General features: G+C 39.7%; 2 protein-coding genes and 1 non-coding gene across 8 annotated transcripts in view; 2 read left to right on the top strand and 1 right to left on the bottom strand.

Annotated features, from left to right (window-relative positions):
- Nucleotides 1-10,382, bottom strand: part of MAP1LC3B (microtubule associated protein 1 light chain 3 beta) — a 13,548-nt gene extending 3,166 nt beyond the window's left edge. Inside the window, exons 1-4 of the mRNA XM_072636274.1 lie at nucleotides 10,030-10,382; nucleotides 3,781-3,836; nucleotides 1,639-1,745; nucleotides 1-1,100 (exon numbers count right to left, since the gene is read on the bottom strand). The exon at nucleotides 1-1,100 is cut by the window's left edge and continues 3,166 nt beyond it. Coding sequence (XP_072492375.1) covers nucleotides 926-1,100; nucleotides 1,639-1,745; nucleotides 3,781-3,836; nucleotides 10,030-10,069 — 378 coding nt within the window. The 5' untranslated portion in view covers nucleotides 10,070-10,382 and the 3' untranslated portion in view covers nucleotides 1-925. The remainder of the gene's footprint in view (nucleotides 1,101-1,638; nucleotides 1,746-3,780; nucleotides 3,837-10,029) is intronic.
- A 19,027-nt stretch (nucleotides 10,383-29,409) lies between these two features.
- On the top strand, nucleotides 29,410-113,578 carry FBXO31 (F-box protein 31). 6 transcript variants are annotated; one of them, XM_072636266.1, is made up of 10 exons: nucleotides 29,410-29,539; nucleotides 71,728-71,799; nucleotides 76,844-76,930; nucleotides 84,527-84,603; nucleotides 88,128-88,295; nucleotides 89,022-89,096; nucleotides 92,260-92,369; nucleotides 94,052-94,205; nucleotides 105,342-105,766; nucleotides 107,681-113,578. In XM_072636266.1, exons 1-10 carry the CDS (start codon nucleotides 29,515-29,517, stop codon nucleotides 107,901-107,903), a joined length of 1,416 nt encoding a protein of 471 aa, XP_072492367.1. In that variant the 5' UTR covers nucleotides 29,410-29,514; the 3' UTR covers nucleotides 107,904-113,578. The 6 variants fall into 6 exon arrangements, with proteins under 6 accessions (XP_072492367.1, XP_072492368.1, XP_072492369.1 ...); XM_072636268.1 differs by lacking the exon at nucleotides 29,410-29,539 and adding an exon at nucleotides 29,568-29,635; XM_072636264.1 differs by lacking the exon at nucleotides 29,410-29,539 and adding an exon at nucleotides 43,635-44,109.
- TRNAM-CAU (transfer RNA methionine (anticodon CAU)) lies at nucleotides 42,116-42,188 on the top strand. Its single transcript has one exon. It is a non-coding gene; the product is annotated as a tRNA-Met (tRNA).
- Nucleotides 113,579-144,179: the final 30,601 nt, after the last annotated feature.

Below are 144,179 nucleotides of genomic sequence, written 5' to 3'. Positions count from 1 at the left end.
TTAGTAAAGCAGTTACTTTTTCACTTAAAACATAACAAATCAGACTACACAGACTTAACCCAAAAGGTGCAAGGGAGTGCAAAATGAATTAATGCTCCAAAGTTCCAGGATGTAGTTTCTAACTGCATCAGCAAAGACTTATTCTGGTGCAAGTGTTCAATGAAATAGTCATTGATTTGAGAGTCTCTAAATCAGAGCAAATCTGTAATCAAAGAGACACCATCCCTCTGTTCTCAGGAACTTTTTGGAAGCCAAGCATTTAAAAGAAATCATGTGATTTACCCATAGAATCCGTGGTGTTTCTCTGTATGACTATATAGAAAACAAATAAGTAACAGCAAGAAAGTTGGTGGTTTATTAAGTTGGAATCTATGCATCGATTCCAGAATAAGCTAGACTTTTTTGCCCCCCATTTACCCTGTTTTGCTGCAACCATTGATGGTAAATGGACTTTAAAAAAATAGATATGACATTTGACATGCCTACTTAAAGATACAGTTAAAGAGAAACCTTCCTATAAAAATTAGCAATTTCCATGAACAAAGACTTGTTTCACTAAATGCTTAAAGGTTACCACTGGAATTGAAATTCCTATTTTTAAAAAAAGTCACTACAGCAATTCAAATGTCCATTTTATTGGCAACTTAGAATGCAAGGTATGTTTCTAAACCTAAAACTTAAAAACAAGATATCCTAGGTGAAATGGGAGTTTTCCAAAGCTGTATTGTTTATGCTTTTGGAACTGAACATGTATTATTATGTATGCATGTAATACAAGAGACAACTTACTAAAAACCCCTAAGGTGGTAATACTTCTACTTTGGTGAACTGTGATTAGATGAACTGATCAATCTCAGTTGGTAACATCCCTTTTTTCCTGGGTGAGGGCTTAAAAAATTCTAGTATAGAAGCTTGTAATTAGGTCTTACACTGAAGATTTCTTTCCAAATGTCTCCTGAGAGGCATATACCATATACAAGAATCCATCTTCATCCTTCTCACTTTCATACACTTCGGAAATAGGTGTTGAAACGCTCACCATGCTGTGTCCATTCACCAGTAGGAAGAAAGCTTGATTAGCATTCAGCTGTAGGCGCCTTCTATTGAAAAAGGGAGGAAGGCTGATTTTAAGCATTAAGAATTTTCAAGGCTTTTAGATAACTAAATCTAGGTCCTCCAAACCAGATTTAAACATGTGGCCCACAACACTTCCAAAGCAGTGTGGCCCAAATCAGATTAAAAATGTAATTGGGAATTACTTAACAAAACATGAAATACAAAAGGTACATAGATAACATTACATTTCAAAACTAAGTCAATGGGACCCTTATGTACAAATCAGTGGCCCTCATTTCTATTCAAGTTTGAGACCACTCCTCTAAATTAAAATACTTTTAAATTTCAGCTGCTATTCTGGTAAATGGGCAGCTGAGTCAAATTGGGAGGGGAAAGGAATAATACAGAACACTGTCTACAGCCTTACGAATTTTAACATGCATTTTTATGGCCCAAAGCTAATCAATTCTTGACCTTTGCAGACATTAGGAAATTAAATATCTAGTCAGAAAACTAGTGAGAGCTCATTTGAATCTTAACCATCTAGCATATAAAAGAATACATAAAAGGATTACTGAATACCTAATTATTTTGATTAGCTCACTCATGTTGACATGATCTGGTACAAGGAATTTGGTTTTATCCAGTACGGGAAGTTGTTTCTCGCCCTTGTATCTTTCTATTATCACCTACAGGAGGAAAAAAAGTACAGAAAAAAGTTTTTAAAAAGGGAATTGTTGTACTGTTGCTATAATATATACCAAAAAGTGCCTTCTATGTTTATAATTTTGTGAAGTAAAGATTAATAATTAAAAGTAAAAATTAACATACATTTGTTACCTATTCTATTTATTGTCAAGGATAGAACACATGGATAATTGTCATGGCTTAAGCTAAGTCAAAATAATGCCTAAGGTTCTTAAAGAACTCTAAACACTCATTTAACAAGACACTAAAAATTCTAAATGTAGCAGAAGCGGCTTCAATGAAAGAAATGTTAATATTCACAAAAAAATATAAACAGGGACCTTATTAGTACATGTGTACTTCCCTGCTGTGGGGGTGTGGACTTCCCATTATATACACAAAACTTCAGAAAAATCTGTAGAACTAATCTGAACAACAATAAAAAACTGGCTGGGTGGCTCTAGTCTACTCTATAGTACAAGTTCAGTCCTTCAAAGTCACTGTTCAAATACTTAACTGATTTACTGTTAAGATATTTTTATTTTAGAAGGAACTTTATTGATGATTTTGTTATTCTAGAACTATATCCTTCTCCAGAGTGGGCCTCTGCTTTTTATAAAGAATATAAACTGAAATACCTTGCAGTTAATGCAATAAGGCTATATTTCATATCTGTATATTTAGTGTAAAAGGAGTTGAGAAAGGTCTCTATTTAGACTATTACCCACAGCCAGTCTTCTAGATTCTAGAAGAATTCATTTGAAATCAGATTGCTCCAAGCAATTTCCTCCTGCTGCATCTGTCCAGCTTTTTATTTTTTAAATAGTCCTACACTTAAGAAAAGCAGGAAGAAAGTAAATCAATGCTTTTTTCCCCCCAACAATCAATACTTTTCCCCAAAAAATCTAAAACAAATTAGTCCAGCCAGACTGTCAGTCCATAGTATCAAGGAAAGACGGGAGGGTCAAGTGGAAAGGTAACATGTAGAGTCCAAGGATAAATCTCAGATCGATTTCATTTCCAACAATTAATCTACCAAAGTGCCCTAATCTGGCAGTTTAGCCAACCTATCCAAAAATGGGCAGGAAATTAAGTTGGTCATATACTTCTCCCTTAAATAATAGCTTTGTTTCCTCCAAGAATTAAAGTCAAGTTCATCAACAAAGAATGATTCAGCACCTACTTAACTATATACTAGGAACTAAGGGTACAAAGACAGTGAAAAGAAACTCACATTCTACCAGCAGAGTTTGCACGTTCCCCCCTCCCTTTTGAAAATCAGGGCAACTTATCATAAATATCCTCCAATGGTCTGAAAATTAATATAAAAATAATGAAGAATAGGATTTGTTGGAGGAGGTTCATAGCACAAAAGAAAAAAAAAGACTGAAATTCACTGGGCAGAATGATGAGACCAATCAAAATTCTCTCTCCATCCCCAAGTTCTTCCCCAATTTATTAACATTCTTTCTCCTTAGCCCTCTTGCTGCATGAAACAAATTAGTAAGGCAACCAGTAGGTCACAGCTTTTGTTTTGCTTTTTTTTGGAACACAGCTGGAGGAAAGGTAGGCCAGGTGGAATTTGTGGATCATTAGTCAGCCTGAAGATGTTGCTTAAGAACCCTAAGTGCCCTAAGAAGCCCTGTGCTAGAATCTGTAGGATAATGTCTTTTCTTTATCTCCTAAAAGGAAACCAAACACAAGATACTTCTATAGAGAGGGAAGAGTTTACAAAATAGTTTTAAGCAGAAGCCCTAATACTAATCATGTTCAAGTTAGCCACCTCACATAAGTTCAGTCTACCAGTGCTGGCCCATTTTCTCCTTTCACTAATCATAATACCCCTAAAACCCAAAAGTGAATAATGAAACATAAACATTACTATATTAATGGAACATGATTCTCTAAAAATTAAAAAATTTACAACTGTGAGATATTAACATGTTTATCAAAATACATCCTAAGTCTGATAATTTCTCTCTAGACCACAACTTTGAAAAAGCATTCTTTCCTCTCTAACAAAGAAACTTTACCTACCGGTATCTTGGTAGGATGCTGCTCTCGAATAAGTCTCACATCTTCCACTCTTTGTTCTGCAAAGAAAATAAAAACCATTGGAATTAAGTGATGGCACTGAAGGTTCAAGGCATATGGGTAAGTTTTTTGTCTTTAATCATACCCATACATGTCCTAATCCTGAAACTTAGGGTCCTTCATCTGCTCTGTACGATGGCAGTGGCCAACAACCTAGTATTCAAACTACCTGTACATTTGGCATATGGAGAAAGGCAGGATAAGTAGAGACAAAGGAGACAGATGGGCCAAGTACCTGTCCTCCAAAGGCAGGACACAAAAGCAAAACCATCCAAACCCTAAGGACTGAGCTGATCTCCCTACGGTGCTCAATTTTTCAGCAAATGTGTCAATCCTAGTAAATCCTGTCTCGAGAGGGATCCTTTCTAAATTTCATAGAAAGTTCAAAAAAATTTCCTCCTGCTGTTTCTAGTTTTTTGTTTTTTAATAACCCTTAAGAAAAACAAGTAAATCTTTTAGGAGGAAGAAGAAAGGCATAAAGAAGCTAAAAAATGTTTGGGTTTTAAGTAGTTTAATCCAGTAGTTAAAGTAAATTAAAACCAAAGCAAAATGTGTGCAGTTTGCCATGAGCAAAATATCCTCCTTGATTTAGACAAGAATTTATTTTCTTGCCTACTATCTATGTCCTCAACCCTGTGATAAGCAATAGAGTGCATATAAAAATGTCAGCCCTGATCTCAGAAATTGTCAAGTTTAGGGCCACCACCTCTGAAGCATTCAGGAGTAGAAAGGGCACTGGACTCAAGGATATTCATCATGGAATCTCTTAAAATCTGTTCACATTACCATCTTCACAGTCTACTTTTTTACATTTTACTAGCAGTCTCAACTTATGAATGGAATGTATTCCAAAAGTGTCCCCTGGAACTCAGTGTACTTTCTCCCCAAGAATACTAGGCTAGCTCACAAAAACCTTTCAATCCAAAATACAGCTAAGGCATACATACATAGTGTTAATACCACTAACCCACTGCATTTTTGGTCTTCAGCACAAGAAGTCATGAAAAAGAAGGGGGAAAGCACTCTACACCCATTTTTAAATATAAGCAATCTGTATTTGCCTTCCCTATCTCTGCCCTACTTCAGTATGTACCACCTCCCCCAAAATTACCAATTCTCCATCTTCCTCAAAGTTCCCCTTCTCAGTTTAGGTGGCCAAACTGCTATCCTCCTAATTTAATGTCTGAATAGCTGATAGTCCAATAATTCTCCAAGAAGTACTTAAAAGGATTTTGGTTATCTCCATAAATCTCTAACATTTTTATGTCAGGGCTACACATCAGAGTTTTCCATGGGGCTAAGAATATATGCTGCTAAATTTTTTTTTTCAATTTTTTTTAAAGTTTTAAGGTCTATGCCCTTCTCCCCCCTCTCTGAGGTAATAAGCAATCAGATATAGGTTATAGAAATGCAATCATGTAAAACATTTCCACATTAGTCATTCTGTACAAGACTTGAATAAAAGGGAAAAAAATGAAAGAAAGTGAAAAATAGCAATGCTTGTGTCTGTATTTCAGTATCAGTTCTTTCTCTGGAGGCAAATAGTATGCTTCACTGGGACTGTCTTGAATCACTATATTTCTGAGAATAGCCAAATCTTTCACAGTTCTTCATCAAACGATATTACTGTTACTGGGCAGTGTTCTCCTGGTTCTGCTCACTTCATTCAGCCTCAATTCGTGTAAGTCTTTTCAGATTTTTGTGAAATCATCCTGCTTGTTAATTTCTTATAGCACAATAAAATTATGTTACATCGGACACCTCAGCTTGTTTAGCCATTCCCCAATTGATGAACATCCCTCTGATTCCCAATTCTTAGCCACCACAGAAAGCTGCTATAAATATTTTTGTACAAATAGGTCCTTTTCCCTTTTTTTGGATGTCTTTGGGATACAGACCTAGCAGTGTATAGCTCGATCAAAAGTATGCAGTTTTATAGCCCTTTGGGCATAATTCCAACAGTTCCAGAATGGTTGGATCAGTTCACAACTCCAGCTTTTTTTGTTGTTGTTTAATTCTTTGTAATGCTAATACAAATCAGAAGAGGCAGAAATAACTAATCCCCATTTTATAGAATTGACTTCAAGATGATAGAGTAACAGAACTAGGAACTCACCTTCCCTGACTCAACTTTCCTTATCAATCAATGCTGTCTGCTAGATCAGCAACAAAATTAAGACTGTCCTGGACAGAAATACAACCAAGGAAGCTCTAAATTAAATCAGGAAATGGACCTAATGGTAAGAGCACATGCTTGCCTCTTTTTTTACATTGTCAGGTTTTTCTTCTTTTGGTTTTCACTGGAGTCTTTGCAGACTAAAATGATTTTTCTGCAAGTGGGTATACTATGTCCTATAAATTCATGATTCATTTAACAAAAATATCTCAAATACACATTCAGCCAAATGATCCATAACAAGTGTTGTTCTGTAGTTTCCCTCCACCCCCTTTCAAAAATTTCTAAAAGCCCAACCCAACTACCAGATAAATCAGACGCTAGTTATTCATATTACAAAGATTTCTTACTTTTACATAGGATTCAAGACAGATTTCCTTTAAACCCTCCTAGCATATTTCAAATGAAATGAAATATAATTCATACAAAACTTCCTTACCACTTAATTTCACCAGGGATGATACTCCCCATTAGGATCACAGATTGAGACGAAGCTTTAGAGGTTCTCTAGTCCATCACCCTTGATTTTACAAGATCAAAGACAAAGCTTATCCAAGGTCACATGGGTAATATCTGGAAGAGCCAAGATTCAAACCCAAGTTCCCTGCAAATAAATTCAAGCCCCTTTCTACTTAACCATACCCCAAGTGTTTTCCAAGATCTTGTCCATAAAAAGTTACTTGCTAGAAAGAAACTATGTCCAGAACATTGACTGGGTGATAGATAGCTCAGTTTCAAGCACTGTTTACTAGTCTTGGCAGCAATCCAGTCCCACCTAAAAGACTTATTGACCCTGGGACAGAAACCCACATTTTGCATTAAATATACAAGACATTTACATTAGTGTGTATGCTTAGGACATGCTTTCCTCTTTCCAAGAGTTTCAAACATGCCAAAACTCGAACTTAACCTGTACTAAGTAAAACAGGACAGTCAAAGGATGTGGGAGCATTAATAAAGTGTATGTGACATAATGCAAATTTGCTGGCCCCAAGTACAATTTATCAAAATTTTTATCAGGCAGATTATTTTTAGAAGACATTTGCACACAGCTAAACTATCAAGTAACCAATTCAAAACCCTTGGAAGTTTAAATGTGGAGTTTGTGATCTGCATGAAAATAATACAATTTGAGCTACTGACAAAAGTGAAATATTTGTTCTTACATATTTTTGCCCAAGTTCTGCTACCTAATTAACCATAAAAGTCCAGAATATCAGTGGTTCTATCCACCAGTTTCCTAACAGCATTAATCTCATCTATTTGTGGGGGAAGTGAATCAATCTGAGCTCAGTTGTGTGCACTTAAGTGTGCTGGGCTTTAGAAGATTCCTCTAGTTGAGGAATCAATTTACTATGAGCCCGACAACTACAAATCCCACAAAATAATTAGCCCCTGGATTCAAATTTACCACCATCAGGGTTAAAGAAAAGCATTAGCCATTAAGTGATATTTGATATTTCAACCAGAAAGCTATTAGAAGAGCCTTTTAAAAAGTTCCAGAAAAATGAGCTATGGAAGAAACCTGCTATAGTATAATAAAGGGAGCTGAGACACATACAACTTATTTCCAACTGAAGCAAAATCAGCAGTCAGTAAATTTTAGCATGCCCAAATCCCAAGACCAACATGAAGACAAATGGACAGAAGTTCCACAACCTCCATGTATGTGTGCTACACTCAAAATTAGATTTGATCCGTAAATAAGACTGCTTCTGACAGCATGAGTTGCAGTAGTAACTAAGTGTTTGGCTGATGTCCTGGATAAATTTAATACCTGTGACTGAGGTTGCTGACAGGAGAATGGGAAAGCAGAGATTTCAGAGCCAAGAGTTGCTGACGTTTTCAGCTCCACCCAGAAGAGGGATGGATGAAATCTGCTGGCTTTTCTTGCATGAGACTCTCAGTCCCAATAGAACAGGTCAAAAAAAAACTGGGGGGGGGGGGGGGGGGGATGGAGAATCGGTTTGAAGACAAACAGAATATATCTAATTGTCGTTCTAAAGATCATCTCTTCTGAGGGCTAAGTAATAACATTAAGGTCAAAGAAGATAATTTCTAACAAAGTCAGGTGTTGACCCTGCTAACTCACAATCCTCTTTGAGGAGCTATTTGGAGGTTGGCAAGTTGAAAGGTCAAGTTTTGTTTTGTGCTCCAAGCACAAAAAAATTAAATGCTTCTTTAATAGGATTGCAATCATCCTATTAATTTTAAAAGGTTGCATATCACCAACCAAATGCTGAGCTTTCTCTTGACTCTTCAAAACCAAAGTAGACAAAAGTGGACATACTGTATCCAATTCACTTTCCTTGTGTAACTGAAAGAACACTGAAGAAGTCTTCCTGCTGCATCAGAAGAGGTGACTTTCAAGGTCAGACAGTAAACAAACACTTATTAAGCTCCTACTAAGTACCAAACACGCTACAAAGGCAAAAAACAAAACTAAACTGGCCAGCTGTCTAAGAGCTTTACAACCTAAGGTGGTAATAAAGGATTCACATGCATTTTATATTCAGCCTGGCCTCTTGTTTATGGCACAAACTGCCTCACTCAAAAAGTACCAACTACCATTGTTTTTTTTTTTCATTATTATATATTACAGCAAACACTGTAATTAAGACTTTTCATTTTTAAACCCTTGGTGAACTAAAGTATGGTTTCCAATTCCAGTCAGATCTGCAGGGAATGCATGGATGCAGTATGGATGACTTAAGTTACTTTGGGAGCTAAAAATAGGAGCCCAATTTCAGACACAAAGAGAAAATACAGCCTGCAAGGCTGTGTGCGGATTTTCATTTTAAAAGGGCACAATAGCCACTACAGTACTTTCACAACAAAGCATCCTTTGGTAGGTAACAACTAGTGACCAAAACAAAGGGTTTATTTCAACCTTCAACAGAATGTCATCAGCTGTTACTCTTACCAACTCAAAGACTGCTGCCTTTATGATATTCCTGCCACTTTTTCAAGATACTAGTTAACTATATAAAACAAAACTACCTGTTGAAAATTTAACCTGTAAAAAAAGCTTGAAAGGGGGTCCAAACCATCCTGTTCTTATGGTTGCTCAAAAGTCTGACTTTCAAGTTTCTTCAGATTGTTCCCCAGTTTTTCAGCAAGGCCTTCATAACCCAAGGCCTAACTGTAACAGTATGGGCAAGTCACATAACCACACGGCTCTAGGTCAGAGGTGTCAAAATTCAAATGGAAACAGGTGCCTCTGGGGCCGCAGGATGGACTTGCCAAATTAACATCCTCTAGGTTGTCCCGAATTTTCATCTATTTTCAAACGTTTCCCAATTACACGGGGCGGGGGAAGGTCCGACAACCTGCCTTCCAGGTAACTCTGCTCGCCACGGGCCAGTCAAGACCCAAAGGGCCGAGCTCCAGACCAGGACCGTTAATAGAGACGCTCCTGGCCACTAAACGGAGGAGAGAGTCCCAGGCCCCCCGGGCCGGAACACTCCCTGACAACTCCTGCTGGCCCGGTCCGGTACCACGGCACCACGCCCCGGCTCGGTTTTCTTTGTCAACTTCCCACCGCGGCAGGGCCGGGCGCCAGGCCTCGAGGGCTCGCAGCCGTCGGACACGACCCCCCCAGCCGCGGATCGGATCCCCCCTCGGCCCCCGTGGCTGGACTCCCAAGGGAAGAAGAAAAAGGGAAGACGAAAACGCCACCCCCTCCCCTCCCCCTCTCCTGGGGGGGCCTCCGTCGGGGGGCAACCCCGGCTCGCACAGGCCGCGCACCCCGGCCCGGGGTCCCCCCGAGCTTCCCAGCTCCAAGGAAACGGCCGTTGCTGAGAGCGGGGGGCGAGAGGGCAGCGACCGGCAAACTGGAGACATCCGAGGGAGACGACCCTGGTCGGGGAATGAGCCCGGGCCCGGCAGAAGCCGAGACCCCCACGGCCCGGGCCCGGGGAGGAGGGGGGCGGGAACCGAGGCGGCTTGGCTTCCCCGCACCCCTCCCCCCGCCCTAGGCCTCCGGGTCCGGGGGCCGCGGCCGCGCTGGGACCTACCGAAGGTCCGGCGCTGCTTGAAGGTCTTCTCTGAAGGCATCGTGCGGGGCAGGGGAGGGCCGGGGAAGGGGAGCGGGCTTCGACGGGTCCGACGGGCCCGGGGGCGGCGGGGGCTCTGGCGGCGGAGACCGAGGAGGCGACGGCGGAGACGGAGGCTTCCGAAGTGCCCCTCCGGCCGCAACGACTTCCCTTCTGTCCCCGAAGCCCCGCAGCCGGGTCAGGTGACCCCCGGCGCGTCACAGAGGGGCGGGGCTAGTGGGAGGGCCGCCGGGCCGCCATGGCGAGCGTGGCGGAACGCGAGCTGGGAGCGGGAGGTGGTTGTGCGCCTGCGTCTGCGCGGCTCGGGCGGCCGGTGCGCGTGCGCTCTGGGCGCCGGCTGCACTGGTCGGCCCTTAGCTCGCGGCGGGGGAGGAGGGGTCCTGTGTGGGTGTGTAGTGATCGCGTCGGGCGGGGCCGCTGGCCATCCTGGGTCACCGCGCCCCCGCCCTCCACCCCACCGCCCAATCCCCTGGGGCCGTTCCCGAGGGGTGTCTGCGCCCCCAGAACGAGGGCGTTTAGGGATTACCACGGGCCAGGCTCTGCGCAAAGCGCCGGACTAATAACAGTAACAAGATGTTGATACATTACAGCTGACATGTACATAGGGGCCGTGAGCGGCTCCAAGGACGGAGGCCCGGGCTGGAGGCGCCACACTCCTCTTCTGGAGCCCAGATCTGGCCTCTGACTGCCCAGCTGGCTGACCCTGGGTCGGTCACTAATCCTGTTTGCCTCAGTTTCCTCATCTGTCAAAGGAGCTGAAGAAGGAAATGGCCAAACCAGTCCAGTATCTCTGCCAAGAGATAGAAGACCAAACAATAACAAAAACGTTTACGTAGCCGCCAGCCTGTAACCAGGCTCTGGGCTAAGCGCTGGGGAAAACAGTCCTCGTAAACATGTATATAGGGCCTACGGGTTCTCTAATAATTACCTTAGTGATGGTGGAGGTGAGGATGACGAGGAACAGCCTTTATAGAGGGCTTGGATACAAACACAAACATAAGAACAGCCCGTGCCTTTTAAGAGCTTACATACATTCTAGTGGAAGGACAAGAGGTAACTAAAGAAATACCGATAAAATGCATACAAAGTAGATGCGGAGTGATCTCGCAGGAGGAGCCACTATTTGGGGGTTGGGCAGTAACACTGACATTTCTCATTTGTCTCCAACACTCGCAAACATGAAGAGGCTGACTTGTTTTCTTCTGTCTCCCAATTTAAAAAACAGGAAAAAAGGGAACCAAAATTGCTTATGTAGCATTTTAAGGCCAAAAATATATTATCATCCCTATTTTACAGATGGGAATACTGAGGCTCAGGAAGGTCATGTAACTTGGCCTCAACCACTTCAGCTGATAAATATAGGATCAGGAATTTAAATCCTTGGGCTCCTAGAATTTAAAGTTGGAAGGGACCCCAGAACATCTCATTCAAGGATCCCCAACTTTTTCTGTCTCCTGAATTCCATTGACAGTCTGGTAAAGTATATGATCTTTTCAGAATAAAGGTGTTTTTTTTAATGAACAAAATAAAATGAATAGGAAATTAATTATGTGGAAATATAGCTACATATATATCTATATATGTATATATAGATATATTTTTCATAATCCCCAGGTTCAGAGCCTCTTCCCCCATTCTTTAGTTTTTATTTATTTTTCTGTGTACATATAATTTCCTATCAATGAATCAATTTGGCTTATACTCTTCTAAAAGTCTCGGACCTGCCTGTGAGTTAAGGGGATGTCTGCCCCAAGCATTCGAAGGCTTCCCCCATCAGGGGAAAAGCACAATTTGCTTCAAAGACCATGAAAGTGGCTGAAGCAAGAGCTGTGGAGCACTTAGAGCTTGGTCAGACATCAAAGATGTCAAGACCCTGCCTCCTGGGCCTTCGCTAGTCCTGATTTCTCTCCTACCACTGGACTCTGGAAGAAAGAGTGACTTTGTGCAACTCTGCCTCACTGAATTCTAATTCACCTTGGAGTCAAGATATCAGCCTGTGATGTCATTAGTCCTCTTTGGGAAAACGAAGGAAGCAGAACAACAATTTCACAAGTCTCTTTTCAGATGAGGTGGCTAGGTAAAGCAAACAGTAGGGATTAAGGGGAGTGGGAGTGGTTGGGGAACTTGAACCCAAAATGGGAAGATATCACGCATGGAAACAAAACCCAAGTTAACAAAAAATCCCCAAAACAGTTGGTCTAGGGTCTGGAAAGACCAGTATTGTTCAAAATTGGATCTGAACACGTCATAGAATCATGGGATTTAGGTCTGGAAAAGATCTTAGCACAGTGCCTGTCAGGGCATACAGTAAGTACTTAATTTCTGCTGATTGATCATATGGTCCAACTCTTTCCTAATAAAAATGATATCACTGGGTAGCAAGGAGGGGAAGGATCTTGCCTAAAGTCACACAAATTATTACTAATACACGGCATTGGTTAAGTCATGAACAAAGAATCTTTGACTTCAGAGCCAGTTTCTTTCCATAGCACAACAATGCCCAAGTTTGCCATCTGTACCAAAAGTGAAGACAGGTTAATTGAGAATAGGTTAGTTAACATTATAAAGAATCACATAAAGTCCCCAGTACTAATGGTTTAGATAATGTTTTAGGGAGACAACAAGATGATGAAGTGTTCTTTCAGAATGTGTACAAGCAAGCTTTTGATTATAGGATCCATCCTCATAGTGTGTGAGCTCTGAGGGAGAAAGGTGCTATTTTTAAAAGATAATGATTGGGTTTTTGCTATGACCAATCTCTTCCAACTTCTGCTTTCATAAGAAACACTCAAATCAACTGAAACAAGAGGTATTATAACTAGCAAAAAAAAAAACAACCCAATCTCCCCACTCCCACCACAGACAAGAGGAAAAGTACGAATATTAGAATCTGTCAAAATAGTTAATTTTCAAAGAAAAACTTAAATCTATTTCATTTTATTGCTTTGGATTCTGAAGTTCTTATTTTCACTCCCTCCAGAACAAGTTAGTAGTCAGGTAATTCTCAAGTAGCATTTAGACCAAGCTTCCAGCAAGGCAACATTCTCACATGAAAGAAAAGGAAATAAATTGTCACTTCTTGTTTGAGCATCCCCCTTCTATATATCACTGCTGCTGTTGTTCATTCATGGCCAACTCTTCATGACTCCATGATTCATAGCTTGCCAGCACTGTCCATGGAGTTTTCTTGACAAGGGTATTGGAGTGGTCTGCCATTTCCTTCTCCAGTGGATTAAGGGAAACAGCAGTTAAGTGACTTGTCCAGGATCACAAGCTAGTTTAGTGTCTGAGGCCAGATTTGAAGTTGGGTCTTCTTAACTCCAAAGCTGGGGCTCTATCCACTGAGCTACCTAGCTACCTTCCATATACTATCTCCCAAGAATTTATCCTATGTATCTTATAATTGTCTGTCCACTTCACCCCCATTAGATTATGAGCTCCTTGAGAGAAGGAACTTTTTTTGTATCCACTAGTGCTTAGCATACTGCCTGGCACATAGTAGGTGCTTAATAAATATTTGTTAATTGGAGTTGACTTGACAAATCAAACTACTGATAGAGTCAATCACACTCAGCTCTTAAGAAGCCTTCCTGCTAGGCAACTAGAGCATGGAGATCCTGGAAAACTTGTCATTTCAAGTAGCCATGACATCTCAGGTGCAGTTCCTAGTACTGGATGACACAGGGTCACAGAGAATTAATAGAGCACCTGCTTTGCATTCCTAGCAGAACACACATGCTCCATATGAACAAAACAAGGAAACTGATCCCAAGTGGAAGATGGAGTCACTGTGGATTTGACTATTTGTCGGTGGGGTGAAGAGAGGTTCTGACGCATAATAGCACCACGCCCCATCATACCAAACTACCGATGTGTGAGTCGCAGGCTTCACGTGGCGAATGAAGTGAGTTTCTTGAGTTGCCAAGTAGCCCTGAGTCATTCAGTCACATTTTATATAGACGATCCACTTTATTGATCCCAGACATTACCATCATTCTCCTCATTCTAATAATTATTAGAAGTTCTCTCTAATGAATATCATTAGCAAAGTGTAAATGCAAGAATGTTCTGGCTAGAGTTTTTGTTATTATTCTTTCTGTCCTTGTCCATTGAAACCTTTGATTTAGAAAACTAACACTGGAAAGAAGAGCTAATAGATCACCCGCAGATGTCCATTGTTTCAATGGGTAGAAATTTGTTTGAGGTTTTTATTTATTAACATTTTTTAGAGGTTCCAGTATCAAAATGTAAGCCATTGTAAAAAAAATTACTGTATGAACTAATGTCCAAAATGATCTTGCAGTTTCCAAGATCATTAGAATTTCTTTAAAAAAGGCAAAACAAAACAAAAATAATTAAATTCTTTCAATTTAGCAAACATTTATTCAGTAATTACCATCGGTCCAAAACACAATTATTAAAATTTTGTGGGCATTAAAAAATGAAAACTGCAACGTCTTCCCTGGGCTTTTAACAGCATCGAACACTGTTTGTTGAAAGCTTTCTTGGCCTGGTCGTTGCTTGGCAAGAAATGGTTTTTGCCAGAATATTCAAAATGCAAGAAAACAAAATCAATGACTGGCATAGAGAGAAAGAGCTCTCATATCCCTTTAATATCCCATGAAGCTTTACCAAATTCACAAAATCTTAGATTCATTACCATAGGGGAAAACTTATATTAGTTAAGTGATGGGAGAGGATGAATTTGGGTTTTGTAATACCAAGCCTATTAAAGTCAAAAGCATGGCTATAGTTTAAATACCATTTACTTGAACTCCCTTCACAGATGATGAAACAAAGGTCCATACAATTTAAATGATGTACCCAAGGTCACTCAGGCAGTAAAATACTGCACTGCAAAACTAGCCTTAGAATGCAAGTCCTCTGACCCCCGGGGAAGCCAGTTCCACTACAGACACTGCCTTCAGGGAGACATCCAATGGCCCCAAAGCGTCCAGAGGTATGTCTACACGGAACCCAAAGAGTTAATCTTATCATGGAATTCAAAGCTTTGCAAAAAAGACTTTATCTGTTGTCAAAGTCCTTATTAATTGGTGTGGAAAATACTTTATTGTGGCAGATTGATATCTTTAGGACCAGAACAAAGGGTTTTTCTTGGCCTAAAGATCCAATTGTAAATTTATCTTAGGAGGACCTGATAAAATTCCAAAATGTAAACCAGCTCACTCACTGCACTCAATAAGCAGGCATTAGTCAATCAATATGCGTCTAAGGGCCTACCAGGTGCCATCTACATGTAGGGGAAAAATAGATAAGAAAGAAGTAGAAACAATTCCTACTGTCAAGGAGTTTGCGTTGTGTTTGGGTGATGGGGTAGGGGCTGAGAAAACAGACAAAATTAATATACTGATACAAAATAATTGGAGGGGAGTTTGAAGAAGTAGGGGAGAGAGACAGAGAGAGACAGAGAGACAGAGACAGAGAGAGACACGGAGGAGACAGAGAGAGACAAAGAGACAGAGAGAGAAAGAGAGACAGAGAGAAAGTGAAAAAGAGCACTGGTAAGCAACTGGGGGTTTCAGAGATAGGTAAGGAAGGAGAGAGACAGAGACAGAGAAATGTATCACGTACTTCCTAAGTGACAGGCAAAACATGTTACCAGTATTTGCAGAAGACCACAAATGAGGAGAGTGGTCTAGGGCAAACCACAGAGTCAAATTGGGGGGGTGGAGTTCCTGAAATAAGGGCCCTGAAAGTTAGTTCCAGGAGAGAGGTTTCTGTCAAGGTCAAGGTAGCTGTTGAGAAGGAAAAGAATTGCTGACTCCCTTTCCCAGTACTTTCCACTTCCCAAGAGAGTTCACGAATATGTTCCTGACCTACTCAGAATGGATATGTGCCTTCCCTCAAGGAAAAAAAAAGTCATCTGTCCTCATTGACTTTCCATAGCCATCTCTTACGCACCAGTACTTCCTCCATAACACATAGGGGTGCACTGTTCACATAGACTTTGGTGTAATATCAACTCCAAAAGTCATGAAGTCAGTCAACATTTATTAAGTTCCTGCTGTGTGCCAGGTACTGTGCTAAGGTCTGGGGATACAAAGATAGGCAAAAGGAGCTCCCAGTTGAATGTGGGAGATAATATGCAAATAAGTCATATACAGGTTACATGTAAATAATCAAAAGAGGGAAGATGCTAGAATTAAGGGGATCCAGGAAAAGTTTGAGGTAAAGGGCAGGATTTTCAACTGGCACTTTAAGGAAGCCATAGAAGCCAGGAGGTAAGGATGAGGCATGGGAGAACAACCAGTGAAAACGTCTGGTGTCTTTTTTTCAAAAAAACAGCCAGGAGGCCAGTGTCACTGGATCCCAGAGTACAGGGAGAGTGTAAAGTGTAAGAAGATTGAAAGAATGGAGGTAGGGTTGGGGAAGACATGTAATTGAAGGCTTTAACAGGATTTTATATTTGCTCTTGGAGGTGAGGGGGAGCCACTGGAGTTTATTGAGTGATGTAGTCAAAGCTGTGCTTTAAGGAGATCACTGAGTGTTTGTCCTTCTTTGCAAAGAAGACCATGCCATCAGAGAGAAATGATGACATGCCTTGCACTTGACTTTGTTTTGAGTGACAGAGGGCTGTGCAGCCTCACTTCTCCCCAGAGCCATCTGAATCCAGTGACTTATCAGGATGACTGGAGATGAGCCAGGATGAGGGAATTGGGGCTAAGTGACTTGCCCAGCTAGTGAGTGTCAAGTGTCTGAGGTGAAGTTTGAACTCAGGTTCTCCTGCACTGGTGCTCTATCCACTGCACCACCTAGCTGCCCTTTGGAGGGGATCACTGACAAACAAGTGGAATGCTATCTGGAATGAGGAGAGGCTAATGGAAGGAAGACCAACCTATTGCCTGAAATGATGAGGGCCTACACAAGGGTGATGAGAGCCAGAAGAGAGGAGTACATTACAAGAGATGTTATGAAGGTCAAATCTCCAGGGCTTGGCCACAGACTGGATAGGATGAGGAACTGAGTATGGCACAACATAGGGTTTGAGCCTGGGGGACTAGGAGGAAGGTGGGGTGCTGGACAGTAATAGGGAAGTTTGGAAAAGGAGATGGTTTGTAGGCAAAGGTAACAAGTTCAACTGGGGGCAATGCTGAGTTTAAATGTCAACCAGACAGGGGCAGTATGAGTTCAAATCTGGCCTCAGATACTTAATAGTTGTGTGTCCCTGGGCAAGTCACTTAACCTCAGTTGCCTCAAAAAAAAACGTCGACCAGACATCCAGTTCTAGATGTCCAATAAGTGGTTCAAGATGGGAGGCTGTAGGTCAGATGATGAGTTAAGGCTAGTTGAGAATCATCAGCATGGAAATGATAATTAAATCCTTAGAAATAAATGAAATCAAGTGGAATAGTAAAGAAAGAGAAGAAAAAGGGACCCAGTTCTATGCCCTGTGGTATACAGCAAATGTCCTGTACAAAAATCCAGAAAAGGAGATTGAATGGCCAAACAGGAAGAAAAGCCAAGAGAGATAGCGTCAGGAAAACCTAGAGAGGAAAGAGTATCAAGGAGAAGAAAGTGATTAACAATTTCAAAGGCTGCTAAGAGGTCAAGAGGGATGAGGATTGAGAAAGGTCATTAGATTTGTCAAGACATCTCTAGGAACTTTGGAGAGAGCAGTTTTGATTGAACAGTGAAAACTATACAGAATTGTGAGTGAAAGGAAAGGGAATCAGGTACTATTATCCCCATTTCACAGTTGAGGAATCTGAGGTAGAGGTTAAATGACTTGCCCAGTGTCATACAGCTAGTACATGTCTGAGTCATGTCTTCCTGACTCCAGATCCAGTACCTCTGTCCATTGTGACACCTAGTTGCCTTTAGGAAAAGAAGAATGTGGCCAGTGGAGGGATGGGAGAAAACTGGGGTGAGGGTCAAAGGTTTAGAGATCATGAGTAATGGAAGAGCAAGGTTTGGGGAAGGAAGGCAGAAGGAAAAGTGGAATGATAATAGATTCCTCTCAAGGGAAATGAGTAAATTTAGTAAATTATTCAAGCCTTCCTTTGACTACATCTGCCTAATGCAAAAAACCTACACCCAAACCCAAACTCGAATCCCTAGTCTTCTTCAAACCTCAGCCCAAAGACACCTACATGGGGCCTTTCTTGATCTCCGAGAATGAATGTACTTCCTCCCCCACCCCCACCCCTGCCCCACTATTTTGTATTTATTTTGAATAGATTTTGTTCATACTTTCATGGGCACACATTATCTCCAGGGAATGGGCAGGGACTAATGTTTTGTTTGGTTTGTTTGTTTTGTGTCTTTGTATTTTCTAACAATGCCTGGCACATAACAGAGGCTTAAAAAATGCTTGTTGATTGGTTTAAAATAATCCTTTTACACCTCCCCAATCAACACACTCTCCCACTTACCACTGTGGTGCTTCCAGATTTTCATCTTCAAAACTAGCTCATTTGATCCATCCATTCCCCTGCCCTCTATCTCTCCTCCTCTATCCGCTGTCTCTCCTTCCTTGTCCTGTATCTCTCTTCTCTTTCAAGGCTAAACTCACTGAGAAGGCCACCACTTCCTTGCTTCTCACTCTCTTTTTAATTCTGTCTAGTCCAGCCCCAGAATTCAGCTGAAACTACTCTCTCCAAAGTTATCAGTGATCTCCTAACTGTCACATCTACTGGCCTTTTCTCAAACCTCATAGGTGACCTCTCTTTAGCCTTCAGCACTATCCCTAGTCCTCTTCTACTCTCTTCTTCAGATTTTTCTGTCCCTGCTCTCTTCTGGTTCTCCTCCAACCTGTTTGACTCCTTTTCTATGTCCTTTGCTGTGTCTCATTGGGCTCCATCCCCCCTAGTCATGGGAACTCCTCCAAGGCTCTTCTCTTTTAGCCTCCATCCTATCTTGCACACCAATCTCATCAGTTCCTATAGTTCCATCTCTGCTGATGGTTCTTAGATCTACTTTCTTTTATCTCTCCTCTTACCTCTCTGATCACTCAGTCTCCTCTGCTTTTATCTTTATCCAGGTGACATCCTGTATCCCACAAGGCCCTTTTCTCTTATCCTCTGTACTATTTCACTTGATTTCTTCAGCTTCTAGGAATTCAATGATCATCTCTATGCTGATGATTCTCCAGCCCTAAAAAGTGTCCTGACCTACAGGTCCAATTTCAAACTTCTTTATTTCTCTTAAAGGCTGGTACCATCTTCTCATTTGCCCAGGCTTGCGATCTAGGTTGGGTCATCCTTAATTTTTCACTTTTTCACCCTCATATCCAATATATTACCAAGGCTTTTTGATTCCTCGCTCTTCTGCCCCACCCACCCCCCCTAGCCCCCATCCAGTCTGTTGCCAAAGTCTGTTGATTTAACCTTCATAACATATTTCACATATTTTCTTCTTTTCTCTTAGGACGCTGCCACCACCCCTGTGCAGGCCCTCATCACCTTATGCCCAAACTATTGTAATAGTGGGTCTACCACAAGCCTGTCCCTGATCTAGTCCATTCTCTACTTAGCTTTCAAAGAGATTTTCCTAAAGCACAGGTCTGACCATGTTACTCCCTACTCAATAAACTCCAGTGATTCCCTATTACTTCCAGGATCAAATACTCTATTTAACTTTTAAATCCCTTCATAACCTGGCTCTCTCCCAGCTTTCCAGTCTTCTTCCACTTTACTCCCTGCCATGGAAATGGTGATCTAGTGACACTGGCCTCTTTGCTGTTGCTCAAATAAGACATGCCATCTCTTGACTCCTTGTGTTTTCAATGGCAGTTTCGTGGTGCTGGAATACTCTCCCTTCTTATCTCCATTTCCTGGCTTCCCTTTCCTCCCCACCTTCTACAAAGATTTCCCCTTCCCCCTTAATGTCAGCACCTTCCCTAGGTGATTATCTCCCATTTATCCTGTCTATATTTGTTAGTATACCTTCCCTGGCTTATTATCTCCCCCATTAGACTATGAGCTTCCTGAGACAAGGCACTCTTTTTTGTTTGTTAATTTTTTTCTTTCTCTGTATACTTAGTGCTTAGCACAATGCCTGGCACATTGTAGGAAGTTAATAAATACTTGACCTGATTTGAAATGAGCCCAATGAAATATAACCCTTGTAGTACAATTTTGAGGGCAATCTGTCCTGACATCTATCATCTATACATACCCCCTCCATCAACACTCCTTCTGCTGTATTTGTTTTCTAGGCTCTATTGTACCTATGTGATACTGCAAGTAGCCGAGGCCCAGAACAATCAATCCTGGATAATCCCTGCGAATGTCTTCCTATCCATATTCATATCCTTCCTTGGTATGTTAATGTAATAGAATATTACACAGGCAGGTGAGGAGTGAAGAGAGCAGAGCCGAAATAACAAATACATAATGTCTTACAGTGCAAATAAAAATATTAAAAAACAAAAGAGCTCAAGTCAAGTACAGTGGACAAAGTTAGAACTATACTATGTTGTTTAGCAGTGTTTCTCTTTGGGACCTGTATGAGGTTTTCCTGACAAAGATACTAGAGTGGTTTGCCATTTTCTTCTCTAGTGGCTTAAAGCAAACTGAGGTTAAGTGATTTGCCCGGGATCACAAAGCTCTTTGAGTTTAGATTTAAATTTGTTTTCCTAGTCCAGATCTAGCACTCTATGCACTGAACCACTCAGCTGCCTCTGAAACTGTATCAGTAAAATTAAAATGTATATCCTTTTAATATGCTACAGAATTTGACTATCACGTAATTAGAGTATGATTTTCTGGGAAGTTCTTTGAAGGAATTTATTTCCTTGTTGGGAATTGCAAAGTGTATCAGCAACCAAAAAAACTGAAAGAATTTTCTATTTCCCAAGTTTCATATAATTAATATATTTTAAGTTTGTTTCTCTCCTTTTGCTGCAACCTTCCAACAAAAATGTTTCCCTCACTGTCTTCTTAAAATATTTGGGAAATGATATGAGAGAAATATTTTATCTTTGATTTTTAAAAATGTTTTAAGCTAATAAAACTATCCATGCTCTTTTGAGTTATTCTAAGAAAATTACTAAAATGGGATAGAATAAGCATTTATTAAGGACTTACTATGTCTGAGGCATTGTGCTAAGAACTTTAGAAATATCTCATTTGATACAACTTTGCGATTCCACCTTTTGAAGTAACAATATAAAAGTAGACAACAAAAAAACAAAAATAAGAGATGACTCTGGAAGGGAGAACAGAAATGTAAGTGTTATAAACAAAAGATATCAGTAAACTTTTTTTTAATAATATATGCCAAATAAACAAGAAAACAACTTTATGATTTCCTCCACTAGAATGTAAACTTCAGCAGCTTGTTTCCTTGTATTTGTATCCTTAGCTCAATACAGAACCTAGCACAAAGATGTATTAGAGAAGTTCTCTATGCAACTTTATGTTTTGATCATCTCATTTTAGTGCTTTACTTTTATTTATACAATTATATTATATATCTAATTACATATATTATATAATAAATATATTTATTACCAATAAATAAAAAAAGATAAATTGAAAACTGTCAAGCATGTAACACCTAAAAGTAACTTGGGTGTCAAATCATTACATTTCTGTCTGTATTGGGGTGGAAATAACATGGGGGGAAAATCATTCTGCCACTAAAAATCCACCATCATATTGCCGTGTTCTGCTGATGGGAACCCGTATGCCTGGGCACATCCCGAGAATTCATCACTGTCACCAAGCGAAGAAAGAAACATAACAAAGTGAAACTGACGTGCCACACTCAATATGGTTGCCCAGGAGTGTAAAGCCTGGGTGGAGCTCCTCTCTGCCGTTCCAGGCTGTCCCCACCCATTTTCCTGATGATTAGAAGGCAAACTCCTGTAGCTTGGCCATCCAGGCCACTATTGGCTCTCTCTTCCATCAGTCACGCTATTACCTCCTGGAGCTTTAGAACAAGTAAACAAACAGGGGATTGCTCAATGAGAGTGTGTTCAAAGTTATTCTCAGAAAAGAAGAGGTCAGACCGGCTAGCAGTTTGAAATCTAGACTTTCGTTAGGGAAGCACTAAAGGTATTGTGAGTATCACGATGCAGTTTTATCCCTGTCCGGATAGAAAATTAGACCCTTTAAGAGAAAAAGGTTCAGGAGCTCAGGAATTCGCAGTGTGGTCATTTAAATAAGCTGAAACCCAGTCTTGTAAGAGTTATAAAGAACCTGGCTGGGATACATGGCTATCCCAAGATCCATAATGTTGTGTCAATCACCTGAACAATGCTATTGGAGATATTAATCATTCTTTCTCCCCAGGTATATGGTGGGTTGAGGTGGCCAGTTGCTGAAGTTTCCCAAGGTGCCTAATTTTTATTTTTATTCTGACTTTAATAAACACATAAAAAAGAATGAACATTTCCAGACTTGAAGTAGAACAAAGAAGATTATTTTGTGATACTGTGAATCACTATTATGTACTTTTTTAAAGTATGTAATCTATTTTTAATTTTGTTTTTATTCTGCACTTAACCGCATAGAAATTATTATTTCCATATACAAAATACTGCTAGTGTCTATTAGACACTGCTTGCTTTTTTAAAAGTTTATAATAAATTCATGATTTTACTTTAATTTTTCTTACACTGAGCTTAACACAAATAAAGAACTTTTCTATATATAAAGTAATCAAAGAAGAATTGGAAACTATAAATGTTAAGTATTGCTTTTTTAATAAACGCATATAATTTATTTCATGGTGTCACTTTCAAAAAATGTCCTGAACTTTCATCTACTCTCTGCTGTGCAGTTTAAAAAATGCTTCAATGCCCCTCTTTTTTTTCTTTATATAGAGCTATCTTCCCACTTATTCTTTCCCCAGTTGGAAAAACAAAAAACAAAAACCACGATCCTTTTTTAACAGATAAGCCCATTCAAGTGAAACAAATCCATGCACTTGTTCAGGCCCCTTATTTTCATTTGCATGCTACTGGCCCCTTTTAAGGTTGACAACCTAGGCCTTTAAATATGTATTTCCTTTATTCTATCCAGCACGGAATTTTCTGGTAAAGAACAGGTATGGATTTCCTACATGGCATAGTTGATATGGTGTTGGGTTTAAGTCAGTAAGATGAATTCAAAACTTTCCTCAGACATATCCTAGTGGTGTGATCCTGGGAAGTCACTTATCCTTGGTTTCCTCATCTGTAAAATGGGGATTGTTATAAGGATAAAATGAGATAACATTTGCAAAGTACTTTGTAAACATTCTAGTGCTACATAAATCCTAGTAGTTATGACAATGATATTTTCACCATTAGATATTCAGAACCAATATGGTAGTCATGACTTTCAATCAAGTTATTTGGCAAGAGAAGTAGTTGTTTCAGGAAAAATTGGGATAGCCACTGTGAAATGTGAACTTAATTCTGAGCTTCCTTCTTACTTATACCTTGTTAGTTCACACTAACAAAGATTCCATTGTTGCAGAACAAGTTCTTAGCTTTATATAATAAGTGATTTTTTTTTTAATTCAAGCCTGCTTTTCCTTCTTCCACAGAGATTTACTGGGAGCAGGGTACAATCAACTTTTTTCTTACAAGGAGAGATTGTTTCATTCATTATATTTATATCCCCCATGCCTAATCCAGTGCCTGGCACGTAAAAGGTGCTTAATAAATGTTTGTTGATTGATTCATCTGTCTTAGTTTTGCTTAAAATGACTCACAATGAGTCACATGGCCAACCATGATTCCAGAGGTCCATAATGAAGCTTGCTACCCATTTCTTGCTAGAGAAGTGATGAACTCAAAATGCAGACTAAGAAATACATTTTCCGATGAAGCTAAAAGGGCATGGTTTTTTTCTTGACTACACATGTTAGTTATAAATATTTTGTTTTGCTTTTTTTCTCCCCCAATGATTGGGAGGTAGAGAGGGAAGTTGATGGAAAATAGGGAAAAGTTAGCAAAAGAAAAAAGAAAGAAAAAAATAGAGTCAAATGAACAAATGAGAAAAGGAAAACATCCAGAAGTACCAATAAGCAGAAAGCTCTGACAGCTAAAAGTTGAATTTATTCTTAAAAAGAAAAACAACCTGTACATATTAGAAACCTGTAGTTTTGAAATGCCCATTTTATTTGGTGTTTGTGTAGTTCAGAATAAAAATAAAAATATATTTTTAAAGATATATTACACTATTGGATAGAATGAGAGCTGACACCAAGGTATAATATACAGATCATAATCTTCTTTACTGTATATTAATCTTTTAAGATTCTGAGTTCAGTGGTCATCTGTAGGTTCTCAGACTCACTCTCTCCCATCAACTTCCCTTGTGCCTAAATGTGCTTCCTTGATCCTACCTGCCTTCCTTTTTATTTCAAAAGCAGCAGTGCTCCAGTTCGGGCCCTTCAGACCTCATGCCTTAATTTTTATAATACCCTACTAAAACTCCACTCCCTTTTTTCTCTAATCTGTCTAGCAACAAGAAACTCCCATTAAGATTTCTTCGATAGCATTTTTTTGTTATTCCCCTATTCAAAAACTTTTCAATAGCTCCCCTGACCCATGAGATAAAATAAATTCTACTTGGTTAGCAATTAACAGGGAGATTGGTACTATAAAAAAAAAATTGGCTTTTCAACTCAAGTATTTGTTAAGCTCCTACCATGGACCAGACCCGACATTAGGCCCAAGGAATGCAGAAACAAACACAATCTCTGACCATTCTGCAGTTTGAGATTAGCTAGCCCATTTCTCTGACCTCACTTTCTTAGTATTGTAGAACTTCCCATGAAACCTCCTCCCTAGTCAAACTGATCTGTCATTGACGCCTGGACAGGTCCTGCTCATTCTGGCCATTGCCCCTATAGTTCTTCCCCCTGGCATGTCTGACTCCTTCCTCTCTGCCCCTTGGCAAACCACAGCATGAAAACCCCAAAATGGGGTCACAACATGTCCGACAAGTCAGACCCAATCACAGAAATGAAAAGGCCTATGGCAGGTGTCAGAAGCTGAAGTATTTATCAATAATGACTTGCATGCAAGAAGTGATGTAAAAGACAAGACCTATAACATAAATGAAGAGAAAAATTAATGGGTCAGTCAAATACTAAGGGATGATGGGTCAAGTCTCAGTGCTTCATTGACACCCGTTAAGGATTCTGAGTACTGGAAGAAATATGAGGGCCGATCCTCTGCAGAGAATTTATGGAAAGTCGTGGACCAAAATCACATGGGTTTAGATTTGTACCAAGGAAAGGAGTAAACACACACACACACACACACACACACACACACACACACACGTCAAGGACCCTCTGAAGGATGATTCTGTTGTCAGTGTTCTTCCTGACCCAGAATTCAGCTATAATTTTAAGGTTACCTCTCAGAAAATCTCTTTGATTCATGATTCCATAACACTGAGAATGTTATTATCTAAGTCATTTTGTTCTCCCACAAAAGGGCCCTCAGCTCACCTTTGAACACTCAGGTTAACTTGTGTAGTGGTCGGGGTTCAGCAGTATTTATCAATTGAGTCAATCGTATACTGGATATTTTTCATGAGGGTCTATGTACAATGGTTATCACATTTCTTGCTTTCTGAATATACGGGGGAAGAGGTGGAGGGAACTGAAAATAAAAATGGAATTAAAGTCAATTAAATCAATCTGAGGTATGAACTAGGTGTGAACACAGCCTAGATATCTCTATTTTCTCCTTATCCCTTGTTCTCATCCGGTTAAGGCAGACTTTTTAATTGAGAATTTACTTAATCACCCATCCCCACTTAAGGGATCTCCCTTAACCATGTAAGAATGCCTATATTAAATAAATCAGTCAAATTAGGATATTAAACTAGGTTTGAGAAGTCCTGGAAAGCCATCCAATAAAATGTAGTAACACTGTACAGGAGATATATTTGAATTGACTGAAGAGACTCAGTCATGACCCAAAGTCATGCCAGTTTAGCTTCCAGAATTTTAATGTCTTCCATAGGGGAGAAAACAATTCCAGCAAATAAATACGCTAGTCCACTTAAAGGAACTGCCTCACCGAGAAAGGACACTTCTATGGAATTAATAAACCAGTCAAGGGCATTAGATGGAGTTTTGAGAAGCTCTCAAAAGCCATTGGATGAATAGAGTGATACTACACACTGGATGGGCTGAATAAATTTGATCATGCTCTGTGGGTTTTGTATAAATAGTAAGCCAGTTTGGATTCCATCTTTCAAATGTCTGGGAGCATAGAGGATAGTCCAGAGTCATTCCAGTCAAGTCCAGGAGAGGGAATTGATTGGGAATGGGATGAGAATAACTTCTTTCTCTTCTATTCTTCCTTGGACTAGAGGAGGACCTTGTGAACTTCAGAGAGTTAGAAGATTTGAATTTCTACTGATGTCTGTCTGTGTCTGCATTGGGAGTCAAGTTAAAACTAGACACTGAGAAAAGATAGCTTTAGGAATATGCAAGAAGCCCAGTAGAAAGCTCCATATAACACCTAATGGCAATTTCATGAGGGACCTAAGGAGTAAAAAGGACTCTAGAAGCTGGAGCTAGGTTCTCTAAGATTAAACCCACTTTACTCTACACTCAATGTACTTGTGGGAAAGTGTGACCTTGGGATAAGAGAATGTTTGTAACAATTGCTTTTTCTATACCATTTTAGTAAATATCTTTTTTTTTTTTTTTGGGTAATCAAGGTTAAGTGACTTGATCTGGATCACTCAGCTAGTAAGTGTCTGAGATTTGACCTCAGGTCCTGTTGACTCCAGGGTTGGTGCTCTATGCACTGTGCCACCTACTTGCCCATGCTTTTCTTAAAGCTAATTGCTGATTGATATGAATTCTCACCTGTGGCTCCAAGAAGCTATAGCATGGGCAGTAGCCACACCTGGCAAAACCATCTGGGTAGATGGCTAAGCCAGGTTTCAGGTGACCCAACTTGTTTCAAACCCACTGGTAAGTTGGAGGGACATCTACTGCAAGCAGGTTAAGACATACCTCTACAAGAATGGACAGTGAACATAATTTGCTCCAACAGCCGTGAAGGTGGCTGGAGCAGGTGCTGTGGTCATCCACTGCACCCAGGGCTATTGCCAACAGTCATCTTGACTTTTGTCTCCCCATTGAACTTCAATGACTACGGAAGAAAGAGTGAGGCTGATGACTCTGGGTAACTCTGCCTCACATAAGGGGCATCTAGGTGGTGAAGTGGATGACTCATCTTCCTGAGTTCAGTTCTGGCCTCAGACACTTACTAGTTCTGTGTGACCCAGGGCAAGTTGCTTAACCTGTTTGCCCCAGTTTCCTCATCTGCAAAATGAATTGGAGAGGGAAATGGCAAACCTTGCCAGTATCTCTGCTAAGAAAACTCAAAAAAAGAACTCAACCAAGAGTCAGATAAAATTAAAAGCCTCATTTAAATGCAATTCATAAGAAGTCAAGACATGACTCAGTGATGTCAACTGCAAAGGAGGAACCATAACAACTGATAATGATGATGGAAAATATGCTGATACTGACAGAAAACCCCTCTTTGATCTTGTCCTGGCGACCTCTACAAGCCTGAGGGGACATATCATAGCTACTCTATGGACATTTGACCTTGACCACACTTCCATGATAAGATGGAAATGCAAAAGTTAGATGCTATACATGGAAAAGGTTTCATTTACACCATGCAAGATAGAAAAGGCTTATAATGGAACTCAGAGTGTCAAGTGACAGAATTTGGTTGGCTGGTTGTTGAAAAGGACCAAAATGACATCACTGTGCTAGAGTCAAGTTTCAATGATCAGATCAATATGAGCTTCAAATGCTCTGCCACAAATAGTCCATGGGAACATTTGGGGTGGATTCTCTAAATTTGTTCATCCTGTGTTTCCTTTAAGCTGTTTCAATTCTGCTGTGCTCATAGAGCATGGCACCTTCTCTCATGAGGGCATGCCATGCTGAGGGGTCCTGTGCTAGTGTCTCCCATGTCAAACAATCAATTCCAAAGTTCTTAAGAGACACCTTGGGAGTGTCCTTGTGTCGCTTCTTCTGACCACTATGTGAATGCTTGCCCTGTATGAGTTCTCCATAAAAGTCTTTTTACCAAAGCATACATTTTGCATTTGAACGACATGGCCAGCCCATTGGAGTTGCTTTCTCTTTAGCACAGTTTGATTTCAGTTTAGTTCAAGAAAGGATTTCAGTGTCTGGTACTGTATCCTACCAGGTGATCTTTAGAATCTTCCTAAGACAGTTTAAATGGAAGTGATTCAGTTTCTTGACATGGCACTGCTATACTGTCCAGGTCTCACAGGCATACAACAATGAAGTCAGCACAATGGCTTTGTAGACCTTCAGTTTTAGTAGTCAGTCTAATATCTCTTCTCTCCCACACTTTCCTTCAGAGCCTCTCAAACTTAGCTCTGGCAATGCATGTGTCAACCTCATTGTCAATGTGTACATCCCTGGAAAGTATACTACCCAAAAAAGTGAACTTATCCACAGCATTCAAAACTTCTCCATTTGCTGCAATCAATGGTTCCATGTATGGATGGTCTGGCCTTTCCTTCACTTAAGTTTTCAACATTCCACTCCAATTTCTGGTGACTTAGGTAGATAATTCCCTGACCAATTTTGATAGAAACATTCTGACGCTAGGTGAGCCTGCTGGCCTTGGAGTCAGGATAGAATGGACACTCAGATACTAGCTAGTTTTGTGCTCCTCAGCTCTTATAAACTTTCTCAGTCTCATTTTTCTCACTTGTAAAATGTGGAAATTCATAGCACTGACATTATGGGAGTGTTATTTTTGGGAATCAAATGAGCTAATACAAGCAAAGAGCACTTTGCCAGCCTTTATACACTATATAAATGTTAGCTATTTATTGTAACCAACTTGATTGCAACTTTTCTCCTGGAAAAAAACTATAAAAATAAGTTCAATAGGAAGACATCTTATATTCCTCCATAACTCTCAGGATGTAGCAGAAAGTACGTAATGAATAGTCATCTAATTGTATTAAACAAAGATTTAAAATTCAAGACATTATGCCTGGGAGTACAGTCAAGAACAGGAGGCTCTGCCCTCAAACAGTTTAACTTCTGCTCAGAAGAGGGAAACAGGACCAGGTATTAAAGGAGTGAGTGAACACTCCCAGCCCCAAGAGGAGGGACCCCTGAGTTGAGCCTTAAAGGAAAGCAAGGATACTGAAAGGAGGAGAGGAGGAAGTTAACTCCAAGCCCTGTTACTGTGAATACTTAAAAAGTAAAGATAGAATTTTGAATTCAGGGAACAGTATGTACTGCATTTTGCCTGGAATATCAATTAGGGAAAGCCCAAATACCGGTGGGAGGAGTTTGTTCTTCATCTTACAGGAAGGGAGGAACTGGGAAAAGTTTTTAAGTTTAAATGATTAGCCTGATCATCTGGAGAAGGATTATTTTGGCAACTGGAGAGAAGATGATTTGGCAAAGGAAGAGACTGGAAACAGGGAGACCAGTTAGGATACAATGACCCAGGCAAGAGGAGGCAGTGGTAAGGTCTTAAAGAGACTCAGCGACTGATTGGGTTTGGGGAGTCCGGGAGAGGACTCGAGTATGATCCTGTGCTTACTAACCTGAGGGACTGAAAGTAAGTTGGTGGTTTCGATTCATTACTATTGTTCTGTTGTGATCCCACTTGGAGTTTTCTTGCCAAACCTTCCTTCTGTCCCTTATAACTACAAATTTTCTGGTCCTGTGCTCTTCCATATTGTTACTTTTATTACAGTGAATCAGAACAAATGAAGTAGAACTTCATCTCTGGAAAATTGTGTTTGGAACTTGTATCTGGAAAACTCTGGAGTCTTGATCAGCACCATTTGTTTCCTTGGTGGTTTGGTACTTTCCACCTTCCTTCTGAACAGAAATTCCCCTGGGGTTTTCTTGACTTCTCTGATGTGCTAATGGGTGCCAACACTCAGATTCATTTTTGTCTGAGTCATCAATGTTTTCCGAACTATTATCCAGCTCAGATAGTCTCTCTGCAACTGGGGAGCAGGCCCTTTTTATCAAGCTTCCTTAGATAACTCTCCATAGTTCCTTTTCTCCTATTCTCCAAGGAGTCATACTAGCTCCCTAATAGGCATGTGTTATCTGTGCAGGGATCAGACCATTCTCAAGGGCCATCTTCACATTGACAGGTTGTTCAATATTTCAAGTACAGAATCATCCTTATCTAGAATTCATTATCTGAGTTTCATGGTTGTGAAGGTGCATTTGGTTTGTAATTTCATTGGTGTAGAGACCGTCCAGAGAGCATTCTCCCTCTATTAATTCAAAGCAGCAATTATTCTGAAGCTTGGAGTTTCAGAGAGTTGACCAGGAACATTGAGAGGTTCAGTGATGTGCCTACAGTCACCCTGAGGAGTATGTCAGAAGCAAAGACTCTGAGACCGGTTCTGTTCCAGACGCTGGCAACATCCAACTTAGTGCTCATCAAAATATATCAAGACATCATTCTTAGTCCAGACATCAAACTGAGCTCCAGAGGCCTGGTCTCAGAACTTCTAATTCTATGCTTGCTTCAAAGCCCTAAACTCAGTTTGTATTTAGGATAAAAAGTCTTACTGTCATTAAGTTCTCTTTTAGAAAATGCAGTAGTTTTCTAGTGACTATTGCTCTCTTGGTATAAGACTACTTCTTACCATCAGTAGATAGCACAAATAGGTAGCATGGATATGCGTATGCTAATATTGGTCCATATATGAGGTAACTGATCAAATCCATGTCTCATCCCTATGTTTTTTTCTTTTAGATTGCATCAAACAGATCAGGACAGATTGACTCCTTTTGCCCAGAATTTTCTTTTTGGTTCTTTCCAGGCATTTACTGATAAATGAAATCATTGAGTGGTTTAGAATTGATAGCTTAATTCTTCACAAATTTCTGATACTCACAAAATTATTTTTAAAAAAAAAAGCTTCTGTGGATTCCTGGGATGTGGCCAACTAATGAATGCTTTCTTTTACTTTGGATTCATACTCCCTATTGAGATATTTTGGGACTTATGAGAATTTTTAAAAATCTCTTTTTATTTAATTTTATTATGCTATGCCTCTTGAAATATTTGGCTAACAAGAGTCTATTTCCTGGTCATGTTAACCTTACCTGGCCAAAATCCTGACTCATAGAATGATAGCATTAAGGGAAGACTTTTTGACATTCCTCAGATCAGAAATCAAAGGATAGTAGGAGCTTTCCAAAGTGATTTAGCTATTTGTGGAAGAATTCTCCTGGCTGGGAGCCTTTGGTTTTCTTTATGACATGTCAATTTTCCCCCTCTCAATTAGCCTTTTGTGAACTCTCTAAATGTAGTTTATTCTGTAACCTGACTTAGTTTACCTATACAGTCTGTTTAACTGTTTCCTTAGGGGAGTATCAGATCATAAGTCTATTTACCTAAGCTTGTTCAGCTTTCATTGCCCAAGAGGCATGAGATTGCTGTATGTCAAAAATTATTCCTCTGTCTCTCTGATGTAATTATATCTATAAAAAGCCTCGTTAGAATCCTAGTCTTTGTTCAGAGTTATTTTTCTACCTCCTGAACCTTCTTCTGCTAAGGTTTTTATCTCTAAAATTTCTGTATTGTGATAGATTTATTCAGCAGCAGTTTACCTATCATAGAAATTCAATGGGGTGATATTTCTGCCATAATAGACTCACATACTTGACAAAGACTCTGAAAAACAAGCACTTGTCTATTGACAACTTTATACTAGCATCCTCCTGCTAATCTAAGACTTTCCTCACAGACTCACAAAATCTAAGAATTGGAAGAGACCTCACATTCTATTTTATCAATGTCCTTTCTTAAATTGGCACCCAGAATTGAACACAACACTTAAAATGAGGTCTTATGAGGACAGATTAGTGAGGAATTCTCTCTTCCCTGTTCTGAGAAGCTATGCCTTTCTTTTTAGAACTCACTGCATTAGCTTTTGTGGTTTCCATCTCACACTGATGACTCATTTTGAAATTGCAGTCCAATAAAACCCCAGATATTTTTCAGAACTGCTATTTCTCCATGGCTTCCCCATTTCATTATACTCATGAACTTGATTTCATCTCTATTGAATTTCATCTTATTCGATTGTTTTAGCCTGTCAAGATTCTTTTGGATCTTGAATCTGTTATCCACTGGGTTTGTTGTTGTTCTGTCATTTTCAGTCATGTCCAACTCTTCATGATCCCATTTGATGTTTTCTTGGCAAAGATACTGGAATGGTTTGCCATTTCCTTCTTCACTGGGTTAGGTACCTGCAAATTTGATCAGCATACTATCAATGATTTTATCCAACTCGTTGATAAAAATCTTAATTAGCAGAGAGGCAAACCAGATCCTTGCTGTATTTCGCTGGAGATCTCCTACCACTTGGCCATGAAACTCTTTGAGCTTGGTCATCCAACCACTTGTGAATTAATCTGACAGTATTATTGTCCAATTCACATCTTTCCATCTTTTTCATAAGAATAATATGAGATTTATTTAAACTGGTTTACCTAGATTTTTGCAAAACTTTTGATGAAAAAGTCCATAGTATGCCCCTAATCTACTAGTTTAGGCGTTCAGTCAAAGAAGGAAATGAGGTTAGTCTAATATGTCTTGTTCCTGAAGAGGCCAGGTTGCTTCTTTGTTATCCCTGTTTCACTTTCTAGGTATTTGCCAACCTCTCTTTAAGAAGCCTTTTAGGATTTCCTCAGGATTCAAAACGAAACTTACTGACTAATAATTTGCAGACTTTGTTCTCCCCTTTTTTTCCTGAAAATTGAGACAATGTCTATGCTTTCCCCATCTTGTGACCCCTCTACCAGTCAGTGGTTCATCAATTACATCTGCCTATCTTTTTCCCCATACATTCAGAGAACATCCCTCATGTGTGTCAGGTGATTTCAATTCCCAAAGGGAGACTAGATATGCTATTTTACTCTTTCCTTAGTTATCTTAGGTGCTAACTTCTTTTTGGTCTTTCTTTGTTTGTGCTTTTGTTTCCAGTGTGAAGATCATTCTTCTTTGCAAAGAAAACAGAAACTAAATAGCCATTGCAGTTTTCCCTTCTCTGTGTTGTCAATCACTGTCTCATCTATCTGAAACAAAGGTCAATTACTTCTTTGAAACTTTTTACCCCGCCCTCTTCCCCGCAGCGCCCTACCCTCCCAACCCAACAGAGTGAAACAAAACAACTCACTCGTTTGATTCTTAGCTTTTCACTGATCATTCTGAGCTTTAGTATTCCTGACACTCTTAGTGCTGGATCATATTATTCTCTTCTATATGAATCTTCTTCTGTTGCTTGGTATTACTTCCATCTTCTGTTCATTTCCTTTTAAAATCTAAGCTGTTTGGTGAGTTCCTTGTACATCTGCAACTTTACAGAAAAAAAATTTTTTTCCTCCTCATTGAAGTTTGTTTTCCTTTTGCGTATTCAGAATTTCATTCTTGAGCATCCTCTGTCCCTCCTGGGCTGACTTCCCTGTCAGCACTGTAGGCCATGGTCTTCCTCTCTTTAATCTTTTGAATTATGCTTTCTCAAAATTTAGATTGTGTCAGGGTCTTTCCAGATTTCTGCTCCTCTATCAAAAGCTCTCCGATGCAGTAATCACTTCCTCCCCAAAGTCCCCGTCATTCCCACTCCAACAAGCAGCTCCTCTTTGTTAATGAGAATCAGATTCAGAATAGAATTTCCCTTTGTTTACTTCCTTAGGCAATTTCAGGTTCCCCTTGATATCACCCAGACATGGACAATCCTTGTTACCCAACCTAGAGAGTCCCTGGGCTGCTTTGGCTAGGAAGGCATTTTTGCAGAGAACTTTCATGGAGTGCCTAGATGACAATTACCACTTGAAATCCAGTGATCTGCTCTCCCCCACCACAAGACAGTCTCCTTGCCCTTCACTGTCACTGGAGTCTAGGTGGAAAGGATCCAGGCAGTGGTTGGGAAACATTGCTGTTTCCTAATGATGGCTAAGTGAATGAATGTCAGTCTCTGTAGAACCTAGTCTTTGTTCACCTCTCAAGTGAGTCTAGAATGTCCATATTTTTCTAGACCATTTTTTTTAAACAAAATATAGTTCAGATTTTCTGGCTCTACTCTTCTGGTGTTGCTCTTACATCAGGCTGCTATGATCTTTGGACCCAGGATCGTTGGTCTTTCCAGGAAAAGCCTGTTGATCTTTCCTCAGCAAATGAACTCAGTCTTTGAATCTGGTCAACCTTTAGTAGTCTCTCATTTGGTTTTGGAGAGAGTAGGTTCACAGACTTAGTGCTGGAAGGGATTTTAGAAGGTATTGGCCTGCAAGATGTCTGTTACACACACAAAAAAGTTAAGAACTCCTGACTTAATGTTTACAACTTTTTAAAATTAATTTTAAACTTAAATAAAAAAGACAAAAAAGGGAACATTTCCATGTATACAGCACAATATAAAAAGAGAATTCAATATAAAACCATGAATTTCCATTTCATACTGTTTTGTTGAAAAACTGTGGCAATAAATGCTACACATTCTTTTCAAGGCTACTCTGCTTTTCTATGCTTCCTTCTAAGTTTTCTTTTCTTCTCTGCTGTGTATTTTTTGTTTTTTTCTTCCTTTCTCCCTAGTTTGACTTAGAGAAGACCATCATTAGACACAAATGTGTGTGTGTGTGTGTGTGTGTGTGTGTGGTGTGTATTCAAACCCATACTATACAAGTTTCTATTTATCATTTCTTTCTTTGGATGTGGATAGTGTTTTCCCTCATAGATCTTTTATAGCTGATTTGAATATTTATAATGCTCAAAATGACTAGTTTCTCTTAGAACAATATCATTGTTATTGTGTGCAACATTCTCTTGGTTCTGATCATTTTACTGTTTATTTATTTCATGCAAGTCTTTCCATGTTTTTTAAAAATCGACCAACTCATTATTTCTTATGGCACAATAGTATTCCATTACAATCATATACCACAACTGGTTTAGCCATTCCTCTATTGATGGGCATCCCCTTGATTTCCAGTTCTTTGTCACCACAAAGAGAGCTGCTATAATTATTTTAGTACACGTAGGTTTTTTTTTCCCTTTCCCCTGATCATCTTGGGAAACAGACCTCATAGTGGTATTGTTGGATCAAAGGGTATAGGCAGTTTAATAACTCTTTGGGAATAATTCTAGATTGCTCTCCAAAATGGTAGGATCAGTTTACAGTTCCACCAACAGTGAATTGTCAAAATTTTTCCACATCTCCTCCATTTGTCATTTTCTCTTTTTATCATTTTAGCCAATCTGATAGGTATAAGATGATAAATCAAAGGTTTTTCAATTTGCATTTCTTTAGCCAATAGTGATTTAGAGCATTTTTTCATATTACTATATAGCTTTTATTTCTTCATCAAGATACTTCCTGTTCATATCCTTTGACCATCTATCAACTGGGAAATGATATATATTCTTATAAATTTGACCAAGTTTTCTTTATATATTTTATTTTATATAGTATATTATATTTATTTCTATATTTCTTCTTATATGTTATATATGATATAATATCTTATATTTATATTATATATTATTTTTGAGACATTGTCTATAAAATTATAAAAATTTTCTTCCAATTTTCTGTTTTCCTTCTAATCTTGGCCACATTGGTCTTATTTGTACAAAATCTTTTTAATTTAATGTAAATGAAATTATGCATTTTATACTTTGCAATGCTATCTCTTATTCATTCATAAATTGTTCTCTTATCCATAAGTCTGATAGGTTGTAGATTCCATGTTCTTCTAATTTTCTTCTAATTTAGTCTTTCAAAGAATTCTCACATTGTGACTTTAGGATCCAGTGATTTCAGGCCAAGTATAAGATCAAATGCAGGCCCTTTGAGCCTTCCCAATTTAGGTCCAGGTCACTGGTATTTCATTAGTATGTCCTACTCAGGATTCCAATGATTTCTCCATAAAGTAGCATGGATACTCTACTGAGAAACCTCCCAACTTGGCATTGTGGGTTCCTTGAATTTGGGATGACAACTTCATAGATTGCTCACCATTCTCAGATACCCCTACTAATGCACAGGTCAACCTTTATCTGAGAATGTATATTGCCCTGTTTTCTCTGAGTCCTTTTTCCAGCAGACATTTGAGTCTTTTTGCTAGCACCTTGTACTCATGGGAAGGTCAAATAACCAGTGCTCAAGTTTTCTCCCCAACTGTTATCTCTGAAAGGATGCTGAAATGCACCACTGGTTATAATATGGACAGGTCTTTGTCAGGTATGCCTTGGAAACTACTTCACATCTCTCTAAACTGTGTCCCTGAGAGCTCTCTCAATAACCTTGCCACCCTGTGTATCAGGTAAACCCAATAATAGGAATCCCCAGTGGGGCTCTTAGGGTCACTATTTCACACCAATGTTGGTGCTAATTTTAGCTGAAATCACATATAGTTATTGAACAACTGGAAAAATGCGTTATAGTAGAAACATGGATTTGGCCTGCAAAAGTCTGGAAAGAAAACAAGAATTTATCAAGCACCTGTGACCCTGTGATGCACCGTACTCTGTACTAAGCCCTAGCTGCCTCTAGGGGGTCAGTTTTCATTGGAAATTCCTTCTGTGCAATCACATTCTAAGAAGGGAAAATATGCATGTAATATATTGATGTTCTTGTGTGTGTATATGTATGTTTCTATTCCTATGGGTGTACATTAAAAGGGGGGAAATCTTAAATTCCATCATGCTAGAACATCAGAAAATAGATATCTAGAATAAATCCCCAAAATGTAACATCTATGACACTTCTCACATGTTGGTCCCCAGAAAAGCTATCCCAAGTTCCAGTGGGTTGTAACCTACTGAAAACCCAAGTCCATAGGTTTAAATCCATGTGCTTACTTTTACCAGCTAGCCAGAGGGAACTTTAGTTTAAAAAACAAACAAAAAAACCTTTTATCAAATAGCTTTATAAATAAGATAACAAGGAAAGACTCTTCCCTCCTCCATGGGGTACATACTTTCTTTTAGGCTAACACACTGGCAGTATGGAGAGGGAAAAAAAAGGGAATACCTATTTATACAGGACCTACCATGTGACAGGTACTGTACTATCTTTTTTACAAAATTATTTCATTTGATCCTAACAACAGTCATTTAAGTACTATTTTTATCCCCATTTTGCAGTTGTGAAAACTGGGGAAAATAGAAAATAACTGACTTGCCCAGGGTAACACAGATAGTAAATGTCTGAGGTTGGATTTGAACTCATAATTTCCTGTCCCTCCTGCCCAGTACTCTATCTGCTGCATCACCTATGGAGGAATGAATAACAAGGGAACACACATAGAAGGCAAATAGGATTGGAAAACTATGGATTTATAGCTGGAAGTGACATTAGACATCTGAGTCTAAATCCAGCTTCAGACACTTAAATAGCTATGTGACCTTGATGAAGGCAGTTCTATGACTCAGTTTCCTCTATTGTAAAATGAGGATAGATAATAATAGTACCTACCTTCCAGCATTGTTGCGAGGATCAAATGAGATATTTGTAATGTGTTTAAAATATTGCCTGGCACATAATAGATGATATATAATAATTCTTAACTATCATTGTGGTGGTTGTTCAACTACCGCATTCTGTGAAGCCAAGAAAGATTAAATTACTTGTTTAAGGTCCTAGTGATAGTAAATGACAGATGTTACAGACTGGAACCCAAATCCTTTTAATTCCAAATAGTATGTTCTTTCCATGGCATTTAAGAGATATACATAACCAGGAATGTCTCTACATGTGGATAATGCATGGCTAGGGTGATTGATATCCCTGAGACTACATGTGTGCCAAAGCTCTCTGGTGATGTCATCATGTTGTTTTCTGCTGAGCATCTCCTGTGTTATTATACTCATCAACATTCTCTCTGCTACCAGCTAGGCTTCAGCCCTTCAGAGCCATGTTCTGGACTCAGTTCGAATCTGCTAAAAGTACAGTGACTCTCTCTGACAAGGGCAGGCTGACAATATTTATAGTTCATAGCTGAGAATATGAGCTACCACAGGTAGCTTAGGATGGCTAACAAAAGCAAGTAGAATGTCCCCTAGCTAACATTCAATCTAGTCTTTTCACTTCCTGTGTCTGGTGCTGATTCAAGGTCATAGGACCAGACATTTATCTAACTTAGAATTGGAGAGTTATGTGTAACTCTTACTAAGCCCACAGTGGAGAGTCTGCCTTCCCCAAACACATTAAGCTGACAAAGTCTCCTCGTGACTCCTTGGGAGCTATGTGGAGGCTTGGGGTGTGATGCTCATCTTTCTTCTAAGATTCAAGAACAGTAGTTCAATGAAATGGGAAAGTCCATCACTCTTTACCCCCTTGACCCATATTCCTTCCCTTACTGTATATGTTCGCTAACTATAACAAAAAAAAGAAAAAGAAAAAAATTCTGGCTTTTGCACTACATTTTGTCCAGAGCAAAGAGTAGTTACTAAATAGTAACTGTTTCTCTTTTACCCAGGAACCCTGAGGGTCTTCCCCTCCAGTTTGATTTTTTTTTTCTATTAAAGGGGCCATCCCTTGAGTAACTACTTGAAGCCTATTCATTGAATGGGTGTATCTTACTCAAAGTGAGAATGCTATAAGACCTCAGCTGGAAAGGGTCTGGCCATCTCCAGTCATCCTGATGACTATCAGGCCACTGGACCCAGATGGCTCTGGAGAAGAAAGTGAGGTTGGTGACTTTGCATAGCCCTCCTTCATTCAAATCAAAGTCAACTGCAAGTCATATCATCATCCTGATGTCATGGTCCTCTTTGAGAATGAAGGACAAACACACAACCACAACAACAACTTGTCCAGAGCAAAACCTTGCTGTTCCAGAACACTCACATCTACTTGTTTAAACGTCGTGATTGATCTTGTCTACTGGCATTCTCAAATCTCCCTGAAGAGGGATAAAAGATGAAAGATGCTGAGGTTATTCTTAGAGCAATATAATTCTTCACTTGACTGGCAAGATTCAATTTTGCATATTTGACCCTGCCATAGCCCCCAAACAAGTTAACGTGTCCCCTCCCCACAAAACACAAGAAAAAACAACAGAGCACTCCCTCCCCCCTCCCCCACCCCCAAAGCAAACCAAAGAACAAAACTGCCTGCTCTATTATCCTGATATGATGGGGTCATGAGAAAAAGCAGCTGTAGGACAGGGCCTAACTATTAGCTCTAGAACTCCTAGTCATTTCCCTGGGTCCAATGAATCTCTCCAATTCAGTGGGTTATAAAAATGCATCATACACTCCATACATAAGAGTAAGAGATGAGTTCAATGAAAAGTATCTTAAAGAGGAGAAGAGATAAAGAAATAAATCAAAGTGAAAGAAAGATGAAAATAAGGTTTTCGTAGAAAGGCTTAAAAGGAAAGGAGGAAGAATGCAACAGTCTGGTAAAAAAATAATCTCTCTTTTTCACAGAAAGGGAAGAGAAAGATTATTAAATCACCATGTGATGATCTATTTAAAAACAGAGCAATTGTCATGAGATGAACCCTCTCCATTGTTCTCCTGTTGAATCTTGCTCACTGTGTTTATTCACTGAAACTTTCCCATTAAATATACTCATCAGTGAGTAGACTAGGAAGGCTGACCATTATAATCTTGAAAACCATAAAATCGCAGAGTATTAGGACTTGAAGAGATTTTAGAAATCAGCTACTCCAATCCCCTATATTTGAGATGAGGCCTAGGGAGATGAAAGGATTTGTCTAAGGTTACAAAGCTAGTTCACTGGAAAAGATGAAACCAGAATGGAAAACTAATGTATTTTTCTTCCCTATAGAGTGTGTGTGTGCGTGCGTGCTTGCGTGCGTACGTGTGTGTGTGTGTGTGTGTGTGTGTGTGTGTGTGTGTGTGTACCTTTCAACTCTTTGGTGATTTGAGTTGCAGATATGGCTGAGACACTGACATAATGTACTTTATAAAGAATTCATGAGGGTACTTGGAGTACCATAAAATGAGGCAATCGGAGTAGCTGTCCTTTAAGGTCCCTTCCAGCTTTAATATTTAATGAGCAAGCTTGTATTTGAGAAATTATCATCATCATCATCATCATCAGGAGATCGTAAGTGCCTTGAGGGCAGGGACTATTTTTTACCGGTTTTTGCATCCCTAGCACTTAGTACAATGTCTGCCACATTGTGGATGCTCAATAAATGCTTGATTATTAGTAATATTATTAATTATTTATTGTCAATGATTATTTGTCATCATATATTATTAATATGCTATATTAAGATGACATATTATTTATATATTGATTGATTATTATTAAAAATGATAGGTCACATACACAGACCTTCAATAATTGCCAAGAACTTTTTACATGTGTTTATTTTTATATATTATGTAACACTATGTGTGTATTCACATATATGAAGTTCTGGACAATTATTGAAGTTCTATATGTGAGGTATCATTTTGCATGTATACATACATTGATATACACATGTATGTATAACACCCTGATACAATATTTGTATACATACACAAGTATATACAAATATACAATACATGCACATATGTATGCACATACATCTATAGATATGTATGTAAATGTTTATGTGTATATATACACACATGCATAAACACACACACATACACACATATATTTATGTATAGTGTTATTTGATTTAAGCCTGATAAAATATCCATTAGCTTTCAATTGGGGTTAAACATAGATCGTTATATATAAAAATCTAGTTTGTATTTATTTATGTTTCATAACTGGGCAAAGACTAATCAAAGTGCATTCCCCAGATGGTGGCAAAAACCAGCTAGACTGGTTGATTTAACAGTCTAACTCATATGCTAAGAAGAAAATGTTAAAATATGAGATAAACAAAATAAAATAGTTTCCTAGTAGGTAGAAGTGATTTTTAACTGTCCTTTCTAATTTAAAAAAGCTTGAAACTATTTGCGTACTTCTGCTATTAGGGTGAGGCAGGATGTGTTTGCTGTCTTGGTAGACATAATTCTGTTATAACATCTGTGAAAATTGGTAGTTTCTTTAAAACTAGATTTAGAATCTTGGGATGGTAGCCTGTGAGAGCTTGAAAGATTTTTAGAAAGCATCTCCAATTCCCTCATTATTTGACCTTAAGTTTTTTTTTTTAAAATTAATTTAATGGAAATAAATTTTGTATGATTGCACATATATAACCTATATCAAATTGCTTGCTTTTTTTCGGAAAAGGGAAAGGGAAGGAAGGAGGGAGAGAATTTGGAACAAAAAATAAAAAAAAAGAATATTAAAATTTAATTTTACATGTAATTGGAAAAATTAAATATATTATATAAAATTATATGTTATATAAATATATAAAACATTACTCAAAAATAAAAAATAAATATTAATTTTCATGAACTGGAAAATGGATCATGTAAAACATATCTAAGTTTAAATTGGATACAATGTATTAAAAGAGAGGAAATGTTTATCATCTCCTGTCTTCAAATCCAAAGGATCATTCAAAAAATTTTGTTGTCTAAGGTACTTCTACAACTACTGGGCATCAGCTAGAAAGGACTTAATTGATGGCGGCGGTACATTGGCTCTTAAAAGAAGGGAAGGGTGTTCAAGAATTTATTTTTTTCAAAGGTGAAAGAACAGTCTGCAGCCAACACTATCAGTTATTGAGTTAAAACAGTATTTAGTGAGCCCTTGCTTCCTGCAGGAAGCATACCACCCGCATTCCATATAGATTTATAATAATTAATAGCTTTAAAAATTATTAATGGATTTCTACAATGGAGACGGATATCCATCCACCCAGAAGAACGTGATGGCAAATTGGAGCCTGATTTCTTTTCCTTTTAGTTTTATTGCTTTGGAGCATAAGGATATTGACATTTTAATTCAAGGAGTGTATTTTTAACGCCTGGGAGGTTTCAATTGATTCAAAAAGTTCGAATCCAGCTTTTTACTAAAAATTTTTGGGCATATTTATCTGAAATTATGCAAAAGAGAAAAAAGAATAAAAAAAAAAAAATCAACGCTGAGCTCATAAATTTATTCAAAAGCCCTTTCGCGGAGCTCGTTGCTAAGGAGCCTCGTTAGCGCAGTAGGTAGCGCGTCAGTCTCATAATCTGAAGGTCGTGAGTTCGATCCTCACACGGGGCATCCGCAGTACGTTTTCTTCTCTCATGTTGGGCTATTATAGAATTAATCTTGAAGGGAGAATAGGTGCCAGGATGCTGCTTAGGTTGGCCAGACCAAGTCTAAAGTTCGGAGAGTAATACTTTGTTTCCTCTGTAAGTTACCTTTTTTAAACTTGTAGCAAAATCTGGTGCCTTTAGGGTTAAGGAAAGAGAGAACGCCCTGTCCCCTTCCTTTTCTAAGTGAGAATTACACTGCCCAGGTCTGGCTCCAGGCGGGGAGGGGAGCTGCGTGCAACATTGTAACAACATTGTCTGGGCAAGGTGCAGACCAGTCGCGCTTTGCAAGCCTTGGGGGGCGGCTGGGAGCGCAGCAGGCGAGCTGTCACTTCCTGCCTCTGTGTCGGTTTCTCCTTACGGATAATGAAGGGATGGTGGTGATTCTGAGCTGTTTTTGTATCTTGGATCCCTTTGTCGGGGCGTAAGTGAAACCTTAGGAGCTCCGGCCCTTCCCCCCTCTCCCAAGTCGCGTCAACAAACAAGCACCTACTAAGTGTTATGGGGACACAAAGGAAGGCACTCAAGGAGCTCACAGACTTCTTGGGATTATGTTTTAAATGCATCAGGCATTCAAGGAAGCCCATGGTCCGGTGCAGTCATCCACATAAGGCCCCAGCTCTGACTGTATCCTTTTGCTGGGCATGTTTTTATACGTCTTTGTTTACAATGTCAATTCCTTGGGAGCAGGGGCTTTTGTTCCATTCATTGTATTTACACGCCCCCAACCCGGCACACAGTAGATGCTTAATATATGCTTCGGCTCTTTTTATTCATTGTGTTTATATCTGACACACAGTACCTGACACACAGTAGGTGTGTGCCTAAGCAACCTGCGGCAGGGATTGTTTCATTCAATGTACTTGCATTCCCAGAACCTGGCACAGGGTAGGCGCTTAATAAATGCTTGTTGACATTCTACCGGCGCATGGGAACTCCAGAGTTCCCCTTCTCCATAGGGAGGGGGAGCGGCTGCAGCTCCCATCTCTGCAGAGGCTGGAAAGCTCCGGTTATCTACTTTCATTCAGCGCAAGCGCAGTGCCCCGGGAGCCGCGGGGACCGCGACCCCTGGGGCGGGGAGTGCCTTTAAGGGGCCAGTTTTGGACTCTCGATGATTGGAGAGGGAGTAGGCGTAGCTTCGGGGGACAGACGTGCCCCGCTCTGTGTCGTCACACGGAGAAAGAGAGGGGGCGGAGCCCTACCTATTCGGGAGGAGGGGCAGAGGGCTCAGGGGCGGGGCCAAGGCCGCAAAGCAGGAGTGAGAGCGCGTGCCCGTTTGGGCGTGTGGCGGCATTGGCCGAGGCCCGAGGCCGACTCCGCCCCGGCGGGGGTGGCAGGGGCGACTGCGCGGTGCGGGGGCGCTTGCGCAGGCGCGCGCGTGCGCGGAGGTGGCGACGGGGGTGGGGGCGTGTGCGCGGGGGGGGTCCCCCGTCACATAGGAGCCGGGATGGCGGTGTGTGCCCGGCTCTGTGGGGTGGGTCAGTCCCGGGGCTGCCGGAGGCGGCAGCAGCGCAAGGGCCCGGCCGAGGCGGCGGGGGCGGCGGCTGAGAGCGAGCCCGACACGGACCCGGAGGAGGAGAGGATCGAGGGCGCCCCGGCCATGCCGAAGCCGTCGGGGGCCTGCGGGACCGTGGGGCACGGGGGCGCGGGGGACCCAGGGGCGAGCCTGGCGCCGGGGGTGTCAGGGGGCGCTGGGGCCCCAGCTTCGGCATGCCCGCAGCCCCCGGCGGCCCCGGCGCGCTGCTCGCTCCTCGAGTTGCCTCCCGAGCTCCTGGTGGAGATCTTCGCCTCGCTGCCCGGCACTGACCTGCCCAGCTTGGCCCAGGTCTGCACCAAGTTCCGGCGCATCCTCAACACAGACACCATCTGGAGGAGGCGCTGCCGGGAGGGTGAGCGGGCCGGGGGCGTGCGTGCGGGGGAGGGGGAGGGAGTGTGTGTTCAAGAGAGACAGTGTGTGCCGGGGAGGGGGAGTTTATATGTTTGCTGGGGTGCAGTGAGTGTGCAGGGGAGGGAGGAATATGTGTATGTGTGTGCAGGGGAGTCGGGAGTGAGTGTCTTTAAGGACGGCGCGAGTGTTTGTGTGCAGGGGAGGGAATGGGGGGAATCTTGATAAGGCCCTGTGTCAGCCAGTCTGCGTTTATTAAGCTCCTACTCAGTGTTGGACACTGTGTTGAGAACTGGAGATACAATACCTGGAAGAGGGAGACGACTGGAAAACCATTGTGTACCCCCGAGTTATATACGGATGCATTGGAGGGAGTCAAGAGAGGGAAGGAACCCGAATTAACGGGGGATCCGGAAAGGCTTCCAATCGTGTGTGTAAGAAGGGGTGAAAATCATAGAACCTTGTGCAATGTAGAGAAGTGTGTGTGAATGAAATTAGAGAGAGAGAGAGAGAGAGAGAGAGAGAGAGAGAATGTATGTGTGTGTGTAAGAAGGGGAAGGCTGTCAAGTCAACAAGCTTTTATTGAATACCTACAACTTACTAGACACTGTAATGTGTTGGACATGTAGCTATGATGGGAATCTTTTCCCAGTATGTGTTGTTCTAGATGGCACCTGGGGTCTCTTATGACTCCCAAAATCTGATTCTGGGGTTCGAGGACTATGAGAGGAATGAATGCCCCTTCACCAAGGGAAGGGTACTTTGTAGTGGGAACAGTGATCTCCTAAGGTTGTTGAGGGAAAGGCTCTGAAGTGCTACATGTATCTCAAGGATCCCAAATTCTGTGATTTCCAGGTCCAAGGGCTATGGGGGTGGTGAAGAAGTTTGGGAAGAGGGGTACTGACTAGTAAATAAGCAGGATGAAGCCAGGGACAGAATTATAACGAAATAAAAGTAGGTGGAATATACTGACTTCTCATTGTTGTGTGTTGTATACTAATACCCTGTTGATTCCATGAAAATGACAGTGCAGGATGAAATTGTATAACTCCAAATATATTCTTTAGACATTTAAAAGTGAAATCAGGGAAAAAGGGATGTTTTCTTTCCTCCATGGGCTAAAGTGTAGGGGTGGATTAGGTCATTCCTTCCAACTTTGAGAATTGTTTCTTTTTTTAATTTGCTCTGTTTACGTTGTCAAAGCTGTTATCAAAGATGTTGACTTCCTACAAATAATTTCCATCGAAAGCCCATTTTTTGGTGTATATATTAGGTAAATACTGGTAAGATATTAAACACAACTTCCCTATCACCTTAGATTTTGCTTGATATAGGAACTAGCAGAACACAACTTGAGGAAGCTACTAGCCCTTTTAAAGGCATAACTACAGGAATTTTTGTGCTCAGGGCAAAGTCTTTAATAACATTAACCCAGGGAATGGACAACTTTAGGAGTCAGGTAGTCTGTTGAAATCAAAACTGGGCTGGTGATAGTTATGTCTGGCATTTATATGCATTTACATAAGAAAATTGATGCATATAGCAAATTATTGTTTCGATTCTATGTATGATCCTGCTAAAATAAACTTTGATTTTATTGCTCTCAGCCTGGAGTGTTGTCATCTTTTATTTTAGATGTAATGTCTATGCTGTTGTCAGGTTAAATTGGTTAGAGTAGCCCAAATGTGTGCCTCTTAGCAAGGCTGAATGAAAATGTGTGAGGTTAGCATACCTCTTGTGAAAACAACTCCAAGTTCATACACTGATGATATTATCAGTAGAATCAGCTTTGTTTTTAAAAGATGGTATTTTAATTGTAGTAAATTTGAGTTGGGAACAGTCAATCAGTAAACATTTGTTAAAGACCTCTAATAGGTTCCCTGTCCTCAGAGAACTCACGTTCCAATAGAGGAGACAATATGCAAACAAATATAAACAAAGCAAACTCTACAGTGTATACAGGCTATATATACATATACACATACACACATAATGAAATAATTAATGGGGAAGGCACTATAGAAGATAGGGTTTTGTTTGAGACTTAAAGAAAGTCATGGTCAGAGCGTTTTAATAATTAAAAAAAAACCAAATAGAAATAGGGAGAGACTTTTAATTTGCCTTATTTCTCTATAAAGGAATTCTGGGTATTTGCTCATCTTCAGAAGGCACCAGAACACTTGTATTTTTAAATAGTGCTATCTAGGAGAAGGGTTATTTCAGAATTCTTAATTTTAATGGTTAGCTAATTTGAATTATCTTAGACTTATTTGCAGAACGTACATATGGGCTAAATCCTCCCTTTTAAAAAGCAAATCAAACTCTGACCCAACCTTAGCATTACAGTATTTTCAAGAGTTTGTATCTGTCAGGTTGACTTGTATATTGCATGCTTTTCAGATTAACCATTGTGATATTCCATGCAGGGTAATTTTATTTGAGAAAGTGAGTTTGTGCTTCTGGTGTTGGGAAAAGCACAGAACAAGATAACATTTGCCATCTTTCAGAAATAAGGAAGGATGATTTTTTAAGAGTAAGGCAAACACTATTTTTGAAACATATCTCCTTTGGTAAGAGAACATTTGCAGCAACTTGTGTGTAGTTCTATAAATAAACGATCATTTTTCAGTGTTCTGAGAGTATAAGCCAAGTATGTTTTGTCTGTGACCGTGACTTGTTTTATTTTGGTTGATGTATAACAATTTACTGAACACTTTTGAAAGTGTTATAGTCAGCTTTAACTTGGAGAAACTTAACAAAGATTGAGGTGCTTAAAAAAGTCCAACCGTGGCTTTAACTAAAACATTTAAACAATAAAAGAATAGAAAGCAGACTTTCCAATAATTCTTAATCTAATTCCTTTGTAGATAGAGCCTGAGAGAGAGACCGAATACTAGAATTTCATAATGTTGGTTGGATGACTTGCTTGATGTCTCTAAGCTTCAGCTTTTCCATTTACAAAATGTAACTAGGAGAATTTCTTTATATCTTACATGAGGGATGGATGTTTTCAACATTCTCACAATAATATTTGTATAATATTTTAGTTGAAAAGGAAAGTTACATTTTAAATTCTAAAATTTTTAATCTTTATTTTTATCCAGGGCACCAAAGAGTTTCCATCTAAATTGGTTGTGTATAGTCAGAAATTCTCTTTTCTTGTGATACTAATTTCTGTTGATGACTAAATAGGAAATGTGTAATTATCATCATGCTTTTTATCTAGATGAAAAGTGCAAAGCTATCTTGTGTATATATGAAATAAGGTAGATTTTGCTTTTGTTGGCAAACTTCAAGATTTTTCTTGACAGTGCATATGGTGAATGAATTAGATAAAAGCCACTGACCAAATATTCTGAGATCAGCCTGTGTCATACTTCATGATGATTTTCTCTTTTCTATAGGCTGTCTGGTTGAACTGATTACCTTTCAAGAGCCTTTTCAAACTTATGATGGGGAGAAGAGAGATTTCATTTCTGGAAAATAAGTTAGGCAAGTTGGAAGAAAAATTACTGTTGCCATGTAAAGTATCACTCATTGATTGGAGGTCGAGGGAAGGGTTCAGAGACTGCATGAGAAACTCTCAGTGCAGATGAGCACTTACTCTGGGATGTATGTCATAGTGGACAGAGTTCTGGGCCTGGAGTCAGGAAGACGTGAGTTCAGACAGAACTGTGGGATGCTAGGCAAATCATTTAACCTCTCTCCTTCAATTTCATCATCTGTAAATTAGGGATAATAATAGCTTTTATCCTCCCCCCCCCCCCATGAGGATAGAATGAGATATTTGATGCAAGCATTTATTAGTCTCTTCTTGTTTTCAGAAGGAATCAGCTGCATAATCAGTGAGGAAAGTGATGTCAAATGAGGTGTTTCTAAAGTGCTTAGCTGAATGCCTCCACTTAGCAGGTGCTTAATCAATACTTGTCTGTATCTCCTCCCTCCCCTCTCCCCCAATCATTTAAAAATAATCCTTTATTAATGCTCTTTGTTTTTAATCTGAGTCATTTATAGATATGGCCTGGACTTTGTCTCTGAACCCTCTTGATATCAATGAAAATCAGGTATGCAAAACCAGCTGACATCCACATATCTTGTGACAATGTGTGCAACATTCTGTACCTCACTGCCAAAATCAAAGAAACAGGCTTTATTTGTCATTCGATTTATCCAGAGTATTTTGTCCCTAGTTCTTCTCACTTGATTCTTCATCAGTGATATGATTTCCCATGGTTTAGTTCCTTATAGTCATTATTCATTTCTCACTGTCAGTAACATTCATCACCCACAGTTCACAGAATCTGAGTCTTTGACACTTGGGAGAGATCTCAGCAGCTATCTGGAAAAAAGGCAGATCTCTTCTAGGAAACATCCTCTGGGATATCATCAAGCTTTGGACAGTTCCCTGACATGAACATGGCAGACCCTTCTACTTTTAGGTAGTTCTTTCATTCCCAGGTGATAAAACCATTACCTTTTATTTGTCCCTCAAATAGTTTATTGTCATCTTTTTTTTTCAGTAGTTAGTTTTGTTTCTCCATCCCACTGAAATCCTCCTTTGTAAGAGTTAGCAAAATCATCCAGCAAACAGGAGGGCTGCATCTGACAGCTGGAAAGCACTGCACTCTTGTGGGTCCCAGGCGTGGCAAATAACAGCTGCTTAATCGATGTTTGTTGACTGACTTTGACCGCGATGATCTTTTTCATTGCATTTTTAAAAATTATGAACTTAAAATCAACAAATAAGAATATTTCACTATACAGAGACCAGAAAAGATGATCATATGTGAAACTAAACTGTTATGTACAATTTGTTTTAAAGTTCATGTTAAATTGAACATGATAGAAGTAAAACTCTCCTGTTTTGTTTGTGTCTTCTCCTTTTTTGTGTATTTGTTATATATTTCATTAATGGTCTTTGCATTTTTGTGGGATGGGGCATCACTATTACTGCCCACCAGTTCTATTCCTTTCCCTGCACCCTCACTCCTTCCACCATCTCTTATTTCTAGCATTTAAATCTAGTTAAGTAAAACAAATCAACACTTTGGCTATGTCTGAAAATGTACATCTCATTCCAGAGAGGTGAGGATCAGTCTGAAGCCAGGATTGGTGTCACTGCTTTGATCAAAATTCCCAGGGCTTTGAAAGTTGTTTTCTTTTACTTGATCATAGTAATTCTATAAATTGTTCTGATTCTGCTCACTCTCCCCTACCTCAATTCATACAAGTTTCTTACGATGCACTAATATTCTATTACATTCATAACCATATTTTGTTAGGCTTGTCCATATTAATTGATACTCACTTTATTTCCAGTTATTTTCTCTACCAGAAAAGTAACTATAAATATTGTGTATGTTTGTGTTCTTTTTCTCTGCCTTTGACCTCTTTTAGGGGCAGCTAGGTGGCTCAGTATAGCTAGAGCACTGGGCCTGGAATCAGGAAGACTCATCTTTTTTTTTTTTAATTAATTTATTTGTTTTCAGTTTTCAACAATCACTTCTATAAGTCTTAAATTTTTGTCCCTCTCCCTGCCACCCCTCCCCAAGACGGCTTGCAGTCTTATATGAGTTCTACAAGTATATTCTTATTAAATACATTTTCACATTAGTCATGTTGCTTAGAAGAATTCATTCAGGAAGACTCATCTTTGTGAGTTGGAATTCCAACCTCAGACACAGTGTGACCCCTGGGCAAGTTACTTAACCCTGTTTGCCTCAGTTCCTCATCTGTAAAATGATCTGGAGAAGGAAATGGCAAACCACTTGGGTATTTTTGCCAAGAGAACCCAAAATGGGGTCCTGAAGAGTTGGACACCACTCAGCAACAACAACTTGCCTAGTAATGGTATCACTAGCTAGGTTAAAGCGTATTCAGTTTAGTGACTTTTTCAGTATGTTCTCATATTGGTTATCAGAATGGTTGGACCAATTCATAGCTCTGTGACAATGCATTAGTATTCCTGTCATTACCATAGCCCCTCCTGGAATTGTCATTTTCTGCTTTTGTCAGCTGTGCCTGTCTGATTGATGTGAGGGGGAGCTTTGCTTCAGACTTAGTTTGAAGTGATTTGGAGCTATTTTTATATGGGCATTGATAGCTTGAATTTTTTCTTTTGAGACTTTCCAGTTTAGATTTTTTGACCATTTATTGGAGAATGGCTCTAATTATACATTTGTGTTAGTTCTCTCTATATATTAGATTTCTCTGTTAGCAGAGAAAATATTGTCCCTAGTTCAGTATTCCCTTATAAAGGTCATGCATTGATTTTTGCTCTTGCATAACCTTTTCATATTTATGTTATCCAAATTGTCCACGTTAGTTTTATAGTCTTCTGCACGTTTCACTATTGGTTTTTCATTTCTCTCTCATTAACATTGTAGCGTATTGCTCTCACTTCAGATTTCATATGTTACATGTGTTGTTGTCTCCCAGCCAACTAGTAAGTGCTTCTCCCCTGTCCTTCTCCATCCCCAAATTACCTTGTATTTACTTTGTATGTTTGTGTATATGTTGTTTTTCCTGAGAGGGCAGGGATAGTTTAATTTTTCTTTGCATGCCCAGTGACTAGTACAATGCTTGGTGTCTAGTAGAGGTTTAATAAATGCTTGTTGACTTATTGATTTTGGTTCTGTTTCCCTCTGAATCAGTTCATCTAAATCCATGTTTCTCTGAATTTATCATTTCTTCCTTCCTATTAATATAGTCCATTACATTGATAAGGCTGAGTTTTTTAGACCGTTTCTTAGCTGATAGATACCTACTTTTCTTCTAGTCCTTTGCTACCAGGAAGCATCCTGCTGTGAGTATTTTGTTATGAACATATGGACCTTGGTTTCTGTTTCTGTTTTCTTGGGATATATGCCCAGTAAGTGGGATCACTGGGGCAGAGGGGCTGGATAGGGACAGTTTAGGTGGATCAGCTCACAGTGCTATCCACAGGTCAGTAGTATGCCTGTCCTTACTCCCTTTCCGTCATTGACTATTCCTGCTTTTTATCATCTTTGTCAATTTGCATGCAGGGTATGAGGTGAGAAGTCTCAGAATTGTTTATTTTCAGATGATCCGAATGATTTTTCCATTTGTAAAACTTTTGAGTTATTTATCAGGGGATGGCCTGTTGTATTTTGTTTGTGTCAATTCCCTTTATATCTTGTACACCATACCTTCTTTGTCAGTGATAGTGTAGCCCATTAGGCATGTAATTTTTTTTAAACACCCATTAAAACACTCAATCCTGTATATTCATTTAACAGCCCAAGAAAGGCAATTATGGTTGTCCAAATGCTTAATTCTCAGTTATCTTGGCAAATGTGATAGAATAGTAGCATAAATGATCTTAAGCCACAGCCAGTTAAAAAATTATTTATATTAGCATCAAAATATATTTTTGTCACTCACTTATTGTAATTATAGCTGATATTCTGGGAATTCACATTTCCAAACATACTATAAAGAGCTGATGGAAGAATAAATCTATATTTTCATCTGACCTCCAGCTTAACTTCCTTAGTTCTCTGCTAGTGGGTAGGGAGTATGAGTGACAGGAGATGAGGAAGAGGGGAGAGGAGGAGTTCATGGTGAATAGCTTCTATTTTTTCTGCAAACTGGGAGGCAAGATTCTGAGCTGAGGGTGTGGTGGAAGAAGAGCTGCGGGAAGTTTGGTGTGAGTCTCAGTATGGATGAGGAGTGATGGAAAGGTTTTTAAGAGCCAGGTGGAGAATGGGATAGTGAGCTGATAAGGGGGGTGGTGATGGTGTAGAGGAGTTGCCTGGTAGCAGTGAGGACCCAGTTGAGGTTGTGAAACATAAATGGCCAGAGAAACTTTGTGGGGGAGGGGAGAGCCAGGTTTCAGTATAATTGATAGATAAAAGGAATGGGAGAGGAAAAGGGTTAGAATGAAAGGGAGTTTGTTGCTGTATGGAACAGGCATCCTACTGGGCATGGGGGAGGGGCTTAGTGATGTTTAATTGAAACTTTGGAGTCAGAAGGCTGAAGATGGGAATAAGGAATCAGGAGGAGGAGGTGTAGAATGTGGTTGGGATGATGATCTACAGGGGATCAGAATTACTGGGATGTGGAGGGTATGACCAATCTGAGAATGTTCCTCACTGAGTTGAGGGTACCATTCTCTTTCCCAAAGGAAGCTGGAGGCAGGTGCATGATGTAGAGGGGATGCACATGGATCCGGTGACTAGATGGGAAAGTCTGGAGGTTGGGAGGTCCTGCTTCATTAATTCTCTTTTCTCCAAAGGGTGGCTGTAAGCTTCAGCCTGAGGGGGAGGTCTGAGTCCGCAGCAGGTGAAAGAAGACCAGCATTCTATCCCTTCCTCTTCTTCTTCCTTCCAGGGATAGACATAATAGGAGATGCAGAGCCTGAGGTCCAAGGGAAAGTTGTTATTCTTTGCACTGGAGGTTCTCCACATCCCACTGCTCAGGAGACTGGCTAGGAAGTAGGAGGTAGAAGTTGGCTGTGCTGTCACAGATAGAAGTTGTTGCTTTGGGGTAGTTTGAAGATGCTCGAGTGGGCAGGCCCTTGTCATCTTCCCTCAGGGGACACAATGCATAATGAATGAAGGGCCAAGGTGTGGTCAGAAAAAGGTTTGGCTCTTCTCATCTGAGGAGCCTGGAAATCTAGCAGCCTCAGAAGTGGCAGACTTCCCAAGTGGGCAGTGGTTGCAGATCCTGGGCCCCTTGCTGCCTTACCTGGGAGACTGTGCCCAGCAGGAGATGAAAGGTCCACAGAGGCAGTGGTGAGACTCCCATTTGGGACTTTGTTTAGTTGTAGATGCTGAGTTTTAGTTTAGGAATGATGTTGATTAACTAGAATGCATTCGGCAGAGGGCAACAAGGATGGTTAAAACCCTTAGAATTGTCTCATGTGAGGGCCTCTTAAAGGAATTAGCTGTCTTAACTCTCCTGGGGGAAGCTGAATTCGTCTTGTTCTGTGCAGAATTGGTAGCATCTGCAAAGAAGATAATTTTGGTTCCATGTCAGGAAGACCTTCCTCCTGATGGGAACTTCCAAAAGTGATGCTGCTCATTCTGTGTGATAAAGGTGGAGAGCCTGATGGGAGCTTTTCAAGAAGAGGATCACTCAGACATGTTGTTAGATGTGACGCTGTTCAGGGACACAGGACTAGGTGGCTTCTAAGATTACTTGATTTTCTGACCTTTCAATGGAAGGTGCCCTAAGGCCTGGTGACCACTTTGTTGTTGCCCTTTGTGCTCAAGGAGGACCAAAATGACATCCCTACATCGGGGTCAGGGTATGCATTATGTTTGCGGCTGGTCAGACCAGCATGAGCTCAGAAAACTACCACAGAGCATGCATAGGTAGTCCACATGAATATTTGGATTGGAGATGACTCTTTATTTGCACATTGGTGACCAGTTAGAGAATAAAATGGAGAGATGGAGGCATAGTACCTCTAGGATGTCAAACTGGGAGTTAAAAGGCAATAGTGATAACATACATAGACAGGAAAGTTTGGAGGGACATCTGGCCTGCTTTTAGGGGAAATTTAGTTCAGTTCAACAGACTTTCAGTGCTTGTTATGGCAAAGCACTATGCTAGTGTTTTGTGGGATGCAGAATTAAGAAGAAAAATGATCTATGCCCTGAAGGACCCGAAGGAATACGTCCCCTACATAGAAGTACAGGTGTAGAAGACACCTGTAGAGAGACAACAGTGACTGTCAAGGAGGTGAAGAGGAACCAGGTAAGCTGAGTATTGAAGAAAGGGAGGGACTCCAAGGAGACAGAGATGAGCAGATCTGCACTGCAGGGAGGTAGAATGCCAGCTCTCCGTTTGCCTCTCTGAAGAGAATATGTGAGCTCTCCCCTATTGAGCTATGACTGCCTTTGGTGTCATGGTTTCATTTTCAGTAGGGATATCTGGATTGTTGTGACTAAGTTTCTCCAGTAGTATGCCCTCTTGTTGGTCACTGAGTAAGAATCTCATGCTCCTAATGCAAGAACTTACAACATGTACACAAGTAAGTAAGTACAAGGAATTTTAGAAGAGAGAAATTGCTACTAGCTGTGAGGGTTACAAAAGGCCTCGTGTCAGTAGTGATGTTAATGTCTGAACTGTTCTTGGAAGAAAACCAGGGATTCTACAAGCCATAGGTGAGGAGGGCATATATATTCCAAGTAGAAGAGACCACTTGTGCACAAGAGCATGGTTATGGGAGTAGAGTATTGTACAAGGGGAATAGCCTGTTTGTGAATGCTTGCAGCGCAAGATTGGAAAGAGGTGGAACGAACCTACAAAGAGATTAGATGCCGGTTTGAGGTTTTGTCTTTTTTCCAAGAGGCAATAGGAGTCATTGGTGATTTTTGAGTTGGCGGGGGTGGGGTGGGGGTGTGATATTGGAGCTTAATAAAGGTGACCAGAAATCCAATGAGATTCCCAGGAGAGATGGTGTATATAGAGAGAGAAGAGTAGAAGGCCCAGGACAGAACTGTAGGGGATCTGCTTGGACACAGGCACGGGACATGGCCCATGATTCGAGAAGGAACAGTCTAACAGGCAGTAGAGAGAAATGTCACAGAAAAATGGCTGGAGGAGAGCAGAGTCCCTAGTGTTGAAAGCTGCAGAAAGATCCAGACGGGATGAGAATGGAGAAAAGGCAATTCGATTGAGCTATCCAGAAATCCGTTGGTAGCCTTGGAGATGTTGGGCCTGGTGGAACTGTAGTATCAGATGTCAGATTTTAAGGGAATGAGAAGTGAACAGAAGGAGTTGTTAGGCTGTGCTAGGAGGAGAGACTTTACCCTTGCTTGAGGCATTACATAGATGTAAGGCTGGAAGGGATGTTAGAGGAACTTGAAGGCCAGGGAGGTGCACAGTGCCCATTCTGTGGTATCATGCTTGGTTTTTGTTTTTAAAGAGGCAATAGGGGAAAAGTCAGGAGATAAAAAGATTACAGAGGAGAGAAGGGGCTTGAAGGTATTTCTTTGCCTAGCATATGCTCCAGATATCCATTTCAGAGCTGTGCTTCGAACTTGGCTGATTTTCCTTTATTCTTTGGCAGTGCTTTTGTTTGGAGATTGGCAGTAAAGCCTTTTTAAACTTGAGTCACTTGTTAATGATTCAGCATGTGGGAGTAAGAATTACATTTTGTTTATGTTCCTTTTTGTTTGCATGATCTCATCAGTCATGGGTGGCAAGTATGTGTTCTTCGTTCCATAGATCTTAAAGCTTTGAATATTTAGGTAGGAAATTTGAGGCAGATAGATGGCTTTGGGCTGATCCATGTTCCCTGACAGCTAACAAACCGTTTTCTGTATTGTGCTCCTCCATGGAGGGTGTTACTAACCCAAGTGCTTGAATTGACAACCTGCAGTATGAAGATCTATTATTCACTTAGAAGGCACAGCCTGAATGCATTGGTGCCTTGCTTTTCATCATCATCTTACTCAGCAGGATGGAATTGTGACTAGGGAAGGACATCTTGTTACCAGCAAATGTAATTAACTTCAAAAGCATTTAAGGGTAGAGTTTACACAGTGGATAGATTGCTTTCAAGAGTTGGTCTCAGCCACTATTTTAGAAAAATAATTTTTCTCTTCACATTAGGTAAATGCTGAGCATTGTATTTTTCTTTACAAGATAAGTTGAGTGAGTCTGAAATTATTTTAATTTTTCCTTTTTTGTATGCACCAGAGCTTTGCAGGAACATTAGGGAACACTTACTGGAGAGTTACTCTATTTATGTCATGGATCTAACATGTTTTTTCTCTTTTCTGATCATCAGATACATTTTATATACATATACGTACAAATACAATACATGTACATATATGTGTATATATTTCATTTGCTTTTATTGTTCATTTTTTCCTTGATCTCAAAATTACCATTTGTTAACGAAATACACTGAATTTTCTAATGTCGGTGTTCAGTATAGTTACCCAGGCTTAAAAACATGGGCTCCACTCTACTTTCTTTTCCCCACCATGTAAAGGAAGTACTAAGCACTAGTATGTCTTCCTCATTTTTCTACTTTTTTTCATTCACAATGCCAGCTTTCACTGTTTTTGTTCCTTAACCACCTTGTGTCTAGATCTTTAAAATCATTTCCCAAGTAGCTGCTTTGACAATAGCTTTATCTTCTTTTCAGTTTATTCTATGTACTCCTACCAGGAGTTTTCCTAAAATGCTGCCTTTGGTTTGTTTGCTTCCTTGCTCAACAACCTTCAATGGCTTCTTTTTATTTTAATTGATTAATTTATTTTTCGTTTTCAGCTTTCACTTCCATAAGCCTTTGAATTCTAAATTTTCTCCCCCTCCCTCCTCTTTCCACTCCCCAAGATGATGTCCATACAGTCTGTTACAGGCTCTACATGTACATTCATATTAAACATATTTTCACATTAGTCATGTTGTAAAGAAGAGTTAGAACCAATGGGAGGAACCATGAGAAAGAAGAAGCAAAACAACAACAGAAAAAGAGAGCAAATTGTATGTTTCCACCTGTATTCAGACCCAGAGGCCTTTCTCTGGATGTGGGCAGTGTTTTCCATCATGTGTCCTTTGGAGTTGTCTTAGATCACTGGTCTGTCAGTCAGTCATTGCACAGTGTTGCTATTACTGTTGACAGTGTTCTCCTGGTTCTGCTCACTTCACTCAGAATTAGTTCATGTAAGGCTTTCCAGGTTTTTTTGAAGTGTGCCTGTTCATCATTTCTCATAGCACAATAGTATTCCATTGCATTTATATACCACAGCTTGTTTAGCCCCCCCTCCCCCCAGTTGATGAGCATCCCCTCAACTTCCAATTCTTGGCCACCACAAAAAGAACTGCTATAAATATTTTTGTACATGTGGCTCCTTTTCCCTTTTTTATGATTTTTTTTTTGGATACAGACCTAGAAGTGGTATTGCTGGGTCAAAGGGTATGCACAGTTTTATAACCCTTTGGGCATAGTTCCAAATTGCTCTTCAGAATGGTTGGATCAGTTCACAACTCCACCAACAACAATTTTCTCACATCTCCCACATTTATAGTTTTTCTATTTTGTCATGTTAGATAGGTATGATGTACCTCAACATTGTTTTGATTCACATTTTCCCAATAAATAGTGATTTAGAGCATTTTTTCATATGACTTTAGATAGCTTTAATTTCTTCCTCTGACAACTGCCTATCATATCCTTTGATCATTTATTAACTGGGAAATGTCAGTGGCTTCTTCTAGTTCATATAATCAGTTCTAAATCCTGTGTACCCTTTAATCTCAAATGGTCTCTCTAGGCTTATTTCTGAATACTCTCATTACTCAGGTAAAGTGGATGGAACACTGGCTTGGGAACCAGGATCCCAGGGCTTTAAAACTTGAAATGTCATTTACCAGATTTGTGACGGTAGGTGCCTTTTTCTGACCTTTTTCTTCCTTGTCTGTGAAGGGGGTGGATAATGTGTAGCCTATCTCCTTCCAGGATTTTGTGAGAATCAGTCAAATTAAATTGATGGTGTATATGAAAATATTAGTTTAATTGTATAGAGCTTTATTAATATCAATTGCCAGCCTTTTCTTCCAGCCAAGCCAGTTTTCTCATTATCCCTTAAAAGTACCACCCCTGTCTCTGCACTGAGATTAGTTAGACCATCATCACCCAAACCTTCAGTGCTTTTCCCCATCCTCCCAAACCTTCTTCCACTTCTCCAGGTTCTACTCTTCCTTCACTGTCTTTGTTTCTCTAGAACTATGCCAGTGTGGCTAGTGTAGCTCTGCTTCAGACTTCTAGAGTGCCCGTTGTCTGTATCAGCCTTTCTCAGAAGGTAGTTGGTCAGTAAGCTTTTTAGAATCCCTAAGATGGTTTTCAGGAAGTCTGTTAAGGGAAAAAAGAAACCCCCACCCCAACCAAAAGAGCCCCAAACTATTTTCATAATAATACTAAGACATTTTAATTTCTAATATGGTAACTATTGTTAGCTATAACCTGTATGAACAAAAGCATTTGTTTGGAGGGGTCCTCAGTAATTTTTAATAGTCTAAATTGGTCCTGAGACCACAAAGTGTGAGAACTGATAGTCGATGCAGACATTTGATAGCCTCAACCATTTGAAAAGTGATGGTATCCACTCATTCCTCAGTTGACTAACTGTAAATCTTAAAAAACAGCTGTATTCCCAGAAGTATAAAATTTTGGATCTTCCCACCATTGCTCTTTTGGGAGTAGGGTTCAATACTGATAATAGTTTATACTTTAAAGTTTACAAAATTCTTTGTAAATATTATTCCCTCATTTGATCCAACAGTAACCCTGTGAAGTAGGAAATAGGAGTGTTTTTATTATTCGCATTTTATAGATGAGGAAACTGTCTGTCTACTTGTCTAGTGACAGGCAATCCCACAATCCAAACCTAGGTGTTCTCATTGTTAAGTATAGAGCTCTTTGCAGTACATTGCATTGTGGGAGTTCCCCATCTCTCCAGGGTGATTTGAATGACATAGATTCATCTAGGTTGGTTTTATTTTGCAGTATGTAGTCCTTTTCTGTTTGACATAATCTTACTTTATGTGCCAAAGGCCACTTCTCTGTTTGATTTTATTGATTCCATGATAATAGTTTCTTTATCCCCTACTATGGGCAAGGCGCAGGGGGGATACAAAACAAAACAGTCTCTCCCTTTCCTTCCACCCTGACCCTTCCTCCCTCCCTTGACAAGCAACCCATGTTTAATTACTTTTACCTTTTTTTCTTTTGGAAAACTTTAAATGTAATCCTGGTCTTTTCCTAGTTATTATAAAATTATGTTTTTTATTTCTGTTATGAGATTCTCTTTTAATGTGCTTTTTGCTTTGAGTCTTTGTGAAGGCATTTCTGAGAACTGTGGCCTGGCACCTTAGTTCTAGGGAGGCCTTTGTTCTTAGGTATTGTGATCCAAAGCAGGTGGGTAGAGGAGTGTGTACTCCTTTACTCCCCAGCACACCGGTACTGGAATTGGAAGTGATACACCTGATTTTCAATAAAAACATTGTACTTGTGAAAGAGTTCTGAGTTAGAGCAGGACATAGCCTTGCAACAAAGCATATTGTTATTAGTGTCCCCATTTTTGACCCTGATCTTCTACCCCTGTTTTCCCCCTTAATTGGGACTCTTCATGTCTGTCTTTCCCCTCTCCTCATCAATGACTAACCACCACCACTTCCCAGACTCATCCTTTTGCCTGTTCCAATATCTGCCCATTTAAATAATTTTTGAATGAATTAAAAAAAGCATTTCAGTAATTACTTTGTGCCTGGCTCTCTGCTAAGTGCTAGAGTTATAAAGAGAGACTGAAAGAGTCCCTATGTTCAGGTAACTCAAAGTCTGTATATAACTTGTTTCTACAGATCTAGTTCTGTGTAGTGTCTCCCCACCACTCCCCTCGTCATTATACTATGTGTTCCTTAGGAGTGGGCACTGTCTGGCACCCCTTCTTTGTGTCCCCCTCGCCCTTAGCACAGTGTCTGTCATAGGGGAGGTGCTTACAAATGTTTACTGACTTATTCTAATGGAGAAACCAAGTTCTGAGGTGTAGTAGCTAGGGAGGAATGTCAGCTGAATGGTCTTAACTGAAACGGTAATGATTTGATTACTATTCTCTGAGCTAGAGTTAGAAACTGAGAAGGATAACTGGTGGTAGTGAGTGTAGATACCTAGCATGGAGATGGAATGGAAGGGGTGCAGTTGGACCCTGGGATCCAGGGAGATTGGCATTGAAGGCCAAATAATGGAGTGGAGATGGTTAGACAGTTTTGGTGACATCACCAGCAGCACAATATCCCAGGCCCGTCCACTTCTAGAGCTCTGAGAGGAGCAGTGTGGAGGGGCTTGGGACACACCCCACATCAGAGACTGGCAGCTTTGGTCATGCCCTTGACAGGGAGAGTTCTTCAGAATCATAAATTTATGGTGATTATGAAATTGGGATTAAAATAGAAGTTAAAGTTGATTTTTATTCCTTGAATTTCATCATCTTTCTCAAAGAGAAGCAGTGTGGTTGGTATAGTAGAAAGACCATTCACTCTGGAGTCAGAGGATCTCTGTTTAAATCCTAATTCTATTTTCTGCCTTCATTGCCTAGAGGGTTTTTCCTTTAGAGAATTATTTTTTTGGTATTTGTTCATCTGTTCATCTTATTTTATGGAACTGGAAATTCACATTATTTATCTTAAAGATGTGAGAGGAAAGACATGGTATCTTTGCCCTCTGGCTTCAGCTTCTTGGAGATTGTCTAGTTAGGGATTCTTAATCTGGAGCCCTTGACCCCTTCAGAGGTCTGTGGATAGATTTCAGGGGTCTTTGTACTTGAATGGGGAAGAAGAGGACTTGGGTCTTTTCACCAACCTCTAATTGAACTTTAGCACTTCATTATTTTAAACCACTATTCTGAGGAGTCCCTAGTACCAGACCTAGTTCCATGACATGTGAAAAAAATGGAGAACCCCTGATCTCATTCGGTCTCTGTCGTTTACATACACAAAACCTGAAGCCCACCATGACTTGGCCAAGGCCACACTGTTTTCCGTTGCCTCTCCAAACACCTGATTGATTTCTGCATTCATGAAGGGTTCTTTTGGTTGTTGAATCCCTGAACATCTGTCTGGAGGTATGCTCTGACTTCTCTCACTACTTCTGCTACCTGTATCCTGGTTCAGTCAATTCAAATAGCAGATTATTTCAGATATGTTCTAAAACAGTTTCAAGCAAACACCAAAAGTAAGAGAGTCCAGGCTGTATAAAGCTTGGAGAATTGTTAGAGCCTTTGGTGAGTTGTGGCTTAGGGCCAAATTTCCATCTTTTATTACTATTTGTTTTTTCTGTACCTGGTGTGCCAATTGCAGAAATGAGCTCAAACCCAGAGCTGGTTTGTACAATTTTTTGTACTCTTTTTGAAGACCTTTGCTTTTGTAATCAGGCTTTTTGGAAATCAAAGATTCTTGGAAAAGGGAGCAGAGCCTGGTATAAACAAATTTTGAGTTTGCAAATCGTAAACCTTTGCCAATGGGGAACTGACTCTTCTTTCATCATTTAAATTTCTTTTTAAGAGATGTGGTAAGTCATACTATTTCAAAGCAGTTCTAGTTCAATCAGTCGACATTTATGAGGTGCTTACTATGGGCTGCAGTGAGCTCCGCACTGGGTAATGAAAAGATAGTATGCTGTGAATATTATCAGTGTATATGTTCTCTGTTCAGGGGTAGATCTGTTCTTTTGCCATTTTAGAATACCCAAACAGGTCCAGATGTGTATTTGAGAGTAATAGCAAGATTATGTGGGGATAAGAAAAAAAATGAGTCTGCAAGGTGGAACAAAAAACCCCAAGAGTAAATCATGTGTCTTTAACATTTGCTAATCCTGACCCTAACACTGTGTATTGTTGACTTAGCATGATAGAACCTGTCTTGTTGGTTGTTTTGTGTTGTTTTTGATCTTTATAACTTTATAGCTTTTGTTCCTGGGTTGGTTTTTTTTTTTGTCTTTATATAGTTATATCAGTCAATTAATAAAGCACCTAAGCCCAGTGCCAGTGGAATACAAATATAATGTGTGAAGTAATTTGCTTGAAATGAAGGAGGAAGGGAAACTGAAATAAACATTTGTATAGCATCTACTGTGTGCCAGGTACTGTGCTAAAGCCCTTTTACAAGTACCTTGTTTTGTCCTCATAACAATCCTTGGAGGTGGGTGCTGTTGTTATCCCCATTTTGCCAGTGAGGAAACTGAGATACACAGGTTAAGTGACTTATCCAGGGTCATGAAGCTAATAAGTGTCTGAAGCTGGATTTAAACTCAGGATTTGCTAACTCTAAGTGCAGTTCTGTCTGCTGCACCACATTTATGATTTCTTGAAATACAACTATGGAAAAACAGGCTTTTAAAAAAAAATTGGTTTTAAAGGGGTCTAATATTCTCTGGACCAGCCTGTTGTGTTTCAGATGAAACTACTTAACTATGTCTTTAAGTCCAAATTGTTCTGGCTTTCATTCAGTGGCCAGTAATAGTCTCCAGCCCAACGGGTTGTCCGTGGTTCATTGTTGTTTAGGTTTTGACAGCTTAGAATGAGCATAAATGGCAATTGTTTTTGGTTCTCGCCAGAAACGTGGTGTGTCTTCCCTTTCCCCACTGATATTTTTGTGATAGTAAATTAGGCCATCTTTCCTTACTGTTCTCACCTAGCCCCTAGTCTTTGGATGGGGTTGCTTAAGACAAAATGAGGCCTGGGAAAGATGTTAATTTAGAAAGACTGAGGTCGCCCACTAGATGTGGGCCACAGGCCTCTGGAGGAGAAAGAGTGAGGCTGTGCCTCACTTAAATCGAGTTCCCTTGCAGGTCTAGACATCATCCTCTCTGTGTTATTGTTCTGTTCTAGAAGAAAGGACAAACAGCAGCCAGTTGGCCTTATCTTCTGATGCAGGAAGAGGAGGCAAACAAGTATGTACGGAAGAATGGAAGAGAATAAGTACAAAGTAGTTTGCTGCAAGGTCCTCTGGGAAGGATGAGAGGTTAGAGGAGGGGATCAGAAAAGGCTTGACATGGGAAGTGATGCTGGAGGTCTGTCTTAAAGGAAGTGAGATTCTGTGAGGCAGAGCAGAGGGGGTGTGGGAGTGTCATGTGTGAGAAGCACAGGCTAGACACAGAGCATAGCGCTAGAAAGGTCGGTCGAGGCCAGGTGGAGAAAGATTTCAAAACCTCGTAGCAATGTTTATGTTTAGTCCTAGCAGCAGGCACTAGGGAGCCAGCCACTAGACTTTTTTGAATTGGCAGAGTGGCATGGTTATCTTTGTGCTGCAACTGTGCAGTAGAGAGGGTAGATTGGAGTGGGAGGTCCCTGAAGCAGAAGGTCCATTTAGGAGGTAGTTGTAAGAATCTGTGGGAGAGGCCAGGAAGGCCCTATCTAGAATGACAGCTGTGGGAGGAGAGAGATGGGATCCAAAGCCAGAGATGGAGATGGGTGGGTAAAAAAGGTAAGATTTGGCAACTGATTGGCCATGTGGATGTATGTAGGCATTGTGTAAACTATCCTAGTGAATCTTTCTTCTTCACTCCACGTTGTGGAGAAGCCTTCCCATATTTCTTTGAATTCTTCAGATTTATTTCTGCGTCCAGAGAAAGAACTGATAAATATAAGTATATATAGAATTATTTTACATGCACACAAACACACACGCACACACATACTTATTTGTATCTAATGGTAGCTATCTCCAGGTTGGGGAGGGTGGAGGGAAGAAAAAGGGATAAAGAGAAATTTATGATAACTTCATTACATATTTTAAAAGAATAGCAAGTTGTACATAACAGATGTGTAGTTTCATGTGCAATTATCTTTTTTATAATACTGTCATGGAATTGCTTGTTTTATTCCATAAATTAAAAATAAAATAAATAAAAATTAAAAAAAATTGTTTTAAGGCTGAAAAATATTTCATTATATTTGTTCATTCACTTCCCAGTTATCGAGTACCTAGTTTGTGTCTTTTCCCCCCATTACAAACAGTGCTGTTTGGAATACTTTTGTGTAGATAGGTCTTTTTTAATGATAGGTTCTGTTATTAATCTTTAGGGGATATAGTCTTGGTAGTGGAAACCCTGGTTTAAAAGGATATGCACATTTTTATAACTTCTGTAGTTCAGTATTATTATTTTTTAAAAAGCTTGGAGCAATTCTCAGTCTCATTAATTTGCTTTAAACCTCCTGTTTCAGAGGTGATTTGTTAACTTTTTATCATTTTTTCCAATTTGATAAGTGTCAAGTGGAATCTTAGTCTTAATTTGCATTATGTTGATTTAGAGATTTTGAATGTTAATGTGATGGTTGGTAACTTGTGTTTTTTTCAGAGATTGCATAGTGCAGCATTGCCAGCAGCCTATTGATCATTTCAGACTGAATCTCGCATAGACATCTCAAGTTCAACATATCCAGAACAAAATTCATTATTTTTTCCCCCAGATCTAACACATTTCCAAATTAGTCTATTTTTGTCAGAAGTACTACAGTTCTGCCATTCTCTCAGGCATTAACTTTAGCTCCTCATTCTTCCTCACCCTGTATATTCAGTCAGTGCTAAACCTTGTCATTTCTACGGTTTTATTGCCCCATCACCTCTCACAGTCACCGCCTTAGTTCAGGACCAGGTCCCCCTCCCCATTCAAGTCCTTCACACAGTTGCCAAAATGACTTCCCTGAAGCACAGGTCTGACCTTGTAACTTATTCCCTTGCACATTATTCTCTAGTGACTCATTGTTACTCTTATGATCCAGTATGAACTCTGCCCGTTGGACTTTCAAAGTCCTTCATGACATGGTGCCATTCTGCCTGTCCAGCCTGATTGTATATTACTTCTCTTTCTGCCTTTTGGAGTCCAGCCAGTCGTGACCATCAGCATGGCTGGAATAAACTCCTGATTCTTTGAAGTTATCTAGCATCCCAAGATCCCATCCACTTTTTTTTTTTTTTGCATTACTTTGGGACTTCTCTGACTTTACCTGCTCCAGGAAGCTCATTATGGGGAAAACCTCACCATCCTGCAAGATTCCATCAGCCTTCATTTGCCCTCCTTCTCATGAACTTCAAACACTCCATTTTAGGAGGTAGCTTGGCTCAGAATATCACCTCATTTCTCACATGGCTGCATTACTTTGAGACTTCTTTGACTTCCCCTTCATGCACCTTTTCAGTTTCTTTCTTTCTTTCTTTCTTTCTTTCTTTCTTTCTTTCTTTCTTTCTTTCTTTTTAAATTTTATTTATTTATTTAACTTTTAACATTTATTTTCACAAAATTTTGGGTTACAAATTTTCTCCCCTTTTATCCCCTCCCCCCCCCAAACCCAAGCATTCTAATTGCTCCTGTGACCAATCTGCTCTCTCTTCTATCCTCCCTCTCTGCCCTTGTCTCCGTCTTCTCTTTTGTCCTGTAGGGCCAGATAGCTTTCTTGACCCCTTAACCTGTATTTCTTATTTCCCAGTGGTAAGAACATTACATTTGATCCTAACACTTTGAGTTCCAACTTCTTTAGCTCCCTCCCTCCCCACCCCTTCCCTTTGGAAGGCAAGCAATTCAATATAGGCCAAATCTGTGTAGTTTTGCAAAAGATTTCCATACTAGTTGTGTTGTATAGGACTAATTATATTTCCCTCCATCCTATCCTGACCCCCATTACTTCTATTCTCTTATGATCCTTTCCCTCCCCATGAGTGTCGACCTCGGATTGCATTCTCCTCCCCATGCCCTCCCCTCCATCCTCCCCCCCACCCTGCTTGTGCCCCTGTCCCCCACTCTCCTGTATTATGAGATAGGTTTTCCTATCAAAATGAGTGTGCATTTTATTCTTTCCTTTCGTGGAATGTGATGAGAGTAGACCTCATGTTTTTCTCTTGCCTCCCCTCTTTATCCCTCCACTAATAAGTCTTTTGCTTGCCTCTTTTATGAGAGATAATTTGCCCCATTCAACTTCTCCCTTTCTCCTCCCAATATTTCTCTCTCACTGCTTGATTTCATTTTTTTTTTTAAGATATGATCCCATCCTCTTCAATTCACTCTGTGCACTCTGTCTCTATGTATGTGTGCGTGTGTGCATGTGTGTGTGTGTGTGTACTCCCACCCAGTACCCAGATACTGAAATGTTTCAAGAGTTACAAATATTGTCTTTCCATGTAGGAATGTAAACAGTTCAACTTTAGTAAGTCCCTTATGACTTCTCTTTGCTGTTCACCTTTTTATGGTTCTCTTCATTCTTGTGTTAGAAAGTCAAATTTTCTTTTCAGCTCTGGTCTTTTCATCAAGAAAATTTGAAAATCCTCTATTTCATTGAAAGACCATTTTTTCTCCTGAAGTATTATACTCAGTTTTGCTGGGTAGGTGATTCTTGGTTTTAGTCCTAGTTCCTTTGATTTCTGGAATATCCTATTCTATTCCCTTCGATCCCTTAATGTAGAGGGTGCTAGATCTTGTGTTATCCTGATTGTATTTCCACAATACTTGAATTGTTTCTTTCTAGCTGCTTGCAATATTTTCTCTTTCACCTGGGAGTTCTGGAATTTGGCCACAATGTTCCTAGGAGTTTCTCTTTTTGGATCTCTTTCAGGTGGTGTTCTGCGGATTCCTTGAATATTTATTTTGCCCTCTGGTTCTAGAATCTCAGGGCAGTTTTCCTTGATAATTTCATGGAAGATGATGTCTAGGCTCTTCTCTTGATCATGGTTTTCAGGTAGTCCCAGAATTTTTACATTGTCTCTCCTGATTCTATTTTCCAGGTCAGTTGCTTTTCCAGTAAGATATTTCACATTATCTTCCATTTTTCGAATCTTCACGCTATGTTCTGTGATATCTGTCTTTCTCATAAAGTCCTTAGCGTCCATCTGTACCATTCCAGTTTTGAAAGATCTATTTTCTTCAGTGAGCTTTTGAATCTCCTTTTCCATTTGGCTAATTCTGCTTTTGAAAGCATTCTTCTCCTCATTGGCCTTTTGAACCTCTTTTGCCAATTGAGTTAGGCTAGTTTTCAAGGTGTTAATTTCTTCAACATTTTTTTGGTTCTCCTTTAGCAGGGAGCTGATCTGCCTTTCATGCTTCTCTTTCATCCCTCTCATTTCTCTTCCCAGTTTTTCCTCCACCTCTCCAACTTGACTTTCAAAATTCTTTTTGAGTTCTTCCATGGCCTGAGCCCATTGGGTGGGCTGTGACGCAGAATCCTTGATTTCTGTGTCTTTGCCTGATGGTAAGCATTGTTCTTCCTCATCAGAAAGGAAGGGAGGAGGTGCCTTTTCTCCGAGAAAGTACCCTTCAATAGTTATATTTCTTTTCCCTTTTCTGGGCATTCTCCCCAGCCAGTGGCTTGACCTCTGAATATTCTCCTCACACCCACCTCGCCTCCTGGTCCTCCCAGCCAGCGTTTGGGGACTGAGATTCAAATGCTGCTTCCCGCCTTAGGGCTTTTGGCGGGGGCAGGGCTGCTATTCAGTGTGAGAATTAAGTTCAGATGGTCAGGTCAGGGCAGGGCCGCCTCTCAGGCACAGTTCCCTCAGGGAGTTTATGCATAGACCTTCCACAATGGATCCAGGCTCCCGCCCCGCTTGGGGAGCCCCTGTCTGTAGCCGCCTCTCAGCTTCTATGTCCGGGAGGGGGGGGGGGGGCCGAGCCATGGGGGCACCTCACTCCCCTCTCGACCCGCCAAAGAGACTCTCTCACCGACCCTCGTCACCTGTGGGTGGGGGGGCTTGTGCCGCCGCTCGAGATCCCGTCTCCGTAGCCCGCTTGGATCTTTTCCTCATGGTGTCGCGGCCGCTGCAGGGCTGCACTCAGCTCCCAGTCCCGGCGCCCAGTCCACAGCGTGAAGGACCCCCCGCGAGAGGTTTGCAGGTCTCTCCGGAACAGAAATCTCCCTCGCTCCAATATTCCGTGGCCTCTGGGTGCAGAATTCACCGTGGCTTGGTCCCCTCTAGCCGTTCTGTGGGTTGTGGGTTCGGAGCTATGTGTATGTGTGTCTTTCTACTCCGCCATCTTGGCTCCGCCCCCCCTTTTCAGTTTCTTGTTGGGCATTGTTTACCCCCATTAAATTGTAAACTCCTTGAAGGCAGGGACTGTCTTTTTAATCTTCGTCCCCTCAGCTCTTAGTGCAGAATCTCAAGTATAGTAGGCACTTAATAAATATTTATTAACTGATTGACTAATGAAATTGATTTCTTGGACCCCAATGAAATACTTTACATTTATCCACATTGAGTTTCATCTTAGATTCCGTCCAGTCATCTTTTTGGATCCTGTCATCCTGAGTGTTATATATCTTTCCCAACTTTGAGTTATCTGCAGGTTTGATTAGCTTACTGCCTATGTCTATATCCAAGTCATTGATAAGAAAGTTAAATGGCACAGGGCCAAGCATCAATCCTTGGGTGTCCACAGGCATTGTAATCTTCCTGCCCAGTTGACATTGAACCAGCATCTGTTCTTTGAGCCTAGCCATCTAAGCACTGGGATTTATCTTCTTCACATTAACAATGGGAGGTACTTCATCAAAAACTTTTCTAAGATGTATGTAAATGATGTAGCATCCCTGTCATCTCCTACGTTGGTAACCCTGCTCAGAAAGGAAATGAGGTTCCTCTGGAGTGACCTGTTCTTGATGAGGCCAGGCTGACTCTTGGTCTTGTCTGGGTCCCTTTCTAGCTGTTCTGCCAGCCCCCTCTTAAATGAGCCCTTTCTAGAATTTTTCCAGGAATTGAAATTGGGCTCATTGACCTTTATAGTCTGCTGTCTTTGTTTTCTCCTTTTTGAAAATTGGAACAGCATTTCTCCGATTCTCTGCCTCCTTTCTTGTGTCAGTGATCTTTCCATTGTCTCTGCCAGTGGCTTATTAATGATATCTGCTAGTTCTTTTAGCTAGTCAGAGGAAGTGACTAGGATTTACGGAGGGTGGCTAGATGCTCTCTTCCTCTCTCTTCACTTATCTTGGATAGTGATAATAGCTAGTATTTATAAAACATTTTAAAGTTCGCAAAATCTTTTACAAATCTCCCATTGATCACACAACAACCTTTGGAGGTAGTTGCTGTTATTTCCATTTTACAAATGAGGAAACTGAGGCAGACAAGCAGAGGCACAGTGGCTTGCCCACTGTCACCCAGCCAGACTGAGTCTTCTAGTCCTTTCTGTTCTGCCATTTCCAAGGCCACACTGTGAGTTGGCCCGCCTTCTGTGGTAGTTCTGGTCCCATCCAGGAGAGCTCAAATAACCCAGACCTTTTTTATTGTCCACCCCTTCCCTTGCCATCCCGAGGTTATTCAAATCTTAGTACTCTAGACACTGTTTTTTTTTAGGCCAGTTCTTTTGAGAAAGAATAAGCTCCAGATGAACCAGCAACTAGATGTGTGGGATGAGAAGGATAATGTCATTTTTGGCTGCATGAATAAAGGCATTGAGCCCGGAAATAGGAAGGTGTCATCAGTCCTGTCATGTCCTTCTGTGATCAGAACACTTCTGCAGTAGTGAATTCAGTTTGGGGCATTATAGGGACATTGAGAAGCCGATGTGTGCCCTGAGGAGGATAACCAATATGACAAAGGGTCTTCCAACTGTATGAGATTTGACTGGAGAAACTAGAGGAGAATACTTAAGTAAAGCAATATAATAGTTGTCTTCAAGTGTTTGTAGCACTGTCTCGTAGAATGGATTAACAACAGTAATAAGAACTAACATTTGCGGAGTGTTTACTGTGTGCCTGGCACTGTGCTAAGTGCTTTACGAGTATTATCTCATTTGGTCTTCACAACAACTCTGGGATGTAGGTGCTATTATGATCCCTAATTTACAAATGAGGAAACTGAGGCAAACAAAGAGTACTGACTTGCCCAGGGTCACACAGCTAGGCTGTGTGTGTGAGGCTGGATTTGAATGCAGGTCTTCCTGACCTCATGGCAGATACTCTATCCACTGCCACCCAGGCTGTTCTTTTTGGCTATGTGATTTCAAAGAGGCATAGGAATAAGAATTTTCAGTTAGAACTGCCCACAGCTAGGTGGCACAGTGGATACAGTATTGGGCCTGGACTCTTCCTGAGTTCAAATCTGGCTTCAAATACTTACTAACTGTGTGACCCTAGGAAAGTCACTTAACCCTGTTTGCCTCAGTTTTCTTGTCTGTAAAATGAGCTGGAGAAGGGAATGGCAAACCACTCCAGTATCTTTGCCAAGAAAGTTCCAAATGGCATCAGGAAGAGTTGGACACAACTGAAAATGACTGAAATGAATGTAGTGGGATTCCTTTCACTGAGGGTTTCATGCCAACACTGTACAGATACCTGTTGTGCATGTTGTTGGGAAGAGTCTTGTTTCAGGTCTAGGCTGAACCAGATGACTTTGGAGGTGTTTGTGATTCTAAAGACAAGTGTCCACCCGATCTTCTTGCCTTTTCACACCATGTTGACTAGCTAAAATTGGATCCTGTATTATATGGTCCAAACCTAGAATCAAAAGTTGTTGAGATTAGATTTTGGCATCTGTCACAATTTAAGATTTGACCATTGGCTTTAGCCTCCTGGGTTGTCTCTAAATTTGTCTAGGTTCTTCTTAACAACCTTTTTTTCCTACTGCCCACTAAAGAGCTAAATATGGTATGGATTCCTGTGGATGACACCTTAGTAACAGTACTCAGAATTAGCAGAGTAGGACAGGCAGGCATTGCTTACCCTATTTGGCCCAGAGTTCTGTGTATGTATAAACAGCAAGGATTCTGCCATTTCTAAAATTGGTGGGCAACTACTGCCCAAGTGGTGCCAGAATGTGTGTGTGTATGTGTGTATACACACACATACATATATATGTATATATACACACATATTCATGTATGTATATATCTGTTTAGTAGATTTTTGTAAAGAGGTAATAAAGGAGCACTGGTCCATAGAGAAGGGAGCTAGTGCTTAAATCGGATGTCTAATAGGTTCCTCATTTAGAAACAAGAGTTACAAATTGCCCATCCATACAGCAACTTTGGGCCTTTTGCCCTTCTTATTGCTAGAGCCTCTACTGCTTGCTGCCCTGAATGCGTGAATGGGTGGATGGGTAGAAGTAAAAGCATTTACTAAGTGTGTGGATGTCCTAGGCACCAAGCCATGGGAGTGACTGGAAAACCTGGAGTTTTGGGGTTTTGTTGTAGGTTCAGGAGTTTAAGGTGAGATAGGAAAATCAGCTTATGTTACCAGGCTTCTACTTCTCTTTTTCCCTGCTTCTTCTCCCTACTTGAATCTTATTTCATTTCTGTAAGATGTCCTGAACATAGTAGCCACTTAAATGTTTGTTGAATTGGTTTGTCTGAAACTCTACCTATTAATACTTCATTAGGATTAAGCTTATTTTAAAAGATTATAAATACCTGTAGTATGATTAGGGAGCTATAATACATTCACTCAAGTAGCAGGAATTCATACAGACTGCTTTCCTTTTAATGCCTTGCTTAGATCTGTATTGAGGAATCATGAGTCTTGATTATGGGAGGAGAGTGAAGGTGGTAATTTTAAGGATGAGTGCTTTGGGTAGGACAAAGCATAAGATACGCTTTAGAGGGACCCCACTGCGGGAGTTTTAGGCCATCATGAAAGCCTTGGGGGCCAAGTGAAAGGGACTCAGTTCCAGAAGGCTGGAGGATAATGCAGAAAGACAGAGACCAGAGTGCATCAAAGACAGATTTTATTTGTTTCAGAAATGTTCTCTCAAGACTGCCTTGTGCTCATTTTTGGTATTCTACAACATTATCTTCTTTCTCCTATATTATATGGTCAACAGTTGCCCAGGACAGCTACATTATAGGTTGGGTAAATCTTTATTCTTGAGATACTTTGAGAGTATAACCACCATAAAAATGGCATTCTTCTGGATAAATAGAGTCCAGTTTCCAAACAAATGCACTATAGGATTACAACCTGTTCTTTAGTTAGACTTTTAACCTTTACTGGAAATGCATGATGTTGATGGGTGTTTTGTCCTGGTTGACTGACCCAAACTTGGAAAACTCCAAACTATCTCCACAAAATGGGACAGGTTGAAATTGAAGACTTTGGTTTCCCTGTTTTTACTTTGTGCTTTTTTAAATGTAACTTTTTAGTAAATTTATATTTTTTTTCAGAGTATGGTGTATGTGAAAACTTACGGAAGCTGGAGATTACTGGTGTGTCCTGTCGAGATGTCTATGCCAAACGTGAGTTAACCAATTTATTATCATAAATATTTCTGTTATGCAAGTCTCTTTGTTGACTCAGTTTCACTTTTGAGTAATACATAAAATATGGTCCATATTTGGTAGTTCCATCTTTCCAGCATTTCCACTTAAAGCTATTAGGAATTTGTTCACTTTTAAAATGATGTAACACTGGACTTGATACTGAAAATTATACATTTCTTTCTTGTTTTTCGTTTATGTTTATATTCCAGTTATACAGGCATCCTCATTTTTTAGCCTACCCTGGATAAGAAATTGTGTGCCTAGAACTCAAGGAGCTCGTGCATTGCAGAACCCCAGGGTTGTGTGGAGCAACAGTTGCTTCTGTTTTTTACCAATTTATGTTGTGATTTGGGGAATGCTGTTTGATTCCCTTCCAAGGATCTGCTGCTTGTTTAGATTCATGGAGAGCCTTCCTCGAGTGGGCATTCAACCCAGGACTTATGAGACTTTGGGCAGGATAGACTAGAATCTAAATGAGAAGTCTTCCCTTTTCAGAAATCCTTTAGCAATGACTTTATTCCAAACTGAAGCTGGCCTTCAGAATCATAAGTGTGGGACCGTGGTGCCCATGATCAAGACACTGTACTTGGGGCTTCAGGTTGGACTAGAGCAGGGGTTCTTCAAATTTTATCCAGCAGCTAGGGGGTGCCCTAGTGCATAGGGTGCCAGACATGGAGTTAGGAAGACTCATCTTGATGAGTTCAAATCTGCCCTCAGACACTTAACAGCTGTGTGACCTTGTTGCCTCAGTTTCCTCATCTGTAAAATGAACTGGAGAAGGACATGGCAAATCACTCAAGGATCTTTGCAAAGAAAATCTCAAACGTAGTCATGAAGACTTGGACACAACTGGAACAACTGAACAAATTTCTTAAACTTTTGTGCCAGGGACATTCTGGCAGTCTGATAAATCCAGTTATGGACAAAATAATTTTTTAAAATGTAAAAAATAAAATATTTAGGATTACAAAAGAAATTTATATAGAAGTAGTTATAAAATTTAAAAAAACAATCCCACAAACAACACAGACCCTAAGACTAGATGATTTTCAAGGTCTTGATTTCAACTCTGAAATTCCATGATCCTTTTTTCCTACCTTTGCTTTCCTACAAGTGAAATTTCATATAGGTGAAAAGGCAAATAGCTTCACTGGTTTGTCTTACTTCTTCTTCCTTCTGGAGTTAGGGCTTCTGTTCAAATATAGGTGAGAGCTGCTATGGGGAATAGCTTAAGCTGTTATCAGCTGTTATTTTTGCTTTGATTAATTGTTGGTAATGAGGGAATGGGATACAACAAAGAGGCTGCTTTTTTTGTCTGTTTTAAATTAAAATTTAGCAGTTTGTTTTTTGTGAGGCACAGATTGGAAACTTTGGACATTATCTATGATGACAGACCTAAGTGGGTACCTTAACAGAAAGGACTTTAAATAAGCAGAGTTGGGCACCAAGGACCTTTGAAGACATTTCAGAATGGAGGCTTAGGGAGAAAGAGTCTGCTGATGTCACTCTGCATCAATTTCTTCTCAGATTTCTCTGAAACTGTCCCTTTTGTTTTTTCTTATGGGATAGTAATATCCCATTACATCCTTAGGTCATAGTTTGTTCAGCTATTTTCCTAGTCGATAGGCACCCCCTTAGTTTCTGGTTCTTTGTTGCTACTGTACATATTTTTATAAATGTAGGTTCTTTATCTTTGATCCCCTTGGGGCCTTATAGTGGCATCATGACTAGCGTCTGTGACTTTGGGGGCACTTAGTTGTTCATACTCTGGATAGAAATCCAGAGTGCTTGGATTGATTCATAGCTTCACTCACAGGGCATTAGGGGCCTTTTTAGTCTCATCCCCAGAGGAGAAGATAGAAAGGTAGAGGCAAAAATTCTACCTCTTAATTTTGTTAATGTAAGGAAGCTTTGGTAAAGGGATCATAAACAGCTTTCTGGAGGCTGTTTTGGCCCAGATTTTGCCACGTGTTGAAGAAGTTTTATCCAAGATTCTGGTCATGAGCAGGTTAGTTTTCCATAGCTAATATCAGGGGTAGACTTGCCCCTTCACTGAAGGTTCTCCTCCTGAAGCCCCCAGGATAGAAGACCTCCCCTCTCTCAAGCCTTTTTGTCAGGAGAAAAGTACTTCCTGCCAATGGAGCTGTTCTCTAATTAGAAAGGCCTAGAGTTCAGACACTCTAGCTGTGTAAGTCATCTATTCCCCATGAACTGAAGTAAGCAGCATTTGGGAGATCATTGGGTCTCCAGGCAGAGGACCTGAGAGCAAATTCCATCTCTGATCCTAGTTACTTATGTGACCTGGGGGAAAGGGAATGAGCATTGAGAGAGTACCTGCTCTGTGCCAGGCACTTTGCTAAGCATTTTACAAGTACTCTGTGGTTTGGGGAAAGTAATTTCCCTTTTCTGGCCTCAGCTTACTCATTCATCAGTAGGGGCTTTGCCTTAACACTAGATCAGAGTAGATATGTATATGGTCAGTGGCTGTTTGTTATCAGGGAAGCTGATGTCGCCATTAGTGCATCTCACGCCCTTACGTTGTAAGGGGACTTGAGTAATTTTTAATCCTAGTCTCTCAGGTGGATGAATTGATTATTCTATTGATTTCATATCTTCTTGAAAACTCTTGAGATTGAAGGAAATTATATATCCTAGATTAATTTAGGGCAGTGTGCGACAGTGATAGAGGAGAGACCATAGAGTTAAAGTGGGTTTTCATCAACTTCCTCCCATCATTTTGCCTGTGGTTCCTGTATTTCGCCGTTTGTCTGGAACGTGGTCTTCCTTGTGTTCCCTGACTTGAGGCTGTTGCTTTCTTTGGGATTGCTCTCACTTCTTCTGTCCTCCCTCCTGGGTGCTTCTGCAGGTCCTCATCTCCGGTCACATTCTAGGGACACTCTCAGTTCTTCTCCCCGTGTCCTCTGCACCTTTCCACCCATTCCTGATTGCCTGGGCTCATCTGCCTTTTTTCCAAGCCTCAAGGCAGCCTTGGCCTGCCCACATCCTTCTTCTTACACACGTCCCTACAAATCACACAGATGCAGAGAAGATAAAACAGATTCCTAAGAAAATCATATGTAAATATCTTACTGAGGTACAGGTGTAGAATCTGGGAACCCAAGTTCACATTGATCTAGGTTCACTGTGATATTGTTCTGCCTTGTGTGACCCTGGACAGGTCATTTCACCTCCTAGGAGACCTGGTTTTCTTTAAAACTAGGGGCTTGGAACTAGGTGATTCTGAAGTTCCATCCAGTGCTAAATTCTTTGTTCCTTTGAATCTTGAGTATTCTCTTCTTAAGGCTAAATCTTTGGATATTAAACTCTCCTGTGATAAGCCTTGTGCTCAGTGCAGAGGATACAAAAACAAAATGGAAGGCAATCCCTGCCCTTCAGAAACTTCTGTTCTAGTAGGAGGAGACCTTAGAACTAGGATGAATGTGCTGCTAAGGTCTGCCAGGTGATTTACACAGATTTTATCCTCATACAATCCCATGTCGTAAGTGTTGTGATTTTCTACTTTTACCTGTGAGGAAACTGATGCTGAGAGTGTGACTTGCCCAGGATCATGCAGCTAATTGGTATCTATACTAGGTTAGAATCTAGATCATCCTGATCACATGTCCAGAATTGGTCATTTTATTTAAAACTGAATTTAATATAACATAATGAAACTTCCCAAGTTGTGTTGTCCTTTGGAGCTGGTTGTGGCAGTTGACCTGTGCCATCCCAGGCTTCCCTCAGAGATCCAAGAGGGCTTATCTTTGCTTCTTAAGCTTAGTTACAATAATAGTGTTACTATCTTAGAAAATACCTTAATATGTTCCTAGTAGCTAGTCAGTGTGCCACATGGCTGTAAGAAGTATGAGAGATATGAAAGTCTTTCTGCCTCATTTATGTGGGCTGAGGGTGTAGGAGGCTGCCTTTGCCTCTGTGGGAGAGAGAATCTTGGCAGCAAAGGGAGGAGAGAGGTGTGTATGGAGGGCGTGTGTGTGTGTGTGTGTGTGTGACAGCATGTGTGTGTGACGGCATGTGTGTGTGACGGCGTGTGTGTGACGGCATGTGTGTGTGCAGAGGTCAGTGTAACAGTATGGATGGGGGCAGTGTTGTATATAATGAATTTTGTGGTTTATAGAAAAATGACATTGTTACATTGTAGCCTGAAAACCTCCACAAAATGTTTCCAGTGATTGTCATTATTTTTGTGATTAAGGAACCTTGAAATAGTTGAGCTGACATAGATAGGAATCCACTTTTCTGTTGCTCCTTAGAACAGGCACAGCTATTTTCAGGGCAAAATCAATTTAATAGTTTGACCAGTTGAATTAGCAAAATAGGGATATTGAGTGTTTCTTTCCTTTTCTCCAAAACTAGGATGAGGGGCAGCCATATCCAATTTTATAAGAGGGTTCCAAGGAAGAATTTACTTCCACAAGGACAGGTGGTAGAAAGATACCAAATGTTGCTTGTCAGATCTCGGCCACTCTGCTCAGATCAACAAAGTGAACCTGAAGTTAACCTTTAGTTATGTGGAGAGGGTCTCTGTTTGAATCATTTGGCTGTCCACTGTCAGGGGAGCCATGTCTTATAAATACTTCCATTCTTCTTAATTCCTGCCTCTTCCAGACTCTTGTGAACCTCATTTATGTCTAGTTAGAAAAGGTTAATTTTGGGCTGTTGAAATGGGAGTGGGGGAGTCAGATCAAGCTGTCACTTAAGCAAGGCAGGGGCACCTAGAGAATTGTTGTCAAAATGTATAACATCCCATTCTGGGTTTGTTGTTGGAAACTGCTCCTTCAGAGGACTAGTTTCCCAGAATTGGGTGTGCAGGTCAGGATTGAAGTCCTTGATCAGAAGATGATGAACGGTTTGTACGTTGTATTGTTCTTGATGCACATAAGTGGTTGTATATTTAGCACTAAGGAGGAAGACAACTTTACATCTTATCTATGAAAATGTGTATGTAGTCATGAAAATTGGAAACCTCTTCTTTAGTACTTTCCCTGCTGTGTCTGTTCAGGTATAAATCCACGAGTGAAGTCGGGACGTTTTATGAAAATTCTTCCCGATTACGAGCACATGGAATACAGAGATGTTTACACCTGCCGTACGTACTTGCTGTCAGCTGATGCTTTTTTGCAGAGAGCACGCCAGAGATGCTGCATGACGATCCTAATGCACAGAGAATGTTAGGATTGTGTTGATCTCAGAGCAAGCTGAGGATCACTTTGGCTTTTTTGCTGCTCGTCACTTTTCAGGAAAATGTCCTGTTGTTTTGGTTATAGAGAGTATTTCTGAATGGTTGGCATTGGTTAAAATTCACTAGGCTTGGGGAGCAGTTCTTCCTCAAATTTCTGGCATTGCTTTTGATTGGTATTACGTAAGACCTAGGAGCTTACCAGTGATAGCATTTTACATGTTCAGTGCTGAAAAATCAGTTAGGTTCATGCAGGATCAGAGCAGGGAGAACTGAACAGAAGCCCTCAAGTCTTCCCCTCAAAATGAAACTTAAGCAGTTTTCTCGTTCTAAATGTTAAGTCGTCATTTTGCATTTGAATTCTAAATGGGCTCTCATGCTGAATTTATGTCCCTGATTATGTAGTATGGCAATTGGATATTAAAAAATCTTAATATTACCACATAATGTTACCTTGCCATCCAGACCTACACTGACCCTCCCTACTTTCATCAGTGTCATCTTCATCTGTTATTCTAGTTAGTTATCCTAACTGATTCTCATTTAAGAGAATGAGTATATACTTGAATCTTAAATCCTCTCGAGGTCTATATAGGATATTAAGGTAAAAGTAATATAGATTGGTTTAACAGTACTTTTCATATTACTAATATAATTATAAAGAACTTTGGGAGAGGCAGTATGACATAGTGGATAGGGGGCCAGCTCTTGGTGTCAGAAAGACCTAGGTGTGAGTCCTGCCTCTGAGACATCTAGCAGGTCCCTTAGCCTTCTGGGGGTGCCCTTGGCAATGCACCTGTCTCACACTATAAGTTATAGGTCAAGGTTACTGATTTAAGTAAGTGGGAGTTTCCCATACAAATGAAGTTAGAAGATCAAACAAGTCAAAAAATTTTTTTGTTAGATAAAGGAGCTCAAAAAAATAAGGGTAACCCAGACACAATAATATTGACAAGTAGGTAAGAGGAGAAACAAGCTTTTCTCATTATCGACCTTTCCTCTGCTCCACTCCCACCCCATTCACTCCTCTTCACCCTCCACCCCTAACCCTTTTCAGCTGTAGAGTAGAGGCTGACCAGAAGAGATATTTCTAAAGCTATAGAAGTTCAGAATTAACTGAAACCAGCCTTGAAAACAGTGAAGATAGGGTAGAGGTGAAGGAAGTCATAGGAAAAAGGAATGGGAGAATTCAAGAAAATGAATGAGGAACAGCAGTGGAGCCCGCCCAGGGATGAGCAGGGGCCACAGAAGAGCCAGAGATTGTGGCAGTTGCTGCAAGTAGACTTCTAGCACATTTCTTATGTGCTATGTAACTCTGTGGGTGTGGGCTGTAAAAAAAAAAAAAAATAGGATATTAACTTTGTTACTAAAGCTCTTGTTAATTGGAAGCAGATGTAATTACTGATTTTAAAAAATGATTTAAGTATTAAGATCTGTTTAATATTTAATCCTTTTTCCCTCTGGGAGCTTCTTTTTTGGCAAAAAGAGAATTTATGATTTAGAAATTTTTCTAAATGCTCTTAACATCTGGTATTCTAGCTTTTATATTTATATTGGGAAAAGTGGTTCCTTATTCCCACGTAGGAACATTACAGTTTTTGACCTGTTAAGTGGCAAAAAGCTGAGATTGTTTTATGGCTAGGTATACCCTCTTTTGTGTTATGTTGTGACCTTTTATAAATTAAATTGATTTTGATGAAGTAAGATACACTTATAATGAGCAATAGGAAACCGTTGTAAATTATCTGAAACGATTTGCTGAATTGGAGGGAGAAATATTTTAGCTAGAGTTGAGTAAAAGAGCCTCAAGAAAAAAAATTAGCTTGGCTTTAACTAGGTAATGCGGAGATATATGTAGTGGCTTTTGAGTTATTTTATGAGGAGCATGCTGTATTCTTGAGTGTTTAATACCTTACTGCATGATCTTTGGGTATGGATATTTGCTTTATTAACCAATCTTAGATATAATATCAGGGCAGCTTTTTGGCTTCTCTTGTCTGTGTGATCTGTAATGGCTCACTCTCTCTGTCTTCTTTTTTTTGGTAGTTACCTTTGATGCAATTCCAAGTCACATAAATAAAAATCTAGACTTTAAAGGGTTTAAAATAGATGTTCAGTTTGAGACACTCTGCCAAGCCCTTTCCCTTTCAGGTCTTCCTGTTGGTGTGGGTATGGTTGGAGAGCTCTTGCTCTCTCAGGGAATTGCCCATTTTGCATAAAAGCCCGTTGGAAAAAATATGAATCTTTCTTCTCAGATATATCATATTCTAAGGATTTCTTTCCAACTTAAGGAAAACAGCATGTTATGGCCTAAAGAAAATGGGACTTGAAGTTAGTAGACTTGGCTCTGTCACTGACTGCCCATGATGGGGCTCTGTGGGAGACATTTACTTAAGCATTGTTGTCTTATCTGTAAAAGGAGTTGTGAGGATCAGATGAGATGTCAGAGTGCTTAGAAAAGTATCTGAATGAATGAGAAAGCTTTTGTTTAGTGTTTACTAGGTGCCATGCAGTGTGAAGAGGCAGCTGGTGGTGTAGTAGATAGAATGCTGGGCCAGGACTCAAGAAATCCTGAGTTCAACTATGTGACCTCAGACACTTACAAGCCGGGTGACCCTGAGCAAGTCACTTAACCTTTGTTTGCTTCAGTTTCTTAAACTGCAAAATGAGGATCTTCCTAGCATCTACCTCAGAGGGTTGTTGTGAGGATCAAATGAGATAATAATTGTAAAAAAACCCCAATCTCTTTCTTAGTAGAGTGCCTGGTAGGTACTATATAAATCCCTATTCTTTGCCTCTTTCTCCTTCAAATAGAAAAAGATTGCTACAGCCTCTCCTCTATTGGAGGTCACATTCTGCAGTAGAGTTTGTTTGAATGTTAGGCAGTTCATTTTGAGAAAGGACTTCGTTGTCTGGTACCTTATCTTGCTAGGTGATCTTCACAATCTTCCTAAGACAATTCAGATGGTCCCCAGGCAAGTCATTTAACCTTGACCTGCCTCAGTTTCCTGATCTGTAATATGGGAATAATTATAGCACCTACCTCCTACAGTTGTTGTAGGGATAAAGTATGCTGATTGGGGGTGAGACAACCCATAAAAGAAAGTTCAGCTACAGGTTGGCTAGACAGTCTGGGAGTCCTAAGGTTTATTGGAATGGCAGGTGGCAGGGCCCAAGTTTGTCATTAGATCTAGTGGCAGTGCCTTGGATTTTTCAGGGTGTAGAGACCAAATTCAGATGAGAAGGCCTGATGATCTTGCATTTCACTGGAAGAAATAAAGTTGGAAACTCCCATCTCAACCAGCTGGTTTGAGTAGTGAAGCAGCCCAGATAGGTTCTGAGGCAAGGGAGGAGATGAGTGGGCAAAGAGTAGGTTTAATGTCTAGGACTTTTCCCTCCTCTCCCTCCCACCCCCCTTGGGGTCTGGAACAGTTTGGAATTGATGAATGTAAAAGGTTAATACTACTTAAAAAACGCAGTTTCTGTTGCCACATTGTTCACCAGGGTTGGCGAATGAGAAGTCTTAGAGTGTTTCTGTTGAAGGTTAACTTGAGAATGGTCTATTTCAGTTGAACCAGTTAGGATACTTACTACTTTGAGTAGTTGTCAGGATGTACTGTAATACTAGTATAGAATTCTCCCTTTTGTTGTTTTGTAGTTTCAGTCATTTCCAATCCTTCATGACTCCTTTTTTTTGGGTTTTCTTGATCAAGATACTGGAATGGTTTGCCATTTCCTTTTTAAGCTAATTTACAGATGAGGAAACAGAGGCAAATAAATTTAAGTAACTTACCTAGGGTCACACAGCTAGTAAGTATCTGAGGCAGGATTTAAACATGAAGGTAAGTCTTCCTCATTCTAAGCCCAGGGCTTTATCTACTGTGCCACCTATTTCTACTCAAGTAGTGGATATACCTTAGCCAGTGTCAGTTGAACCAGAATAAAATATGATGGGGAAATGTTTAATTAAAAAATAAAAAATATAGTGCAACATAGATGATGTTAATTTACGTTTTTCTAGGTCAGTATGTTTGTAGGGATTGTTTCTATTTGAGTTTGACAGCACTACAACCTCATCTGTTCTTTGATAGTATAAGTTAAGGTTCTAGAACAGACTTCTTTGTAGATTTGAGGCACCAACCTGAATTTTTGTAATGATTTGATGCCTCATCCTCGTAAGTATGGCTCAGGTATGAATTTAATTGAGTTTCTGATAATTAATACTTGAGGAATATTAACTGCCTTTGTTTAGTGACTGAATTTTTTCAGAGTGTTCTAAGAACTTTCTTTAAATTTAATTGTGCCTTTTTTAAGGTGGGTTTTATTTTGGTTCCACAAATATACAAAGAATATCACTATGTGAAGGGATCTGTAGCCTAGTGTAGGGAAGTTCTGGTGTGGGAATTTCCTCTACCACTCATCACATTGTCTATGCCCTGAGTAATTAAGTGAGTTGTCCAGGGCTATGTAGCCAGGAAGATTAGAAGCAAGTCTGAAGCCACATGTTCCTTGCTATAGTTTGGCATTTTGTGTTCTTTATGTGAGACACAGGGGTCAGGTAAAGATTGAGAGGGAAAGAAGGAAGTTTGGAAATCTGACAGTAAGTTAAAAAATGTTTTTATTAAACATTAAGTAATACGTACTAGCTCCAGAAGTAAAAATTCTTGACATATTTTGCAAATTTCTTTGCTATGGAATGACCGAATGAGACTGTTGTTATTTCACTCTGTTATTTATGCTGTGGAGGAATTTTGGTGTATCAGATTATAAACTCATCAAGGTTCTGAACAGGATCAAAATAAGCCAGAGAAAGCTTTTCATTGGATTACTTATAGTATTTATACAGAGAAGCATGGACCTGGAAAGGACCTTCATAATCAGATACTCTGACCATATCGTATTAGAAATGAGGATGCTGAGGCTACAGAAATGAAGTGACTTGACTACAATTAAAAACTGATCCCCCAGTGACTGTGTTCTGTTCTGGGAGATAGCTATATCTTCCTTTTCTGCGGCTGTGTTTTACTTCCCATTATTTTAAAACTCTGCTTTATATTTCTTAATTCTTCCAGCAGTAGTCAACATTATCATGTTTTAGTATCCTCAAAATAATGTGAAAGTACAGTTTCGTAAAGTCTTCATCCTCTGCCTCTGAATTCATTGTTTTTTTTCGGTAGGTTCAGGGCTTTAAACTTTTTAGTTAGTTATAAGCCAGCAAGACTGGTTCTCAGTATCACTGTGGAAAAAAATTATCATCTACCAAGAATATATAATGGTCAAAATTTCTCTAGCAATATATTTTTTTCTTTTGATCTTTGAGTCTAAAGGACTTTATTATGAATGAAAAATATTTGTGGAGGTGTAAAGGGATAAAATGTCTTTTTCTAATATCATTTGTCTTTCCTAATATCATGTTATTTTCTCTGATTCTTTATCGCGTTGAATTTATACACATCCCCCCTCCCTCAAGTTTACAAGCATTTAAGTGCTTTAGACAGCTTGAGCAGATGACCATAACACACCATTTAGAAGTGAACTTAAATTACTTAGTCACTATTGAGACCCAAGGAACATTGTTTAAGACTAAAAGTGTTTTGATGTGTTGAATCATAATTTAATTCTGTCTGTGTGACCTTTGGATTTGAACACCTAGAATGCAATGTGATGTGCTGCATCAAAATGACAAGCAGCTATGGCTTACCTCCAGGGACAGGCTCTGTTTACAGATATCAAAGGTTCACTTGAACAAATCCTAGCCTGTCATTTTCTTTCATTTAAACTAAAAACAGGTGCTTTACCTTTTATTAACTGAAGTCAGTTTGTAGTTTAGCTCTTAAAAAGGGTGCAATATGAAGCAGAGGCTTTGTGATATAGTGTAACAATTTTTAATCCTTTATATTTATTAAAGAAAAGCAGCTTTGGCAGAGGGGTAGAGAAGGCTGGCCTGGGATCCAGGATTATCTGTCCTGCATCTGGTCAAGTCATTTAACTTCCTGTTAGTGCCCCAGGCAAACTCTTTATAGGCAAGGCCAGGTGTAGTAGGAAAGAGAGGGTATTTTCTCATCAAAAGCTTTTCCCACAGATTAAAATCAAGATCTGGAACAAAAAACCCCACTGAAATATACATTTATTTTTGAATTATATCAGTGTCTTTGATTTATCTTTCAGGGTTGGTTTGTGCAATTGTACCAGACCAGTTAAACCAACATTAAAGGTAGTAGTAGTAGCATTAACATGAGCAGTAGTAATAGTGGTAGTACTAGTATTAGTAACTGCCTCCAGAGTATATCAGATGTGATTACAAGGTAATAGTTACTTTTTTTTTTAAACAAACATCCCAGACTTTTTCCTTTGAGGGTAGTTCTCATTTTGGGAAAGAACCAAAAGTCATTTGGAGCCAAGTCTGGTGCTTGAACTGGGTAAATCCTCCATTTGTTCCAGAAAGAGGTATAGACTGTAAGCTGAAGAGACTGTTTTCTGATAGGGCTTCTGGCCTGCCTAACAACATGGTTGGAGGATGAAGTGTTGAAGAAGCAGCACTGCTCCAATGTGCATGTTTTTACTAACTTATCCATTACTGCCTCCTCTTCTTTTATCCCCATATTGATATTGATAGTCTCCAAGTTGATTCGTCTTTCCTAAATGTCTCTTGTGTTGGTCCTTGTCTTTCCTCCTGTTTCATGCTTACACTAGTGCTGTGGCCCGAAGTCCTTCCCGTACAGCTGCCATCCCACATGTGGGCATTAAACCTCCCCTGTCTTCCCATTAGTTGCCAGGAGAGGCCAGGCACCTCAGCTTGGTCCTTCAGGGTCACTTCAAGCTAGCTTTTTCCAGGCTTAGCTGTTTTTCCTTTTAGGTGCTCCCACCCCCCCTGGATTTTTTCCCTTTACTTATCCCAGGCTTACCTGCCTCTGTACCTGTTGGAACGTTGTCCCTCCTAAGTTATTTTGTCCATCTAACTCCTTCCAGACCCAAGCTTGAATACTGCTCCTTCTGTGCAATCTGATCTGGTTGGGTGGGAGTGCAGCTTGTCCTTCCCAGAACCAGTGGAATTTCTAATACACTCTGCCTGTTAGGGTTCTTTTTTTATACAAGTCACACCTCTCATTGGCAGAGTTACAACACTGTCTTGCATAAAACCCCCATACCAAGTGGGCCCATCTCTTGCAAACAATAGGTGCTCAGTAAATACTTGTTATTTGAATGAACTTTCTGTGATGTTTGTTTAAAAAAGACCCCATCTAAACTCATAACTCGGTGTCATTCAGAGATTTATTAAGCACTTGTTGTAATTGGAAATATCTTTTATTATTCATCCTCCAAACAATTCTAGATAAGATTTGCTGCTTTCTGTTTTTATAATAGATTTTGCACCCCAAAGCTCCATGTGATGTAACCTCATCTTTCCCCTCTCCACCCCCCACCCTTCTGCTTTTGTCAGCCTCTTTAATTCAACTTAGTGCATTCAGTTTGAGATGTACCCTTGATGTTTTTCTATTCCTGCAGTGCTTCACCGATATAGACATATTCTGGGATTGTGGCAGCCAGACATTGGGCCATATGGAGGTCTGTTGAATGTTGTGGTAAGTATTCGGAGAAGCTTTATTTATGTAAAAATAAACAACAAAAAAGTCACCTCCCCTTTTATTATTAATTTCTGTAGCAAACACTAATTAACATGACCTTTTCTGCATACAAAGAATCAAAAAAAGGGACTTGCTTATGAAACCTACCAACCTTTTGCCTTCAGAGGAACTTTAATGGTTGTCTTGTACACAAAGTTCAGAGCTGTTGGAGTGATATTTACTTAGGGTCACATCCATACTGGGACATTTTGGGGAAATACCATGAAGGTCCCACATTGAAGTTTTCATTTCTAGGTTCCTTATATTTTTACATGTCCAATAAACATATCTCTGAGGCCCCATTAACATTCATTGATTGTTTTTTACCTTCCCTATCTGCTAGCATTCATTCTTCTGTGAAATTGGGAATATTATCTAGAAATTCTACATAAGTATTTTTTCAGGGAGCCAGATTTTATTATCCTCTCATGCAAAGTCTGACTAGAAGTAACTTTTTAAATCTTATTCTTCATAGGCTTTCTGATAAGCAGATGTTGACTGTCAGAGAAACATTTCCATCTAGCCTGGTTTATATTTGGTTTCTTGTAGCTAGTGAATGACAGGCAAAGATTCATCAACATGGACCTCCTCTAGAGAATAATTCATAGCAGGGTGATTTTTTTCATTTGTTTGTGACTCAGTTTGAAAGATAGCGTCGGGGGACTGGAGCCTCCAGCTGGCCTTGGCCAAGGCTTAGACCTTTTCTGAACAGCTCCAAACTGCCCCCCTTGCCCCTAGGATCAGGCCCTGCATGCAGCAGTCAGTTACTGTGTCTGAGTGAAAGTGAACTGACTGTGTATGTCTCCAGATGCTGGTGTCCCTGTGGGACATGGTATTGTCATGAATCTTTAGCTTTAGGGCTAAGTTCTGACCAGTGATGACAGAAAGTACCAGTGCAGAGTCCCAGAGTGGGCTCCACGGGACCTCCACACACAACTGCTCCTGAACCTCCCAGAGCCCTGGGATCTCTGCTTTTGGGGAGCAGGGGTACATCGTGTGTGCTTCTGAAAGTACATAAGCATCACATGGCATATTTATCTGTACATTATATTTAATAGAGTACCATGCAGAGGGGGCTACTATCCTATCAGCAAGAGGTGACATTAAAACTAGGGGAGCAAAGCAACTGAAATTGGTTTACTTCCCTCCAGGCCACTTTGGGCAAATTGGAAGAATTGAAATTAGCATTTAGAAATAGGGTTTATCTGATCACCTATTAAATTCATTCTTACTTTGCTCTAAGAGTATACAGATTTATTAAGTTTATAGCTGTGATCCAAAAGAAAGACAGTTACTCTTGGATTTTAATAGGAGTAAGTAGATTGATTTTAGACGTAGTAAACAGTGGAGATCTTGAGTAGTGTAGTAATAATTTGATACCCTGAGGGCTATGTATGATACAGTGTTTTCTGCATATTAATCTGTATATTAAATGGGTAGTACCTTACATCAGTAATGTGAAATTCCTGGCCCATATCCCAGATTAAAATGTAATTGGGAAGTGTTTCACAAAATAAATAAAGATACAAGACAGCATAGTTAATGTTAATTTGTTTTCCAAATTAACTTGTAGCAAGGATTAGTTTCTATTTCAGTTTGATACCAGTGACATATCACAATAAGCCAAATTCTGCTTCTGAGATCCCAACCCCTTCAGTAGTTTTGGGATTTACTGGGACTATCCAAGGCATGAGCCCCCTGAGTCTTCCTCTGATACCTTATGATCTGGAAGAGTTTCTTTGAATTCTTGGCCAGCCCTAAACATCTAGTAAATTCCTTGGGAGTTCTAGTTACCTCTGGATCTAAACCTGAAGCCTGTGTACTACTGTTATGAATGTCTCTCAGTTGGCTAGGATCTCCCTTGTTGTTCCTTGGGCTAGGAAGTGATGGTGCAGAAAGGAAGGAAGGAGGGGGTGGGGCTGAAATTGCTCTCTGTGCCCTCTGATTGTAACCTGAAACCCTAAGGCAGCGTTGCTCCCAAGGATCCTAAGGTGTGTGGCAGGGCAACCTGTGTTGAGCAGCGTGCCAGCTGCAGAACACCTTTAATTAATTCTTTGTGAGATTTCATTGCAGCATATGCTGCAGGTATGATAAAACTCTGGGAATGAAGTAGGGTGCTGCTTGGGGAGTTTAAGCCCACCCTCTTGTACATGCCCAGTGTTAGAATTCTGTAAATCAAGGTGGGAAGCTGGCTCTTTGCCGCTCCTCTTTTATACAGTAAGTGTTTAAGTGGTTCACTAAAACCCACAAACCTGTTTTACCATTGAACGTCCAGTCTCCTGCCCACTCGCAAGCAAGTTCAGTAGTGGTCTAGTGTAGATAAGGTGATTTGGGAGGAAGGGAAGATTAAGATACATATTGAAATAACCCTCTATCATCCCCCTTTCCAGTATTTTAAATTTATATTCTAGCATTCTTTTTGAATGAGTTTTGGATCCTCTTGACTTTTTTCTACTCACTTTAAAAAGTAGATATAGCCGGTGAGACACATATGAAGGCAAATGGGCTGCTGGCTTAGTAGGAGTTGTATAACCTCATTTTCAGGGCATACAGAGCTGGTTTAAATGAACCACCCTGTACAGTTTTAGCCTTTGTTGTTTCAATTCAATATTTTGTTCCTTTGTCTTGAATTCTGCTGAGGGATAAATGTCCTTTGCAGCTTGAAAGAAGAAGCATTAATTAAGAATTCATTTTGGGAGGGGCATTTATCTAATGTTGTTAGAGAAAAAAATATGGCTTGCTTTTTGATTCTTCTCTTTGAGATGAGCATGTTAGATTTTTTTTTTTCCCTTTGAGCAAGGGGAGGGATGGTTTTTCTTATTGTCAGTGAACAGTAGAGGAAGAAAATAGTGAATTAGTAGAAGGAAATGGATAATTCCTTATGAAAGGATAACTGCCCCCATTATCTTGTCCCAGACTGTGATCTTGGCACAGCATAATATAGTTCACACAACTCTGGATTTGGAGTCACTCTGCCATATTCTACTTGTGTGAATTTGGGCTTAACTTAACTTCCTTTGGCCTTTGTTTGATAGGACTGCATAATGTGTGGGTGGGATTAGATATACTGTAAGATCTCTGCCAGCTCCAAACCTGTGATCCTAAGAGTTTAGAAACCGAAGATTGTCATTTTCCCAGCCTCGGTCTCTGGAACTAAAAGCCACATGCCTGGAGTTGGGTTCTGTATGACAAAGAAGATTTTGATTAATAAACTTTGATTCATAGAATGTCTTAAAATTGAAATCTTTATTAGAAAGTGCCTTTCTTTTTTTTCTCTCTCTCACTGAGAATCTGCCATCTACTTGAGTCCCAAGCTTCTAATTAGAAAAGCAGTCCTCAGAATTAAAGTATAGTCAGAGGAGGTAGTGGGGAAACAGCAGCATGTTGGAAGAGCCTAGGTTAGCATTATGGGAACATTTGAAACTAGTCAGTCACTGAAGGGTTTTTAACTCTTTCTCATAGTCTCTTCTCTTTTGGTACAGGTAGATGGTTTATTTATCATTGGTTGGATGTATCTGCCTCCCCATGACCCTCATGTTGATGACCCCATGAGATTTAAACCTCTATTTAGGATCCACTTAATGGAAAGAAAGTCTGCAACTGTTGAATGTATGTATGGCCACAAAGGGCCCCATAATGGCCATATTCAGGTAAGCTTAGTGCAAACTTCTCTACTTATGTGAACTAGGAGCATGTTCTAGGTCTCATGCCATTTGAGTTATGAGTTCATATTCTTGGCTTACGTTCATATATTGTGCCAGTAATATGCCATGGAGAAAGGAAGACAGTCTTTTAAACCTTGTCTCTCTTATGAATTATTTAGTTTCTTTTGACTTGATATAACTTTTGAAAGAATAATTCAAAGGAAACTATTGATTATCCATTAAGACTGAATTCTGGGTTATCATATGGTGGTTTTCCCACATTTGGGTCTTTCCTGTTGTAGGAGAACCTGCATTGCAGTAAACCACCCTCCCCTTGGCATTAGATTTTGGCAGATAATCAGGACCATCCCTGAGAAAAGTGGATTGTTTACCTTAATAGCAAACAGCCACTTTTTGCTTACCTAAGAAGCTCTGTGAGGGCACAATGCCTGTCTTTTTTCCTTCAATGTCACCTGTCCCCTTGCCTCTGAGAAGGGAGTTGTAATTTCAGGGTGTGATGATGTGCTTCTGCCATTTTAACCTTTCATGCTTACTGATTACCAACATTGCTTTTAAGATAGGATTGTTTGGTTAATTGAGTGAACCAGAGGGGCCTACCCTGGAGTGTTCCGATTTCCTGTTTCATGTTGCGTGCTTGAATCCCTTTTGCCAAATTGCTCACATAATACTTCTTGTGGTCAGTTCTCTTTTTCTCCTCCTGTGAATCACTAGATTGTAAAGAAGGATGAGTTTTCTACCAAGTGCAACCAGACAGATCACCACAGGATGTCTGGTGGGAGACAAGAGGTAAGTCTGTTTTTTTGCATGCAGGGGGGTGGGCACGGATATGTTACTCACTGTTTATTGCATCCCTCTTGGAGAAGGAGAGTGTAGAGATGTTATTAACAGAATACTCAGCACAGAGCTGCATTTTAATGCATTTTTAGAAGTTGTTCCATATGAATGTGTGCGAATGGATAGATTTTCTACCCTAGAATGAGTAAGCTAAGTTCACATTTATATTTAACATTTACTTCCCCTTTGTTAAGTGACTACAAGTATCTGTAGAAAGCTTAAAAAAACCCAAACCCTCCAAAAAGTAAAAGTATTTAATTTGATCAGAAGACATTTTTTAGTTCAAATAATATATTGGATTGTTTAAGAAGCTCCCAAGTCTGTTTTCTCAACATTTTGTAGCTATTCTAAATTTTGTAATTGGGGAACTGAGGTTATTGAAGAAAAAATCTTGAAATGCTAATTTTGTTATGTAGTGAAGGCTTCTCCTTTTGGATTGAGTGTTAGAGACAATCAGATGTATCACTTTATTTGGAACCTTCCTGTTCTTACTCCACTAACTGTACAGAAGCTTGCATGTCAGACACAGCCTTAGGGCTGCTGTCATGAGTCAGTGATTCTGTCTTCAGTGTAAACTACAAAGCTGTTAAAAAGAACCAATTTGGTTTCAGGTCTCCTTTTGTTTATATCGACGCCATTTTGTGCCTTATTTTATTGTTAACAGTACCTGATGTGTGTGAATATGTGTTTATGTATATAGTGCTTAAGGTTTGTAAACACTTTCACATGTGTTACCTCATTTAACCCTCAAAACAACCCCATTTGAGGTGATGCCACATAGGCATTATTATCCCTATTTTACAAATGAGGAAACTGAGGCTCAGAGAGGGTGACTTGCCCACAGTCACATAGCTGGTTAGTGGCAGAGGTGGGATGTGACCCCAGGTCTCTCCTGAGCCCAGGTCCAGAGCTCTTTCCATTATGCCATACTCTCTCATTTTGTTGTCAGCTTGAGTTGTAGGGACCTAGGCAGCACATGTATATAAAAATATCTAAGAGACTGGCTTTTAAAAATGTTAAAGTGGTGGTTTGTGTTTATTTGTTATAAATGAACTCCAAAGGGAGTTGGCAGCTGTCCCAGTCCCCAGCAATCTGCCTTCCATTAATTCCTCTAGTTAGAATCTGTTACAGTAGGAATTAAACACAAGCAGAATGTGTTCAACCTTAACATTTCAAGAGTACTCCTTTGTACTCCTGAATACCTGATAGATTGAGGTGATAACAAGTGGAAGCAAGTAACCTAAAGCGACCATCCAGTCTGCCTCCTGGAGAAGCTGAAACTGCTGCTTCTCTGGGCTTTGGCCTTGCTCAAGAAGGAGCTGCCACATACTGTGTGGGGAACTGTCTCCTAGCTTACCAGCGTGGGTGGTTGACAGCAAGTGGACGCATCATCACTTGCTGCTTACTGCATGTGTCTGTTCTGGTCAGGTTGTGGTTGTCTGTCTTAGGGTTGAAGGGGGTTAAAGACACATTGAAAAATAATTTCCCTTTTTTTCTTCTGCTGATCCTTGTTTCCAGTAGTGTTGCCCATTGTAGATGCTTTCGCAAACCCACAGGTTCTAGTGAAATGGGCAGTAATTACTCCCTTCAACAGGTGTATAAAAAGTTTTTAAGTAGTCTTCTTTGAAGGTTGAGTTTTTAAAGAATATATTTCTAGGGTCCTCAGGAAGAGTAGTTGTCAGAATATCGATTATAATTTAACCTTTTTTTGTCAGTTAAATGACACCTTTTATAGTCCCATTTAAACTCATAATTTGTCAGCTTATAAATTTACTTAATTGGTCATTCATTTGAGAAGTCAAATCAGTGAATTTGGTACCCAGCTAGGTTTTTTAATTTTATTTTTGATTTTAATTGTTTCTTTTTAACATTCCTTTTTTTAAAAAAAATTTTTCTCAATTTTCTCCCTCCAGCCCTGTTGAGAAGGCAAGTAGTATGATACCCATTTTACATCTGAAGCCATAGAATGCACATTTTCTGTATTAGCCATCCCTATAGATTTTTAATCTAATCGTTCACAGTAGCCATTATGAATCTTTATTCTTGGGATGCCTGCTGTTAGTGGTGTGAGATGAGAAGGGATAAATAAACCTCATTAAATGAGCTCATGACTTCATCAGATTATTAGTATGGTATTTATTGAGTGCCAGCTATAAGTAGTGCTAATCTTTCCCAGGAGGCATGCCAGATTTATTTTTTAAACTCCTTGAGGCACATGGACATCTAGTACCAGTGGGCCTAGGCCAGGAGGAGGGACTAGAGAATGACATGCTCCCCTCACCACTTTACTGTTAAAAACCATCTCATGATTCAGATTGCCATAAATGCCACCCCGCCTACTAGGCCATCATTCACTTAGCAAGGTGTGCACAGTTTTGTAGAGGTTCTGGGATTGTTCCTGATCTTATCTAGAGCTTAGAACTGTTGCTTCTGTTTAGAAGTTAAGCTTCTTAATGAATTTTTTGGTTCCCTTCCCCGTCTATCCCCAGGTCCAGTGCTCTAATAAGCTGTTGTTGGAACAAATATACTTAAGGGATTTTTTTTTGACTGGTTTGTTTGGATTGATTGATATCTTAGTGTTGGTGTTGATGTGTCCTTTGTGTTCATAGAAAGTTAAGTTCTAACTCTGCCCAAGGCCTTGTCTTTGATACCATTCACAGCATTTATAGCAAAATGTTTGTGTGTTATAATCACACTTTAATTTTCACCCTCACATTTATGTTAATGTTTCCTTGGCCTTGAATAATACCTTTCTTTTAAAGAACCCCATCACAATGGGCAGTTGATTCATTTTTGTTAACCTGCTTGGATTAGGGAAAGTAAAATACTCCAAAACACTTGACAAATTGTAATAATTTGGAAATAAAATGTGAATCTGCTTAATATTAGAATTAATTCTAAATAATGTTGAAAAACACTTTGCAGAATTAGGAACTGAGTTTTGTATGAACTGATAGCTTGTGTAGTTTTTAGAGTTAAATATTATATTCTAGGACACAGTAGAAATATACTTATACATTAGTCTGTTACTGAACAACTGGGAAATGATCATTTAGAGATATCTGTTCATGCCAATTTTCTGTGGAGAGTTTTATAAATTTTACTGCTTTGGCAGGAATTCCGAACATGGCTGAGAGAAGAATGGGGACGAACCTTGGAAGACATTTTCCATGAACACATGCAAGAGCTTATCTTGATGAAGTTCATTTATACCAGTCAATATGAGTGAGTGTTGACACTACATGCAGAGAAGTCCTGCTTGCATCCTGCCTCCTCTAACACTGATGAAGTTCCACCAATGGCTTGCTGGTTTGAGAGGACTTTGAGCGTTTGGATTTTTGTCTATGCAAAACAGATACCCAAATACACATATAACATGCCTCTGTTTATACACACACACTCCACAGTAGTTTATTGGTCTACAATTTAGTCAGTGTACGTACATTCTTTCCAAAGGTCATGCATATCAGTCTTTCTATTGCTTGGTAGGAAAGTCTTTGAGAATCGCTGAATTCGTCAGTTTGTTTCCTTGTAGCCATAATAATCATGACCCTTTCTTCTGTACTTAATAAGGCTAGTCCTCAGATGGCAGACAAACATTCTTTCACCAAGTTTGTACTGGATACTTTCCTGGTTTGGTAGGACCTCAGAGTTAGACTTCAGTGGAATCTGTCTTTCTCTCCTTACATCAGAGTTAGAATTTAATGAAATTTCTCTCTATGTTTCTTTCTACCTTTTTCTCTGTATTTTCTCTTTATTTCTTAATACATACATACATATGTATGTATGTGTGTGTGTATATGTGTTGATATATGTATTCACTTTAAATATTAATTTTTTTTCAATTAACAAACATCTATTTTCTCTCCATCTTTCAAGGAGAAAAATAAAGAAAAACAAAACCGTTCGAATATCTCTGGACAGTTAAGCAAAACTAAGCTCCACATTAGCTATGTCCAAAAAATATTTATCTCAATCTGTACCTTGGTTTCCATCACCTCCCCTTTCATTAGGAGGTAGAGAGCGTACTTCAATCAGTTCTCTGGATTGTCATTGGTCATTGAATTAGACTTCTTAAGTCTTTCACTTTTTGTATATGTGTATTTGTGTGCATGTGTATAATGCATATAACAATGTTGTTTAGGTATCCTTCCTTTGGAAAGGCAAATGCAATGTAGCGGATGGAGTATTGGGCTTGAATTTCAGGAAGACTTAGGTTGATATTTACTAGTTTTGTGATGCTGGCAAGTCCCTTCACTTCATTGAGCCTCAGGCAGCTCTCCAAACCTCATCTATTGAGTTATAGATGAATTGTGAGACCACACTAATGAGATCTCAGATTCTTGCTGTATGGACTCATATTTGTGTACAGACTTGAGATGCTGTTCTCTCTACTTGAGCTGTGAATTCTTTTGTCTTATTATTATCCCCTCTGGACAAGATGTTTTTCAAATCTTGTCTTTGCTGATGATATCTTAGATACTCACATGTTCTAAACCCTACTTGGACTACTATGTCATACAGATCTTCCTCTGGGTGATGTGATTTTTATTCAGGGATAACAGAAGCAAGGAGTTGTTGGAACTAGATCTGGCATATTTGCCACACAACAACAAAATGATTTTACTGGTTTTTAAAGGATTCTCCTGTTACTTGATGACATATTTTGCTGTGTGCTGGGGAGGGTTTTTTGGATGGGGATTGGTGTTAAGACTGATGAACTGTGGGAGGGAGAGAAGTTTATCTTCTGGGAGTGAATGTCTTAGTAGTTTTATGACCAAAAAAACCCTGTATTTCCAGAAGTTTAAAGAAGGAAGGATAGATGGTAGTTTCTTCCAGGAATTCAGAAACCTTGATGTTGTCACTGCTCTGCTGATTTTTGTTCATTTGGTTTCCATCTTCTGCAGCAATTGTCTGACATATAGAAGGATCTACCTCCCTCCTAGAAGACCTGATGATCTCATCAAGCCAGGCCTCTTCAAGGGAACTTATGGGAGTCATGGCTTAGAGATTGTCATGCTGAGCTTTCATGGGAAATGTGCCAAAGGAACAAAGATAACGGTAAGACTGTTGTCATTGTCTCCTTGCCTGTGTGGCTGTCTGGCTCCTTTGACTTCAGAATCATTTACAGCATTTACCTTTTCTTGTGATCAGTTTGGAGAATAATGTGAATTGAACAAGGTGATAGAAAGATCCCTCAGTGTTGGAAAGCCTGTGATCATCTCATAGATTTAGAAATGGAAGAGACCTTGGAAATTGTCAAGTCCTACTCTTAGATTTTACTCTTGAAAAAATCAAGGCCCAGAGAGAGGGCTGTGACTTCCTGAAGCATGACTTTGATTGTAGTAGGCAAATGTGGCATTTGAACTTAGATCCATCACTGCTCTAGGACTTGAATTTGAATTCCGGCTCTGCTCCTTCCTCTCTGTGTGACCAGGGGCCAGCAGGTGTCCTGAGCTCTTCTGGTTTGAGTGTCTTCATCTGTACTCTCTGGTGTTCTGTCAGCGGCATCTAGTAAGAGGGGATCTCTGGACAAGTGGCATTCAGGCAGGGAGATGGAGCTCACCAGATACTAGTGACTAGCTTACCTCTGTGCTCCAGCTTGTGGCCGAAAAGTGAAATTGTTTAGATGCTGAATCAGAAGAATCCTGGGTTCAAGTCCTACTTCTCATACTGTATAACTCAGGGCAAGTCTCTTAGCCTTTCTGCCCTTCAGTTTTCTTATCTGTCAAATGAGATGGTCTCTACCACACAGAGCACTGGTGAGGCTTAAGTGAGATAGTATAAGCAAGGTACTCTGTAAATGTAATGCACTATGGAAAGACTAGATGCTGCAGTTGGTGCTTTTTAGCAGCTTTACATTTGGGAATCTGAACTCCAGCAGAGTGGTGGGTCATTCATCTATTCCCTTGCCTATGAGGATTGGTATAGGTGATCTCAGCTTTAAAGAGAAGTGGCCTTCTTGGATGAATTACTTGTATTTGTGCACAGACATGAAATACTGTTCTCTCTACTTGATTTGTGAATTCTTTTGTCTTATTCTTATCCCCTTTGGACAAGATGTTTTTCAAATCTTGTACTTGCTGATGATGTCTTAGATGCTCACATGTTCTCAACTGTGTTTGGACTACTGTGTCATATAGTTGTAAAAAAAAAAGTTGTAAAAATGATCTTTTAGGTCCCTTCTAGCTATAAATTTGTTGTTTTGTGTTTACACCTTTTAAAAGCTGATCTTGGAATTGCTAATAAAGTCCTGTCTAACTGTTGTGTTTTGGGTTCAATGAGGTCAGCCAATGTCTCAGCCAAATATCCCAAGGGGAGCCAGCCTATTGATGGTTGACTGTGTTTTTCAGGACTCTTTCCCATTACTGGGGAGGTATCAAGGACCCATAGACCTGCCCTGTTCGGACAAGTAATGCCACTAAGGCATTTTTGTAGAGAAAGAGCTGTTCCCCTGTAATGGCAAGTAAAATTAGGATCTTTTGCTGGTTTTTGTTTTAGTATAATCAAGTGTCTGATTGAATTTTGCCTTTATTAGTCAAGAGTCTTTACTAGGAGTAAAGTACAGAAACAGCTTCTTTAACTAGAAATAGTATATGTATTTGTATTGTTAATGTGATTAAAGATGGTTCCCACCCATTGATGGGCTGGCCCATTGTGGGAAGCTTGATGAGGGGAGTTGTTTTGTAGGAGGGTCACAAGTACCTTTTGTTTTTTTATTGAGGCACTGGGTTAAAGGGTTGTGATGCCCTCTGCCTCTAAAAAAGGTATAAAAACTCTGAGTTGAGGTTTTACTTTGGGGCTTAGTTTTTGGTAAGAAGGTTTGAGTGCCAGATGAGGAACTCTGGGAGCCCACTAAGGAGCCCCTGACTTTGAGAACCCAGATGTGGTGCTTCCCTCTCTGATAACATGGTCAGACAACTATACCTGTCTGTTGAATTATGATCAGGAAGAAGAAGCCACGTCTGTTGATTACTTTGGGGCTTACTGACTGTGTTTGTTTGGCCAGATGATGACTCTGGGAAGCTGCTAAGGAGCACCCCAGATTTGAGAACCCAGTTGTCATTCTTCTCTCTTGTAACGATGGTCAGGCAGTTGAGGTCCAATTGTCTGTTGAATTCAGGCAGAGGAAGCCATGTCTGTTGATCTTTTGATTTCTCTGCATTTTCTTTGAAATTCAGGGTGCTGATTCTCTGAACTAACTGAATGATACATTTTCTTGGTTAAAGGAGTGATACATGTGTTCGATTAAAGTGATTGTTAACACCTTGAAAGTTGCCTTTCCTTTTATGAATGCAGATCTAAGAACCTGTGATAGCAGGCCCCCCTGTATATGTTGGGGTACTTACTGCTACACCCCACCAGCTCCAGGCAGTTGTAAGGCAAAAGATGGGTTGAGTTTTCTACTCGGCTGCTTTCATCACCTCCAGCTACCCAAAGCAGGAGTGTGGACAGAGCCAGAGATGCTTCTTCAATGTGAGTGAGTTTGGCTCAGTCCAGTTTAACTCAGTCAAGTCCCACATAAATAATCCTTTCGGGGCAGCTCAACTTTTTTATTCCTCTGATTGCTCCCCTCAGGGCTAATTACTACTTCTTTCTTCACTTTCAAGGTCAGTTATTTCTTACTAGTTTATCCCATTTCAACCTCTGACCAAGAGTGACTGCTTGTTCTCTGACCCCTCAGTTTTGTGGAGAGCTGGTAGTGTTTTTAGGGGGTAGGCTGGGTAGGGATCTGGCCTCAGATACTCCCCCAGGGATTTCAGGTTGCAACTGTTTCGTTGCTGCTGCCTGACCCCTACATCTCAGCCTTTGTCCACTGAACTCTGTTTGTAGAAATTCCCTCCTTAAGTTCCACTTTGTTTGGGATGGGAATCCATGACTTATGTCTGTACTTCTCCTGCCCTCTAACCCCAGCCTAACCCTGCTGTTTTTTTGGTCTTTACAAGAAATACTTTTTTAGTAGACTGATCAGCCCAGCTGTTTAGTTTAGCCCAGGTTCACATTCTTTTCTTTGGAATTCTTGTATTCTTTAAAAGTTTCAGATATCTTCAGAACTTTGCACCCTCCACCCAACATTGTTTTTTTTATGGATTAACATAAACTAGTTGCATAATTGCAAATCAGTTCTGACTTAGCTAGACTGTATACATCCCTACATTTACTCCGATTTTTACTACAAACCTTTGAACAAAGATGCACTACATGGGTACTGACACAAGTGACTTATGTGACATCAGAGCAAATAGATGGGAATCATGGGGTTAATGTTGGTTCTACAAGATTTTCCTCCCTGGAGAGGTGGAGAGAAGCCAGAAATCTGCATAAGTACTCCTCAGTTTCCCTCAGAAGCAACATTAAATCAAGCCTCTAAATGGATTCTGGAAGGACAGGACCTACGAAAAGATGGAGTGAAACAACTTTCCAGCTTAAGATAACTTGGAGGGAAAGGTCTTCTTACTTGAATAAGAGGAGCATAGCCCAGTACAGATGATGTCCAGACAAGTCAGTGGGAGGCTCTTAACCCCAACATAGATCAGCAACTGAGGCCCCTTAGCCCTGGCTCAGCAGACCAGTAGCACAGCAGGATAGCTATGAGGTCTCCAGTTCCAGAGCAGAAGGCAAGTTGCCAGTCCTGGAAACCAGGCAACAACAGGCGTGACTAGGCTGGGCCACCCCAGCACAGTGAATAAACTGCTAGCATCTGAGGCCTCAGTGCACAAAGCCAGTGACCAGGCCCTTGGCCCCAGCACAAGAAGATTGGGACAGTGCACAGTACACTCTGTGCCCTGAGAAGAGAGCCCAACTTTTAAAGCCATGAAAAAGGCAAAAAAAAAAAAAATGAGCAAGAAGCAGAAAAGAACCTTGACCATAGAAAATTACTATGGTGACAGGGAAGATCACAACATAAACTCAGCAGAGTATAACATTGTCAGTATACCTACATGCCAAACGTCAAATAGGAAGATGAATTGGTCTCAAGCCCAAAAAGCCTTCTTTGAAGAGCTCATAAAGGATTTTAAAAGTCAAATAAGAGAGGTCAAGGAAAAATTGGAAAAAGAAATGAGAAGGATGTGAGAAAGTCAACAACTTGGAAAAGGAAGGATAGAAATTGAAGAAAACAATTCCTTAAAAAATACAGTTGGCCAGGTAGAAAAAAAAACCCTCTAAAGAAAACCCTGTAAAGAGTAGAATTGGCCACAACATGCTGTGAATATGTCCTGTTAGCCGAAGAATTTCCTGCACTTTCTGGTTCAGGCTTCCCTACATAAAATTTAACAACTGCCTTACTGCTATTCCTCTTAGCCAAAAGTTCCCTAAATATTAATGTTGAACATAAATAACTATATTGCAAACACAAAATACTCATGAATATGTGAAGCATATACATATATTTGAAGAAAAACTATTACTCTACTAAATAATAGTACACAATCACAAAATGACTGATTACTGCTTAACTTATGAATAGTATATAAGATTTTTTTTTACTGTTAATTTGGACAAGAAATCAGATGTCTGTAAATGACGTAAGGTTTCCTCATCTGTAAAATGTACCCATGATCTCTCAGGATTTTTCACCTCCAACATTCTATGACTCTTTGATTGTATCTTTACATGTAGCAAAGTGACTAACTTTAGTATCAGAGTTTTTATTGGAGAGAGAGAGAGAGAGAGAGAGAGAGAGAGAGAGAGGAGAGGAGAGAGAGAGAGACTTCAGAGATTGAGCGGTTCCGTTAAGAAATATATTTTGAGTTACAGCTTTTAACTTGGCCTGTTAAACCGTCTCATTTTCCCCTTAATGGTTGGGAAATTGTGGTTGTTTGAAAATATGATTATCTGCTTTGTTCCTTTCCCATAATCTCCATTAAAAGTAAACTTGAGGAAGCCATGGTTTATAATCTATACTAAATATTTAAGCATTGGTCTTGATTTTGATTGAAGTATTCCAATCTAACCCTCCTTCAGATATGCCAGGCTTAGCTTTACTTTTTATTTCATGAGTCTATTCTAAAATAATTTTAATGCATAATTTTATAATCTGTCTAATGTTCCTTCCCCCTGTATTTTTGTTGGAAATAGATATTATTCAGTATTAGTAAAATTACTTAGTTCTTTAAATTGCATAGACTACAAATATTACTATATAGACTACCAGAAACCCTGAACTTGGAATTCATTCTTTAATAGTAAGAGTAGAATTTGTTTGCACACATATTTATTAAGTTTACTCTTTATGCTCACCACATTATGAGGAAAACAAAGGTTAAGTAACATCACCATCATCCTCTTTCTGAATTTGTTCCCAAATATAGACTACATTCCTAAAATGAGATGTCTCTGAAAGGAAAAAATGTGGTTGCACTCACATTTTACTCTCAGCCAAGGTATTTGGTAAAGGGAAGAGTTCAGCCTATTTTTTCTTAATATATTAATCAACTCAAAAGATTTTTGCTCCCAAATAACTTTCAAAAACTGGTAAGAAATAAATCTTGAATTTAGTGATATGTAGGCAGAAAGTTTAACTACACTATCAGTTAATCTTGGATAAATTTCATTTCTCAGAAACTGGAATGTTTGGGGGGAAAAAAGTAATTTAAATGTGGTCTGCATTGTTTTTGAAATTGGTGGGTTTCTCTAATGTTTATTGGGCACCTATTTTAAAGATTCTTCTTATTTCAGCGAAATCTTGTAATGTGCTTTGTAGTTATTGTTGACCCAATAAACTTTCAAATAAATATCACCTTAATTTAAAAAAAAAAGAGTAGAATTGGCCAAATGGAAAAGGAGGTACAAAAGTTAACTGAAGAAAATAATTCCTTAAAATTAGAACTGGGCAAGTGGAAGCTAATGCCTTTATGAGACATCAAGAAAGAGTGCAGTAAAATCAAAAGAGTGAAAAAAATAGAAGAAATTGTAAGATACCTCACTGGAAAAACAACTGACCTGGAGATAATTTAAGAATTATTGGTCTACCTGAAAGCGATGATAAAAACAAGAAATTATCAAAGAAAACTGCCCTGATATTCTAGAACCAGAGGGCAAAATAGTCATTGAAAGAATACACTGATCACCTCCTGAAAGAGATCACAAAATGAAAACTCCAAGGAATATTGTAGCCAAATTCCAGAATTATCAAGTCAAGGAGAAAATATTGTAAGCAGCCAGATTACACAGGACTTAATCAGCTTCTATATTAAAGGATCAGAGGGCCTGGAATATATTCTGGATGGCAAAGGAACTTGGATTACAATCAAGAAGAAACTCCTCAGGAAAATTGAGCATGATCTTTCAGAGGAAAAGATGGATATTCAGTGAAATAGGGGACTTTCAGTCATTCCTGATGAAAAGACCAGAGCTGAATAGAAAATTCAATCTTTTGTCAAATATAAGACTCAAGAGAAGCACAAAAAAGTAAACAGGAAAAAAACAAAAACACGTGTTATTCAATAAGGTTAAGTTGTTTACAATCCTTACATGGGAAGATGATACTTGTAACTCCAGAGAACTGTATCTTTATTAGGGCAGTTGGAAGGAGTATACTTAGAGGATGTGGGTATAAGTTGTCTTTGATATGATATTTTAAAAAATTAAGAGGTAAAAAAAAAAGATTGTATTGAGAGAAGAGGAAAGAGTGAGGCAGAATAGGGTAAATTATATCACATGAAGAGGCACAAAAATACTATTACAGTAGAGAGAAAGGAGGAGGGGGTGAGCATTGTTTGAACCTTATTCTCATCAGATTTGTCTCAGAGAGGGAATAGCATACTCAGTTGGGTAGAGAAATCTGTCTTACCATATAGGGAAGCAGGAGGAGAAAAGGGAAAGAAAAGGGAGGGAAAGGAAGGCAGATCAAGGGAGGTGGTTGTCAGAAGCAAAATAGTGATGAGGAGGGCAAGGGTGAAAGGAGAAAAGTATAAACTGGGGCAAAATAGGATGAAATGAAAGACAGTAATCTTAACAGTAAATGTGAATGAGATGAACTCTCCCACAAAACAGAAGTGAATAGCAGAGGGAATTAGAAACCATAATCCTATAATATGTTATTTACAAGAAACACATTTGAAGCAGAGGGCTACAAACAGAATAAAGGTAGAAGGCCAGAGTAGAATATATGGGGTAGCAGTCCTTGATCTCAGGCAAAGCAAAAGCAAAAATAGATCAAATTAAAATAGATAAGAAGGAAACTACATCATGCTAAAAGGCACTATTGACAATGAAGTAATATCAATACTAAACATATATGCACCAAGTGGTATAGCATCCAAATTCTTAGAGGAGAATATAAGGGAGTTATAGGAAGAAATAGATAACAAAACTATGTACTGTACACTATATAGTATATAGTAAACTATATATACTATACCCAGTCTCTCCTCTTCAAAATTAGATAAACAAGAAGTTAAGGAGGTGAACAGAATTTTAGAAAAGTTAGATATGATAGACATCTGAAGAAAAGTGAATGAGGATAGAAAGAAATATACCTTTTTCTCAGTGATACATGGTACCTATACAAAAATTGACCGTGTTTTAAGTATAAAAACCTCACAATCCAATTCAGAAAGGCAGAAATATAAAATGCATCCTTTTCAGATCATGGTGCAATAAATAAAAATTATGTGCAATTAAAGGGCCATGGAAAGATAGACTAAAAATTCATTGGAAACTAAATAATCAGATCCTAAAGAATGAGTAGGTCAAACAACAAATCAGAAATAATAATTTCATCAAAGAGAACAACAATGAGACATTATACCAAAAACTTACAGGATGTAGGCAAAGCAGTTAGTCCTTAGGGACTGAAAGCTTACATGAATAAAATAGAGAAAGAAGAGATGAATGAATCAGGCATGCACCTAAAAAGCTAGAACAGAACAAACTAAAAACCCCTAATCAAATACCAAATTGGAAACTCTAAAAATCAAAGAAGAGATTAATAAAATTGAAATTAAGAAAGCTCTTGAACTAATAAAACGAAGGTAGTTTTATGAAAAACTCAACAAAATAGGTAAACTTTTGGTTGATTGAAAAAATGAAGAAAACCATATTGGTAATTTACCAATAATGAAGAGGAAATTAAAACAGTAATTAGGAGCTATTTTGTCCAAATATATGTCAATAAATCTGATAATCTATGTGAAAGGAATAAATATTCACAAAAATATGAATTGCCCAAATTAACAGAAAAGGAAATAAAGTACTTAACCCCATTTCAGAAAAAGAAATTGAACAAGCCATCAATGAACTCCCTAAGAAAAAAATCTGCAGGGCGAGGTGGATTTTCAAGTGAATTCTACCAAACGTTTAAAAACAGTTAATTCCAATACTAGATAAACTATTTAGAAAAATAGGTGAAGGAATCACTAAATTCTTTTTAATGATACAAATATAGTGCTGATACTTAAACCAGGAAGAGCCAAAGAAAGAAAATTATGGACCAATTTCACTAATGAATTTTGATGTAAAATTTTTAAATAAAACATTAGCGAAGAGATCACATCAATTTGTTGTGAGGATAATACATTATGACCAGGTGGGATTTATGCCAGGAATATAGGGTTGGTTTGATATTAGGAAAACTATCAGCATAATTGACTATATTAATAACAAGACTAATAGAAATCGTATGATCATCTCAATAGATGCTGAAAAAGCTTTTGACAAAATACAGTGCCCATTCCTATTAAAAACACTGGAGGGCACAGGAATAAATGGAGTTTTCCTTAAAATGATAAGTAGCATCTGTCTAAAATCATCAGCAAGCATTACGTGTAACGGAGATAAATAGAATCTTTCCCAGTAAGATCAAGGGTGAAACAAGGATGTACATTATCACCACTATTATTCAATATTGTACTAAGAATGTTAGCTTTACAATAAGAAAAGAAAGAGAAATGGAAGGAATTAGAATAGGCAAAGAAGAAACAAAGCTATAACTCTTTGCAGATGGTGTGATGATATACTTAAAGAATCCTAGATAATCGAGTAAAAAATTACTTGAAATAATAAACAACTTTAGCAAAGTTGTAGGATATAAAATAAACCTAATAAATCATGGACATTTCTATATATTTCTAACAAAGCCCAACAGCATGAGATAGAAAGACAAATTTCATTTAAAGTTACTATAGAAATTATAAAATATCTGGGAGTCTACCTGCCAAAACAAACCCAGGAACTGTACAAAAACAATTACAAAACACTTTTCACACAAATAAATTCAGAACTAAAGAATTGGGAAAATGTTAGTTGCTTGTGGGTAGGCCAAGCTTAATATAACAAAAATGACTATGCTTCCCAAATTAATTTACTTAATCAATGCCATACCAATCAAACTACCAAAAAGTTATTTTAAGCAGCTAGAAAAAACAATAACAAAATTCACTTGGAAGAACAAAAGATCCCAAATATCACGGGAATTAATGAAAAGAAATGCTAGGGAAGGTGACCTAGCTATACCAGATCTTAAATTGTATTATAAAGCAGCAATCATGAAAAGTACTTGGTGCTAAGACAACAGAGTGGTTGAACAGTGAGATAGGTTAGGTACACAGGACACAATAGTCAATGACTGTAATAATGTACTATTTGATAATTCCAAATAGTAAATAAATAAAAATATAATAAATAAATCCAGATGATGCCAGCTTCTGGAATAAGAACTCACTATTTAACAAAAATTGCTGGGAAAACTGGAGAGTAGTATGGCAGAAACCAGGCATAGACCAGTATCTTACTTCTCATGCCAAGAAAAGACAAAATGGATACGTGATTTAGATATAAAGACTGATACTATGAGCAAACTAGGAGAGCAAGGAATAGTTTACTTGTCCTATCTATGGAGAAGAATTTATGAACAAACAAGAAATAGAGAACGTTATGAAATGCAAAATGGATGATTTTGATTACATTAAATTAAAACGTTTTTGCACAAACAAAGCCAATGCAAGCAAGATTAAAAGGAAAGCAGAAAGATGGGAAATGATTTCTACTTTTCTGGTAAAGGCCTCATTTCTAAAATATATACAGAACTGAGTCAAATTCATAATAACAGTTTTCAGATGAAGAAATTAAAACTATAGTCAGATGAAAAAATGCTCTAAATCACTATTGATTAGAGAAATGCAGATTGAAAACAACTCTGAGGTACCACTTCACACCTATCAGATTGACTAATGTGACCAAAAAAGGATAATGATAAATGTTAGAGAAGATGTGGGAAAATTAGAGCACTAATGCATTGTTAGTGGAGCTGTGAACTGATCCAGCTATTCTGGAAAGCAATTTGAAACTGTGCCAAAAGAGCAGATACCACTACTAGCTCTGTATCCCAAAGAGATTGAAAAAATAAGAAGAGGATTCACATGTACAAGAATATAGCAACTCTTTTTGTGGTAGCAAAGAATTTGAAATGGAGGAAATGTCAATCAGTTGGGGAGTAGTTGAACAAGTTGTGGTCCATGAATGTAAGTAATACTATTGTGCTGTAAGAAATGAGGAGATAGTGGGTTTCAGAAAAACTTGGAAAGACTTACATGAACTGATGCTGAGTGAAGTGAGCAGAACCAGGAGAACACTGTATATAGTAACAGTTAGCACCATTGTGTCATGATCAGCTTTGATAGACTGAGCTCTTCTCAGCGATGCAGTGAGACAAGACAATTCCAAAAGACTCGGATCTAAGGAGTCTGCATGCACATTGAAGCATACTATTCTCTCTCTCTTTTCCCTTTCTCATGATTTTTTCCTTTTGTTCTGATTCTTCTTTCACAGCATGACCAGTATGGAAATATATTTAATATGATTGTACTTGTATAGCATACTGTATCTGATTGCTTGCCATCTTGGGGAGGGAGTAGGGAAGGGAGGGAAGGAGAAGAAAATTTGGAACTCAAAATCTTATAGATGTGATTGATGAAAACTAAAATAAATAAATTTAAAATAGAATAAAATAAAAAAGATTTCCCAGAATCCTGACAGTTAAAGCGCTTGGCCTAGTAACACAATGGGCTACCCTAGAATGGGAACTAGACTTAATAAAAGGCATTTAAAATGTCTTCCTTTGTTACAGGGTGTTTTTAATAGCCAAGAAGAAGAGAGAAGGGAGATGATTTAGTCTTTAGTACAATCTGGATCATCAAAGGAGTCAGTGCATGTTTTCCAAATAACATTCTGTTGATTCCTTGGCTCTTCTTATAGGGAGATCCCAATATTCCTGCTGGCCAGCAAACTGTGGAAATTGACCTCATGCACCGAATCCAGCTGCCTGATGTTGAGAACCTACGTAACTTTAATGAGCTCTCTCGTATCATCCTGGAGGTACGAGAACAAGTTCGTCAGGAGCAGCAGCAGCAGCAAGAGGGCCAGGAGGAAGGCCAGGGCCGTGCCCGACCAAGTGCCAGAGAATGTCCACCAGGTCCCGCTTACCAGAAACCAGAGCAGCCTGTGCCCTCACCCTCCCAGGGTGCAGAAGGAGGAGGTGGGACTGAGAAGAGTGTGGAAGCTGCAGGGGGCATGCCACGAGCAGCCCCAGAGCCGGCTCCATCTGAGGCTGGGCAGCCTTTTGTGTTGCCTGCGGGAGTGATCTCTAGAAATGAAGACTATCCTCGAACATGTCGGATGTGGTAAGAAATGGGGGACCCATCTGGGGATGAGGGTGGGCCAGGCTTTGTCTTCTCAGTTGTGAATTGGTAGATGTGGTAAAGTTCTGACCTGTCCATTGCATGGTGATCAGTGAGCTTTAGGTCTCCACCATGGGAAGAGGCAGTGCGGAGCTTTGGAGGCTTCACAGCAGGACTTGAGAGAGCTTCTGGATGTGGGCATTCCCTGCTACACCTTCTCCTCTCAACAATGCAGAACAGAGTACCTTGGCATGTACCCTATGGGGTCTGCTAACAGATTTCCAAGGGTTAGCCCCTAGTTTCTTTCCATCCTCCCATTTTTTCACTTCTCTTTGTGCTCTTCTTTGGTATATAAGTGTTAGCACAGAACGACCACCAATGAGGATTGATATGCCTCTCTTCTTTTTGTTGTTGGCACCAGACTTACACAGTGCTGTGAAAAGATTTGAGATGATTGCTTCTCTCTGTGTCCCCAGGATGGACTGTGGCCTAGGAAGGCCTTTCAGTTCATGGTCTAGCACAGGCGAGCATTTCTTCATGTTTCCTAGCTTAGAGCTTATCTTCTTCTTCACCTTATCTTGACCATGGCCACTGCCTTCATTCAGTGTTTCTGCATGCTGGTCATGACAAGCTCCCATGATGCAGGTTGCTGATGCAATAGATTTGTTCTAGGAGCTTTTTTTTTTTAAGCCTATGAGGGCTTAGGACTTCATGACTTTTGTTATGTTCACATAGTATGCACTCAGTAAATCATTTTTTAAATCACAAAAGCAACAAAAAAATAAAATTAACTGTCTTAAGATACAAAGTGAATGGCATATTATTAATCCATAAGTTATCAGAATCAGCTTTCTCTGTGCAGTCAGTAAAGATCAAAATCCACTTCAAATTAGAATGTTAAAGAGAAGACAGCCCTGAAAAGTTACAGTAGCTTCAACCTGAACTATTCACATGAGTTGTTTGATACTGAAAAAAAAATACTGGAAATGGAGAAAGGCAAAGATATTGACCTTGTTTGTCACCATTTCCAGCAAAAACTTAAGTTGATGTAAGGCAGTTTCTCCAAGAAGGACAGATGATCTCAGAAACCTTTTTACAGAGCAAATACTTCTCCTTGTGAAGTGTAGAGACATGGTAGCCAAGGACAACATTGGTTTAGAAACTTACTTGTAAAACACCGTAGGGGATAATGGGAAAAGATTATGAGTGATATTACTTCATAAAACAGCAAAAGGCAATGGAAGCAGACACAAATCTACAGAAAACTTGGCATGAGACCCAGATGAGTCCTGAAACAGGAATGTAGGATCCATTGTTATTCTCTATATATTTATTATGTATTAACATTTTTTTTGTTTTTTTTCCTCTGATAGCATATAAACTTTTTGGGAACAGGGGTTGTTTCTTTACTGTGCTTAACACAGTTCCAGGTACATTACTGGAGCTTAATAAATTCACTGATTTATTGTACACATTTTCTGTAATTGCTATTGGTTAATGCTTACGTTCTAATGTATTACTGTTATATCAGTAGTAATTAGGTTTAGCAAAGACAAAGATGAGAGAAAAAAGCCGAAGCATTAATATGCACGTAAGTGATCTTATTACTAGAAAAAACTATTATAACCTAATATCTTTTCTCTTTGCTGTGAGCTGATCTTTTTTACGTGAGAGTGGCTTATTATATTGGGGTGTAGTACCTGTTGCTAGAGTCCACATCCACAGCCCTTCAGACGTCCCTCATGTGGAAAACACAGCTCTCTTTCGACATAATCATTCCTAGTGTTTAAAGTTGAGTATTTTCTTCCCTCTCCCAAAGCATTGTTCGTGTGCCTTTAAAAGACTTCTCTTATTTGGCTCTTTCCTTTGTCACCTTTCTTTTTTCCCTTATCGCCTCTTCCTTTTCTCTCCCCTTAGTTTCTATGGCACGGGCCTGATAGCAGGACACGGCTTTACCAGTCCGGAGAGGACTCCCGGCATCTTCATCTTGTTTGACGAGGATCGCTTTGGGTTCATCTGGCTGGAACTGAAATCCTTCAGCCTCTACAGCAGGATCAAGGCCACTTTCCAGAATGCCGAGCCCCCTTCCCCAGAGGCTTTTGATGAAATGCTCAAGAATATTCAGTCATTGACAACTTGATGGTCCACTTCTCATCAAAGAGGGAGGCTCACTGGAAGGGAATATCTCATTTCCTTTGGCTTCCGGAGGATGAGATAAGACTCGCAGACATTGGTATCTATGACTCGAAGCAGCATGCACTTTTGAAATAAGGCCTTTTTACCAAAATGCACACTTTGTTGTCAAAGGAGTATAAATTCACACACCCTTCCTTGAGGTACTTTACATGTAGTATGTAATATAGACCTGTATATTTGCTGGTAATCTTTGGAGAAGAACATTGAGCATGTCGCTTCTTAAAACATACAGAACAAAGCTAAATCAGAACAAGACCGAGTGGAGCAGTCCAGTTTGTTAGAAGCTGTTAGATTGAGGGAGGTGAGCCTGGCTCTGGCTTCTGGCAGCTTTCCAGGGAAGTTTGTACTGTCATGTCTAAACTCTGTTTGACATACACAGTGATGAATCTTGTAGTAATTGGTAGAGGATGGATCAGAAAATGGATGCCCTGATGGCTGTTCTGCCTAGGATCAAACAGCAAAGAGAATGACTTGTAGAGCTGAGGGCATGGGGCAGGCTCTCTGGAGCTGGGTTTCCTTGGAAGACAAGAATATGAATTATTCAGCGTGGGTGTGTCCATTTCTAGTAAATGGGAGGCAGTGAAGTCCAGGGGCCAGAATGCCAGCTTTGGAGTTGGGAAGCCTGGGCTGCCTTCCAGGTTCTTCTGCTGACTCATTTAGACTTTGGGCAAAGCACTTAGCCTCCAGCCTGAGCTTCTCCATTTGTAAAATGTAGCTGGTGATTCTTGAATGTCAGAGTGCTCTGAGATTCTTGGAGGAGCAGCCACATACCAATACAAAGTAGAGTTAGAAGAAGAAAACAGAGTCCGCTGCCCCATTCCTGTTAACCACAAAGCTTGCCTTGTTCTCTGTCATCCAGATGCTAGTACAGATGACCATCTTCACAGTCACTTCCACATCTGTGCCCGTAAAAAGCTAACATTGCATCAGTTTTTATATGTGCCATGCTTTATACACCTGTGCAGTGATACTAGGTATGAGACATTAGGCCAGATAATTCTCTGAGTGCAAGGTGTAAAGGATATGCCTAGTGATTTACACTTTAGACAACCATGTCACAGTCACTTAAAGTTGTAATCTATTTAGACTGGTGCTAGTTTGGACTGAGGTTGTTTAGCAGTTGAAATGGATGTTCATCAAAGGCCTTTTGTTTGAACATGAATGAAGTCCTAAGGTTTGAGAAACCTTGTCCCAAGACATACCGAATACTTTGTGAATTACAGATATTTATCCCCTGAGCATTTTTTACCATCGTTGACATTCTGTTGTGGGTGGTGTATTTCATGATAAAGTAAATATTTGTCCACTTTCAAGGTGTTATTTTAACTGCTATTATTTTTACTGTTTTATTAAGAACCATGACTAAATCTCAGGCTTTACATCTTGTTTTCTAGCATTATTTTTAAACCTTTTCTTTTGCCTTAATACAGCCAAGCAGAACTTTTTCCTACATGGGTAAGACTTGTGGAGAGTGCTCATTTTTTTTTTTCTTTTGTACTTGTGGCATGTGTGGTTGGTACCAATTCTCTCTGATCACTTTGGCCAATTTATTCTGTTTGGCAGTTGGATATAGTGGAAGAGGTGGTGGCTTGATGGTGTCCTTGCTGAAGGCCTAGACCCTTGCCTTAGATTTTCCTCTGAAATTCTTTCTGTATTTCTGTTTATTTGGTGACAGATCCTGACTGGCATTTTTCAATTTGAAACAAGATCATCCCATATTTAGTATCCTGGGCTTCATCAGCTTATCCTTTATTTTTGTTAGATTCTTATAAAACTCTGAGAGTAGTGTATTGAAAAGCTATTTTGAAGAGCCTTTCTCTGTTCCTTTAGAGAGGTCTGGTCACTTGATAAGAGTGTATGTTGAGATATGTGTAATAAAGGGCTGATTGGGACTATGTGCTACTGGTAATCCTGGCCATCTGGGAGTTTAAAAGCATGTTTCTCTAATCACAGAATATAAAAGAACTTTTCTGACCTGGTTTCTTCTCTCAGGAAAGCAGAGGTGAGGTCTGCAGCAGAAATGAAATGTTTTGCACCAGATACTTTTTGCTCTTTTCTTGACAAGACTGACTGTAAGAAATACCTTAGCATCTCTCATCCTAAAGCTTTGGGCAGTGATTTTAGAGGAAAAGCTAAGGGCAGTTGAGGATGCTAGTTGTATGAAACTTTTGGGTTTCTTTCAGCCTTGTTTCAATAAATTCACTGAAAAAGGTACTTTTTGAATAAGATGCTTTTACCTGACTTAGACTGCTGACTCCCTCAGTCATTACTGCATAGCAATGTCAATAGACCCTTGGGCCTTTTCTATTCAGGGCAACAGCGTCAACACAAACCCTTTATAATGTACGTTCTGTTCTCTGCCTCTTTGGTCTGTGTTAATAAGGGAGTCTCATGACCATTCATTAAAGTATTTTAGGTAGCAGTCCATCGTTGGACAGACAGTCTGCTTTGGCTGAGGAGCAGCTTGTGTTGGGTCATGGGGAATGCTGTGGCTGTTGAGGGCAGGAGGGCTTAGGGGGACCAGCACCTTCCAAGCTGGCAGTTTTCCATTGTACGCATGCTTTGGTTTCCTTTTGATTATTATGTTCTTCTGCCTTTCTTTGATTATAGGTTGGATCAACAGAAATGGGAAATCACACACACAAAAAAAATTGCACTTGGAAATGATTATACCTGTAAGTTTCCTAATGAGGAGGAGAAATTCATTCCAGAAAGTTCATTATGGCACAGTGGTTTAATCATACTAATTTTGAAATTTGTGGTTAGCTTTTCTTTTTAGTGAGGTGAGAATTTGATCCAGATTGCCAACGAAAGCCAAAGCATTGGTGATCAAACAGTTGATGGGAATTTCAATTTTCCTGTGGAAAAACTAGGACAGACAGCACTTTCTGCAGCATGCAGTTCTATTTATGGTTAGGTTGAGATCCTCTGTGGGATCATATGGTGTGGCTTCAGTGTTTGGTTTTGGGGGAAGTTAATGGTTCCATCTGGAGAGTCTCTTGGCTTCTTTAGCTCCCTTTTGCATCAATGATTACTTTGATTTGCGAACTGCCCCTTTTTCAGCATAGTGGTAGATTAGCATGGTATGGATTTACTGTAAATCTCTTGATGCTTGAACACGGTTCATTGTCTGTTATTTTCTTGGGTTTTAAGAGTTGATGTGATCTAACCTGACCAGTCATTGCTGATTTTTCTGCCTGTGGGCCTTGAATGGAAATGTTGAGTTTAGCATGTAGGTCACATGATAGTGGTGTTTGCCTAGGATATCACAACTTGACTGATTGGTTCCATACTTGGATTAACATTAACATGGTTAACATTTGTACCCAGAGTAGTTTAAGGCGGGGTGGTTTGGCAGCAGTCTCTCTACCTTTCCATTGAACTTTGTGCCATCTTCAGTGCCTGCTTTTCAGTCTAGTAGGAGCTCAGTTGATTTTATTAACTTTTTTTTCCTTGTTCCTAACCATTACTCAGACTTTGAATTATTGCCTTAAATTGTGATAAATCTAGTTGGTAAGTTCAGAGGATTGTGCAGTGTTTCTAGAATGGTTTCCACCCAGTCCAGAAGTAGTCCTGCTTCATCTTAGGCAGTTCTTTGAGTGCTTGGGAAAAGGACCTGTTTGATTATGAGTATAGGGTTATGTGTTTGATGTTTTCTTTTCCATTGAGTCTTTTGGGGCTGGGGTGGGGAGTGAGGACTTGTTGGGGTGCACTAGGAAAGGTGTCTCTTGGTACCAGGATAGTTATGTCAAATTATGATTGTTGGGAGCCAGTTTTCATCTTCAGGATCAAAAGAGATAATATATGTAAAGTGCTTTGTAAACCTTAAAGCACTATGAAAATGTTAGTTGTTGTTTCATGCATGGCCAAGGTGTCTCTATGATTCACCCACCCTTCCGTGTTTCATTGTTTGACCACTTTTCTACTTGTTAGTAGTTAGGAAGAAACAGAGAAGAAGTGAAACTTAGGTCTGCTTCTCGTTGGGGGACATGTGTTGTTACGTGATAGGGGAGTGTCTCTGGAACTAGCCAAAATTAGGTTTTTGGATTGCCTTGAGTTCATTTGTTCTTTTGTCATGCATAGTTGAACTAGCTGTTTGGTATGGTAGTAGTAGGATTAAGATGCAAACTACTGAAGAAATTGTCGACCCACTTGACTTAGGAAATTATCAGATTCACTTCTAATGGTATGTCCACTAACAATGTCCCAGCTTTAAAAAATTTTCAGGAAAAGATTGTCATATTCTGTCTCCTGGGTGAGGAGATAAGGTGCCATCTTTTTCTTCCCCTCTCTTCCCCCTAGTTCTCTAATTAATTCAGGGGTTCTTAGTCTTTTGGTGTCATGGGCCCTTTTGACAAAATGGGCAAGCCTACGGACTTCTGTTCAGAATAATATTTTATTACCTACACCCATAATTAGAGGAAATGCTAAATTTCACTTAAGAGATGAAGGAAGATAAAGATGTAATTTTTTTCCCTTCCAAGTTCATGGGCTCCCTGAAATCTGTTCACAGACCCCAGGTTAAGAATCTTCCCTGGGTATTGACAGCACACTTCATATGCCCAACTTAGTTGTCTTTCTGAGGCAAGTAACTCATAATTGTATGTTCAAAGATATTCTCGAAGAAGGTAATACATGATATAGGTTTGAATGCTATTGTAAGTGATGGTAAGTGTTGTTCTAAATTATTACATAGTAGGTATAATTTAATACTTAAATTTTTATAAAATAATTTTAAATGTACAACATTTTCAGCCATCAAGGGAGGAAAAAAGCTGATATATTTTTAAGAGAGACCTTTGGACACACAGGAATTGGCACTTTTAAGAACTAGCTGGCACTTCTAATTCTTAGAACACCACTTTATAAGGAGAGGGTCACTAGAAGTCAAGATTCATGAATTTGGTTTCTTTGTTGGCATAGTTAAGGTAAAGTTGTTAAAATTGGTTTGAATGACAGGTAATCCTACATTAAAGACTTGGTAGGGTTGGGGAAGCGAAGTATGCTTGGAAGAGAAGGAGGAGGAAATAGCTCTTTAGTCTTTCTTTAAATTCCTTGATTTGTAGAAAATCTTGAAATCGAAGGCATCGTCCAGCATCATTTAAAACCTTGTAACCGGTCGACCTAGCCAGGTCAGGACTTGTTTTACAAGGAACTAGTTCTTTAGGCTTTCCTTAAAGTCCTTGATTTATTAAAAAAATAAAAAATTAAAAAAAAAAATCCTGAAACTGAAGGCATCGTCCAGCATCATTTAAAACCTTGTAACCAGTCGACCTCCCCAGGTCAGGACTTGTTTTACAAGGAACTAGCTCTTTGGTCTTTCTTTAAAGTCCTTGATTTGTAAAAAAAAAAAAAAAAAATTCCTGAAACTGAAGGCATCGTCCAGCATCATTTAAAACCCTGTCACCACACTACAAGGAGGTTCCCTCTGGCCAGAGCACACCCATTTGGTCATGGATTTCTCCATGTCCTCTGTGATGAGGGGTTGTGGTATGTGTGTGTTGGGGGTAACTTTCTGGATTCATTGAGCTTCTGTACTTTTTACATTAGACTGTTGTTATGTGGGGAGATATTTGATTTTTTTCCCTTTTCAGTTTTCAATAAATGAATTTTAAACACCTTGTTGTGTACATTGTGATTTGGGAGCTACATGGCATCACAGTGAAAATGTGTACAGAATGCTGCAGCCTGATGAATCAAGTGAAGAATGGTACTTGACCTGGAAGATATACTCACTTACCTCTTTTAAAAAATTCCCTCCTGCACCCTTTTCTTTCATCCTTCTCAGAAAGTTGTCTTTATGGCAAAATTTTTTTTAAAAAAAGCCATACCTTGAATAAAATTTGACAATATGTGCAATGTACCAAACTTGTGTACCTCCCCCAAGGTTTGATTGCTGTCTACAGGACCCTCAGTTTTTCCTTTTTTAAATTAATAAACTTTTGTTTGTCTGCAGTAGAGATGACTTTAAAATAGCGTATGGTCTCAGAATCATTTTGTTTGGCTTTCTGATATTTTATATTGGCATGTAGAAGACTCCACTAATTTTGTATGAGCTAACATTGAAATTAATTCACATTCCCCAACCACCTCATAACTGAGTGGCAGATCGTGACTTGAAACTTGCTTTATGATAGGCTGATGACAAACCTACAAATAAAGCGTACTTGGTGAAAAATTCGGCTACAGATTAAAAAAAAACAACTTGACTCTGATTTCAGCTTTTACTGATCCCAACACCTTATTGAAATTACTGGTTTGAGTGAGAGACTGAGCAGTGTTACTAGAAAATACCATTAAATGTGAATGCTGGGAGACTTTTTTTGGTGCAGCCTTAAGCATCGTAATCTAAAATGAGGATGTTGAAGTGGTCCCCTTTTAAACTCCCATCCAACTTTAATATGCTGTAACCCTTGAGTTTAAAAACTTTTTCTTTCTGCTGCCTTGATTCCTGGCATCCAAGTGATCTGGAGACAGACAAGAGAAGGGACCAAAGTTCCTGAATAATTTGAGACTAGATTTGATTACCTCAAGAATAACTCAACAAACACGAGGGCATGAACATGTTCAGATTTTACAAATGGGGAAACTGAGTCAGCCATCCCAGCCATAGTCCTATGGAGATTAGCAAGTGGAGCCAAGAATGAGTCAGATAATGTCACTACTCTGTGGAGTCTCCTTGCTTCTATAAATACTTAGCTTAATCACATTTAAGAGAATCTGAGTCTTGCTGACTCTCTTTATGGGAAGAGGGCATATTGAGTTCCTTTCTTGTTGCAGGTGATTTGCCGGCAGACTTTGACGCTGTGTTCTTTGCACATATCCATATCAGAATTTGTTTTTCTTTTTTTCTGGCATGTAGAAGTGTATAGTCTCTTTGTAGTCTGACCTCTAGCGGGTGTGAAGGTTCATTGCAGAAATGCTTTGACAACCAGCTCATATTGAAAAAAGCAACCCTTAAAATTCCCAGGCTTACAACTATGTCCCTTTTTAAGGAGAGGGAAAATTTGCTTCTTAACCTAGTAGTTTGCTATCTTCTCTGATTACATGGGATTCTCCAGTTCTGAACTGGGAGACTGGATTGATAAAGGGTGGCTTTGTTTGATTTCAATCCCCACAATTATCTAAACTCAAATCTTTTCTGCCATCTGATCTTAAATACAGTACCTTCTGTGTATGAAAACCAGTTCCATTTATATAGAACTTTAAGGCTTAAAAAGTGGTTTTCACTCATACGATCTGATGTAAAGCAAAGTGAGCAGAACTCTTAAAAGCAGTTTATCTGATAGCATTGTAAAGAAAACTGAAAAACTTAAGTATCTTGATCAGTGTGGTGACCAATCGTCATTCCAAAGGACCACTGATGAAACATGCTACCCATCTTCTGACAGAGAGGTGATGGGCTCAGGATCGAGAAAGATGCCATTTTGGACATAAATGAATCAGTGAGTGAAATAGACATTTATTATTTAAGCAACTGCTATGTGCTAGGTACTGTGCTTAGTACTAGGAATGCACATCACAGCTCATGCTCTAATTGGGAGAGGCAACATAAAATGGCAATGCCTAGAGGCCCTTGGGATGCAGTGGCAGGGCAGATGGTAAGGCTGGTGGGCCTCCATCTCATTGAAAGGAATAAAAATGTTGACTCCCATCTCATCCAAGTCCTGTGAACAACCAAGCAACCCAGACTCAGGGGAATGGAGGAGTCTTCCCTCAGTCTCTCATCCTCATGGGTTCTGGAATGTGACTGGAGACTGGGGGGCAAGATAAAGGCGGCAGGAAAGTTACCCCCAGTGGGGAGTCCAAAAAGAAAATTAGCAGTAGAATTAACAAAATGTTTAAAAAGGAAAAAAAAGCATCATTGAAGCATTTTTCAAAAATTCACAGAAGAGAACAGAAGGAGGGTCAATAGGAAACAGGCAAGCACTACCACTTTGAAAGTAACATGTTGAATTTATTATGTACTTAAAAAGAAAAGCAAGCTGTACACAATAGAGAATTGTGGTTTCATGGACAGCCTTTCTGTTTTACTTCATACTTGGAAATGAACGTTTTATTTGATGTTAAGGTCAGAATAAAAATTTAAACATTTTTTTAAAAAAAGGATAGGGAGAAGTGAAAAGGCCTGATTAAAAAAGAAACCCTGATAATTTTAAAAACTTATGTCATTTCACATAACTAAGAAATGTACTCTTTACCAATTAAACAATGTCTTGTGGGGAGTTGCTTTCCTATGAGGCTAAGTAGTAATATGTGGAAACCTGAGCCTCTGGGAAGTTATGATTTACATGTTCACACAGCTGAAATCCAAAGCCAGGTCTCTCCTCATAATGCTACATCTTAAAGCATTTTGTACAGAAGGTAAACAAATAGTATGAAGGGGGTGGGGTGGGGTTGGGGAAATTGTGTGTGGTATGGGGGGTGGTGGTGGAAGGGAGATGGGTTCTAGCCTATTCTAAGCTCCAAGTGTACAAGCTAACATAATGACCAAAAGGGAAAGCCCAAAATTTTCACCAATTAAATCACAATTCAGAGGAAAAAAAATGACTTGGAAAGTGAGGTACTATAGGATGATGCCATGGCTCTTTCGTACTGGTATTTTTCCAAAGCTTAGGCTTTAAGTCAAGAAAAAACTTGCCTATAAATTATCTATCTATCTATCTATCTATCTATCTATCTATCTATCTATCTATCTATCTATCTATCTGTCTATCCACCTACCTTTCACCTATCTCAAGAACTTACCGCCATGGGTAAAGAAGCCCATGGGTGAGGTACCCAGTATGGTTGGTACCTGCTGGGCTGGTTTAGTCATCCTAATTAGGTCCAGAGGTCTTTACCACAGGGGAGCCACCCATATCCATGGCTATGTGACTACGAATCACTACTCTCTCTTCCTGTATCTGTCTTCCTGTATTTTCCATTGCCCTAAATCAGTGCCTCCTGAGGTGATAATGACCTTATGAGTTAAAACTCAAGAAGTCTATGAACCTAACAGTCCTTATTGAAACTTTACATAGTCCTTAAACTGTTTGGGTTTGTAATTTTGTCAGTTGTAACCTAAAGTCTTAAGCAAATGATCCAATGAATCACAATCCCTTGAGCTGTCATTTCTCGGTCCAGTTGGATCCTCTTCACTGTCCGTCTGAGGGACAGTTCTCTAGCTGGTTCTCAGAACAGTCTCTCTTGTCCTCAACATTTTATTTAAGGGTATTCACAAGTTGATTTTGTTAGTTTTCTTTATACAAATCAGCTTTTTTCTGTCCCTTTCAGCAACCAGAGTATTCATATATGTAATTCATGTAACCTTACAAGTATACTGGTTATTAAATACTACGTATTTTTTCAGTATTAAAAAAGATCCAGAGAAAGGCCTCTATCATGTGCTAGATAGCTTGTTTCTGGAGGAGTTAAGAAAAGAGGGAGAGGAATCCCACAGAATGGGTTGCAGTGAAAAGAGGTCTCGTTACTGAAGATCAACGTGTCAAAATATTTATATAGAACTTGCTTTTTGGGGGTCTTCAAGATCTTTATATGTCTTTGAACAACTGAGTTTGTCTTTGTGGGAGACATAGGTGGGAACCAGTGATTTTAATACTTATTTTCAAGAAGCAAAAATTTGGACACAGGAAGGGTAAGTGAAGTCAAACCGGCAAAACCTCGCAGTGCCAAGCATTGCACTTGACTCACAATTGTGCTCTTTAAGCCATGCACAGTAATCCAACATTAGGGTCATTTTTAGGTCTATACCCAAAGTAGCATGATGCAGGGGAGAACAACACTGGTTTGGGGGTAAGGAAAGAACTGGGTTTGAATACAGGGTCCTGAGAAGACCTGCCTGACTGGAAAAGTAATTTTACCTCCTCTCTCATGAGATTAGACTGAATAACTACGGACTACACTCCTGTCTTAATCTACTCCAAACTCTTCTGTAAGAAAGCTTAGCAGGATCAGTGTTTCCTGATGGTGCCTACCTTGTGGGACTCTGGTGGCAGAGACACAGGCAGGACCCCATCTGGATGAGGCACCCTTTCCTGCAGGTCATCATGACACTGAACTTGGAAGCAGCTGAGCCCAACATGCAAACCATACGCATTCTGATGCTCTTGCCCTCCCATGGTTTCTCTGGGGAGCATAACCGGATCTTCTCCTTTATTGCATCTTCTCAAAACACTGTTTTCAGAAACAACACAGCTGCTGAGGACTAATTGAACTGCTCACAGCAGGAAGAGGGAGCACTTAACTCACTCCACCTGGCCTTATGTGAAAACTGCCCACGTCACCCTGCACTCTTGGCTGAAGCCAGGATAATTCCTCTTTGATTTCTTTGAGGAGAGTTGACAGGGTGTCTGTTGTCCAGTAGATGGAAGCAATGAGCTAAAAATGTCCTTTTAGTTTCCTTGATAAGCAAGAGACTCGTTCCAGAGGCATTTATCTTAGTTTCTGTCTCATTCTCCTCCAACTGGAAAAAGTGAAAAGCTCTCCTAACTAATGTGCATAGAGAACAAATTCCTGCATTGTCTATGTTCAAAAAACATGCGTCTCCTTCTCTCTCTTGAATTCATCTCCCCTCTGTAAGCATAGTTCAGCCTTTGTCCTCTGACCCATGGCTAACCATTTCACTGATCCACATTATTAGTCAGTCATTCAAAATTGTCTTCACAATATACTGCTAATAAGCAATAAATTGTTCAGGTTCTGCTCAGTTTGCATCAGTTCATAATTATCTTCCCAGGTTTCTCTGAAACTGTCACTTTCAAAATTTCTGATGGCTCAATCATATTCCATTATATTCACAAGCTATAACTTGTTTAGCCATTCTCAGGTGGTGGGCATCCCATTAGTTTTCCATTCTTTGCTACAACAAAAAGTATTTTTATACATGTGGATCTTTTTCTTTCTTTAGGATCATAGGTTTTGGCTCTGTAAAAACCTTGAAGATAATCTATTCCAACTCCATTGTTTTACAGAGAAGAGAAATGAATTTCCCAAAGTTACGTAGATAGTAAATAGTAACAGTTGCCCTCTACTTCAAATGCAATGTTTTGGCTACCAGAGCATATAGCTTCTTGATGGTATTTTGGTTCTTCTGAAATCTCTAGCTCAGTCCTAAATACACAATAAAACTCAATGTCTTGGTGAATGGAGCAGTTTTTTAGGGGGAGAAGGAGGGAGAGGAGAGAAGACGCAGGCAAATGGGGGGTCATTCCTTATGGGATGCTTCTTCCATCAGGCTGGCCCAAATCTCTTAGGTTCTGGGATGTAAGGAAGAAATGTGTCCAAGCTCTGAGATCCAAAATGTCATTTCAGGAACAAGAAACCAACCAGACCCCTGGTGGAACCTGGCTGCCTTGATTCTCGAGTCTGGGAACCTAGATTTTCCATCTCAGGCCCTGACATTTACTAATTATATGACCCTGAACAAGTTGCTTCTCTCTGCATCTCATTTTCCTAATCTTTGAAGATGAAGGGGTCTGACTAGAGGCCATCTTTGGCTCCTCTTTCAGCTTTAATTCCATGATCTCACAGCCATTTACATCTCTATGGCATGCTGAAATTTACTCTGAGCACAATCTACTGTATAGAGTGGTGGATTTGGAGTGAGGGGACCTGTGTTCAAATCCCGGCTATCTGTGTGACTTTTCTCTCGTTTCTGTCCCCTGCCTTCTGTGGCTTCCTTCAAGTCTCACCTTCTACTAGAGGTCTTTCTGCTCCTCTCTCCTATACCTCTTCCCTCTCTTAGTGCCTTCTCTCTGAGACTATCTTCCATTTTTCCTGTATGTACAATTAAAAATTTTTTTTGCATGTCATCTTCTCCATTTGAATGTAACCTTCTTGAGCTCAGGGAATTCAGTTTTTGGCTCTTTGTATTTTCAGTGCTTACTTGGTACTCAAAAGTGCTTAATAAATACTTGATGGCTGACAGGTCTTGGACAAATAATTTCTCTGAGCCAATATTCATCATCTATAAAATTAAGAGTTGGACTGGATGACCTCTAAGGTGCTTTTCCTGCTAAAAATTAGTCATTCTATCATTCTAAATGCTTTCCTCACAATAACAACATGAAGTAAGTGGTATAAGTGTTGTCTCTATTTTGCAGATGAGGAAACTGAGGTAAAGTGAAATTAATTGTCTAATGAGTGATCACACAGTCACTAAATCTCAGAGCTGGAATTTGAACCCAAGTCTTCTGACCCCAAGTTCAATACTTATTTCTCTCTAATAGCAGACAGCCTCTTTGTAACCAAAGGAATCCCCCAAGGACTTACCGGGTATGTTCAAATGTGAAATTTACTGAGGGTTGAGAATCCTGTCTTGTTTTCCCACCCATTGTGGTTCATCATCAACATCCAGCCAACCATTAATGATTTTAATTGGTTCTTCAACTGCTGCTGCCTAGCCTGGACTGGCAGGAAGTAAGAGGATATTGTTGATCTCTGTTCCTTCCTTCTCCTCTCCTGTTTCCACAAAAGAAGGTCCATGGTTGAGTCTGATGATGGATGGATGGGTGCTGCTATGGAAATGCCAGGACATTTTAGCTCGAACAATCTTGTCTTAGATTGTCCTTTTCTCAAGGACTTGGAGAGAGGCAGCCAGGAGGGAAGATGCTAGTCATGGCACTAAGAAGATGGGAGTTCAAGTCTAGCCTGAGCATTCACTAGCTGTGACCCCCTCCCCCCAAGTCATCCTACTTCTGGTTTTCCCTTCTTTATTCACAAAATGGGAAAAGTAGTACTTGTACTGCCTGTCTTCAGGAACCTTAGGGTGCTGTTATTTTTTCATGGATTTGTTTAGTAAATATCTGAGAGGCTACTATCATGAATATGGTAAACAATAGAAAATAATATAATTAAATGCTAAAATAGCCCTTTAGGCTGTTCCTTTGGGCCCATGCCAGTCATCCAAGGTTAACCACCATTTTAATGAATGAGGGAAGAAGCATTATTAAGTGCTTACTGAGTACCAAGAACGGTGACAAACCATGAAGATGTAAATAGAAAATCCAAGACTGCCCCTGCTCTCAAGGAACTCACGTTCTAATTGGGAAAGGAAAAACATTAAAAAATCCAGCTGCAGGGCAGTTAGAAAAAGCCAGAGCCATAACTGGTAATTTTTGTAGCTAGGGCAAGTGACATAAAACATGGGTTCCTCTGTCTCAATCTATGATCAATTATTTATTCTCCTTTCCAAACATTCCACTAAATTTGTTAAGGAGAAAAGTGGACTGTTTTGGACAGTTCCTAAGCTAGATATCAAGGCTAGAGTAATTTAGAATTTATCAGTTAAGTGCCCAATGTAACAAGGAACTACCCTCACTTCTGCCCCATTAGGAGGTGGGGGTAAACAGCAGGCAGCCCTTGTTATTCCTGGGTTCCTTGACCAGCAGTTGGCCCCCCTTCTTCTGTATACACTGACTCTGCTTTCTCTTCCTCTGGCCATTCTGCTCTTAGCCAGCAGAGGAATCTGAGGTGGGCAAGAAGTGGGCCAGGATCATTCACAGACTGGAAAAATAAGCTCCAGATTCATGTAGAGCTGACCAGGTGCTAGAAACAGTTCTGGATTTCCACTTGCCCATCTTATGTATCTTTCCCAATTCCCAACTTTGCATTGATGTCATATTTTGTCTCCATAGGCTCATAGATTTGGTGTTTAAAGGAATTGTAAAGACAAGTTTGTTTGTTTTTGGTATCCTGGACCTTGTTGGCAGTCATGGACCCAGCCTCAGAATAATGTTTTTAAATGAATAAATTATTCAATGGAAACCAATTACGTTAAAATACAGGTACCAGAATATTTTTAAAAAACATATTTGTGGACCCTGGGTTAAGAACCCCTCAGCAGCCCAACCTGCTCATTTTCCAGATGAGGACACTGAAGCTGAGAGAAAGGAAATGATTTGCTCAAGATTGGACAGGTCTTTAAGCAACAGACTAGAGATTCATTGCTCTTCCCATTGAAACACTCAGCTTTCCCTTCCTTCTTTTCTGTTTTACTTTCCTTTGTCCCCTTTTTCTTCTTCCTTTTTGGATCTCTTCTTTCCTTACCCAGCCAGTCATATTTATTGTCCACACTGTATAATTTTGTGGGTGGTCCGATTCACCCTCCCCTTTGTTGGCAATGCCCATCTTTTCCTTGGCTCCTCTACTCTGGAACCACTCCACCCTAATCCGTTTAACCCAATTAGTGAACATGTTCTCTGCTCACAGGCCTAACAGTCATGACCCAATTCCTAATCATGGATGATAGAGTCATAAAGGGATTTTGTGTGGTAAAGTGGAAGGAGGGCCAGTCTTGAGTTGAGAGAGCTGAGTAAGAGAACTTACCAGTACTGCTGGCTGCTTATATGACCTTAGTTTTAAGTCACTGAACTTCCCTGGGCCTCACTTTATGTTCATCCTTCATTGCCAAAGAAGACCATGCCATCAGAGAAATGATGACATGACTTGCACTTGACTTTGTTTTGAGTGAGGGAGGGCTGTGCAGGTCACCAGTCTCACTTCTCCTCCAACTCATCTGAAGAATGAAGAATTAGAACTGGAAGACCTCTATGGTCCATTTCGATTCTGTATCATGGGATCCAATAAAAGGATTCATGTATTTAGAGGCCACCCAAGTCCATCTCACGGAGTAAACTCAAGTCTAGAGAGGTTATTTTGTTGTTCATGTCTCACTCTTCACCACCCCATTGGAGGTTTTCCTGGCAAAGATACTGGAATGGTTTGCCATTTCCTTCTCCAACTCATCTTACAGATGAGGAAACTGAGGCAAATAAGGTGAAGTGACTTGCCCAGGGTCACACAGCCAGTAAATATCTGAGGTCAGATTGTGAACTTAGGTCTTACTGATGCCAGACCTCATGCTTTATCTACTGGGCCACCTAGCTGCCCTCTACACTAACATGCTAAAGGAATCATCCCTTTGGAGGCAACACTATCCAGTGGAGGTGGCATGATACTTCCTTTCATTGCTCTTGTAGTATTTCTAATGGCCTACCTCATATAGGAAAGAGTTGAGGCCAGCCTTAGTGTTCCCTTGAACCCAAAGATACCAAGGTCCCTGAGAAGATGGTGAAGCAACCAATTGGCATGAACCTTCCTGGGAAGCCGCGTGCCAGCTGTGGTGGAGGAGGTGGAGAGTTGAGGGGATGACCAGATGACAGAGCAATAGGCATTGGTGTGTGTGTGTGTGTGTGTGTGTATGTGCAGCGCAACACAATACAAAGTGCGCAAACTTGTCACAGGTTCTGAGATCAAATCCAGATTACTCATTTACTACCTGGGCAACCTTAGGCAGTCAGTCAGCATTTATTAAGTGCCTACTATGTGCCAGGCACTGGATACAAAAGGAGGCAAAAGCGTGTCCCTGCTCTGAAGGACCTTACTATCCAATGGATAAGACAACATGCAAATAAATAGTACAAAGCAAGCTATGTGCAAGATAAATAGGAAATGATTAATTAAGGGAAGGCACTGGAATTAAGAAGGGTGGGGGAAAGTTTCCTATAGAGGATGGGATTTTAATTGGGACTTAATGGAAGCTAGGGAGGTCAGCAGTCAGAGTGGAGGCGGGGAGAGCATTCCTGTAAAACAGAGGATCTCTAAGGTCTAGCTTTAAGATGCTAGCACTGGCATTATTTGTTCTAGAGACAGGAGAGAAGGCTGGGAGGAGCTGAGGAGCCACTAGCTGCAGATGCCTTCAGTTCTCTCCCGCTGCCTTTGGTCCTATCAAAATGAAGGCTAAGCAAGCAAACAGACTTTGAAGAAGACCATGATAGACTGGGATTCACTGGAATGCATTTCTGGCCCTTTTGACCCTCCCAGCATGTAAATGATTTAACAGCTCCAAAGTCAGGGCTCCCTGCAGGCACCAGTCAGCAATCCTACTATCCACCTTTGCACTGCCTCCTTTCCTAAACAGTGACGACTGTCTATGCAGAGAATTGAGGAATATACTTAATGAAAAAGCAACAATGGACTGGCTAGCCACAGTGCCTACAACTTCCACCATTGGCGTTATCGTATGTCATGTTCCACAAGTTGTATCATTCATTAGACCTTTAGTAACTATAGTCAATTCATTATTTATTAAACACCTATTGTATGCAAAACACTATAGAGCTGACTAGAAGAAGCCTTCGAGGAGAGGGGGCAAAGACTTGCTTGAAGCTTGGAAACTAGAACCTATGTCTTCTGTCTTCAGATTCAGTGCTTTCCACCCATATAGCACAGGGAAGTGGCAAGAGTACTGGTTTGAAAGTCAGAAGTCTTGGGTTCCCATTCTGACTTTGTAACCTTGGCCACTTTTCTTTTTCTCGGCACAATAATCCTGGCACTTCTTGCCTCATAGAGTTGTTGTAGGATCAAGTCAGGTCCTTCAGAAACACAGAACAATGAATGACTATGAGATAGCTGATGACCAGTGTTATCTTTAGGATTATGGTGAGCTGGTTAGCTCCTTTCATGTAGTTTCTCTGCTGAGACCTCAGCTAGACTGTGAACTCTAGGAAGGAAGCTCGTGTCTTGGGGTAAATGCCTCATCTCCCCTAGAGCCCAGCACATCAACCTGTTCATTGTAGATGCCTGGTAAATGTTTATTGGTTGATCAATTGGCCTAGCTCAATAGACCTAGCTCAATTCCCAGAGAGCAGACCTACAGTGGGGGAGAGGGGAAGAGAAGAAGCATTTATAAAGCACCAAAGTGTCAGATACCATGCTAAATGCTTTATAATGATTATCTCATTATATCCTCATATTATATTATCATATTTTATTCTCACAACAATCCAGCGTTAGGTGCTATTATTACTCCCATTTTGTAGTTGAGGAAACTGAGGCAAACAGAGCTTAGGTGAGTTGCCCAAGGTTGCATAGTTAATGTCGAAGGCTGTATTTGAACTTGGGTCCTCCTGAGTCCAGGCTAGGTCTCTGTCAGAACACAGGGGGCCCAAATACACCTGAAGACTCATAGCAGCACCTGTTATGGAAGCAAAAAAAACTTGAAACAAAATAGATGCCTACCAATTGGAGAGTGGCTTAAAAAAGGAGAGGGGCACTTTAATGAGTGAACTATTACTTAACTGGAAGAACAATAAATGTGAAAAGTTAAGAGAAGACTTGGAAGACTTAGCAGAACCAAGAAAACAATATATATTAGGGCTACATATGTGTAAACTGGAAGAATAAAAATAAAACCAATTATAATTATATCGACCAAGCTTGTCCCCAAAGAAGAGAAGGGAAAATACACTTCCCTCTCGTCTCTGCAGAAGTGGGGGACTATGGGTGTGGAATAGTGTATTTACTGTCAAACTTGCTGAATGCATTGATTAGTTTTACTTCACTACTCCCTCCACCTCCTTTTATTCAGTATTATTTAATTTGTTCCAGGGGATGGCTACCTGGATAAGGGAAGGTGAGGGATGCATTCAGAAATAGAGATGATATAAAAACAAAAGATCAATAACAATTTTAAAAAAAATTGAAAGCATGCATAAGTTGATACGTACAAATGTATCTTGTGGCTCTTTTACTAAAATTCTACTTTGCTGCAAGACAATGGGCTGTGTTTGTTGGGGGACCCACCCCAGCTAAGGGTTGAGTATTTCATCTCTAGAGGGTTAACCATCGCATGGGGAATTCATCTTGGCTGCAGAGATTCAGAAAGATCATCACCCAAGATACAGGAGCCTTCCATCTGCATCAGGGAGCTGTGGACTCACTGCCTTGAAATCATGAGTTCATGAGAAATCTTGATACCCACATACCCATGTTCACATTTATCCAGCATTGCCAGTGTGCTAGAAAGTATACTAACTGCTGAGGTTACAAAGACAAAAGTGAAAAAAAAATCCCACCCTTTCCCTGAAGGAGGTTACTTTCTAACAGAGAGATTCCATATATTCACAAGAAAAAAACAAAAAATATAATAATAGGAACAATAACTTTAATAATAAAATACTTATGTTAATAATAATAACATGCATTAAAAATTTGCAGATATTATCTGATGGAGGTAGAAGCTATTATCTTCCCCATTTTACAGATGAGGAAACAGACAGAAGTTAATTGACTCACCCCGGGTCATAGAGCTAGTCAGTGTGTGACCAGTTTTGACTATAGGTATTCCCAGGATGGGGGAGTCTGGATCTAGCACTCCATCTTCTGTATCACCTAGCTGCATTTAAAATCCAATTTAAAATGAGAGAGAGAGAGAGAGAGAGAGAGAGAGAGAGAGAGAGAGAGAGAGAGAGAGAGAGAGAGAGAGAGACAGAGAGAGAGAGAGAGAGACAGAGAGACAGAGAGAGAGACAGAGAGAGAGACAGAGAGAGAGGTGGCACTTGAACTGCTTCTCGGTTCTGACCTAATTCCTCAATTAGGAAGGATGTCAAACTACTCTAGAGCCAGAAATCCAGACCTTTGCAGAGAAAACAGATCTCCTTTAAAATGAAGGGACACTCAAAGGATGAGTAGTTCATGCTTTCACAAAGCTAACTCCCAGAAGCCCAGCATCAGAATGCAACTCAGCTCATCTAGAGCAGTCCCACCTGTTCCTGCCTGAAGTCCTGCTTTTACCTCAAGAGTTTAGGATTAAATCTTTGTTCTTCTATTTCCTTTTTATAAAGTTGACAATGAGAGACTTCTGCAAATGGTTTGTACAAAATGTTTTCAGGTCTGAGCAGGACAAGGATGGCTCCTGAGGTCCTTCCTCATTCTGAAATTTTGTGGTGCCATAAGTGAGGGGTTCAGGGCATCAAAGGAACCCCCTTGTACCTGAGTCGTCCTGTCTAGTTGATAAATCAACTGAAGAATTTATATAACAGACAGAAATAAAAATGTTTGTGGCTTTGCCTCCTATTTTCTTGGAGTCTTCTTGTCTATCCTGTCTTTTATACAGGTCTTTTATCAAAGACATGACTAGGGTGGTGCAACTAGGGCTTTGTCTTCGGGTGCAAAATTAAAAAAAACTGACAACACACATGGTATAGCTCAAAACGTTACCAAGACTTTTGTGACACTTTCAGCAGTGTAGAAACAAAGTCTTATCACCTAATTAGCAAAAATAATTAAACAGGAAACAGTACATGAGGGGGAAATCATCCTCAGACCAAAGGAATCACACCAGGATCTTAAGGTCTTGGTGTTGCTTTCCAGCTATGTTTGATCAGGCTTACACCATGTGCTCTATTTCTAATAGCTAAGCACGAATTTCAATCTCTGTAGGTTTCTTCTCTACCCTTCTGATAAATTCCTTGAAGATCATTACCTCAAAAGTCAGCTTAACCTACTTTGGAATGGTTATTAGAAAGATTTTCCATGCATCAAAGCCTCAGTCTGCTTCCGGGCAACTTCACCCTTTGATTCTCACTCTGCTTTCTGGTGCCAGACAAACATGTCTGATTACTCTTCCAGTTGGTAGCCCACCTCAAAGGATTTGTTGTTGTTGGGTCATTTTTCAGTTATATCCAACTGTCTATGACCCTAGTTGGGGCTTTCTTGGCAGAAATATTAGAGTAGTTTGCCATTTCCTTCTCCAGTTCATTTTTACAGGTGAGGAAACAGAGGCAAATTGGGTAGAGTGACTTAGCCAGGGTCACACAGCTAGGAAATGTCTGAGACCAGATTTGAACTCATGAAGATGAATCTTCTTGACCCCAGGTCTGGCACTCTATGCACTATGGTGCCACCTAGTTACCCAAAGGATTTAGCTCCCTCCAGTTGGGGAAACTTTCTATCTTCCCATCAGGAAAACCAATATTCTTCCAGAGCCCCTGGTCTTTGACCTAGATGCATTCCTTGACTTTTCCCTTTTCTTCATCCCTCGTATCACACTTTCAAATGTTACCATTTCCATTTCTATCACATTCCTTCCTTCTTTTCTTTCAGCAATCAGGGTTAAGTGACTTGCCCAGGGTCACATAGGTATTAAGTATCTGAGAACAAATTTGAACTCAAGGGTCCACCTAAATCCAGCACTGGTGTTCTATCCATTACTCCACCTAGCCACCTCCTCTACAATATTTTCAAATCTGACCCTTTTCCATCACTCACCAGCACTCTCTCAGCTTAGTCTCTCATTACTTCCCAATTGGACTATTGCAACAGACTTAAAATTAGTCTTCTTGTCCCAGGTTTCTCCCCATACCAATCCATCCTCTATGTATTTGCCAAAACTGATTTTCCTTAAACACAAGTGTGATCATGTCATTCCCCTGCTCAGTATGTATATTCCAGTGGTTCCCTTTCATAACCCGGCTCCAATCCAATTACATGAGTCTTCTTCCTATCTTCTTTGGTTTAGCTCAATTGGCCTTACAGCTTCTCACATACAAGGTTCCATCTCTTATCTACATACCTTTGAACTGACTGTCCTCTGTCCCTGGGATTTGCTCCCTCTTCATCTCTATCTCATAGAATCCCTTTCCTCTAAGACTTGGCTCTTCTTTGTCCCAAACATAAAATTAACCCTGACTCTTCCCTTCCCCTCACCTCATATCCAATTAGTGACCTGGGAGATTCTTCTGTATCATCTCTCACATTACTCCTGTCTTCTCTGTCCCTACTGATTCATTCTCCATTCTCAGCTATGTTATAATTCTTCTTCTGATTATCAAGTTCATTATAGACTTCATTGTTATTCTTGCTCTGATGAATCTTCCTACATATATTATAGCCCTGTTTAAGAGGGAAGAGATAAGGAATCTGGGAAAAAAAGGAAATGAGGGTTGGATAGGAGACTCTAAGGAGTACAGCAGTAACCCTCTACTTCATTTTTTCACCTCTAAAATGGGGATAATTAGCCTATCTTAGTGGCATTGTGGCAAGGATAGAAAATAATCAATCAACCACTGGGATTACAGATGAATTTATATGACCACAAATAACTGACTAGGAGACAGAAAGCTTGGTGGGATGAGTCAGTGGTTCAGAAATAAATGTAAATGGGGGAAACAAAATTACTAATTCTGGTATTCAGTGGTTCTGAACTCTCCTGGGGAGCAAGAAAGGATCCAAACAAAGCTGTGTGAATATCCTCTTATAGAACTTGAAGCACCTATCACTCAGATGTGGGGGCCACAAAAGTAACTACCTTATATTCAAGATAATCTTAAATTCACAAGTCATACCATGCTCATAGGCCCCCATCAGTGTGTCTACTTGTTCTTTAGTCAGCCAGAGAACATATTTCAAAGGATACTATTTAATGAGATAGCATAATAAAAATGGCAGTAAACCATACCTCTGTTAAGCCTTACTTTTTCACAAACACACCATCTGTAGTAAGGGTGAGCATTCATAGGTAATATATATGGGCAAAGCACATTTGTAGAATAGCGTTTACCTTGGGACCATGTATAGGAAAGATGCTTGTGGAGGAGTAATTCATAAGTCCAGTCCCAGGACCCTCTAAATTTGACCTCTTGTGATGTCATAACCCTTTTCTTGCAGAAACTGCACCATGCTTGGTGTGGCATTTCTATTGGGTGTCACATAGTCTCTATTTGGTATGGTTGCCCTGGTCTTAGTGTCTTGCTAAGTTTCATTTCACCAGGGATATCTGCAGGCCATCCCAGCTCTGGTCTTTGAGGATATAGTGGCTAAAAAGCCTCTTCCCTAGCAGAAAACTGGGAAACAAGTTTTTAACTAATATCTCTGATAAAGGTCTCATTTCTAAAATATATAGAAAACTGAGTCAAATTTATAAGAATACAAGTCATTCCCTAATGGATAAATGGTCAAAGGATATGAACAGTCAGTTTTCAAAGGAAGAAATTAAAGCTGTCTATAGTCATATGAAAAAATGCTCTAAATCACTATTGGTTAGAGAGATACAAATCAAAACAACTCTTAGTTACCATATCACATCTGTCAGAGTGTCTAACATGACAAAACAGGAAAATTATAAATGCTGGAGAAGGTGTGGGAAAATTGGAACACTAATGCATTGTTGGTAGAACTATGAACTGATCTAACCATTTTGGAGGGCAATTTGGAACTATGCCCAAAGGGCTATAAAGATATGCATGTCTTTTGACCCAGTAATACCACTTCTAGGACTGTATGCCAAAGAGATCATACAAATGGGAAAAGGACCCACGTGGACAAAAATATTTGTACCAGCTCTTTTTGTAGTGGCAAAGAATTGGAAATTGAGGGGGATGCCCATCATTGGGGGAATGGTTGAACAAAGTGTGGTATATGAATGTAATCAATATTATTGTGCTATAAGAAATTATGAGCAGGCAGACTTCAGAAAAACTTAGAAACACTTATGTTAACTGATGCGTAGTGAGGGGAGCAGAACCAGGAGAACATTGCACACAGATACAGCCACGTTGTGTGATTATTAACTTTGATAGACTTGGCTCTTCTTACATTGCTGAGAAGACAACTCCAACTTGTAAGACAACTCCAAAAGACTCATGATGGAAAATGCTATCCATATCCAGAGAAGGAGTTATGTAATCTGAATGCAGATAAAAGCATACTATTTTTTCCCCCTCTTATTTGTTTCATTTCTTCTTTCTCATATTTTATTCCATTGGATCTAATTCTTCTTTGCAACATGACTAATGTGAAAATATGTGTAATGTGAATGCATATGTAGAGTCTATACATATCTTTGTGATATAGAGCCTACATTGGATTGCATGCTCTCTTGGGAAGGGGTATAGAAATCGGAGGGGAGGCACGGGGAGAAAATTTGGAACTAAAAAGATTGTGGAATTGAATGTTGTTAACCAAAGATTAATTAATTAAAAACAAAACAAAACAAAACAAAACAAACCCCTTCCTGGATTAGGACAAGGTGACAATTCTTTACCCATACTCAATATCATCCATTCAGATAGTGTGCCACCAGGCTAAAGTTAAATAATTTATGTTCACCTCCTATGTTTGAGATAGAGATTGCAGTCTGCTATTCCAGACAACTATTTGAGTTAGATTTAGAAATCCCCTAAATCCTCTCTGGCTTAGTATCCAAATTAATTTGAACCAGAAGAGATGATAAGCAAAGGAGGCTCCTCCCTTTTCCCAGCCCAAATTCTAGCCTGTAGTATATATATACACACACACACATAATCAGCAAAACCTTTAGAGTTGTATTTTAACCACTGAAAAACCTTTCTGCCTCCATATGTAATCATTGACAGAATTGTAAAGGACCTTAGATATCTGCCTTGAAGGGAAGCTAGATGGTACAGTAGATAGACTTATGGGGACTGAAGTCAAGAAGTTCAAATCTGACCTTAGACTCTTGATAGGCATGTGACCCTGTGCAAGTCACTTCACTCTGTTTGCCTCAGTTTCCTCATCTGTAAAATGATCCAGAGAAGAAAATGGTAAGCCACTACATCTTTGCCAAAAGAACCCTTAATGAGGTCATGAAGAATCAGACATATATGAAACAACTGAACAACAACAGAAGACACCATGAATGTGTAATTTCAGACATGATCAAACACAGCTAAGGGAGGTTTTTGGCGGGGAGTCAGAGGTGCTTGTAATAGCCTCTTGACTCTTTCTGACTAGGCCAGTTATCCAGCAGGACCAATGTTTGGAGAACTAGGAGACTCGGCTTGGGGGCTCTGGGATTTCTCCTCTGCATGTCCTTTTTGTTAGAAGTTGGGGCCAGACTAGGGAAGAATGCATTTTAATTACTCAGGCTGTACACCAGCAATATTAAGTACCTTCTGTGTGCTAGGTACTGTGCTAAATGTTGAGAATTACAGAAAGGAAAACGAAACAGTCCCTGCCCTCTAGGATCATACATTCTAATGGGGAAAAAACATACACAAATGTTGTTCAGTTGTTTCTGACTCTTCATGAACCTATTTGGGGTTTTCTTGGCAGAGATACTGGAGTGGTTCACCATTTCCTTTCTTCAGCTCATTTGACAGATGAGGAAACTGAGGCAAACAGTGTTAGATGACGTGCCCAGGGTCACACAGCTAGGAAGTGTTTGAAGGTGGATTTAAACTTGGGTCTTCCTGATTCCAGGTCTAGTGCTCTATGCACTATGGTGTCCCTTAACTGCCCTGCATACACACATAAAACGAATAGAACAGAGGGGGCACTAAAAGCAGGGGATCAGGAAAGGCTCATGCAGAAGATAGTGCTTGAACTACCTGTTGAAAAGTGGAAGTTCCAGGAGGTGGATGGAGAGAGTGCATTCCTGGGATGGGGAGCATTCCACAGGAGGGATGCAGTTATACCAGGATAGATGGACCCTGAAGTTTGCAGGGGGAGAGTCATGTGTAATAAGTCTGGAAGGGTGGGAAGAGGCCAGGGGCTGAAGCATGCTCACTGCCACACTGAGGAGGGTCTGTCTGATCCTAGAGGTAATCAAGAAGGAAGGTCAAACATAACCTGTAAGTGAGTAGCAGCTCTCCTCCTTCCTTCTTCCTCCTCCCTCCTCCCTCCTCTTCCTTCTTCTCCATTGCACCGCCCAAAGCTGCCTTTTTTCCTCTGGATTTACTGGCTACATTTCTTGCTCAAAGATCAAGCCTCAAACCCAGTTCACTCTGGAGCTCATAGATGTGACAACAAGTTCCCCCTACCCACCTAGCATAGAGTGGATTTAAATACTACATAGTAATTGCTTCTCTTTTACCCAGGAACCCTGAGGGTCTTCTCTTCTCAGTTTGATTTATTATTATTTTTTTTGATTAAAGGGGCCATCCCTTGAGCAACTACTTAAAGAAATCTGTTCATTGAATGGGTGTATCTCACTCAAAGTGAGAATGCTATAAGACCTTAGCCTGAAAGGGCCAGGATCTCACATTGCATCCTGGATCATCTCCAGCCATCCTAATGAATATCAGGCCACTGAACCCAGATGACTCAGGAGAGGAAAGTGAGGCTGGTGACCTTGCACAGCCCTTCCTCACTCAAATCAGTCAACTGCAAGTCATGTTATCATCTTGATGTCATGATCCTCTTTGAGAATGAAGGACAAACACAACAAGAAGTAATAGGAAGCAGTCAGGTGGATGGGAGATGTGGTAGGCAAAACTTTAAGGAAATCCCTTTGGCAGCTGGCTGGAGGATGAATGGAGGTGGGGAGACCAATTGGGACACTGGCAGCTGTCTAGGTGAGAGCTCATAAATACCTGGACCAGGTTGGTGGCTCAGTGAGGGGATGTAAGTGAGGATGTCGTGAAGATGGAAATGACTGGATGAGCAGGGTGGGAGGAGAGTGAAGATGGCGACACCTGTAACATCCCTAATGAGAATGGGAGGGTGAAGATGACCAGGTGTGGGCCTTCTTGTCTGTAACTGCTTCAATTTCTTAGTGGTTTGGGAGAATGTAATAGAATTCCCTTGGGGCTTGGGGGAATGAAGAGATGTAACTCTGGGAAGAAGGGGCTGCCAGGGTGGAGGGCAGTCAGGAGATTGGAGCCAGAGAGGGCAGAGTGCAACTCTTGTGACCCTTTGATGGAGACAGGGAGCTGATGAAGTTGACTGGGGCACAATGGAGCAGGATGGTCTGTGGTCAGAGCATTATGATCACCAGTATGTATATAACACTTTGAGGTTTGCAAATTGATTTATAAATATTATCTATTTTTTATTCTCACAAAAACCCTGAGAGGGAGGAGGTGTTATTATCCCCATTTTATAGATGAGGAAACTGAGGCTGAAATTAAGTGTCTTACCCAGAATCACACACCTAGTATGAATCTGAGGCAAGATTTGAACTCAGGTCTTCCTGACTCCAAGTCACTCTATCCATTGGGTCAACTGACATGGATAGTAGGTAAGTGAAGGTAGTAAGTGAAAGATTTCATTCTGTCTCACAGTAGGAAGCATGAAATACTTTTATCTAGAGTGGGAGGAAGAAGCTTACATATTTGCTTACTTATTCAACCACTTCCGGGTTCTACAGTTCCAGGAAATAAAGAAGAATCCTACTGTTCTTTGAGGCTAAGTCATGAATGTTTGGAAGTTCCATGTTTAAGTTTTGCCTAAATCATTATGCCATTGTGTGTGTTTGTCCTTCCTTGCCGAAGAAGACCAAGCCATCAGAGAAATAATGACATGACTTGCACTTGACTTTGTTTTGAGTGAGGGAGGGCTGTGCAGGTCACCAGCCTCACTTCTCCTCCAGAGTCATCTGAATCCAGTGACCAGATATTCATCAGGATGATTGGAGATGACCCAGGATGAGGCAATTGGGGTTAAGTAACTTGCCCAAGGTCACACAGCTAGTGAGTGTCAAGTGTCTGAGATGAGATTTGAACTCAGGTCCTCCTGACTCCTACACTGGTGCTCTATCCACTGCACCACCTAGCTGCCCCCATTATGCCATTAACACCATGGTTAATTGTTAAGTTGTGCTTGGATGCAATGTAAAGGGAACATTAGGGAACTCATAAGGGAAGGAGATTGCAATTACTGATGATTGGGGGCTCCTGTTAAAGGAAGAGGAGGAGGGGAAGGTGGAGTCAAGATGTCAGAGAAAAGGAGCAAGGAGTGACTGAATCATCGTCATCATCAGCTACTGCTGCTGCTTCTTCTTCCAGAGGTCTCAGACCACAGACGGTAAGGGGGTCAAATAAATGGTCAGATAGAGATTCCAGGGTCTCTTTGCTGGAGCTGTGGTGAAGACTCTGTTGCTTTGCCCATACTTGGATCTGGATTGCTGTCCTGGGTGGAAGTTCCAGGGCAAGGAAGAACACTAACAAACCAGAGCTTGGTTGCTGCAGTGGAGTGAGAGGCCTCATTACGGCTCAAGGGTGGAAAAGAATTCTTTTGGTCACTCACAGACCAAAACACAGCCCTGGAGAGTGAGTGGTAAACACACCTCTCCTCAAGTCATACCATTTTGGAAAGAACTGAAAACTTACATTTCCCTAGAAGTATCTCTGAAAATATCTGCACAAAACCCCTGAAGCTTGGGATAGTATGCCCTCCACCCTGAAACAAAGTCCCACTTTAGCAAAGAGTTAAAAGTTGAGAAACAGGCTGGAAAAATGAGCAAACAACAGAAGGATTCTGACTATAGGAAATTATTATAGTGACAATAAAGATCAAAACACACACTCAGAAGACAGCAAAACCAAAATTTCCACGTTCAAAGCCCTCAAGAAAAATATGGATTGGTCTCAGGGCATGAAAGAGCTCAAAATGTATTTTAAAAATCAAGCAACAGTGAGAGAAGAAAAATTGGGAAGCAGAATGAGAATGACAAGAAAATAATGAAAAAAGAGTCAACAACTTGATAAAGGAGGCACAAAAAATAATGAAGAAAATAACACAAAAATAGAGTAGGCCAAATCATAAAAGAAGTACAAAAATCTAATGTGGAGAAGAATGCCTTGAAAAGTAGAATTGGCCAAATGGAAAAGGAAGTACAAAACTCGCTGAAGAAAATAATTCCTTAAAAATTAGAACTGAGCAAGTGGAAGCTAATGACTTATGAGACATCAAGAAACAATAAAACAAAAGCAAAAGAATGAAAAAATAGAAGACAATGTGAAATATTTCATTGGAGAAACAATTGACATGGAAAATAGATCCAGGAGAGAGAATTTAAAAATTGTTGGACTACCAGAAAACCATGATAAAAAATAGCCTAGACATTATCTTTCAAGAAATTATCCATGGAAACTGCCCTCATAGTTTAGAACCAGAGGGTAAAATAGAATTGGAAAGAATATATTGATCACCTCCTGAAAGAGATCCCAAAATGAAAACTCCCAGGAACAATACAGCCAAATTCCAGAGGTCCCAGGTCAGGGAGAAAGAAAATACAGCAAGCAACCAGAATGAAACAATTCAAATGTCATGGAGCCACAGTCAGGATAACACAAGATTTAGTAGCTTCTACATTAAAGGATTGGAGGGTTTGGAGTATGATATTTTGGAGAGCAAGAGCTAGAATTACAACCAAGAATCACGTATCTGCAAAACTGAGTATAATTCTTCAGGGGAAAAAATGGATATCTGATGAAATAGAAGTCTTTCAGGCATTCTTGATAAGAAGACCAGACTGAATAGAAAATTTGACTTTCAAATACAAGAGTCAAGAGAAGATTAAAAAAGTAAACTGTAAGGGGAAATCATAAGGGACTCAATAAGATCAAACTATTTATATTTCTACATGAGGAGATGATACTTGTAACTGATAAGAACTTCCTCATTATTAGGGTAGTTAGAAGGAGTATATATAGACAGAAAGCACAGGTGTCAGTTGAATATGTGATGGAATGATATCTAAAAAAACAAAATTAAGGGATAAGAAAGAAGAATGAACTTCAAGAAAGGTAAAGGGAGAGGTATAATGGAATAAATTATCTCACATAACAGAGGCAAGAAAGTGCATTTACAGAGGAGGGGAACATGAGGGAGGTGGCAGAGAATGCTTGAAACTTACTTTCGTTGGAATTGGCTCAGAGTGACTAACAAAAACACTCAGCTGGGTATAGAAATATATCTTACCTAAAGGAAAGTAGGAGCCAAGGGGATAAGAGAAGGGTGGGGTGCTGATAGAAATGAGGGTGGATTGGGGAAGGCAGTGGTCAGAAGCAAAACACTTTTGAGGAAGGAAAGGGTTAAGAGAGAAAGAGAATGGAATAAGTGGGGAAAACAGGATGGAGGGAAATACAGTTAGCAATCATAACTGTGAAAAAAATTTTTTAAGAAAGTTTCTCTGATAAAGGCCTTATTTCTCAAATAGAGAAATGAATCAAATTTATAAAAATAAATCATTTGATCATTTCATAAATGATCAAAAGATATGGAGTCAGTTTTCAGATGAAGTAATCAAAGCTATCTAAAGTCATATGAAAAAAATGCTCTAAATCATTATTGATTGGAGAAATGCAAATCAAAACAATTCTGAGGAACTACTTCACACTTATTAGATTGGCTAATAGGATAGGAAAGGAAAATGACAAATGTTGGAAGGGATGTGGGAAAATTGAGACACTAATGTACTATAGGAAGAGTTGTGAAATTTATGTAGAGCATTATGTAGAGCAATTTGGAATTATGCCTGAAAGTCTATAAAACCATGTATACTCTTTGACCCAGCAATACCACTACTAGGTCTTTATCCCAAAAGAGACGAAAAAAAGGACTTACATGTACAAAAATATTTATAGCTGCTCTTTATTTTGGTGGTAAAGAGCTGGAAATTGAGGAGATGCCCATCAATTGGAGAATCGCTGAACAAACTGTTACATGTTTGTGATAGAATAATACTATTGTTCCTATTGTGCTGTAAGAAATGATGAGCCAGATGCTCTCAGAAAAACCTGGAAAGACTCACATGAACTGATGCAAAGTGAAGTAAGTAGAACCAGAAGAACATAATATAATAGCAACAGCAATGTTGTAAGATGTTCAATTGTGAATGACTTAGCTATTACCAGCAATACAATGATACAAGACATCTGAGAAGGACTTACAATAAAAAAATACTATCCATTCTCAGCAAAAGAACTGATAAAATCTCAATACATATTGAAAGCATACTTTTTTACTTTATTTTTCTTGGGGTTGATTTTTCTGGTCTATATTTTCTTCTAAAACATGACTAATATGGAAATATGTTTTGCATGACTACACATGTATAATGTATATCAAATTGCTTGCCTTCTTCATGAGGGAGCAGAAAGGAAGGGAGGGAATTTGAAACTCAAAATTTTAAAAATGAATGTTAAGATTTGTTTTTACATGTAATTGGGGAAAAATAAGATACTAAGTGGAAAAAGATTAGAGAAAGAGAACTAATTAATTAAAAAAAAACCAAACAACTTTCTGGAGAAGAAAGAATGCACTCACCAAAATGGAATTAAAGCAAGTGTAGAATCACAGTGATGGACACAGAGAAGTCATGATAATCCCCTTCACTCTGCAGTGGGTTTGAAATGATTCCATATCCCTAGAAGAATGGGGTTGAGGGGGATGCTGGAGAGAAAGTTGCATCTGAAAGGAGGAATGAGACCAAGGAAACTCTGCCTACACAAAAGGATCAGAGAGGAAAGTGAGTGATGGTTCTGCCAGCCTGCTCACCTAACCCCCTACTGTTCAAATATTGAGGTTGCAAATCTTAGTGATTAGAAAGATATCTCCAAAGAGGTTTGGATGACAGATGCCTTTTGAGGGAAATATAATAATTTCTGTTTCAGACATATTGGATTTGAGATGAAGACAGCACATCCTATTCAAAATGTCCAGTGGGCAGTATGTAATGAAGGACTAGTGCTCAGGAGAGAAACCAGGATTAGAGATGTAGAGCTGGGCATTCCTTCCTTCCTTCCTTCCTTCCTTCCTTCCTTCCTTCCTTCCTTCCTTCCTTCCTTCCTTCCTTCCTTCCTTCCTTCCTTCTTTCCTTTCTCTTTCATTTTCTTATTTTCTTTGTTTCTTTTTCTTTCTTTCATTTTCTTTTCTTTCTTTCTCTTCATTTCTTTGTTTCTTCCTCCTTCCTTCCTTCTTTCCTTTCTTTTTTCTTTCTCTCTCTATATGTACACTTGCATATATATATATATATTATTTTTCCCAATTACATTTCACTGTTTTTAACCTTTAAAAAAGTTTTGAGTTCCAAATTCTATCCTTCCCTCCTTGCACCCCTTCTCTGAGGCAGTAAGCAATCAGATACAGGTTATACATACGTAATCATGTAAAACATTTCCATATTAGTAATTTTGTACAAGGTTACTTAAATAAAAAAGTGCAAGAAAGCAAGCAAGCAAAAAATAGCTTGTTTCAGTCTGTATTCAGACAGTATCAGTTCTTTCTCTGGAGGCAGATAGTATGTTTCATCATTAGTTCTTTGAGATTATCTTGGATCATTGCGTTGCTGACAATAGCTAAGTCATTTACTATTCTTCATTGTACAATATTGCTGTTACTGTCTACCATGTTCTCTTGGTTCTGTTCACTTCCCGTTGCATCAGTTCATATTAGTCTTTCCAAGTTTTTTCTGAAACCATCCTACTTGTCATTTCTTATAGCACAATAATATTCATCACCATCAGAATCATATACCACAGCTTGTTTGTTCATTCCCCAATTGATGGGTACCCCTTTGATTTCCAGTTCTTAGACACCACAAAAAGAGCTGCTATAAATATTTTTGTATAAATAGATCTTTTTCCCTTTTTTTTAATGGGCATCATTTTCATAAGTATAGTCATTGAACCCTTGGAAGCTAATGAGATCATTCAATGAGAGTGTAAAGAAGAAAGAGAAGAGGGCCCAGTATGGAGTTTTGGAAACAATCGTAGTTAGTAGGCACATTCATTTTTGTAGCATTTTCTAAAGGTGCCACCTAGCAATATGCCAAAATGTTCCACGGAGGCTAACCCCTAATAAAAGGAAAGCAAATTGGGGTGAGAGTTTTGAGGGTCCCTTTTTTCTAAGAGTTCATGAGAGGATAACAGTCCCAAGAAGGTGTTACAACAGGAACTAGTGTAGTTTTGTTTGTTCAAAAGTTTTTGAATTTTATATAATCAAAATTGCCCATTTTATCTCCCATGACCCTCTATATTTTTTGTTTAGTCAAGAAATGTTCCCTTATCCATAGTTGTTAAATATATCTCCTTTCATGATCCTCTAATTTGTTTATAATATGACCTCTTATATATAGGCCATGAATCCATTTGGAGCTTATTGTAGTATGAGATCCAGGTTGTTAAGTTGGAGCTTAATTCTTGCCAGACATCTTTCCAGCTTTCCTGGTAGTTTTTTTAATTGAATAGCAAGTCTTTCCCCAGTAATTGGTGTTTTGGGCTTAGTAAATATTATTTTACTATGCTAGGTGGTGCAGTGGATAGAGCACTGGGCCTGAAGTCAGGAAGACCCGAGTTCAAAAGCAATCTCAGAAACTAACTGGCTGTGTGACCCTAGGCAAGTCACTTAACCTTGTTTGCCTCAGTTTCCTCATATGTAAAATGAGCTGGAGGAGGAAATGGCAAACCATTCCAGTATCTCTGCCAAGAAAACCCCAAATGGGGGTCAGAAACAAATGAAATGAGTGAACAATAACACAATTGATGCCTTCTTAGTTTTGGGTATTTGATCTGTTTCACTGATCAAATTCATTCAGTTTTTCACCAGCTTTTTCTTTACTCCCAGTTTTGCTGTGCTGTGAGTGTTCCATTAGTCACAACAGTGGGAGTCCAGGTGGTGGGAATATATGGTGGGGGCCTAACTAGTAGGGACCTAGAGTCTTTGCACTCATCTCAGCTCAGCAAGGAGTCTGATCAGGAAAACCTTATTTATAAAATGAGGAGGATGGTCTAAGTGATCTCTAAGGTCTGTTCTAACTCAAAAAACTAGTGGGTCCCAAACCACAGCTATGCTGTCAGAGAGTCTAGGCTCTTCCGCCATTTGGGTGACCTCAGGCAAGTCAATGAATATCTGCGGGACCCTGTTTCGTCATCTGTGAAATGAAATTAAATGGCATCTGGTTCTAGATCCATGATCCTATTAGTCAACAAACATTTATTAAATGCTCTTCATGTGCCAGGCACTGTGCTAATCACTGAGTATACAGAGAAAGACAAATAAACATAAGATCTATGAGCTAGCTCTTTGAGGGCAAAGATCATACTGTCTAAAACAAAACCAAAACAAAATGTAGCTTAAATTTTTTTTCAGTTCCAAATTCTTCCACTTACTGAAAAAGCAAGAAAAACAAAATCCATTACATATACATATAGCCTAACAAAACAAATTTCCATATTAGCAGTTTTAAAAAATGAAAAAGAAATAGAAGGAAAATATGCTTCAATCTGTACTCCAAGTTTATTAGTTCTCTGTCTGGAGGTGGATTGCATTTTTCATTATGAATTCTTCGGAATTGGGGTAAGTCTTTATGTTGATCAGAGTTCATAAGGCTTTCAAAGTTGATTATCTTTACAATGTTGCTATAATTATATCTGTTTTGGCCAGGAGCCCTGATTGGTTTTTTTTTCGACTAGATAAAAGAGGTCATTCTTTTGCCTCATTTCTTACCTACCTTAGTCACTGAATGGGCATTGTCTCAGTCAAACTGAGACCTGGGAAAGACTGGAGCTTAAAAAGGCCAAGGTCACCCCACTGCCTTTGGGGCTATCTCTACTCATCCTGATCTATATCTGACCACTGGACCCAGATGGCTCCAGAGGAGAGAGTGAGACTGGTGACCTTGCACAACCCTCCCTCACTTAAATTCAAATCACTTGTAAGTCCTGATGTCATGGTCCTCCTTGAGAACGAAGGACAAACAACAAGAAACATACTGGTTATCTCCCTTAGTACCTAATATAGGGATCTGCGCACAGCAGATACTTAATTGATGTTTCTGTTGTTGTCATTGCTGAGAAAAGGGATCTAAAATCCATAATTCTAGATGCATTTTCATTCATCAGGAGAGATCAATTTCCTGGAGGAAATATGGCAGCTATATACCACATATAGCTATATACCCAACTATATGCCTTCTGTATTCTCCTTATCTAGGAAATAGGGAGGAATGGGACTCTTATCCAAGGGTATGGGAGCTGTAGTGACTAAGACAATATGGCTAAAAACAGGAAAACTTGGAAGGAAGCCATTTGGTTTGTCATGTCCTTGAGCCTCCAGATGTCACTAAAGTACACAGACAGAATTGAAAGGCAGTGAGTTGAGAAAGCTGGCAACACTTGTATGATCTGATGCAGACTCAGGAGAGTCATTTATACAGTAATAATGACATTGTAAAGACAACTTTGAAAGATTTAAGAACTGTGATCAACACAATGACTAGCCACAATGCAGAGGGCTCATGATGAAATGTAATCGTTTGTCCTTGGTTTTGAAGAGGTCCAATGACATTAGGGGATGTTGTCTTGACTCATGTGTGAATTGGATTTAAGTGAGGCAGAGGTGCACAAAGTCGTCTACCCTCCTACAAAGAGAGGATGGAATCAGAGTAAATTGAGATGTGTATATATAATATATATATATATTATACATACATACACATATACATATATACATATGTATACATGTATTTTTATATACTCTTTTTGGTAGGGGCATAGTCAATGCAGGAATTTATTTTGCTTGACTCTAAGTGTGTGTAAAAGGGGTTTTGTTTTTCTTGTTTTCTCTATGGGGGTGAAGGGGTATGAAGGAAGATTCATCATTTGAAAATAAAATAAAAATTTAATTTTGAAAAGGAAAATAAAAGAAAGACAATGAATCAGATTTTCCTTATGATGAAGAATGGAAGACATGAGAAGACTAGGCTGATCAATATTAAAGTCTCTTAGATGATGCCTCCTATTTCCTATTCTCCCTCTGTGGGTCCAATGGGAAAAATATCCTAGAATCCTGGATTAGAACTAGAAGAGACCTCAGAGACCACCTAATCCAATTCTTTCACTTAAAGAAACTGAGGCCCAGATAGGGAAAATGATTTACCTAAAATCACAGAGGTATTAAGTATCATAGACAGAGTTTGAATTCAGGACCTCTTACTCCAAGACTAGGGATTTTTCCCATTGTTACAAGCTGCTTTTTAATCAGAGAGAGGACAACAAACATAAGTGTTTTCTGGAGATTTCTTCTTTGTCCCCAGAATCCCTTAGGCCGAGATCCTGAGTTACAAGGTGGAGATGTCTCCCCTGGGGTGTCTGATCTTCCTAGCATCTCTGCTTTTGTCAGGATACAGGTGCCACGGAGACTGATTTCTTAGGAAACCATTTCTACAGAGGAGAGAAAACGTTATTCCTCCATGAAGTTGTGAATCCCAAGGAAGCATGCAGCACCAAGGTGGAGAAGGAGCAAAGTGACTAATTAGGAGGCCCTTAGATGGATTAACTCACCTAGAGCATAGAGTACTGGGCTTAGACTCCCAATGAAGACCTGAGTTCAAATTCAGCCTCAGGCATTGTATGATGGTGGACAAATCACGTAGACTTTCTCAGCTTCTGCTTTGTCATTTGCCAGATAGGGTTAATAACAGCACCAACCCCACAGGGTTCTCCCTGAGGATTAAATAAAATTGTAGATATAATTTTAAAATTTTTAGATGTTATTGTAAGATTTTAAAATTTTAAACAGGATAATGAGATGTTGTTTTCTCTAGGTCTCTGCTTTCCCTAGGGTATGTCTATGTTGTCTGGTGTGCCTCTCTTCTTCCCTGGGTTTTTGCTTCTTTCAGAATGGTGCTACTTTTCTCCACATCCTTGCTTTCCCCAGAGGGTCTTTTTTCTTCCTATGGAGACAATTTTGCTCCTAAGTTCTCTTTCATCAAGGAATCTGGAAATGATTTCTAGAACTAAGCAGCGTAGACCTACCTCTTCTTCCCATAATTAATCTAACTTGCTGTTCTCATAGGGCCATAAGAATTAGAGTTGGGAAAGACTAAGTGATGCTCATTGTAATTCAAGTTCCTTATTTATAGATGAGAAACTGAGGCACTGTGAATGTATACATTACATGACTGGTAAGTAGTATGATCAGAATTTGAACTCAGACCCTTGGAATACATATCCAAACAAGTGTCTCCCTCACCACCTAAACTCCTGATCTCTCATTGTAATGAACTGTACATATATCTGTTAAGGCAGAAGTTCTTTTTAAAAATTTTTATTAAATATTTTATTTTTCCCCAGTGGCATGTAAAAATAATTTTAACATTCACTTTTCAGACTTTGAGTTCTAAATTCTCTCTCTTCCTCTCTCCCTAACTCCCTCCTCCCCCAATTGAGAAGATAAGCAATTAGATATAGTTTATGCAAAATGCTTCCATAACAGTCATGTTGTGAAAGACTAACTATATTACCCTCCATCCTATCCCACTCTTATTTATTCTGTTCTCTCTCCTTTCATCCTGTCCCTTCTCAAAAGTGTTTGATTCTGACTATCCCTTCCCCCAATCTGCCCTCCCTTCTATCTCCCCCTTTTTCCTATCCCCTTCCCTCCATATTTTCCTGTAGGGTAAGGCAGGAATTCTTCACCCTGGGTCAGTGAAATTGTTTAAAAAGTACTTTGATAATTATATTCCAATATAATTTGTTTCTTTTGTAATTTTATGTGTATTATACATTTAAAAACATCATTCTGAGAAGGGCTGCCCAGCTTCATTAGACTGTCACCAAAGGGGCCCATGATGCAAAAAGAGGTTGAGAACCCCTGCTAGCTCAAACTCCACTTCCTCTGTGACCTTGATAACAGCACAGCAAAGGGACGTCTCCCTCCTCCGCTTAAGTTTGTCCTCAAGTCCTCATTCACC

Source organism: Notamacropus eugenii, chromosome 1, assembly GCF_028372415.1.
Source record: "Notamacropus eugenii isolate mMacEug1 chromosome 1, mMacEug1.pri_v2, whole genome shotgun sequence".
Lineage (NCBI taxonomy): Eukaryota > Metazoa > Chordata > Mammalia > Diprotodontia > Macropodidae > Notamacropus > Notamacropus eugenii.
Note: the sequence above shows the minus strand (reverse complement) of the source record. Positions and strands in the feature narration are given on the sequence as shown.

What these genes read in the sequence shown, in the direction of transcription:
- FBXO31 (XM_072636264.1), top strand. Translation starts at nt 43,668, where the DNA reads ATGGCGGTGTGTGCCCGGCTCTGTGGGGTGGGTCAGTCCCGGGGCTGC. An exon ending in GAGGAGGCGCTGCCGGGAGG is followed by an intron (nt 44,110 to 71,727) that starts GTGAGCGGGCCG and finishes ATTTTTTTTCAG; the next exon opens with AGTATGGTGTATGTGAAAAC. An exon ending in CAGAGATGTTTACACCTGCC is followed by an intron (nt 76,931 to 84,526) that starts GTACGTACTTGC and finishes CTATTCCTGCAG; the next exon opens with TGCTTCACCGATATAGACAT.